Source organism: Taurulus bubalis, assembly GCF_910589615.1.
Source record: "Taurulus bubalis genome assembly, chromosome: 8".
Taxonomy (NCBI): Eukaryota; Metazoa; Chordata; class Actinopteri; order Perciformes; family Cottidae; genus Taurulus; species Taurulus bubalis.
In genome coordinates, this window is record NC_136596.1 from 26,301,410 (window position 1) to 26,445,588 (window position 144,179).

The following is a 144,179-nucleotide window of genomic DNA, read 5'->3' on the forward strand; positions in this document are numbered from 1 at the left end:
AAACCATTCTTATATGGGTTTTTAGAATAATTAAATTAAACAGTCTACTGAATATAACATTAACAACTGATGGCGCTGCCTGCATGACAGGAAAAAACTCGGGGGTCGTGAGGAGAATTGAGTGCTGCTTAATTTTCTGTAAAGCACAATGTTTTTCAGTATTTACCTACTGATGAGGTAATCACAAGAAAAGTTAATTTTGATATGAATCCTTTTGAATTGCACTTTTTGTTTTATTTATTTTGAGGAAAATCTGCTCCTCCAGACAGTGACTCGCTCCAGTGTTTGTCATAGATTCAGTGAGTGTGTATTATCAGTTAAAGTTAGGTAATTTGAGTCTTTTTGAATCTACTTATTAGTTGTTGGACTTTTTTGTTTGTGCATGAAAGCTGTTGAGTCTATTTAAAAATGGCTGAAGATTCTGAATTGTTATTTCATATATATATATAATATATATATATATTGTAATCTTCACCATCTTTTCATTAAATACATTTGAGAAGTTGAGAATGTTCCTCGATTTGGGTGGCGTTGGGGGCGTTGTTCCCTCAAGATGAATACAATGAGATTGGTGTTATCTGCAAACTGGTATACCGGTAAAAGAGAAGAGGGGAAAGGAAGCAGCCTGGAGGGGAACAAAAATAGGAAAAAATATTTACAATTTCAAACATGTAATTGTAAATGTAATGTAATTGCATTAGCAGCCTCAGCCCCTTTGGCTATTCATCCAACGTTTAGCAGTTGAGGTGGCACAGAAAGACCAATCCATGCCTTAAACATGAGTGTTGAAGTCTTAAAAAGGTTTGACACATGCAGTTTAATCTTACTCACTAATACTGAAGCTCCTGCTGGGGCTTTCGTTGCCATACTGCTTGTGTTGTTGGACACTCACAGCAGAACGCAGATATACTAACCGTTGTATAGGATACATTGCTTTATTCCACCTATCCTACATATTTTAATAAATTACAGTGACTTTTGGAGAGAGAAAAAAGATGTTACTTGCAAATAAAAGGTGTTGGCTCTTTTTGGTCCCTTACAATGTTTTGAATGACAGTTGAGTCATTGAAAGTTGTTAGACCTTGGATGAAGATGAAATGCACGTAGGTGCCAGTGAGAAAATAGGGCTTCTTTTTCATTCACATTGTATTTTTGCAGTTTCATTTTTAGCTGACATCAGCTCCATTAATTCTTGATGAGAAGTCTAGGCTTCCAGGCATCTTTTCTCAAAGGGGACAACTAAATGGCAAACAGGTATTTGTGGCCACAGCTGTCATCGCCAGGATATGGCCAATCACATCTACCAGTAAATATTCGTGCTCTGAATATCTTTTGTTGAAAGATGGTGTTTGTAAATAAGAAGTCTCCTCAAATGTCCTTAATTTCCTCCTCAAATGTCCTTAATTTCCATCAAAGCTTAGGTTTAATGACAGCAGGAGTAGTTGTCACACGTTTTTATGTGCACATGGCACCAAAGATGGCTGCCTAGGTGGGTACACCTAGGATCACAGGACTCAATGACTACAGGCCTGTCGCCCTGACCTCTGTGGTCATGAAGTCTTTTGAGCGCCTGGTTCTGTCCCACCTCAAAACCCTGACTGACCCACTCCTGGACCCTCTGCAGTTCGCCTACAGGGCCAACAGGTCTGTAGACGATGCTGTTAACATGGGCCTCCACTACATCCTCCAGCATCTGGAGTCCCCAGGAACCTACACCAGGATCCTGTTTGTGGACTTCAGCTCTGCCTTCAACACCATCATCCCGTCTCTGCTGCAGGACAAGCTCTCCCAGCTACACGTGCCCGACTCCACCTGCAGGTGGATCACAGACTTCCTGACAGACAGGAAGCAGCACGTGAAGCTCGGGAAGCACATCTCAGGCTCTCGGACCATCAGCACCGGTTCCCCCCAAGGCTGCGTTCTTTCCCCTCTGCTCTTCTCAGCTGCACCTCCAGTCACTAGTCCATCAAGCTCCTGAAGTTTGCGGATGACACCACCCTCATTGGACTCATCTCTGGTGGGGACGAGTCCGCCTACAGGTGGGAGACTGACCACCTGGTGACCTGGTGCAGCCAAAACAACCTGGAGTTCAACGCCCTGAAGACAGTGGAGATGGTTGTGGACTTCAGAAAGAATGCAGCCCCCTCTCTTCCTGTGTGACTCCCCCGTCGACGCTGTGGAGTCCTTCCGCTTCCTGGGCTCCATCATTTCCCAGGACCTCAAGTGGGAGCTGAACATCAGCTCCATCACAAAGAAGGCCCAGCAGAGGATATTCTTCCTGAGGCAGCTGAGGAAATTCAACCTGCCAAAGAAAATGATGGTGCAATTCTACACTGCCATCAGTTGAGTCCATCCTCTGCTCCTCCATCTCCATCTGGCATGCTGAGAGGGTGATTGGATGCAATTTGCCGTCCCTCCAGGACTTGTTCGCTTCCAGGACTCTGAAGCGAGCCAGAAAGATCGTAGCTGACACCTCTCACCATGGACACAACCTGTTTGAGTCCCTTCCCTCTGGCAGGAGGTTGATGTTCATCAGGACCAAGAACTCACGCAACACCAACAGTTTTTTCCCGTCGGCAATCGGGCTCATCAACAGAGCCCGGGTCCCCCACTGACTGATTCTGTCACCCCCAGGACAATTTTTCGGACTATTTTTCCACCCCCAGGACTATTTTTCGAACAATTTTTCTTTCTTCTTACCGGTCACTCCACACTTCATATTTAAACACTCATGCCACTTAACATACACCCTGGTGGCAGATCAATAAACTGGATGTATGTACTGGAATGTATGTAAAAGTAACATCTAGTCAAAAATCCTTTGAAAATAGGTAATACATAGTCAATCAAATATAAGTGTAAGTTAATAAACTGAATTGTATAGATTATATATTAAATCAGATGCGCTGGTTACGAGGTACTTGGCTGAACACATATTTTACAGGGGGTACATCACTGAAAAAAGGTTGAGAACCACTGGCGTAGACTATCGAATCTTGCCATATGTGACTTGTGGTTCATGCAGAAGTTGATTTTACTATTGTGTCGTTTTCATTATACATTTAATATTGTTCGCTCTGATGTGAATACAATTTTAATGGCCGCTGCAGGCCAGTTCGTTTTATTTATTTTACCCACTTTGTTGTCATATAAATAAATCTTGACAAGGGAAAGACACAGACTAAATACACAGGGGAAGGAAGGCAACGAGGCAAAGGTGGAAACAATGAGGGTGGGGCTTGCAATCACACAGAGGGAAGGCAAATGAGGAGGGAGGAGTCTGAAACGAGAACAGGTGAAGGGAATAAACAATCAGGAAACACTGGGAAGACACGCACATAATACACAGGGTGTTACAAATATAAGCTTTTTACCTGGAAAAATTATAACGTCATTAAGAGTTAACTGTAGTAGGACAGCACTGAAGGCCCTCGTATAAAATACACGGCTCAACACTGGCATTGACTAATCTAATGGGTTGAATTATTTAGTAAAACAACAGCAGGTAGGATAGGAGGCACCAGATGGTGCTTTTTGGGCATGACATGGAGTCTTTGCTGGGATCATGTATGGATAAAAATGATGTGATGATCAAAACTGAATAATTGTCTTCAATGAGTCCAGACTTGTTCTATTGTTTTGCCATAGATGAATGTTGGGTTTAGTCCAGGGTTAGATGTACAAATGACCAGTGGGGTTTGTTTGTACTCAAGATTTAACATAATGCATTGTTTTAAGGTGTATGGTAATCCCTTTTGGCCTGGACACAGAGAGAATAGCCATCCTTGCGAGAGACTATATCTCTATATATAAACTGTATATCTCACCATAGGTATAGTTTAGATGGGAGTTGAATACTGATTAAAAATACCCCATTGCAACACAATTTTGAAGCAGAAGCAGTGTAAACTCACTGGAAAACAAACTGACAAATGGATTGTAATCTACATACCTTTGTCAGCAGTTATGACCAAAAGTGACAGTCATCTAACCAACCACCGCTTGATGAGTTTTTGAAGAATACCCTTTGAAGACGGGATGCAGCAGAAACAAATCATCTTAAGCTAAAGTTTAATTTTTTTGCTTTGCTCTGGTATATAACCCTTATCTTGAGGGATACAATGATGTTTTCCAATTGTCGAGCTCTTTGAGGGTTTGAAATTGAATCTGATTGGGAGGCAAACCATCCTGCTGCCCTTTAGGCCCATACATTATGAATGGGCAATGTTTGTTGCTGAATAAAAAGAGAGCTTGATGGTGTCTGATGTATAGGGTGCTTTAAATCTGCTTTTGATGCTGACAAACAATTCCACACAGATAGATAGAACAGGACTTAATAGCATGATTCAGACAACAGGATAAGTTGTAGGTAAAACAGTCTTTGAGGTTGAAGTTTGGGATGCGGAAAAGCAGTCTGAACTAGCAAACAAATAAGGCAGAAACTTTGGAAGCACCTTTCCAACAGTAAAATGAAAAAAGATGAAAATGTAGCTGTGATAATAAAGATAAGCCCCATGGTAAATCATTATGAGATACAATGTCATAATTACGAGATAGAAAATTAAAATTATGAGATAGAAAGTCAAATATCTCATAATTTCGATTTATGTGTGTTCTGAGGGAGGTAGGAGGTGAATGGTCCTACTGGCCTTCACTTGTGTGAGAGTTGTTATGGCACGTTGTGCAGCCACAGGAACGCTGTTTGACTGGCAGGTCTGTCTCACACACAAACCTACAAATACGACCCATCTGCAATGCTAAACTGTTCTGACATGTCCAGACCCCCAGGACATTATCTAGGGCACGCAAGGAGTAAAAACAATAGTGTGCTGTTTCCATGATTGAATTGAATGTTACATTTCTTGAAATAGCACAATTAGGTAATCATACTAATGCATGATTTCCCTTTTAATTAAAAAGGTGGATGTCAGACCATCAATTCAGTTTATTTTATATAGCCCAACATCACAAATACAAGTTTGCCTCGGAGGGCTTTACAATCTGTACACATAACATCCCTGTCCCGGGACCTCACATCGGATCAGGAAAAACTCCCCCAAATAAAGATAGTAAAAACCCTTTCACAGGGAAAAAAGGGAAGAAACCTGAGGGAGAGCAACAGAGGAGGATCCCTCTCCCCGGATGGACAGAAGCAATAGATGTCATGTGGCCAGAATGAAAAACGTAGCGGAGTTACAGCACATTCAATGAATATGACAGAAATTGTTCATATAATGAGTAGTAGGCATGGTCCATGATCCAGATAGCCACAATCCATGAAGCAGAACGAGGTAGAGAGGAGGGAGGGGGGTTTGTTCATCTTGAGTATGGTGCATGTGATGCAGATTGTTTGACTGGCAGTTGTCAGTAGGGAGCCATTCTGAATTATTTCAACTACTACTATAATGATTGGATTCATCAGAATGCGTCACAGTTCAGGGCTCCGTTCCTCGTACCTGGCTAACTGAGTTAGCCGGATCATTTTCCGGCTAACTCAGTCAGGCTTTTCAGTTCCACGAGGCAAGTTTAAAAAATCACCATAGCAACACATCCCAAAACTTGAACCTGCTCCAGCGCAGGCTAACTTAAATTCACTGGATAAGCTGGCCACGGACAAAAATGGCAGCGCCCTTCCTCAGAGATCCCATTGATGAAGGAGCGATATTAGTTAGATTAACGTTTTATAGGGAGAGAGTTCCTCGAGATCGCCAAGATCCGTTATCACATCATGTTGACTTCCTGTACGAGCGCTATCAATTCTGCCGACAATCATCATTTGCACAATCACAAGACCTTCTGGAGCCATACATTGCGAACACGAGATGGGCAGTATTTCTATTACATGTATTTGAAATATGTACGTATTTCAATTACTTTTGAGTATTTTGTCATTTATTGGGCCAATAAAAAAATCGAACATAATTTGTAGCAAAATATTTTAGAGTGGAGTAATTTTGTATTTAAAATACTCAAAATACTTTCTCCACGAATCAAAAAACAGTTCACTTATGAAGCTCCTTTTTGTTTGATTTAACACAACCCTCCCGTCTTCAACTCCAGTTGAGAGACTGTTCTCGTTGGCAGGAATAATAGTCCCTCTGCACAGGAGGCGGTTAACACCAGAAATATTTGGAAAGTTAGTTATTTCTAAAGGCAACTAAACTGGCTACTCAGTGGTTGGGTCTCAAGAACCAACATAACAATGAACATATATATTTTAAAAATAAAATAAAAAGGCTGGTACATTATACATATTATGGCATATAAGTGTAATATTATAAATTGAAATGTAGTAGTAGCAAAACAATATTCAGTATAGTACAGCAGTATTGCAAATTGTAAGTAATACATTTATTTATATATATATATATATATATATATATATATATATATATATATATATATATATATATATACACTACCGTTCAAAAGTTTGGGGTCACTTAGAAATGTCCTTACTTTTCAAAGAAAAGCACGTTTTTTTCAAAAAAGATAACATTAAATTAATCAGAAATACACTACACATTGTTAATGTGGTAAATGACTACTCTAGATGGAAACGTCTGATTTTTAATGAAATATCTACATAGGTGTATAGAGGCCCATTTCCAGAAACTATCACTCCAGTGTTCTAATGGTACATTGCGTTTGCTAATCCCATAGAAGACGAATGGATGATTAGAAAACCCTTGTGCAATTATGTTAGCACAGCTTAAAACAGTTATGCTGGTTAGAGAAGCTATACAACTGGCCTTCCTGCGCACCCCCACAGCTGGAGAATTGCAGAGGCTAGTTGAGTCTTGGGGTCAGAAAGTCTCCCAAACTACTGTAATGGTAAAATATATCCTGCCAAAGTCTCAAGATTGGGAGGCCCAAATACTCCCAGTGGAAAGACAAACCAGGTTCCCAGTCAATTATTTTGAAATATTGCTGTTTTCTCCTCAAGGGCGAATAACAGGACGAGGGTGAATAGATAAGTCTGCACCTGCTGATACATTTAATTAATAGTTGGAACAACAACATAAGACTTGGTTGTGTGACTCATATTATGGTTTTCTTTTAAGTGTGCTGCTCATTTTCATTGGTGGTCGTAATTTCATCTGAGGGACAGGGAAGGAACCTTTAAATATCAAGGAAAGGACAGAAGTCCGTGTGAGTCCTTTCAATGGGACCAAAATAGAGCTTTTTGGCAACAAACATCAAAGGTGGGTTTGGCGTAGACAGAAAGATAGCCATACAGAAAAGTACCTCATACCCACTGTGAAGTATAGTGGCGGATCTTTGATGTTGTGGGGCTGTTTTTCTTCCAAAGGCCCTGGACATCTTGTTAGGATACATGGTATCATGGCAGATATTAAATGAAAACCTAACCACCTCTGCCAGGAAGCTTAAAATGGGCCGTGGTTGGACCTTCCAGCAGGACAATGATCCGAAGCACACCTCAAAATCTACACTGAAATGGTTCACTGACCACATTTAGGTTTTGCCATAACCATCACAGTCTCAAGGCCTAAACCCCATAGAAAATCTGTGGGATTCGCTGAAGAGGAGAGTCCACAAGCGTCGACCTCGGTATCTGAAGGATCTTGAGAGTTTCTGCATGGAGGAATGGTCTCGGATCCAGTGCCATGTGTTCTCCAACATCATCACGCTTATAGGAGAAGACTCAGGGCTGTTATCTTGGCAAAGGGAGGCTGCAAAAATTATTAAATGAAGGGGTGCCAAAACTTGTGGCACATATGTTTAGGAGAAAAATATTTATTTATTGTCAAAAAAAGAAACTTTCAGAAATGTTATTTCAATCAAAAGGTACAATTTTTTTTTTTTCAATATTTTAAGTGAAAGACCAAGAAGATAAACAGCAAATACTTTTTTTCACTGCCTGTTTTGCTCATATTCACTAAGGGTGCCAATAATTATGGAGGGCACAGTATATGTATATATGTGTATATGTGTGTTTGTAAACCAAAATGTGCATATAGTACTGCAAACAGCTTATTTGGGCTGCAACTAACAATTATTTCAATAATCGATGAATTGGATAAAAAAAACAAAAAAGCATTGATTTCCAACCCTTTTATTCAAAAACAGAACTGACAGTGCAAAACATCTTCAGAAAGTGCACAAACAGGTTGCTCCTTGAACATCCCTGAGCTGTTAATTAAAAAAAAAATAGACTAACACAAAAAATATACACATGTATGCTTTACATCTGCCAAATGTGAGCCCTTTTTACTGTAATTGATCTCCTTGGAGCAGAGGCTGCATTTCCATACCCTGCTTTATCAATATGTATGAAATACTGGGACAGTGGGAAGCTGTACTGCTCCTCTCACGTCTGTTTTGACCTTCAACTTCAGCTCCACTTCATCTCAGCCCTGCATCTGGTTGTGCTGCATATAGAGCGTCCTCCTCCTTAAACTCTTTCATTCACATCATCTTATCAATATCTGTAAAGTAAAAAAAATATTAAAACCTGCAGCAACCGGTGTGCCGGTTTAACGTTAACGAGTGACTGCGTGAACTGAACCAGACCGGGGGGTGACGGCATGTTTCATCACGTTACGGTTTTTTACAAGCAAGACTAACGGAACATAAAGTAACTTTAACGATGATACACAACCCAAACATGTTAGCTAACGTGATACCAAGCTGACTAGCTTCCATTAAAAACAAGTTTGAGGGAAATGAAGATGCTGTAGACATCTTAACGCTGATTGGCCAAGACTCGACATGTCAAAGATGTTCTATTGCGAAGATCATGACCTCAGCTTTTCTCCGTGTCTCACTCCACCTCAGAAACGCCGGCCAGCCAGTTGCTCTGCTCCGCTCTTTTTTTCTTCTCCGCGACTTATTGAATGGCGTACTAATCGCGCGACACAACAAATCAATAATTCAATTAAAAAAATGAGAGCGAAATCTGTCACAGAGTCTTACTTTTCTGTTTCTATAGTTCCATTGGGATGAACAGGACATGTTAAGCATCCCAACTGAAGGAACAGTTGCAGGCCCACTCTGTGATTCAGGCTGACATCTGCTGTATATCTCTGTTATACATACGCAGCGTTTGAGAAAACAATCTCACCACCAGATCTTGTAGTAGTTGTTAATAATAATAATTTCAGGGACATATCAAAACATTTTTCACAGGCTGCTAAATATGAACTTGTGTAAAAGGGATGGAAAGGCACCTTTTAAATTCATAGCCAAACAAGTGAATACGAATATAAAAATAAAACCAACCACAAGATGTTGCAGTACTTACCGGCTCACAGATAAACAGAAATTATTTAAAGGAGCAAGATTGGAAATTCTGATCTAACAGTGAATACCTGTCAGGGAACAGGAGGGCGGGTGCTGCACTTCATGAGAACAGTGCAGAGCAACCTAGTGGGGCACTCTCACGTGCACTTAACGCAAGCACAGCCAGACTGGCTTTGTCAGCAAAGCAAGGAGAAGCTCATATAACATCACACACAGACGGAGAGCGACTTCATTCTCTGTTCAGAAAGACACTATATCTTTATATATTTTTATATAGCAAACCGTTGTATATTGTCACGTGCAGGTAATAATGCTGCAAGCAGTAGATGAGTAAACATGAGAAACTGACATCATTATGTATTATTTGCAGGTTATTTTTGACATTTATATGTGTTTAAATAATGTGGGTGAGGTGTGGAGGTCCATGTAGCATACTCCTGCTTTCCCTAAACATAATCTGTAATGTTGACTCTGGTAATGAGAGCAGAGCTCGCAGTATTTTATAATATGAGAGAGCATTGATGCATTTGTGCATAACATTAAAAAGGTATGCAGAGATATGCTTTACTTTGCATGTAGCATGCAATAAAGCAACTTCATGTATCAAACATGAGACTTACAGAAGTACTACAATGCTTACTAAAACAAATCTAATGTATACTTTAATGTATCCATTTTATTTTCATTTTCATTTGTGAACAACAATTCATTCAGTTATTAAACACTAAGAGCGACATGCTTTTTTTTCCTTTTAACATGCTCTTCATTTAATTACGACACACTTAATGCATACATAAAAAAGGAAATAAATGCATGCATTGCATTTCAATTGAAAAAGATGCTATCTGTATGGAGTCTGCACATTTTCCCTTGGATTGTAAACTCTGCCACAGGCTCACAGTGCTAAGCTTCTTAATTCTTGCAGTCCTAGAAAAGATAAATTACACATTTTCCATGGATACTAGGAATTCACAGGGGACGTGCACCATATTGGTTGGCGATCCAGGCGTTCTTCTCTCACCTTTTTTCTTCCATTCTTTTTTTTCCTCGCTCATGGCTCAAACCAGCTGGGAGTGTTCACACATGAGGGTTTAAGAGCTGGGGAAAGAAATACAGATCAAATACACACCTTAGCCCCAGTGCTCGATATAACCACCCCCTTGTCTTTCAAAGGCAGGGATAGAACTGCACCAACCCCCACAAATATCCTTGGCTAAGATGTTTTCAGCCTGCGGGCTGCATCTCCACTTTCTTGCTCTTCGGTACGACATTAGAGATGATCTGATTCCATCTCTGGAAAACAGATTTCTCCAGATCAAAAGGATAATTGCACATCAGGTATAATTTGGGCAGTCAAGAAGCAACAGCGTGAAATAGGATTAAAGTGTATCGACACAACAAAGCTTGGTCCTCAACTATCCCAACTTTAAGGGCTTTTTAAGAAAGAAAAAAAAGCTTCCTAATATTAATCAATTAAAATAAATTGGCCCGGGCTAACCCATGCCGGCTTATGATATGTTCACATTTTGATTGATGGCTCTGCTTAAAAAGGTGTCATTGATGAATGCAGTCTGATCACTCGCTGTGTAAAGAGAATGTTAACGACGCTTTAGAGGTCGTACAGTTACCTCAGTAACACTCTGGCTTTCTTCCCCAACACACCAACTTATGAACTAACCAATTTGAGAAACTTTCACATTTCTATTCTATTATTCATATATAAAAAGAGTGAATTAATTAGCCGTGTTTCCTTTCCTGTAGGGCCACTGCTTTCTGCATAACATAATTAGAATAATCTATCTGCATGGGTCAGGTCACACGTAGCCCGAACCTGCTGGAACATTTCACTGGAAAATGTACTGTAATGCCCTTTGTTCATAAACATTTTAACATATATATATATATATATATATATATATATATATATATATATATATATATATATATATATATATTTTTTTTTTTTTTTTTTAAACCCGGGAAAACATTCTGTTGTGTCACATTCTGTCACTAACATGCCAGAGAACAGAGTAAGTGAAAAGTAGAAAGCAGCATAGAGGACAGTGATATGAGTCCATCAAGACTGAGCATGAATGATATAACATAACTAATCAACTAACTAAACTATTGCTGCACATTACAAATTGTAAAATATTTGATTTCATTAAAACAACAAATTAAGAGAACTGTGTTTAGTAGATTTGTAACATGTTAAAACATTATTTACGAGTATAATAACTTACTGGCTGCACAGTGGTGCAGTGGCTAGTACTGTTGCCTCAAAAAGCAGGAGTGGCCCGTGTTCGGTCCCTGGTCTGGGCAGTCCTGTGTGGAGTTTGCATGTTCAATTCAGTTTATTTTATATAGCCCAACATCACAAATACAAGTTTGCCTCGGAGGGCTTTACTGTACACATGACATCCCTATCCCGGAACCTCACATCGGATCAGGAAAAACTACCCCAATAAAGATAGTAAAAACCCTTTCACAGGGAAAAAAGGGGAAGAAACCTGAGGGAGAGCAACAGAGGAGGATCCCTCTCCCCGGATGGACAGAAGCAATAGATGTCATGTGACCAGAATGAATAACGTAACGGAGTTACAGCACATTCAATGAATGTGACAGAAATTATTCATATAATGAGTAGTATGCATGGTCCATGATCCAGATAGCCACGATCCATTAAGCAGAAGAAGGTAGAGAGGAGTGGCATCCCAGGGGCAGTGTGAGGAGAAAGCAGGGCCATGGCAGCTGGCAGGACCGGCTCCAGGCCAGTTGCATCAACAGGGCGAGGGGGAGGACCGGGGTCCTCTCCCTGGTTCCAGGCAGCCACGAATCCATGGAAAAATAAAGTAGAGTTAGTAGTATGCATTGAAGAGACAATCATTTATCCAGAAGGAGAGAAAGAAGAGGTGAAGAGGAGAGGAGGAGAGGAGGAGCAAAAGAGGAAGAGAAGGAAAGGAGGAGCTCAGTGTATCCTAAGATGTCCCCCAGCAGTCAATGCGTATAGCAGCATATCTAGGGGCTGGACCAGGGCAAACCTGAGCCAGCCCTAACTATAAGCCTGAAACAGCCCTAACTATAAGCGCCATCAAAGAGGAAAGTCTTAAGTCTACTTTTAAATGAGGTGACCATGCCTGCCCCCCGAACTGAAAGTGGAAGCTGATTCCACAGAAGAGGAGCCCGATAACTGAAAGCTCTAGCCCCCAACCTACTTTTTAACACTCTGGGAACCACAAGTAACCCTGCATTCAGTGAGCGTAATGCTCTCGTAGGGTAATATGGCACTATAAGGTCCTTAAGATATGATGGTGCATCACCAGTTAAGGCCTTGTAGGTAAGGAGAAGGATTTTAAACATGATTCTCGATCTTACAGGAAGCCAGTGTAGAGCAGCTAGTACAGGAGTAATGTGATCTCTCTTCCTCGTTAGTACACGAGCTGCAGCATTCTGGATCAGTTGGAGAGATCTAAGGGATTTACCGGAGCAGCCTGATAATACAGAGTTACAGTAATCCAGTCTTGAGGTAACAAATGCATGAATCAATGTTTCTGCATCGCGTATGTTCCCCCCGTGTCAGTGTGGGTTCCCTCTGGCTTCCTCCCATAGTCCAAAGACCTGCAGCGCAGGTTAATTGGACTCTACATTGCCCTTAGGTGTGAATGGTTGTCTGTCTCTATTAATGAGCCCTGCGATAGACTGGCCTTCAACAGCTTCAATGTCAGCTAGGATCGGCTCCAGCGCCCACGACCCTGAATAGAATAAGCGGTTCAAATAATGTAATGGATGGATAATAACTTACTTTAATTAAGGCCAGACAGGCAACACTATTACCATTATAAACAACAATAAAATAAAAACATCACAAAACAAAGCAGAGTTTGTGTAGTTGCATGTGTCTTTTATTCTGGTCTCAGACACAATAGAGAACATAACCCAGAGCACAGGGGGACTAGAAGGTGTATGAGAGGTGGACTTCCTGTGAAGAAGCAGAAACGGCTTATCCAAATCAACCTTTGGACAGAAATGGTATCACTCAGGCTGAGCAAAACATTTTTTGTGGAGATTTTTCTTTTTCACTTGCACTGACAAATCATTTGTGCACTTCCTATTTGCAATATATATATAAAAAACACACCGGCTGGCGGCTCTGACATCATCCAGCAACAGTTAATTTTCAGTCCATGATGTTTTGTGATTTATTTATTTCACTACAGTACAAATCTCCAGCTTTGTGTTCAAGTGATTTCAGCTGTCGATAAACTAAGAGGTCTCTGCAAAGGTGCTTTAGCAATATGAGTCAAAGCTACATTTTGATCAAACGCTGTTCTAAAGAGGACACACAATGCAAATGAGCAGAAGAAATCACTTGTTGTAAACAGATAGTATATATCATTTTTCCTCATAATTCTCATTTATACAACAATGGCTTTAAAGTCAACATCTTTAATTTCTTAATATGTAAGACAAAAGAATGCTACATTATTTATATATATATAATTACCCTTATCAATATTCTTTTAGTGAAACCATAACAGCTATGGTTAAGTCCATGTTACCTTCACATTATACCAACACATTCTATAAGACTCTGTAGTTGAATGAACTGAGTACATGTTATTGTACAACTCTCAACCGCAGTAGTACATTTCAATAAAGCAAACAGTTACACCTCCCTGAGATGAAGACCATACTGACCATACTGACTATATGAAAGCATCTTAACCATAGGACATATTTCTAAGCCTATAACCCTGACCACATACATCAGACTGTGTATGCTGCATTACACAGCAAAATAAACACATGGTAAAACTTTCTATGACACCCATGTCTTTAATTATAAACAAACTTATGTGTCATAATCTGCTTCTGGCAAGTTAAAAGCACTCGTAAATATGCATACTTGACATATTATAAATACTTTCATATTTACTATGAGGTCAAGGATTATAATATTTCCTTATTTTATGGTATTTCAACTATGAGAATTATAATACATTATGACCCTTGCAAAGAAAATGTCAGTGGGTGACCACTAATCATTAAGTATTATGACACTTGACCCTATATATATTGTGTGACTCTAAATACAATTGTGAGCAGATTACTAACTAAGTACTATTTATAACTAATTGTATGTATGTTCAAGAATTATTTTAATCAAAATAGCATTTTTAGGATAAAGAGGAAATATCGTGAAATTTCAACTTTATTCTCGAAATACAAAAATAGAAGAAAAAAAAAGATTCCGCCTCAACTTTCCCCTTATGCCTGGCCCTGATATTCTTCCGTACGGCATTAATTTGGTGAGGTCAAAGGCATTGTTACTTACATATTATGAAAAATAAATGTGATGGTGTGATACATTTAAGGGTAAAAATAAAAAGCTTTAAAATTGCAATCTTCTGTGTCAGTGTAAATGCACACATATTATTAATTCTACCAGAGACACAGACAGAAGTCAAGCTTGTAGAAAATAAATACCATTACAACATATAGTAAAAGTTGGACCTGTGTCATTATTGCCATCAATCCCTTTAAGACACAAGGGATTTAGCTCTGCTGCAAGCATGTGTGCAAAAGCTTAATAGTTGAGCATACAAAATCTGAGGGCAAAGAAAATGATAAACACAGTTAAAGCCCACAATGCTAAGTAAGGTATATCTGTTCCTTTGAATTTCAAATAAATATGCTATGTTTTATTTAAGACAAAGTATAAAAAAGTGAAAATGAATTCTAATTCAATCCATAAAATTTTAGAAAGGCTGCTATGTATGACATCCACTTTAATGCGGTCAGATAGTCAGTGGATAAAAACACAGCTGCAGGGGAATGACAAAGGTCAATGATTCAAGAGTGGAGAAACATAGACTGTTTTAAACTGTACACCGACAGATAAATAGAAATAAATCTCTTTATTTTCCTCCTTGTCGGGGTGGCTGAAACTGAGTGAAAGATAGATGAGAGAAAAATATAAATAATGTGGAAGAGAGCGGAAGCAGAGGCAGAAAAAGCAGGGCAAGCTGACCATAGCTTGTCTGACATCAATCCAAGAGTTGGTTTTTTATCTTCGGCCAACGCTCACTGGACACATATCTGATTCTTCACACTGTTGGAGAAAGACACAAAGAGAGAGGAAAGGGTCAGGTGTATCAGCAATGCACTGAAAGTCTCATATTCAGACTAAAATCTGCAATAAGAAATTGGGAAGTGCCGTGACTGATGTAAATTAAGTGACAAATAAATCAACGTTGACTTATGGCTTCAAACGGAACGAACAGCAGTCTCCTGGTTGAAAGATCACCGTTTGTTGGCCCGGTATCGGCTTATGTGGTCTTTATACTTCCATATTCATGATTACATTACATTACATTTAGCTGACGTTTTTATCCAAAGCGACTTACAATAAATGCAATTCCACCATGAGTACAAACTCGGAACAATAAGAATCAAGAAAGTACAATTTCTTCAACAAAGTTAATCAACAAAGTGCTATCAGTAAGTGCCACTACGGCGCTACCTTCCCTATTCGAGGTGTAGTATTCGTAGCACAGTACGCAAGTACCAATGTTTTGAAGCGGATGCGGGCGGCCACCGGTAACCAGTGAAGGTCGCGGAGGAGTGGAGTCGTGTGGGTGAATTTTGGGAGGTTAAAGACCAGTCGAGCTGCTGCATTCTGGATGAGCTGCAGAGGTCGGATGGCACTAACAGGTAGACCTGCCTGGATAACATAACACATTATTCTGTGAGATACCTACAAATTACGGTAAATTCTTTTTTGCAGGTATAGCTACGAATCTTGGGTGAGACCAGGATGAAATAAACGTGTTTCTGGTTGTGGTCACCCCTTATCATTCCTCGTGATAATATGGATTGGACGTGCACGGACCAGTAAAGGAGGGCTGTCTAATTAAACCTGCCCAAAAGACCATTGGTACCCATCACCGAGCATAGGTAAGAGTCCAAAGCATATTAAAAGACAATACACACCACAGCTTCAGCCGGTTCACCCTCTGCTGTCTAGAAAGAGATACAGAAGTATCAGCTGCCATACCACCAGACTTCAGAGCAGCTTCTCCAATGCCTCCCATAATTGATTACATAAAAAAAGATTTATACTTGGCTTCTGTGTATCGGTACAATGTTGCCACGCAAACTATCGCGATACTATGCTGAATCAATTTTTTTCCCCCACCCCTACCATCCAGGGCCCTAGATGATCCAGATTAGACAAGATCCAGGCCAGCAGCTGTTATGGAGGCACTAACAAGGCGTGATTCTGTCACACTAGCTCTGTAACGTTATCACACTAGCTTACATTGCAGCAAGAGTGGAGCTTCTGCAGGGCACCCGGGCAAACAAAGTGTTATCCTCATCCATGGCTTTCCTCAGAGAGATGGCAGTGGCAGCTACCTGGGCTTCTCCGTGCTCTTTCATCCATTTTTAATCGGCAAGATGTATCGGAAAGTGTGCTAGACGGTAGATGAAGCATGGCCCGATCTAAAAACGGTGCGCCTCAATACGATTATCACAGATAAGCAGGGCTGCATGGCCACCATTAGGTACAATATTGACATCCCCACTCTTCTGCAACGTCAGTACTGTGAGAATAGATTGTTACACAATCTTCCCCACACAGTAGGTGCATCTATGGTTTGTGAACTGGTGTACCGCTTGCACAAACATAGTTATAGACTACATCAGCTGCCACCCAATAGCAAGAGCTCTTACATGTTCAACAAATCCCTCTTCTTCAAAATGCTGAAAGGTTACCATCTAATCCCTGTGGTGTGATTGAATAGGCAGCAGCCTGTACCAGCAAATGGCCTCTTCTCATCAGTTTATCTTCTCAAAATCGCTGTCCCCATCTCTACTCGGCTAGCAGAGCTGATATAGACTAGCTCAATCCCTCAACCCACTGAGGACTGTGTCAAGAGAAGCAAATGGCTATCTTTCTCATAGACAGTACAAACAGTATCGCCAGTGCTCCAGTGGATTAATAGCACATGGAAATAAATCAAGAGGAAACGTCCAGTGTGCCCAAGTGGGGATAGAAAGTGGAACCAGCGTAACTGACAGATTGACAGTGAGTATTGTTTTTGTAGCTTTATTTTTACTTCACTTAGTCAATGCAGTTTCTTTTGTCAGTGCAGTGGGAATTGCGTAATCTGCTCTAGAAAAAGGGACAACCTGCTATGTGTGTCCCTTAAGGACAAAACATAACAAGCTGTCACATTTATTTTATTCGAGAGCTTAATGTGGCAAGAGCAGCAGTACAGCAGAATATATAATCAGACATAAACCTATACACACATAAGACTAAAGACGAACAAATCATACATATTTCAGCATCATCGCGCATGGGTGCATATAAAGAGTAATAAATAGCTTTCAATACAATTTTATTGACTTCATTCTGCACAACTTCCTGCTTTAATGCAGATACATAAAGTTAATAAAGCTGGATGGAAATTTAGCAATCCTCTTCACATATTATTCTTCTCTCAAAGAAGATTTATTGGCTTTTCCATCATTGACACAAGTGTAAGTTTCTGACTAATAGAGCTATGGAAGCTGTTCTTCCACAGAGGAAATCATGGGATTTTGGCATCCCACTTCCCTTAACTAAAATATCTCACAGACTATCAAAGGAGACAAAATGCAGGTGCTATGCGTCGTAATGTCAGTTCTCTGATAAGATGCACTGTGATGCACTGAGGAGTGCATCACAGTGCTGGGCTCCCGACATACAGTGGCTTGCAAAAGTGTTCGTACCCCTTGAACGTTTCCACATTTTGTCACATTACACGCCACAAACATAAATATATTTTATTGGAATTGTATGTGAAAGACCAACACAAAGTGTCACACAATTGTGAAGTACAAAGAAAATTATACATGTTTTTAAAAGAATTTCACAAATAAAATGAAACCGAAAAGTGCACGAGACAGCTCATGAGACAGGTAGGCGTCCGTTAGTAAAAACTCCTTTGAGGTGATCTAGTCTAAAACTCTGGCGTAGTGTGGACGCTCGGTGTAAACGTAGTAAGAGATATACGTTTTTAAATGGAAACGCAGTTGTGTGGACAAGGCCTATTTACCACTGGTGGTGGTGAAGAAGAAGAAGAAGAAGACTAGAGTTGCTGTACCCGTCGATGAATAAAGCAGACTGATTGCTGACTGGCGGTGCCCAGGGTGGCGGCGGGTCGTATCGGTTGAGCTTCATGAGGGGCCGTTTAGGCCATAACTATTGAGACACTCTCACACTCACTACTGAAACACTTACACACATACTAATGAAACACTTGTACATTCACTATTGAAACGCTCTTACGCTCACTAATGAAACACTTACACATACATACATACTCTGTAAACCTATGCACGCTCATATATAAAACACTGTACATACTCGTCTGAAACACTTACGCATACATATGAGAAACACACACGCATACATATATACTTCTGTGTCATATACACATACATATCTGTATATCTGACATAGATGTGTGTTTAATTGACCTCAATGCAGCAGACACATGACTGTATTTATTTTTCTCCTCTTGATAGTTATAACAGGTAAAATAGCAATACAATGTCAATAATTGTCTTTATTATTGTTCTATAATTTCATAATTACAAAAAAAACTAGTTTTTGTATATATATATATATATATATATATATATATATATATATATATATATATATATATATATATATATATATATATAAGCTGTGATATCAAATAGCTTTTGCGGGTCCAGACAATTTTTATTTGGTGGAAAATGGGGCAAAATGGCTCTTTGGATAGGAATGATTGCTGACCCCTGCCCTAAACTGACAGAAGGACATGCCTTTAAAGACGCTTGGGGACGATACATGACTTCAAGCCTAGCCTTCTAATCGTACTGCGCCACACACACAGACACACTCACAGATTTAAAGTTAAGAGTAAAAATCTTTTAACGCTACTGTATATCAAGGCTTCCTCTCAAGCTGAAGAAGGGTCTCATAAGTAATTCACCGAGCGGCCAGTGTAGGTTACCCAGCTGCACAACCTCCAACGGCCCAGAGAAACCACACCACCTCCAGCATCAACTCCCCCAACGCGGCTACTCTGCAACTTATGTATTCCTGTGGCGTGTGACAAATTGTGTCGGCACATTACTCGAGTGAAGCATTTTTCATGCATAATTCATCCTCAAGCCAACATTCCACATGGACATTTTCAAATTCCTTTGAAGTTAATTCCCTCTTCGTGATGAACAGCCTCGCTTGCGTTGGCTGTGTTGCAGCTTATGATTGTCTGTGTTGTCTGTCTAGATGAAGTCACCTGTCCAAATCAATTGTATTGTACAATACTGGAGTGCTGGAGAGATTTACATCTAATAATCCTCCATGCAAAATAGCAGGAGATTACCTTGGTCCATTTGTAAATTCAAGACTAGTTTAACATACTTTACATACGAACACACACACAAGATTTTATCCCCGCCATGTCTCTCATGTTTTTTGTTGTGCTATCTAATTGTTGTAAATTAATGATATGTGATATATGGGTAACTATGTGATACATGGTGTGCATGCTTGCACTTATTAATTAGTAATATAGCTGAGGCTGAGTTTTGCAGGTATTTGGTCACACCTGACATTTTGACCTGAAGATGGCGCAAGAAGAAAAATAAGCTTCTACAATTAATCCTGGGGGCAACATATGTGTCATTAAGATGCGTCCTCTTTACATAGACGTGCCTTTGTCTACAGCGAGAGATGATTTCCAATATTATATCAGCCACAGAATCAAGTGAATATATAAATGACAGGGAATGAAACGATCAAAGGTTGGCATATCATTGAGCCTTAGCCAGTATCTGCAGGCCCCAGGGAGAACATCAAGAAGAGAGAGAGAAAGAGAAGAAAGCAGGTAAATTGACAGGCACTTGCCAGCTCTGTAGCCAACTGGGATTCTTAAAAGCATGACAATCTCTCTCTGAGGTGATGCTTCCTCTGTCCTTTGTCCCAACCAGATGAAATTGTCAGCATGGGAACTGCTTACACATAAAGTGGTTTGTACAATTCCCTCCACTGAGCAGCTAATGGGTGCAACGTGTAAAAATGGCCTGGCCATTCACAGAGCTCCTGCTGTATTGTTGGAAATCACAGAGCAGATACATGGGCAAAGAATGCTGGGAAAATATGGTCACTGAAAACTCCCACTGCTTCAGCCCAGGCAGTTTTCAGCTTCCACACACAAAGCCCTGTACTTGCACAATATGTAGCCCTCCAGCAGTCAGAATCACGGGTCGTTCACAACAGCTTCCTACTAATGAGATAATTTCAAGAATTCTATCTGTCCAGACTTCTTATGTTCTCTTTCAATTTCTTCGTTGGATGAAGCCGAAGATCAACATTCAGTAACTCATAGGAACAGTATAGTGCCCTTTTCCCAGTCAACTACTTACAACTAGTTATCTTTATCAAGTGGTTTGTCATGGCGCTGGGAGGAAAGTATTAAAACAAATAATGTATTAGAACTTCCATATCGAAAGTCCTGTTGATACAAACATTTTACAAACCTTGCCATCCTGTGCTACTTTAAATGGAACAATGCAATGGAAGCAGTGTTAGATTGTAGTTTAATATTATGATTGGTCATTCCCTGTGGGTCAATAACTTACAGTAGGGCTGCACAATGTATCTTTTAACGTATGCATATGCAAGGCGTATGTATGCATGTGTATCTGGGATATGTTGAATATATTTTATGTCACACAAAATCGAAACATGTCACACGAAATCGAAACATCTTTTTAAATAGTATTGTTCATATTGTGATCTGAATGAGGGAAAGGTTTGGATGCTCTGGCCGTGGAGTATGGGGTCTGTTATGTTTTTCATGGAATCTCACTTTTTTTGTTGCATGATTCAAAAAAGGAAACCTTACATGGTTGTCATTTTCTAGTGACCAATCCAGTGTTTCCCAGACCTACAGTCTCACCACGGTTTCATAATGATCCAAAAATAATTTGACACTTCTTAACGGGTGGGTCCACGCAGTCTGTATGGGAGGATCCCCCGTGGGATCTCTCCCAACTGGGCCGTTCAGTCCTCAGGTCTGCGTCAATGTCAGTGATCCAGCAAACCTGTCTTGAATCACAGACCCTGTGTGTTTACTATCATTCATATCTATTCAACAGATTGTGTACAAGAGCACAACGATCTTCCCAGACATCTTCAATTGGATGGAGGCAGAGGTGTCAAGTAACGAAGTACAAATACTTCGTTACCTTACTTAAGTAGAAATTTTGGGTATCTATACTTTACTGGAATATTTATTTTTCAGACGACTTTTTACTTCTACTCCTTACATTTTCACGCAAATATCTGTACTTTCTACTCCCTACATTTTAAAAATAGCCTCGTTACTATTTCATTTTGGTTTGTTTTCATTCCGGCTTGTCATCGTTCAAAAACACACACACAAAAAACCTCTCCGCCCCGTTGCCCACAGATACGTGCGCGCACACAGGTGAGCGCTGAGCACACACACCAGCGGACAGAGCGCTGCGAAAAATATGTCGCGTGAAAAGTAGACCGCTATATCTGCGTTTTAAACGCTCCCAGGGTGAAGATGAACAGCAGCTCATGTGAGGAGCAACCGGAGTTCTCCTCGCACCGGAGCAGCTCTCTGAACCCGGAGCAGCTCTCTGAACCCAGAGCAGCTCTCTGAACCCAGAGCGACTCTCTGAACCCGGAGCAGCTCTCTGAACCCGGAGCAGCTCTCTGAACCCGGAGCAGCTCTCCTGTTCCAGGTGAAACGAGCCAAAGTGCTCGTGTCTTCTACCAACAATGAGCTGCTGGCTTCACATATTACAAAAGTACAAAGTACACAGATCTAAAACTAAGTCATTAATAAATACATGGACAGATGCCTGTACTTTCGGGTAAATGGTTGCGGTACGCCGTTAACAGGTTGCGCTTGCGCATGCGCGATTTGACGCGACGCCATGAGCTCCGTGAGCTCGTCTTTTCCTGCTGTTGCGTTTCTCAAAATAAAAAAAACAGATCTAAGCTCAATATTGAGCATGAATTGAGAGAGGCCGTATCAAATCTACAACCCCGTTTATAACATGTGTGTCAAGGAAAGCAGCTCACTGCAGCCACTAATACTGATACAACCTGATGGCTCACATATCTGGACTCATTCTGTTTTGTTTGGCAAAAAAAATTAAAAGCTTATTGTTTTCCACAATGAGCTATTTAGTAGTAACTAAATATGAGTATTGAGTATGGTACTTTAATGTATTTGCATTGTAATAAAATGTGATCATTTTAAATGGGCATATATGCAGCTGAAACGGGTAGCCTAGTGCATCCCACATTTTTCAACATAACATTTTAAAACATTATGGCCTTTATAAAAATGATTGTTTTGGGGGATGTGGGGTAGTGCACTATAGGCCCCTGAGATGCGGCTTAAGAGTTTGTCCTTAATGGAAAAAAATACATTCCCCTTACATTACTTTTATACTTTTAAGTAGTTTTTAAACCAGTACTTTTACACTTTTACTTAAGTAAAAAGCTTGAGTTGATACTTCAACAGAAGTATTTTTAAACCCTAGTATCTATACTTCTACTTGAGTAATGAATGTGAATACTTTTGACACCTCTGGATGGAGGCAAATCACTGTCAAAATCCGAGAGCGCAAATCAAACATCTAACTTGTGTAATTCAGTAACAGCACTTTTGTAGTTATTTTAATCTGAAAGGCAGTGTTTTCCTAAACCTAAAAAGTACTTTTATGAAAACCGTTGTTAAACCTAACTAAGTATGTCACGATCTTTACCTAAACCCAACTAAGAAGGTCTGTTGCCTAAACCTAACTAAGATGCAAATTTATTTTGAGTATGTCCATTCATCCATTTTCATCCGCTTAGTCTGGGGTCGGGTCGCGGTGGCAGCAGGTCCAGCAGGCCGACCCAGGCTTTCCTCTCACCCCCGCAACATTTACCAGCTCATTCTGGGGGATCCCGAGGCGTTCCCCGGCCATCTGGAACGAGATATAATCCCTCCAGCGTGTCCTGGGTGTTCCCCGGGGTCTCCTACCAGTTGGACGTACCTGGAAAACCTCTAATGGGAGGCGTCCAGGAGGCATCCTGATTAGATGCCTCAGTATTTTGAGTATGTAACAAGCGGAAATTGACACGATAGAAAATGTGTAGAAAAACGCACCAAAAATTAAGAATTACTTTTTGTAAGACATCAAAAAAACAGTGTATGGGAATACATTGCATTGTAGCAGTTATGATGTATTTCATTAATGCTAATTTGAACAGAAACTGGACTTTCAAATGGGACTCATTGGGTATGCGAATTGATATTTCCCATAAATAAGCACCAGTCAATTTCCCAGCAGAGACTGTAGTTCCACCAGCCTCGCTGTACAAATAACAAATGCTACCAGCTGAATCTTGATCCTTTGGAACAGACATAATTAATATGTTTTGAATTGCAATGAAGGAAACTGTCGAGGCTTATTAGAGAGCGTTTTGTCACGCTTTGAAGATGTGATCATTTGTATGCGCATGTTTTACTTGTTTGAAATAGGTTGAATGGGAGAGACAAGGCCCATGGTGATGGTGATTTGTGGCAGGCAGTATAGAGCCTCAAGGGACTTATTGGTCCCCCGGCTAGCCTCTCGCATCGTCTACCACGCCCGAGGAAACACTAAAGGAAGACTGGATAGACCTGTCAGTGACACCTTAGAGAATTCTTCACTATCAGGTTTCTGCAGTGTTGCGGCCAGTTATAGTCAATTAGTGGGAAATCAATGAGTGAGACTTGAGTGTGTAAAAACTATGAATTTTCCAGGGAAACTACATTAAGTGCACTGGTTGAAAACTATAATTTAGATTACGATATGAGGGTGTTGTTGTTTAGCTGATGTTGAATACATTGAAATGTCAAACTCTCATTGTCAATGATAGTGTGCCAGACAGAAGACTATACAACTACAAATTAACAAGAAGAACAATGAAGAATTGTATACATATATATATATATATACATATATATACAGCTAACATTAACAGAGATTTCATTGAGTCATATTATGATGTGTTTAAGATCAGATCGATAAAAATGTGGATTGAACTATGGTAAATTATCCGTCTAACTGGCTAATCCGTCTAACACTAGCTTTAAGCAGCTTACAATAAAAATATGAAACTACTAATGAAAAGGGGATGTTTTTTAATCAAAGGAAAAATGCAGGATTGTCCTCATCATATTCATTGTTTTGAAAGGCGAATGAGTTGTTTTTTATGCAAATAAACATTAGATGACAAGTGGTAAAGGGTGCTAATGCTACAGCTGAAGTGGGTCCCAGGACCGATATATGATAGCATGTTTTATTAGCATTTAGAAATCCTGCTAAGAAAAAACATCACATTGATCCCACCCGTCCATAGATGTCCTTATGCCACCATGAGTTTTATCACTGGAAAGACTGACTGACAGAAGATTAAGCCATATTTCGATATGTGTATTTAGCATAGCAGCATTGAGATCAACACATTTCCAGGACAGAAAAACCACATGCTTGACGTTCTAAAGGCCCTGTCACATGTTGCATTTGTTGCGCCATCAAATCCATTGTTATCAATGTAGACGCGTGTAAAAGGTGCGCAAGCAATCCCAAGCACCTCAGGGCGCGACTAAGACGCGACCAGGGCATTACAGGCGTTCAACTTTGATTTGTCATTTAACAAGAACCAACCAGTCAGAGCTTCCAGATATCTTTTCTACCTATGGTAAATAGTAAATACAGTAAATGAATGGAAGAGAATGCTTTATGAATTTAAGTAAATGGGGGCAGGATTTAAGGGTCATTGTGGGGGTGAAGTATTCATTTAATCATGCCATTATTGTAATAACATAACTTGAAAATGACACTCTTTCAAAGAATTATTTTGTTTTAAAACACATTTACTTTTAAGCCTTATTTGAGCTTATTTCAGGTTTATTCAAGCCTTATTCTGTTGGTGTAAACCGGCATGAAACTAACTACTTAAATAGACCTAAGGCACTCTTGTGCTCTTGTGGATACAATCAAGCTGCTTAGAGGCGGCGGGGGCTTTAGGGTCGCGTGTGGTCTGGATTGCCTGAGAGAGCTCTGCCCCACTCAAGGTGGGGGTGTTTGTCCACATGGAAACCCAGTGGATCCAACGAGGCGGCAGAAAAGCGTCTGTGGTTCAAGCACAGGGCTGATGAACGCCGTGTCACGTCTCCCGACATCAGCATCTCTGTAGATGTGTGCAGCCTGAAACTAGCCAGCACGGAGGTTTGAAGCCAGCACTTCAAACCCATACGTTTATATGTGTGAGGAGTAGGGCACAAACGATTGGTTAAGCAACAAAAATAAATAAAGATATAAGGAAAGTATATATTGTAATATATAACAATTAAAATGTCCCTTTCAACCAAACTACACTTTGTTATTTTTGAAAAGTACTATAATATGATGAAACTACGAAACAATATTTCCTCATGAATACACGCGCACACACACACACACACACACACACACACACACACACACACACACACACACACACACACACAGTATACAGGTATAGAGCTGTGTGCGCTCCTGCAGGCACCAAGCAGCAGTTAGCTACATTGCAAAAGACTCAATTAGAGGGGTTTCCTTCAAATATCTTATTTAACTTTAAGTGAGGAACTTGTAATTGGTTATGAAACAGTCTCAACTCAACATTGATATCTCTCTATGACCCACAAAATAAACATGACGATCAGTGAGGTGATTAGCTATCTCTAGTTATTCTTAATGCTTGTAATCGGTGCCACTGGGTCGGATGAAATCATGCAGGTTCATGCAGAGGGAGCTCCGGCAGCGACCAGCCCACCACAGACAGGCCCACATTTGACTTTGCAAAATCTCGTCCTCTGGCCAAGAGCAGAGCCCTGCTTCTCTAATCTTTAAGTGACACTACACTGCTAGAGGCCCAGGCCCTGCTGTCACCTAGAGAGAAGGGATTAATGGGAAAAACAGAACCAGGACTGAGTTGGGAAAACTGTCAGACCCTGCTGCATTAAAATTAAAGCTTTTCTAAATCGACTATGGTGCTCGGAAACACCACCACTTTTTTTCCACAGGGACAACACAAATCGACAAGAGATGAAAGTTCCTCTTCTGTCTTAATGGAAACAAACACCGGATGACCTCAGCAAAATGGGCGCAACTGAAAAGTCTGCCTCTGCATCTTTCTTCAATACGTTAATCATTCATGCATTACATGTGTAATGTATCTGGAGTACAAAGTCCACCTTAAGGAGCAGTGGAATTAAAGGACACAGATTGAAGCAAAAAAACAACAACACATAATTGAGAAATGCAGCATTAATAGTTAATAGGAAATGATCTCTGTTCCCGCAGAGAACAGTAGCGGGATCCACTCACTTGTTTTGGTGCTTTGAGCCCTGCAGATGTGCATGGTACTGTGCCACCGAGTTCAATGTGACGCTGCAGACTTCACAGGTATAGCTCCGTTTCAGACCTGGAATCAAACAGAAACACATTTTTAAACCTGAATTTTCATAGGATTATAGAATAAATTAACCAATTAATAAATACATTTAACTTTGCCTCTTGCACACTGTGAACCAAGACAAACTTCCTTCAAAAACACGTCTTACTGTGAGTGGGAATCTGAAAAATACTTCAGACACATTTGTTGTATTTCCTGATAAGAAATGTTTATACATATAATGTTTTACAGCTCAAATTGTGCCAGATTTCTTGGATTATAATTTGATACTTGATGTGAAACTGTGTGTGTTTTCCAACATTTGTCTAAATTAAGTATGTTTTTTTATGTACGTGTTTAATAAATAAGTTTCTAATCATCGTCCTCTGCATAGGGAGAACGGCAAGGTGGATGATTGGTCAAACAAACACTGGACCTTTTCCCAAGTGACCACTGTAGATCAAGATAGAAAAGGAATATTTTAAAACTAGAAACTTAAATTTCTTTAGAAATGTAATTTTAATTTACGAAACGGTCACGTTAGACCTAGAAATAAGGAGCGGTCGCGTTAGATTAGAAGCGGACACGTTAGACCTAGAAATAAGGAGCGGTCGCGTTAGATTAGAAGCGGACACGTTAGACCTAGAAATAAGGAGCGGTCGCGTTAGATTAGAAGCGGACACGTTAGACCTAGAAATAAGGAGCGGTCGCGTTAGATTAGAGGCGGACACGTTAGATCGGCAGATACAAAACTGTCACATTAGACCAGGAAATAAGAACCGGTCAAGGAAATTATAAGTGACAGCAGCAGAGTGGAGAACCTATTTAAAAGTTTGACAGCAACAATATGATTGGCTTATGGAAATTGTGCAGCATCTGGTTGGTTATTTAAAGTGGACGCCCCCCAATCAGCCGATATAGCAATCACAGGGAGAAACACAGACTGTGAAATGTATGAGAGTTTCTTCCTTTCTGAACTACTGCTTAAGCTCCATGTGTGTTTTTGGATCTTCCCATAGAGCGCCACTTTTGATTATACCGGGGAACGACGCCACAGACACCCAGTTTGTGGGCAAAAGGCTAAATCACCATTCTTAACTCATTTGGCAAATGATTAAACATACTTTTATTTTAATGAAAGTCTAATAGATGATTACTTTAATGTCAAAAAGTTAAGGAAATCAATGCAATTAAGGACATATATATCTGAAACATTGAGGTGTCTGATGATTTATTTGGGATCAACAAAATTCAATGATTAATCTATTTTATTTTAGATCGTTTATCAACAACATTCTCACTGTCTGTGATAATGGAGGTATTGAGTCAGCGCCCTGTTGCTGCAAATTATGAGCACCCTTTGTAATTGCTGTCATGTTGTATTAATCTTATTGTGGTATGAAAAATAGCGATCTTGATTGCTTTGCTCTCACAATTGCGTTAACTCCTTCATAAATATGCCTCAGAGCAGAAGGCCAAGACAATGTAAATGTCACGCTGCTCATTGAATCACATTTCCATATCCTCTTCAATCTAATTTTCCCCATGAATGATTGTTTACTCTACCGACCCACCAAAGAATACGCTGCTGAAATGTAGAAAGCTTAGTTATTTTCTTCTTTCAGGGTAGTGGCAGTTGATCTTTCCATGAATTTTTTATTTTTTGTATTTATGTCAGCTATTTTCTTCTAACATTTTGATGGAGAGAAATATTCTCCACAGAGAGAGAAGTAAATCTCTCCCTTTCATGTTCCCTCGGATAAGCTGCACAATAACCACTCTGTCAGTCTGCCGCCACCAGGGCTGAGATTTCAATTTTGCACAGTCGTCCCCAGATGCAGTCATAAGCTGACATTAAGGTTCTGCAGCAGGCAGCGAGGGTCTGTTCTACAATATGTGCAGATATGGGAGTATCTGCACATATTGTTCATACAGAGTATTTTGAAAGCAACGGTTTTTATTTTGAGAGCAAAGGTTTATTAATTGTAGCCAGAAATTCTAGTTACAAACGAGAAATTTGCTCTCAAAACATATTTTTTTTGTTTGCGTAATACACAAATCTACCTTCATACCTCCACATCAACTCTGGTAAAACCAAATAGCTGGTGGTAAACGCTCTCCTCCAGGGAATGGACATTGAGATTGTAACAAAATATCTGGGTGTTCACTTAAACAATAAACTGGACTGACTACACACAAAGCAGATTATCTGCTGAGGAGACTGAGATCTTTTGAAGTGCAGGGAGCACTCTTGAAGACATCCTCTGATTCTTTAATGGCATCAGCCATCTTTTAGTGGTCTGCTGTGGCAGCAGCATCTCGATGGCCGACAGGAAGAGACTGAACAAACTGTTAAAGAAGGCCAGCAGTGTGCTGGGGTGTCCTCTGGATACGGTGGAGGTGGTGGGAGAAAGGAGGATGATGGCAAAGCTATCATCCCTGATGGACAACACCTCCCCTTCTAGGGCGCCCTGGCAGCTCTGAACAGCTCCTTCAGCCACCGGCTGCTTTACCCCTGGTGTGTGAAGAAGAGGTACCACAGGTCCTTCCTTCCTGCAGCTGCACAACCAGCTCTGCTCCCAGTGGCCCACAGAACTTTAAAAACCTGTGCAATATAAATACACTGTGCAATAAGTTAATCTGTCTGTATAATATTTCAGTTACTGTGGATTCTTTAATTTTTTTTGTATTGCTTATTTATAATACTTGTTTTGATCTTGCTTCTTTTTTACTATGTCTTGTTTGCACTTTACCCTATGCTGCTGTAATCCCATTAATTTCCCCACTGCGGGACTAATGAAGGATTATCTTATTTTATCTTAAGCGCAGGGCGCCTTCTGGCCTCTACAGCACTTCCCCTCTATCACCTCTACCTCCTACTTTCAGAGACAGTCATTGGAGAATCATTTGTTTTGGGTAACTTGTGCCTTAGCAGCTCAGGAGAGGATGCAGAGGAAGACAAATGTGCCCTGAAGTCTCATTAATTTGCAGACGGCGTTATCAGCAGTAATCGCCATATGAGAGTCCATGAGTTAGACAGTGGAGCACGCTCACATCACTAAAAGCAACAAAGCAAGGACAAACTTTGATACCAGCACACATTGGAACGAGAGTTACTTTATTCTCTGCCCAGGACATTGTGCCACTATATCTTAACATAGCAAATAATTGTTTGCTGCGCTGAATGCTCTATATTGCTCCTTTAAGCAAATACCAGTAGAAAATAAAGTAGCCTAGGGGTAATCCACTCAAGCAAAAAATGATTAATGAGAAATTTCAGTAAATGTAATTGAATGAGCTCATCTCAGTGAAACTGTGGATGTATTTACAAAACATCTAAGGCTAAAAGTAGCTTAACTGGCTAACTTGGTCTCTGGGGAATTCACATAGCCTTGTAGCGCTAAAAACAACTCTTCTAAAAGTCACAAGAGACATTTTCAAAATCATTGAGCTGCTGTGAGTCTCCTTCCATCAGCTTTGAAAAAAATACACAGGTATCTGATAAACTTTGAAAAGCCTATTTTCATGGCAGATGTGTTAATAGGATCAACAATTTGAATGCTTAAAGAATTGTGTTTTGTAGCACTGAGGAACCTGAATTATTCTATCTATTAAAATGACTCCTACACAATAATTTCCCATGCAACTAAACTTCATTCTCAATTATGTTTTGAGTGAAACATTTTCTTCTGTATTACAGTCACGGTTTAAAAAAAAACAAAAATGCAAAAAAACTACTTGGTCATCAAAACATCATGGTTTGCTAAAAATAAGTAATTTAAGTGATGTAACTTAAGATACGTAAATACTGTTAGTTGTTTAACGTAACATTAAAGTAAGTCAACGTTGACTTTTGGTTTCACACAGGAGAGACACAATTCTCACGGTGGAACTTGTAGAAGGCAGGTTGTCAGGCCTGGACTGAAAGGAGGACCCAGATGCAGGGGATATCCGTACAGGCGCACTTTATTATTTCCTTAGGTCCTCTTCGACGAGTGAAAAAACCATTAGGCTGTGAAAACAACTTTCTTACAAAAACGCTCCCGAAGGAGGGAAGAAAAACAGGGAAAAAAAACAACTTATGCACAAAAACTTTCAGGAAAACTCTAACTAGGACTGTGGACGCTGGCTTTGGTGCATGGACAAGGAAAAACACTTTGGCACAGGACAGAGGGAAGACGCAGACTATAAGCACATGAGGGCAATGGGGAACAGGTGGAACCACTCAGGGATCAGGGGAGACAATCAGACCGGTGACACATGAGGAAGAGCAAGTGACCTGAAACGAGAGGAGAGTCAGGCTTCAAAATAAAACAGGAAGTTACGAGACAAAAACCCCAGACAAGACAACCCTCACCGCGGTGTGACAACAGGATTTTAGTACGGCTTTAATATGGCTCGGAAATTATTAACAGTTTACTCTGATTTAGTTAAGGTGCTAGCAAGTTAACCTTTCTCAATGGAACTTAAAAGTATTCACCAACACAAGAGTCAAAGATTCAGCTACACAACTGCAGATCCGACCGAAATACCACACGACCTCAGTCGGAATTTCAAAAGGCAACATGAGCACCGACGGGAAAGTCAGTGAAGCAGTCATTAGAAACGGTTTGGAAAAAGGCAGGCACTTTCAAGAAATACTTGGCATTGATTGGATGAAGCATCAGTCTGGCAAACCATCCTTGCTGAAACTAGTCCAGAGGGAAAACATAATTTCATTGAAAAAAGTGTTCAGTGAAACACATTCTAACTCCGAAATTGTCAAATTCTTGTAGCTCTCGAAGGACCTCTAACGTCAGTATTAGATGTCAGGGACAGTTTCCGCTAGTAACATGAATACTCTTTAAAAAAAAAAAAAGTAGTATTCACAGCAGGAGACACCGTTTCTGCTCCAAATAAGCATACAGTCTCTCTTCAAAATAACTTTACTGAGATTTTAGTTTACTTACGGAACTAAAATACTTGGGAAGGCTTTTGAAAAGATTGGGGTTTGGCTTAAAATAAGTATGTTTGCTGTACATTTGTTATTGTTGTCAAATAAGTTACCTACGTTTGCTACATAACTCTTGTTGGGTATTGTTACTGTGAGGAACTTTTAACTGGTGATGAAACGGTCCCAATTTAATTATTATATTCCTGTAAGGCAAACAGTAAAATAATTCTAAACTACGTTTGAGGAAACTGAATAATTGTAGTCTTTCATTATTGAAAACGTAAAAGTATTGTATGGACTCAGTTGCAGCAAGTTACAGATTAATCAATATCTTTTTTTGTATATCATCGTGGTCTGTCTCAGACGAAAATGCATCGTCTGAGAGGGGGAGAGGCACACCCCGAAATGGAATGGGGAATTTTCACTCACACGAATAAGCAAACACGCTCCGACCAGAATCCAATCTCATTGAATGCTCATAGAGCATGGTAATGGCTAGATAGTCTATATCTGGCACACTTACCTCCACATTGACTGAACAATAAGTCACAAATTGGGTACGCCGAGTTGAGTTATGTCTTTTTCTCTGTCTCTCAGCTAATTGAGACCTATTGCCTGAGCCATTGACAGGGAAGATGGTGGCAATACGACTGATCGGCAGCGTAGTTGTCTGTGTGGACTGTTTATGAGCAAGAAAAAGGTGGTGTAGGTTCAGTGTTCACGCTAAATTAACCAGCAGCCATCTGTCCCACTCAGATGGTGCAAGTTTAGCTTAATCCGTCTCTGATTGCAGCAAGGCGTCCATGCTTAAAGACCATATGCTAAATATAAAACTGTATGAAACAAATCGCTTTGTAGGTTGCAACTATGGGACATGAAATGGACTTTCAGAATTAAATCATCACTCAAAAGTGTTTTCAACCCCTTGAAGCGATAAAACTGGCATGCTCACCCAATCACAGATAAGATGGTGTCTGAAATTGGACGCAGTTTGGAAATGGGCAGTGGGTAGAGATGTAATATCTTGATAGGATAGGCATTAGCTGGAACAAAATGCTTGGACTTCTGCTGGTCCAATCTAGTGTTTAAATTGGACATGCTAGTGTACACGAGAACAGACTTTGCCATGTGTTTCCTTTTGAAGAGGACCTTGATCGGCCAGCTATTACATTATTAATAGATATTTCAGGATCAAGGGGAGTGGCAAATATAACACAGCCAAGAGCAACATCTTGAGAACTGCAACTAAATGGCTGTGTAGGCTGAAGAGCTGGAAAGCAGAGAAGAGGGAGACAATGTGTTAGATCATATCATATGTAGAACATGTGTGTTGTGTTCACATGAATGGTGGTTATAGCTAGACTGTAATATTGCCTTCTGCCATGATTCTGCTGACACACACTGCAACTATCATTATTATTAGTCACATCACATATACCATAACTGCTTTTATTATTATTACTTCATTATTATTACTTCATCCACTGCTGCTGTTATTAATAGCAGTCATCATTGTTCTGCTTATAACTGTCATATGAATAATGTCAGTCATATGCATTGATTGTGTTGTAACTCTGTTATGTTGTTCATTCTGTATACATGCCATCCATAACACTTCTGTCCCTTCTGATAGAGGGATCCTCCTCTTTTCTCCCTACGGTTTCATTTTTTTCTTTTTTGGTGCCGTTTTTCCTGTTCCGACGTGAGGACAGAGGACAGAGGATTTCATATGTGCACAGATTGTAAAGCCCTCTGAGGCAAATTTGTGGTTTGTGATTTTGGGCTGTACAAAACTAATTAAATTGCTTTATTGACCAGTATCTCATTATTAAAATGAGTTAAATGATATATTATAGCTTAAATTCAACATGTGTGGCACTTCTCTAGATTAATCATGCTCTCTTGGTTTAGAATTAATCATGGTAAGCTCCATAAACTTCTCTTGTGCATATCATGATCATATTCCACATTAGGATGATGGCTTGAGCCAGCTGACTGCTCAAACCTAAGTGTTATTTAGGGCCAGAGCACTACGTAGTCAGAGCGGAGGACCTTTTGCATTTTGATTTATTAGGGCCTGAGTATTTCGATTTTTTATTATTCCGATTTGTCATCATTGCGCAGGGAAAAGAGGTGCTTTTTAAATGTCCACACCAATCCGACTCGGCGAAAATACCAATCTGATTGGGGTGTCGGACAAAAGTAAAAAAAAAAAATAGCTCGATATTAAGTGCGGGCAACAGCCCTTTTAGTTGTTGCCCACACTTTTTCCCAACTATGGTGGGTCTGGTCTATGAAAATGTAGTTAACTGATATGTTTTTAATGCTTAAAAATGGAAATTCGGCTTGATAACGCCCCCTACAAATATTAATTTAAGCACCCCAGCGCTACGGTTGGCCTACATGTATGATACTTGGTAGGCATATGTAACACATGTAAACTGAAAAGAAACCCCCTACAAAACTAACTTTTTTGAATTTTTGTGAAAGCCCATAGTTTTCACCCCCTACGACCGATTTACCTGAAATTTGGCACACGTCCAGTTAAGCTCTGCCTACTTACATTTTCCGCCATTTCGAATTTTGTGAAAAACACATCGTCAACGCCGGGTCCGATTCTCACAAGATTCTCTGTGTTATCATTATTGGTTTAATGTCAAAGGTTATCAAAAGCTTTTTGTCCATACCATTGTTTTTATTTCTCGGCCAAATTGCCATGGTTTCCCAGTAGGTGGTGCTATGTCTATGCATTCATATTGGCATGCAGAACTCTTCAAGCCATGACTCTCATAAAGCATGTTAACTTTGGGTCAGTTTTGACAAAGTACAGTTCAGTTACAACAGCTCGATGCATGATTGCAAACCATATAAAACAGCCCCTACACCACGTCCACGCTGTTCCATGAATCCTCAAGATTTTAAAAACCTTTGATCACAAAGGTCTTTAGATTGTACTGACCTAAATTTGAAATGGATCTGATAAATTTCCTAGGAGGAGTTGGTCATAAAAACATCTGCAAATGAAAGCTCAGTGTTTAATTTAAGTGTTCGAGTGACAGCAAATGTACCCCACTTTTCTCTTTCAACCTCTGTACTCACAGCACGTCCTTTTCTATTTCACTCACTTGTCTTTGTCAATGTATTGCTATAGTACTGCCAGACCCTCCAGCACAAACACACAGTTGGTTTAGAGACCTGCATTTACTTTGACAGTCTAGTTTAAAAACTAAATGTGTACAGGAGTTCATTTAAAAGAGTAGTCAGAGATGGACTCAAAACATTCAAGGTTTAAGCCCCTGCAAAATGACATGACAACGGCACTGCTCCACGCATGAAATACCGTCTAGTGGTCAAGCAAGTTCTATGTCACGTCAACCAGCGTCCGGCAAGTACCCTCGACGTGTGTGAAGGTGCGAGGGCCCGGTCAGTGCTGCTGACACTCAATGAGATTGTTAGGGAATTATATCGCTCTATTAAAACCTTTTGCAAACTCTACAGTTATTTGCAGTAAAATGTGAGCTATACCAAAATGACTAGAAGCCATTTGAAGCAGCACAGGTGAGCAGTTATAGTGTGCTGCAAAGTGAGGCTATATTTTCTGTCTATACAGTTTTACCCCTGAAGAGTGTATTCTCTCCAATTCAAACACAGGAACAGTGGAGGGCTAATGACCCGCTCATGCCTTTACGCTTTCTTTCCCCCCTCTCATTCCTTTCTTCCCCATAGCTGCACGGTGCTGTATACACAACAACAATATGTAGACCCCTGGAAGACAACACCTCCTCCTTTATGGGAGCTGTTGAATATTTCATCACATCTGAGTCAGACTGCACATTTTCTCAGCAAATTGAGAAGTGTGCTTGGACGTCACTGGAGGTCAGGGAGAGCGAATGGTAAGCAGGCAACGGGATAAGAGAAGAGAATAGGGAGATGCCAAGAAAGATAAAAAAGAGGAATATAGAAAAGAGCTCCAAGGAAAAATGGTAGAGGATGCGATCTCTCCAGCAGCATCCCCTGCTTCCCCGCTGTCCCAACTGCTTGGCCGCCTGCTGTGGTCCCATTCTCCTCTCTACATGGGCTCACAGTGCTGGTTTTGCCTGATAGGAAGATTTGCCACTTCATTACTAATTGATAATCGCTGGAGAGAAACACTAATTAGCCCAAGTGCTGAAGGGCGCAGCTAGCACGCTGACATTTTCAGCCTTCACAGCCATAATGACTGTTGATGTTTGTGAATCCATCTCCTCCGTACACATAGCACAAAACAGGCAAAGTGCAAAAGAGATTGAGCAAAAGATAGGAATGGCTTCAGTTAGAGTGGAGAGGTTCAAGGGAAAGTGCAGGAAAGTGCTCATGACTTACAATACAATCACAGTAATGCTTCGGGATTTTATTTAACATGTTTGCACAACCCACAGTTTTCTTTCCAACAACACCACTAAATGTCCTTTAATCCTATTCTCTACTCATTCTGCCATTGAGATTACAATTTTTAGGAAATTATAACCGGATCTTCTCTGATTCCTTGACATTGTATAGAAAAACCTGTGATGGGAATTTTATATTCTTAGTTGTAGTTTATCTTTTCCAAATCATCTTCTGTCCTGCAGCTGTCAAATGCAAATGGTATACCATTCCTGTAGCTGTTATCACATAATCAATCACTTCTGTGGACAGGTCATGAATTAAGGACATGACGAAGATCCTTTATTAAACCACAGGAGGTCCAGTCCCTTTGTTCTTGTTTCCACCTGAGACAACAGGCTCCTTTGTAATCCCTCACCTTTGATCTCTATGTATAAATGCCTATGTAAGATGTCACTCCTTAGTGCATCCTTTGGCAGACTCCTCTGCTTGGAGGACATCATTCACAGGACTAGTGGGATGGCTTACGATACCGGTGACAGTGTCCCTTTAAGAGCAGATATCGTAACCATAGGAACAGGTTTGCTTTGGGGGGTTGAAGGTGACGGGATGTCAGTGTTATGAGGGGAAATGTTTGTGAGAGGTCGATTAAACGGCCACAGAGGTGTGCAGCCAAAAAGATATGTTTGCCGACTTCGTTCATTCCTGCGCTCCTACACTGGGAAAAAGTATTTAACAGTGAGCTTCCTTGTAATCTTGTGATGTTTGGAACATTTGATTAGAATTCTTCCATTTTCAGTTCCAGAAGTGACCAAATCTAACAGCGTTTAGGTTATTTCACATTCAAGACTTGTATTTATTTTGTTTCCCTGTGCTATGTTCACATGTTTTAAATGAGTGGTGGGCTCTTCTGGAAAAAATAAGGTGATTTCATGAATGTCATATTTTTGTGTACCAATCAGTCAGTTCAAATAAAAATCTGATGACGTTGTTTCTCATGTTGCCAATCGAATGTGATCAAGTCCGATACTGTCGTTACACTAAAATAACACCAAATGCCTTTTAACTATAAAGGCAAGACAAGTAGGACACAGTGCAATGTATTGACTCATACACATACATATATTCCCTCGAAATCTTCACTTCTGACCCACTAGAAGTGTGTGGCCTAGTCTGGGTTAGCAGAGACCTTGCCCTGTGCCCCTAAGTTTTCTTTAGTTTTCATGTTGCTGTGTTCCGGACATTTCTGAATGTCTGGTTGGCCTATATAAAAAACGCATCTAAGGTTTCAGATTGTAAGCATCAAAGTTACAGAATTAGCAGAAAAAGTAAAAGGTGAAACTCCAAGCAGACAAAGACAAAGCTCTTCCAAATTGAGAGTGAAGTCTGTGTTGGCTTTCAGGCGCTGGCGAGACCCGTAGAGACCTTCGTAGAGATGGGGAGAGAGGCCAGCTTTGAATGTTGTGTTAAAGACTGCAACCGACCAATCCTTCATGCCTTTAATTGTTGCTTATTTAGTCACAAATATGAACTGTTATAGAGGCATTTATAATTTAAAACAAAGTTTTCAGGGGCTGGATACTTACATTGATATCGAAATTAGCCAAATGACAAAACAGATATAGATTCTTGATCTGATTGATGTAAGCAAAGGACAGCCCCCCTCTCACGCGTGTTCTCGTCTTGTTCTAACGCAGTGGTTCTCAAACTTTTTCTGTCAGGCCCCAACAAAATTGTAACAAAATGGTCCAACTTTTTTGACTCCTCCATCCGTGCTTTTTCAAATAATAGAATAAAGAAAATGTAAATCCCTTTTAAGTAAACCAGATCGCTCCACCAGACAAAAACTAGTAACATGTGCAATCACCTTGTTAGAACAATGCAAATAAAGTTCTATCTCTGCTAAAAATAATTACTATTTGGCAAAACAATGACCTATTGTGGCTCCAAATAACCTGTTTGGCACTGAATATATTTTCAAGATGATAACAATAACGTTCAACCTGTGCAAAACAAAATGAGTGTAGATGTGTGAGCATCACGTTGTATCAGTATTAGTTGCTTCAGTGAGCTGCTTTCCTCTACAAATATTTTTAAACGGGGTTGTAGATTTGATATGGCCGCTCTCAATTCATGATCAATGTTGAGCTTCGATCTATATTCTGTTTTGAGAGACAACAGCAGAAAATACCTCACGGAGACTTTTAGCAAAACGCCAAGAATCGGCGAGTCGTGCAGCGTAACCTGTTAACGGTGTAACGTACACATTTCCTTGAAAGTACAGGCATTTCTCCATGTATTTATTAATGACATTTTATGTCCGTGTACTTTGTACTTTTGTAATATGTAAAGTTATCATGTTCATGGGGAGAGTGGTCGTCCTGAAACCACAAGGTAGCGGTTCATCCCTGTTATAGTTTCATGTTGAAGTGTCCTTGAGCAAGACACTGAAGCCCCAGAGCTTCACAGCTGCACACTGCCCCTTAATTACTAAGGATGGGTAAATTGCAGAGAATAATTTCCCCACTGGGATTAATGAAGGATTAAAAAAAAAAAGGATTTTTTTTTAAGAATATGCATCACCCCCTCGCGCCCCACCTGTAATACCTCTGCGCCCCACAGTTTGAGAACCACTAATCTAACGTAACAAGTCTCTGCCAGCAACATTTTTACAGACGCTGCACACTTCATGTTTTAGAGGAATCCTACAGGGTTTTGCCTGAATATTTGCCTTAGAATATTATAATTTTTCTACTGCTAGAGGACTTTAATTTAAATAACGCCTCTGATTTTCTAAAAACTTCAAACTTATAAAATAAGTATAAAATATGCACCAAGGAGCAATATCCCAGGTTACATGAAATTACAACGTATTATTAAATAACCTACAACCGATTAAATTGAATTACAGTGCTTAGTAGTGATGCTGCCAAACCATGGACCAAATGTTCTGAACCTGAAATAGACATGTTGTTATAACCTCAATAGCCAACAGGACTGAACTGACTGCAACCATTCAATTTGCCCTCAACCAGCCATGCCATCAGCCATGCCCTCAACCATGCCTTCAGGCATAAAGAACCAATCAGGCCTGTCAAATCAGCTGTCAGGACTTGTTTTGCCCATTCGGTGCGATCACGCGCCAATACACTTCATAACACCTCTGGGCTCCCTCTGCTCTTCTGGCAGCCGGCCCTCCATTGCCTGGAATCATTTTCTGTAATTGCTATTGACATATTGTGACCGGAAGAGGATAAGCAAGAACGTTCTCCCATCCTCCTCTGTACACTTAACAGCTTGTGACATGCTGGTGGACTCCAGAAGGGGTCAAGCTGACAGCTTTAGTCAAGAGGGCAACTGGTAGAGGACTTCCAAATGATCAGAGTTCTTTCCAGATGTAGTCTGATGCTGCTCCTCTCACTGATCAATATTACACATATCACATTATTGACTGTAGTTTGTGGTTTTGGGTTAAAATAAGTACACTTGTTAAGTAACTTACGTACGTGGTGTTAGTTAAACATGTAAGTTACGAAATAAAATTAGTCAACTTTCATATTTAGTAACAGGAGTCTCCTGGGTGAAAGTCCTTTTTTTATCCATACATCCAACTTTCCAGACCCGGCGCTATGGGCGGGCCCTGGGGTGCCGGTGTGTAAAAAAATAACACACACCTTGAAAATCCTCTCACATGCTCCTACTCGACCAATCACGTGTGTATTCCGTTAAGCTTTACAGCAAACGGACCGACTCGCATCTGAAATTAAGGCACAGAAAATAAACCTAAGAGCCCAAATGATCAGAACCCTAACACATGAATTAATATGATCAACAGGAGAAATGAGTAAGTGAGAAAGTGGTTTAATAACCAGGTATAGTCCCTGAACATACAATTCTCTTTTAGATGACAAGAATATAATATATTGGCTCTTTTGATTGACTGCATGACAATTCAGTTAAATATTTTTTCCTAAAATTAAGGACTTAAATTATTCAGTTTATAGAGTCACATTTTTCAAAAGCTTTCCGTTTTAAATCCAGTCTTTATTTTACTTGAATTAAGTACTACAGCCACTAACGGTTAACGTCGTCTTGGTAATTTACCATCTGATTAGATCATAACCGCCTTCTGAACATACTAATAGGTGTAGCAGGCCCCTTCTAAGCCATATCTATAAGGCTCATAACCACATTCAATCAGCTGATATCAACCAAGATGGGTCAGGTTGCACTCAGAAAATTAACAGACGCCATCAGTGTTTGATCCTAAAAGCTGCACTAGTAGATTGCCGCGCCGCCCAGCTGTTATAGCAGGCATAGGTACACATACCACGGCCCGCCACTGGAGACGCCAGATCATCTCAGATCAGCTGTTCGGTATTACTCTGCTCAACGCAACACACGACCATGTGCTGGTAAAGAGTACATGGTACATACATTTTACATGTGAATGTTCTTATTCTGAAAACTGTTCTTGAAAAACTGAGACTGAAACATGCACATTGTGTAAACATAGTAAATAGTTGTTATAGATAGTACATATTTTGACTCGAATATATGGTAATTATTTAGTTTGAAAACAAAAACTGTTGCTCAAGAAGACACTTCAGCTGCTAATTGAAGATCTTTTTTATAATTGGATGGCTTTTCCATTTTTGTGGTTTTGGTTAAAATAAGTATGTTTGTTACGTAACTTCAGATACATTTCATGACATTGAAGTTAGGTATTTAACATAACATAATTATGTAACTTAAAATAAGTCTACTGTGACGTTTGGTTTCACACTGGACATTAACAGCTGTCTCCGAGGTTAAAGTCAGTGTTGTATCCCTCCTCCTCCTCCTCCTCCTCCTCCTCCTCACTTTGTCGCTCTTCACACTACGTCACCTGACTTCCAGGGCATTTGGTCCGAGTATGTGCTTCGTCAGAACATGCAAATTGCCTTTGGCAGTGCAAAGAATCCATCACAAAATAATTAAGGTTGACAAAAACATCATGTAGAGATTGGGAAGATATTGTTTACCTTTCATCTCTCCCATGTCCAGGGTCTTCCCCAACTGCTCCAGCAGGTCTGCTCTAGCAGCATTTTTCTTGTGCTTTTTGCCATCATAATGTTGCTGAGCCATGCCAGGGTTGTTGAACCAGGCGTTGCATAGCTGGCAGTAGCGGTCTGAGTCGCGGCGCTGTCGCGGGGAGGTCATGGGAGACGTTTCTGGGGAGCTCTTAACAGGACTGGGGGACGCCTCTGAAGGAAACACAAAAACAAAACATAGAATTGAGGTTCTGCAGGGATTTTACTGGTTCAAGAGACACATGTGACTTGTTATATGCTTTTATCAACACCTGCTAATTATCTATTGTATCATCTTGCTAATGTATGCCGTCTTTTCACCTTGCATCATAGCAGAGTAAATTCCATGTAATGCCATTTTATTCAATATAAAATAAACATGGCTATGAAATAAATCCTGAAATGAAGCTACAAATATAGGTAAATAATATGAATACATAAATTTGTCGATATGTTATTATATTTGAATGAATAAGGCGTGGTTATCTCACATCATTATTTATTCAATATTGAATAAAATGTAAAAGAAAAATGTAATTCTTGTCTTTGTGAATATGTGAGATCGCCACACATTATTTGAATACAACAGATACAAAGAAAATGAAAGTCTCACAATAAATAAAAGCAGTCCTTTCAAAACACATATATTCCTTTATTGAACTATATCGCCTCATTTATGTTTACATTTATTTATATATGTATTAATGTATTGCCTCACCAATTCCTTCAATATTTATTTAATGATGATAGTTATATATATGTTTAATATTGAATACAATGTAATTCAATATATTTCACTCTGAATTGGCTGTTATAAATATAAGAGAATGGAACTCTTATAACTCTTAAACTCTTGGATTGGATATATCTATATCAGACAAGTGTTATTTGTCGAAACGGCCACAGTTGAAAATGGGGTGTGCATCGAAATGCAGGAAAAACTGCTTAAGAATAAAACAGTTTTCCAGGATACTTTAAAACATATTGCTTAAAAGTCACGTGTTGTTAGTCAGGGATTTAACCAAGAATGCCAACTACTAAATGTCAAAATAAAAGTTGACTTCTTTAAAGTGGACGCCTGTAGCCAGCCGACAGAAAACAATGTAAGGGCTTTAATGAGCACTGAACAGCAGCAACGACTGCAGCTCTGCAGCCCCCTGAAAAACAAGCTATTATCTCCAATAAATGCCTGAAGAGGAAAACCTAAATTCTACTTGGCAAACAGATTAAAGAGCCTACCCTCCTCGTGGCCGCCCACTTGTGCTTTCATGCATGGATGACAGCATTAACCCCGAACGAGTGCCGCGTTGCACTGAGCGCTCCCCAGCGCAAAACGTGCATCAACCTAATCAGTTTTAACCCTCGAGTGCTCGGTCTACCCCAAGTCAACATTTAGTGCTGTCCAATTACATTCCATTACACCAGTCAACATTCCAAAGTGGCAACTCCAGTGAAAACCATCGGGGAGAGAGAATGCATAGAACCTCAACTGTCAGCATATTACTTTGTGAGTTCAGCCTGAAGTGATCCAGAGCTGAACCACAAGGAGAGCACAGTTTAAAGTGGCATTATGTTTTACATTAAGCACTTGGCTGATGCTCTCATCAACTGCAACTAGCTAATATGTAGGATTTGAATCTGACTTTTTGGTTATAGGGTGACGTCTCCAAATAATAGGCCAATGTCAACTGTCAGATTTAATTCAATTATTGTAGGAGGTCAGAGGTTAGCGGCAGAACAGAAGCCCATGAGCTGTTTTGGGATTGAATGCCTTGCTCAAAGAAAAGCGGCTTAGGGGGTGCATTGTCCACATACATCAGCAACTAAAGGACTCAAACTAGCCATCATACAGCCAGCCTACCCACCAAGTTGAGATTGAAGGAGCCCCATCTGCTCTTTTGATATTCAGTGAGAAAACTATAGTTGGTAGCTTGAAATATTGTCTATGTACAACAAAGTAAAATTTTCAATGAGGGCTGTTAAGACACCTCTGGCATAGGAGACATAACCTGAAAGCACAGCTCTTGGATGACAATTTAAAGGCTGCGGAAGACTCAAAGAAGGTTACATATGTACCGTTTGTGGAGATGACAACGAACAAAAGGGAGACAATTATTGATTCCTGACAACATGTTGACTTCATAGTGTACTTTGTTTGCTGCTTTTTACTGTTATCATTATTAGGAGTGCAGTTTCTACTCTTCCCCCTTGTTCCCTTGTCTCCTTGGTGTTCCTTCCTTTGACCTGCTGTCTCGATTCCATACAAATGCATCTCAAAGTGAGAGGAGGCCTGCCAGAGGAGCTATGAGTGGTGAAATGAGAGTTGAATTAAACGTAAATATATAAGTTCATGATCACTTTAACGCTCATCTGACAGTGATCATAAAATACAGCGGTAGGCTATATCAAAAGATACAGTTGTGCCACTTGCATATTCATTTGACGATACTTTAAAATGACTGCACCTAAGCAAGGATGTCTCACTTTATTTGCCCATTGAACTTCAGTATTGATTTCAATTCACTATGTTGTTCGGGGCATCAGCCACCTCAGCTGACTCCTTTCAACACAAAGGATGATTACAAGACCTTGGCAAAGCTCATTTGTCATTATCAGTGCGACCTCAGCATGCACTATCCTCCTCCAGCAAAGTGTAATCACACTGATTTACTATTCTTTACAACAGAGTCCCGGCCATTTGCCTCCCAGCCCACCAGTTTTGTGTGTTTCCGTTCAAGGTGACAGACTCCTCATTTACATCATATCATGTTTTTGCACGATGACTCCAGTCTCATAGATAAGCCAGCAGGCACATCAAGGAACGAAACCCTTTCCTCCCATTTAGTACATCATTAGAGCCATACTGTTTCACACCCCTCTGTGCTTTGATTGAGGGTTCAGCTCGGCTCCGAAGGCGGGGCTCATTGCCATCGCAAAGAGGCAGACGGTTTCACCTCGTTGTGGCACCTGCTGCATAAAAGGACACTTGTAAATGAAAAGGCCCTCGCTTTTCTATATCATAGGTTTGAATGCCGGCAAGACTAAATGTACCTTCTTTTGCTGCACGGAGATGAATTCAGGAGCTGCTAAGTAGGCTCCTGAAAACACTAAGAGGACTGTAGCATTATCCTGAAGCCATACAATTTATTTTGACAGTGAGGAAAACTTTTTTGGGAGAATCATCAGCAGTGTATGAATCATCCTAGCCTGATGGTCTTGATGTATCATCATCAAGTCAGGGAGACAGTACGCATGCCACATTTTAGCTGTTAGTCAGAGGAAATACTGCGGCATTTTAGTGGCCTGGTAGGTTTTCCTCTGAACATCAAATTCATTCTTATTCAGATAGTAACATCCCTGTCCTTCAGCAGAGACATGTTCTGTGGCAGTAATAATCATATTCACATCACTTAGAGTCTGCAGGGAGATGCGTACCACGCTCACTGGATGACAAGCGTACATTTCAAAAGGCTGCTTAACATGAACGGCCCTATTTTCACAAAGCAATTTCAATTTCAATGCATTTCATAAACTACAGAGCAGCTTGTGTGTGTGCTTCATTGGTAGGGAGTTAAGACAAATAGGAGTTGTGAGTTATTGGTGCAAAAGCAGCACTGCAGCAAACACTTTTGCTCTGCCGTTTGAAACCTTTGCTGTGCTGTGAATTTGTTAGCTGTTAATTTAAAGCTCATTCTTATTTATGAACTTGGCTCTTTTATTTGCTCTGTTTTGGGCTTTATGGATATTTTGTGAGAAGAATTAGCTCATCACCGAGTAAATAAAAGTAGCTAATTAACAATCCATTAAAAAACTAATCTACAGCAGAGCAAAGCAAACACACACCTTTCACCTCCTCAAAGCCTCAAAGAAATACACACTGTTGTCATATGCCACATGGATGCATCAAATACCTCTACTATTGTAGAGCACTGAGTTGGGTTTATAAGCCAAATCCCCTCCTTGCATGACATTTGTATGCAGACAGAGAAGCAGTACAAAGTAGACCTATTTAGTGTGAACAAGGTTATACATCGGAGGAGATTCGGCCTCTGTGAGGAGAGGGATCAAAGTACTCTTGTCCATGCAGTTCTCTCTTCCTACAATCCTCACCACCCTCTACTCTGCCCACAGACCCTGTACCACTCAAAATATTGAATCAAAAATGTTTCTCCTTTTATAAATCACAATCTGAACCAAGGTGAAACTTAACCGACTAAGGAGAGTTTGACCTTTAGAAATCCATTTGCTGATGTTCAAAACTGACTAGTTTTCAGCTGATCGGCCATGATGTCCGATCGGTCTAATATTTACTTACATCAGTTTTGTCGATCACATTTACACACGTTGCTGCATGATGCTTTTACATTGGCACACAGCGGCACAGACATTATCGGCCCCGTAACCTTTCGTTGCCGTGGAAGTTCGACGACTTGAGTGAAGAAGACAAAGCTTGCAATTTGTCACAACTTCAAAATAAGAGATGAAGGAACAACCATAAAACATCTTAAACAACTTGATCAGACACTGATTTTATTGCTGGTCAGAGTAATTGTATTGACCGGGTCATCCTGCGTCTTTGCCTCACATAGACTTCCTTATAATGGCGCTAACAGCACAACGTACGAGGGTTGCATTGACTCAAATTATGGATTCAAGGTTTGCTCAGTGAAAACTGTAAAATCATGATTTGTTTAAATGTAATCTTTAAAAAAAAAGGTAGGTTGTGTGCATGAAACATGAAGGACGAAAACTCTTTGAATGGTCTTGTTAATGTATCATTACTATTATCAAGCTGAGGAGCATAGATACACTCCCTTGTAGCTAATGTTGCGTATGATGATCGAAGAATGGAGACTATCGAAAAGTGATAAAATATGATAAATATTTGAAAATGATGATCTAAACACCCGTTTGCTACTTTAGCATGTCCTTCCCTGATTCGTCACGCTGCTGGAAAAACAAACAAACGTCAGCCTTCATTACCGATCGTCTACGAGTGGTTAATTGACCATGGATAATGGATTACAGGCGTTGCTGACCTTGTCGTCTTTACTAGCAGCTGCTGTGCAGTTAAATTGTGCATTTTATAATCCTACTACAGCCGATATGCGGAGGAAGCAGCTGTTATTGCAACAATTAGTGAGTGGCAGGTCCAGCAGCGTTATCAGCTCTTCAGGTTGGACGTTTGTGGCTCTAATGCAGCGTTTACACTTTACTCGCGTGAGTTTACTCGCTCAACTTTATGTGGTTAATTCGCGTCATTTACGCCGGAAAGGGGGCCCGGCTTTTCCGTGGCTTATCTCCGTAAAAATAGTTATCTTTTCCGCCATGCACCATTGAAATAACCACTAGTTCTGCTTTATACTTGTTGTGGAAATCCCACAAACGTTGGAACAACGTCTGAATGACTGCCGCTACTTCGGGCGGACCAGCTGCCAGTTTGATTCAGCGACGGCTGTGATGGCGGGAGGAGCATCTCAACGCTGGTTGGCTTTCGCAACTCGGCATCATGCGAATTTGGAGTTGGAAAAATGAGGCGAATTTTTCGCAACGCGCCATTTACGCCGCCTGCCGAAAATGTACGTTGTTTGCAACCATTCGCGTCTGTGCATTGACTTTGCGTGCAATCTACTCGCGCAAAAAATGTGCACTGTTTTTGGTGTGAACGCAGCATAAGGGGAGCGATGGACTCAAAACGGAGGACTTTCCTTTTCTTAATAATGCTTTTTTTGTGAAGTCCACATAGAAACTGTCAAGGAACAAAAGCAGAAATGCTCTCCAGTATGACAAGGACTTCAGCCACCAGCAGAGCTATGCATGTGAGAACTCCCCTATCTGACCCACCTGCTGGACCACCTCGACCCCGCTCACCACCACCATGTTAGCTTTTTCCACGGCGTCTAAAAAAACCCCTGCGGCAGGGTGGTTCAATAAAAATGTCCTAGTAGAAACTCATTTGATTTGTGTGTGTGTGTATGAAATAAGTAGTCACTGTATGACTCATTTGATTTGTGTGTGTGTGTGTGTGTGAAATAAGTAGTCACTGTATGACCAAATCTCTGTAGCAACCCTGAGATTATGACACTTAATTGATTGAACATACATTTTTTTTATTTTTCCTTTTTTTCAAAAGTTGGGTGGTGTCCTAGTGCTAAATTATGTTTGCAACAAGCTTCTGTTACTTCCCGGAGTTTCCCCCCCAGCACCAATGACACGAGCACACTCAAGGTATCGTTTGTAACTACTTTTATTGTGACATGCACGTGCTGGCAGACTATGCCTCTGCTCTCTCCTCTCTCTGCTCCATTCCTACTGAGCTTCATATAGGGACAAGACACAAAACCCCTAAACAGTTTCAGCTGAGGCCAATTAAATCTCATCCCAGCACCTATTCCCTGAGCCGCTCCTCCACTCCCCCTTCGCAGCTGAGCATAACCACAGTTGATCCTGAAAGGATCATGACTTTCTGTGACAATCTTTGTCTCGACCAGGGGACTAACTGACTAAGATTGCCATGCATAATATAAAACAGCTATTGAAGCTGAGAAGGCTCTTTCATGATCATTTTTAATAATAAAAAAAAGCTCATTAGTCAATTGAAGCAATTATTTTTCGCATTTTCATTGATTTTTGGTTGCTTTAACTTTGAATTGAACATTTCTGCACCAGCATGCCTGCAAAACAAAAACAGGCCTGAATGTTGGGGCAGCCCATTAGAAAGAACCAGAAGGAGGCAAAACATACTGGGGTACTATACATTTTATTATATGATTCATTCACTGTCGAAAGATTGAAACCTTGGAGTCATTCGATTATAATCTCAGTTATATGTGAATGAAGAGAGCCATGGTCATGATCATTTTAGCTCCAGATTTCTCCAAATCACTTCCCAGTAAATCAGTGCAGGGGAATTACATCACCACATTGAGCTGCAGATGTTAAAGGAAGTGGCATTCGTGGCAGCTATTGCGCTCACGGCCCAGAAAATTGGAAATAAGCCACAATGTGGAGACAGTTCTTAGAGAAACCATGTGGAGGAATATAAAAATACGAATGACAAATTAACATTTATTCAGCCACACTGAGCTCTAAAATAGAAACTGAATAGGAATGAAAACATATTGCAACACTAGCAACTGATATTCAAAAATAAATGCATGCAGATGAGCATGTGCTATATAGGTCAGTGAAAATATTCATTAATCTAACTGTGTCTGAGTTAAAGGGCAAACAGGGGTATGTGGTGGTCTATAGAGGCTAAGTGTAATACAGTAGCTGAGGATTCCGCCTGCGGGAAAAACATGAATTATTAATTTGTCAGATGAAATTCTTGCGTGTTCAGAAAGAGAATACTAAATTCAGAACAACTGCTTACGCAGGGTTTTTCAACATTATGATTGCAGATTGACGACTTAGCATTATTTTTAATGTTTTTCATGGGTTTTGAAACAGGGTTATGGACCCAAAGGGATGATTTGTCCAAAGGGGAAAAAAGGCTTGAGTCGACATTATGAGGCTCTCCCATGACAACAGAGATGCTGTATATTCTCATCAGTGTTTATTGAAGGTATTTTAAAATGGCAGCAAATTAATGGATCTTTGGTGTTTGGGGTGAATAAGGGGGAAATGCTCGGCAAGCTGGAAGAACAGAAGGTCCCAAGAGGCCGTCGGATCAACAGAGGAATGTGGCCAGTCTGCTGATGTACTTATGTAGAAATCAATAGACTGGGCCTCCCGGTGCCCTGGATTTATCTTTCTGATATTTTCTATTTGTGACAGATCTGGATGCCTGTACAATAGAGGTACTTCAAAGGATTGTTCAGAGGGTCAAACCAGACCAAAGCAGGCTTGTTCTACTCTCTTTTACCGACTTCAATATGGAATATGGGTTGTTTATGTATTGTGTCTATATACTCGGTACTCAAGGACACAACCATCAGGATGCAACTCGACAACTTTAATAGTACTTCTTCTCACACGTATATCACAACATCATATATCAGTGCGCCCTCACCTGGCCATAGCCGGCCACTACATCTCCCCCTTTTAGATGACTGTTGAACTGCTTTGTCAGAACCTCAAGATGACAAAGTGCATTGAACATTATAGCTACTTTCCAGTTTCCAAACTTATCTTATAATTTCAGGAGTTCACTCAAATCCTTATTAAAACTTAAAAGTCGAAACTGAGAAACCAACAGAAGAAATGATACTTTACTGTAGCTATTGTATGAGATTACTCATTAGATGCATCCACTCAGAACGTAGCTTTTCAACTAGACATTTCACTCTTCAAACCGACTTATGACTCCTCTTGTTTTAACATCTTTTCATGTTTTTCTTTTCTGTCCTCCGTAGTGTGTAGGTGTGTGTTTAGTGTTTAAAGGTCCAGTCTTTCAGGAGCCCTAGAAAGTCTCCCTGACCTAGTCATTGACACGTCCCCTGTTGTTGAGGGCACTGGTACTTCCCTGAGGTGTGAACGGTTGCGTCGCAGCCGTCCTCCATCCGGAGTCTCCACCTCGTATGAGCGTGTTGTAGGTGCGGGGCCCACAACAGTCCCTCTGGTGTGTGTGTGTCCGATCCATACCTGCTGTCCAGACTGAAGAGGTGGCAAGGTTTGAGTGCGGTGTCTCCGGTTGAACGTTTGTTGCTGTTGCAGTTTCAACGCAGTGTCCTTTTCCCTGAATTCCTTGATATCCGGCCACTGTGGTTGTAGCTGCAGCGGTGTGCCAATGGAGTAGACCTGTAGGCCAGCAGAGCTTTGTGGAAATCACCCTCTTTCTCTAAGAGAGACTTAACAGTTCTGACGGCCCGTTCAGCCTCACCATTGCTGCGGGGATAACGGGGGCTGCTTGTCACATGTGTAAAGTCATAATCTCTTGCAAACTGAGAGAATTCATGACAGTGAAACTGAGGACCGTTGTCCGTGACTAGTATTTCTGGGCATCCATACCTATCAAACACAGCTTTAAATCTCTCGACCATTTGCTTTACGGCAGACGTGATGCCTGCCAACCAGACAGATTCTCTAGCCCTAGCAAGGCATTTGTTGATACCCTAAAGTCCCTAGTGAAGTCTCTGCAGGATGTCAGGTCTCATGTGTTCAGGGATTATGAGTCTCTCACCTTTCATGAGCAGTCCTCCTCCTTCATGCAGGACTGACCTCTCAGGCCAGTAGGGCAACAGCAGCTCATGCATATCTCGTCTGTGTTCAGGCCAGCCATTTGCAATGTATCGACTGAGACGTTTGCAGGTGTTGTCAGAGGTTTGTGCGCTCTTAATTTGCTCCAGCTTTGTCGGTGTGGGTGGCAGGCTTTCTACTACACTGTCCAAGTAAGCTTTGCATTCCTTTTCCAGGTCTTGCTCCGCCTCCGTGGCTGTGGCTGGAAGAGGCGCTCTGGACAGAGCATCAGCCAATATCAAGTTTTTACCTGGGACATGGATGATGTTGAAATTGAATCTGAGCAGCCTCAATCTGAATCTGATAATCCTCGGCGGAAGGTCATCCAGTGCTCTGGACTTCAGGAGTGTTATGAGTGGCTTGTGATCTGTTCTTATAGTAAAATCTAGGCCGCTCAAGTATCCGCGCAGGCGCTCACATGCCCAGGTCGTAGCCAAAGCCTCTTTTTCTATTTGGGCAGATCTTGACTCGGCTTTGGTCAAACCTCTTGAAATGAAAACCACAGATCTCCACTCACCGCCTAGCTGTTTTTGTGTCAAGACGCCTCCTAGTCCATACGAAGAGGCATCCGCTGACACCATGGTTTCGTGGTTTGGGCTGTATTGGGCAAACACAGTCTCTGACCCCAATTCTTTCTTAGTGTCCACGAACGCTTTCTGTTGGGGTGCTCCCCATGTCCAGCTGTTCTCTGTCTTCAACAGATCGCGAATGGGCTTTGTCAAGTCGGGCAGTTTCTGTAGCATCCTGTGCAGCCTATCGTCGTGCTCTGCCCGGTCCTTTCCTGTGATGAGGATGTCATCAGCATGACATAGCACTCCGTCAATGCCATCAATCAGTTGGGAAATCCTCCTTTGAAAGTGCTCAGGGGCCGATGATATACCAAAGGTTAACCTCTTGAAGTAGTATCGGCCCTCTGGTGTGATGAGCGTGGTCAACAACATTGAGTCTTGATGGAGTGGTACTTGCCAAAAGCCTGATGTCGCGTCAAGCTTTGTGAAAACTCTGGCCCCTTCCAGCTTGGCCAGCGTCTCGTCCACTGCCGGTAAGATGTGTCTCTCTCTGATGATGCTCTCGTTCAAATGGGTTAAATCTACACAAATGCGTAGTTTCCCTGACGTTTTCACAATAGGGACCATGCCTGCTCACCATTCAGTTGGTTCTTCAACACGGGCTATGACCCCCATTTTCTCCATCCGGTCTAGTTCCTCTTTAACTTTGGCTCGGAGTGGGATGGCTACCCGTCGTGGGGCAGAGCGGGCATAGGGTGGTGCATTGTCTTTCAGCTTAATCTTATATTCACCTTTAAGCCTACCTAGCCCTGTAAAGACATCTGCGTAGGTTGAGCGGAAGTGTGTCTCTGCATTGTCTATGCTATGGAGCTGAGGAATTATCTGCAGTCTGTGAATAGCTGGCAGGCCCAATAAGGGTCTTTCACAATGAACACCTCCTCCTCAATCTTTCTGTCGCATCTCTGAATGACAGCATGCACTTGTCCTTTGACCTCCAGAGGTTGACAGGCGGGGCCCAGCAGAGGTCTGCGTGTCACCGTGTAACTGCCGTATTTCTCTTGCGTGTATTCTGTTTCTGGGATGGCAGTCACAGATGCCCCCGTGTCCACTTTAAAGCACATCAGGCCACCATTAATGGTAAGCATTTGAGTCCAGGTAGACACCTGTGGATGGTCAATTGCTCCCAAATAAACCGCCACATAATCCTCCTCAATGGATTCTAGCTTTTGGGATGATCTGCACACAGATGCAAAGTGTCCCCTCTTTTGACATTTTCTACATTCAACATCTTTTGCTGGTCATTCAGTCCATGCATGTGTAGGGGTTCTGCTACACTTCCCACACTGTTTTGGGTTGGTTGAGGCAGGCTGAGGCAGGCTGAGGCTGAAAATGGCTTACGCGTTGAGCAGAGTTTTTCCTAAAAACCTGTCTCTTACTGTTGTAAGCCACTGCATCCATTTGCTCCGGTGAATTGGCTGCCCGGAGAACAACTTGCTGCTTTTTCACCTCTTTGTGCTGCCTCACTTGAACTATGGCTGTCGCTAAATCCAATTTTGGGTTGAGCTGCATTTTTTCTGACAATTTGGCATTACGTATCCCGACAACAATCTTGTCTCGGATCATCTCTTTACGCAAGGCGCCATATTTGCAATGTTCAGCTAGCTTGTGCACTGCTGTGATGAAGTTCTCTGCAGATTCGCCAACTTCCTGACTTTGTTTATTAAACTTGCACTCCTACAAAATGTCCATCAAAAGCATTTTTTACCTCGTCATAGTCATCTTGTTTATCCTCAGCAAACTGCAGTGCGCTCAGGATATCGTCAGCCTCATCACCCATTGTGTAAATGAGAGAATTCACCTGGTAAGCTTGGTCTTTTTCTTTCAATCCAGAAGCAAGCCTGAAGCGTTCAAATCTTTTTATCCATGCGGGCCACGAACTTGGCTCGAAGTCGAAAGGTCCCGGTGGTGGGATGGTAAAGATGTGATCCATGCTGTGCGCTAGTAGCTTCCGCTAGCTTGTTGTTAGCTTTCACCGTCAAACTTTCTCTCTAGCTCCACACGTCACCATCTTTTCTCTCCACACCCTCAAACTACTCCGACTTGTTGTTTGTACCATTAGACTCTGTCTGTCGCGGGTTATAAGCTTCTGACACCATGTATTGTGCCTATATACTCGGTACTCAAGGACACAACCATCAGGATGCAACTCAACAACTTTAATAGTACTTCTTCTCACACGTATAACACAACATCATATATCAGTGCGCCCTCACCTGGCCATAGCCGGCCACTACAGTTTATGTGACAAAAAAGAGCAACGGACTCATTTATATTGACTTTTGGAATTGTCTGTATATGTGTGTATACATGTGTGTAAATATATATATATATATATATATATATATATATATATATATATATATATATATGTGTGTGTGTATTCATTTCAATTAAATTCAGTATATTTTGTATAGCCCAAAATCCCAAATTCAAATTTGCCTCAGAGGGCTTTACAATCTGTACACATGACATCCTGTCCCAGGACCTCACATCGGATCAGGAAAAACTCCCCAAAAAATAGAGAAAACCCTTTCATGGGGAAAAAAGGAAGAAACCTTCGGGAGAGCAACAGAGGAAGATCCCTCTCCCCGGATGGACAGAAGCATTAGATGTCATGTGACCAGAATGAACAACGTAACAGAGTTACAGCACATTACATGAATATGACAGAAATTAGTCATATAATGAGTAGTAGGCATGGTCCATGATCCAGATAACCACGATCCATTAAGCAGAAGGAGGTAGAGAGGAGGGGCATCAGCAGGACCATCGCAGGACGTGTGTATATATATATATATATATATATATATATATATATATATATATATATATATATATATATTTATATATATATATATATAGAGAGAGAGAGAGAGAGAGAGAGAGAGATGTGTATCTCGAAAAAATGCATATATATATATATATATATATATATGCATCAAAATGAAAACGGGTACGCGAACCACTGATCTAGACGGGGAGAAACCTCTCTGTCCGAGGTAAATGCCAAACACTTCATTACCAAAGGTGAAAGTGTTTTCCTTTAGTGTAAAAGATTCTTCCACGAGTTGGTGATGCTTTGATGAAGTTTAAGAGTAATATTTAAAGACCATTTGAGGGTGTGGATTTAAAAGTACACTAATGTCAAAACGTACTTAGGGCTGATACCAAAGATACGACCCAACACACAGAAGAAGCTCAGTTACAGAAACAACAACTAGAGTAAATGTGTTCCTTCAGCAGTATATTCTGACCCGTGCATCATCTCTGTTTGTTGTAATGTTTCAGAGCAGTGAATCAATATATTATTACTATCATATACCCTAATATGTACACTGGATAATAATATATCAGATATTGACAAGGCTATTTGTTAGGACAGTAGATGTGGGGAGAGCACAGTCTGTACTGAGATACATACACATCATTATTTAAAATCAGCTATGAGGGTCTACTTCACTTCACACTACATAACACCGCTATACATTGTCAACACATACGACATCCTGTATCTCATTCCTTAGTTATGTTTCCTCTCAATAATGAATCCCCTTCAGACAGATGTATAGCTCCTCTTTCATTTATACACACAATGAGTTTATACCTTTGGTTGTGATGACAGGCTGCTCCCCCAGTAGCAGCTTTAGTCTCTTGGCGTGGATTTTACCCTGGTAGTGGGACTGTGCCACCACTGCTGATGTGAAGGACATGTTGCACAGCGTGCAACACTTATTCTTGTCCACGTCGCCCTTGTCGCTGCCCTAAAAAAACACAGAAACATTTGATCAATCATATATCACAGAATCCTCTCTAATATGTATTTATCTTTGGGTGCTTTTAAAACAGGATTAATTCAAACAAAGCGTATCGACAGCTGCACATTAAACACGTTGCTAAGCTCTATCACTTCTGATACAGATGAGAGAACTCGTCCTTGCCTAAAGTCATGAGATCCTAGTGGGACGCAAATGGAGTCGACTGTTTTAAAAAGTAATAGCGGGTTTAATACAGCAGATGGAAGACCGCTCCCTGATTTTCCATCTGTGCAAGCTGCACCAAATCCCATTATCTGAAGAGAATATGAAGGAGGCAGAGGAAGTCGTCGCACACTGAGAAATGGATGCTACAGTTTTTACTGAGAAGTGAGAGGACGGTGAGGAGAATAGTGCCCCCACCAGACACCTCCCTGGGTCAAGGATGTGCTGATATAGGGAGTAGAGGATGAGAAGAGGAAACTGAACTCCATGACCTCATTCAGATGTCTGTTCCGCTGCCTGGTGTACTGGAGTAAATGAACTACATCATGCATTTTTTTCTTGCATGAGCAAGAAAATATGTGTCTCTTTGTCAATGATGGTCTTTCACCTGACGGGTTTTTAGTGTTTCAAATATGAAGGAATGACTGCGGTCATCTTATAATTATATCAGGAATCTGATATCAGAACCATCGTTGTAGTTTAAGAGCAACTTAATTAACCGTAATTTGCCATTGTATTCTCAACATACAAAGGAATTGTTTGATATTTTACAAAAGACACTAATTTGATGTCTTGCAACAAGTTAGATGTTAAGATCAATGCAAATCACACAATACATATTCAGTTAGAGCCGAGCCACTTAGCCTAGCTTAGCATAAATACTGGAAACGGGGAATGTCCAAACATCTAAAGCTCATAAATGAACATGCTACATCTTGTTTTGTTTTTGTGTGTAAAAAAAAGCCAATTTTAAAGACGACAACGTGTTGGCCAATTTCTTTGGCGGATATCCTCGAGCTGCTTGACTGGCAACCTCACGCTGATGGCAAGACTCAGGACATAAAGTTGGGTGCTGGATCTTTTTTTTCTTTTTTTTTAACCGAGCCAGCATGCATAAAAACGTAAACTTTATTACGTTCGTCATATTAGATATTTTTACACACATACATGGCATTTGGTACATGCATTTAACCCATCCTTAGCCATTTAGGAGCAGTGGGCTGCTGAGAGGCGCCCGGGGAGCAACTGGGGCTTTAGGGTCTTGCTCAAGGACACTTCAACATGCAAACTATGGGGAGACCAGGGATCGAACTGTAAACCTTGCGGTCGCAGGATGGCCACTCTACCCATGAGCCACAGTCGAAAACCAGCCTTAGCTTATGCTAAGCTATGTGGCTTCATATTTAGTGTACAATGTACAGACATGCGAGTGGTATCAATGATTTAATATAAAAACCAAGAAAATGAATCTCACATATATCAGACAAACTATCCATCTACACACATAAATAGTCAACCTAATAGACCAATCTAACCCTGGGCTTAAAGAAGTGCATGAAATAACTGAATTGTAACGTTTATAATGTTCTGCTGAAACTATGAACATGTAAAAGCCCAACAGTGTAGTTTTGCTTTGATGCACAGGATCAAGGCAACATTGATGGACTGAGCTACAAACCGGGATCATATGCGTCATGACTCTTAATTATATTCCATGCAAATATTTTGTTTAGATTGGAAGCATTTGCCCAGGGTTGCATATGCAAATGCAAAATCAATTAACATTTTCAATTAAAGCAGCAAATGAATAAAACTGAAACTTTATTACGTTCGTCATATTACATATTGTTACATACATACATGACATTTGGTCTCTTTAACCCAACCTTAGTGATTTAGGAGCAGTGTGCTGCTGTGCAGCGCCCGGGGAGCAGCTGGGGTTTCATGTGTTGCTCAAGGACAAGTCGACATAACATACCATGCCCACATCAGGCAACCTGCCACGCACGGTACAGGTCCTTTAGACTGTTACTGTGAATGGCTTACAAGCCACCAGCTCTGTCAGCAGTAGTTTGTGCTACAACTGCCCTGATGCTCATGTTTATGTTCATGCTGTAATCTGCTGTTATGCTGTACTGTCATTTAAGCAGTTCTGTAATTGCTTGTTTTTGCTTTATTGAAACATTCAATATTTTACTTATTTTACTGCTGCTTATGGTTGTCTGTGCTTTACTTTTACTGTAATTGATATGCCTTCTTTCATAATTATTGTTATGAACTTATTTACAGGCTGATTTCACACCTGACCGACCCACTGGCAACACAACACTGTTTCCTACGGCATTAGGCACCCTGCAATTCCAGTGGAGGGTCAATCTTACCTAGACCTCACATGAACATTCAGCTTGATAAACCAACAGAGCTATTGTGGCATGACTGCGATATATTTCATGTAACACTTCCACTAATGAGGCTAGTGAACAGTAAAAAGAGTCGTTGGGAATGGTTCACAAATAAAGTGAGTGTGTTACTCTGAGAGTAGCCGTCCATTTCCAAACAGGGATAAACCATCAAGAAAACATGGCGGGAATATGCTATTTATATGGTCAGCTCTGGGAGGGAAGAGTTGAAAGAAAATCTGGAGATCCATATTTCGAAGATACTCGTTTCATCTGTAATACTCATTTTGGCCACAAGAGGCTGAAGTACACTACTATCCCATGTTGTGAATAGGATTTAACGCACTAGAATGTTCTTGTTTGACATGTTGAAGTCCCAATGAAAAGCCTGGCTCAGAACATGGAGCTACAGAGGACTGTGGCTCCACTCCCACCTCCCTTTGATTGATGGATGTCATGAAATTATTGAAATTAACTTATGTTAACACGCATCATATTTTGTTTTACAGGAAGTAAAGAGGTATTTTTGTTGTGTGTATAAATTCTAAACAGATTACAATCTTCTCATTGCTCCACACAGATCTGATGTTTTATCTGACTTATCAGGTTTAAGTCTGTTTTCATTGCACTTTAGTTTTTATTGATAGAACAATTTTACTTTAAGATCCTATATTCTATTTGACCTTTTGTTATTAAGACATCCTTTATTATGCAGATCACATCCAACCAGGGTAATACCATCGTGTTGAATAAAGTTGAATAAAGTCCTCGATAGGACAAAAAAGGTGAAACTGTTTTCCTACCCTGAGACGAGTGAATATGGGACGTTGTAACACAAAACCTTCAAAAATAAACTTCAATCCTCAGTTTCTTCTTAGTGTCCACAGGTTTGAAATGTCTGTCAATGCATATCAAGCTATGCATCTTTCAATTGAAACACAAGGGTGTGTGTGTGTGTGTGTGTGTGTGTGTGTGTGTGTGCGTGTGTGTGTGTGTGCGCGTGCGGATGAGAAGACAAAGTTCTTTCTCCCACTGTATCATAACAGCAGAACACTGCTGTTATGATACACACACACACACACACACACACACACACACGTTCCGTCCTTGGCCTTGTCCTTCCCTGAGACACATGTATAGACACACACACACACACACACACACACACACACACACACACACACACACACACTTCCTTCAGCTGGTAGCAGCAGAAGCGGAAGGATCCAGAATGCCATGTTTAATTAAAACGGAATAAACGAGGAACTAATTGTAGGGAAATGTAATTAATGAAGCGATGGGTAGGTGTATGTTGCTAGATTGTCAATCACAGTTTGATACTTCGACACGGTAGCCAGAAAAAAGCCTCATCGGTGTACTGTCTACTGTGCACTGTGTACTGTGGGTGGATACAGCATGGGCGGCAGAGTAATAATTCTAATGTGAGAGGATTAGGAATATGAAGGCATTTCTGTTAAACTCAGCAACATATTTTGAAATATCTCTTTTTTTCCTTTCCTTTTTGATTACAGAAAACCCACGAGTCATCAGAAACACAACGTATCCAACCTCCGCTATATTTCAGCAGTCATGTATGGTGCGCTTAATTTGTTCGTGCAGTCTTAACACAGCAGTGAGAAATAATTGGAGTTGTGCAGAATATAGTGCTGCGCTGCACTTCTCTGCATACGTAACTGATGGAGAGAGAGAGGGAGAGGGAGGGAGAGAGAGAGAGAGGTCTGTTCCCATTCATGTGGGGCATAATTAAATAATCTTTTTAAATTTGCAAGCAGTAAATTCTCTTTGCTGTCAGCGCTGTGCTGCACATTTCTTCTTGCTCTAAGTGAAGCAGCGTGTCCTCGCCTGCTTGTATTTGTGTCTTACTGCACTTAACTGTTGTTGCTTTCATTTGTCGCTGCATCACAAATGCCACCGCATCAACTTGCTCAGGCTTGCAGAGACTCTAAAATGCAACATTTTCTTTCTAGTGCTGGAGTCAACAAGCTGCACTGCTTGAAGTAATAGCTTTGGTTAGCCTTTAACTGGATTGGCCTGATCCTGGCCTGGCTTAGCATCGTATAATGGAAGGGCTAAATCTGGAGTTCAGGGAACTCTCACTACTCATGTGCTTCTCCCTTAAGGCGCGTAGAAGAAATAGGACAGCCAAGTGCAAAGGTATCCCAGCAGAAAAAGGGATAAAAAGGACTTGCTCCCAACATAGCTGTGGACAATGTAGTCTATTGCTGTCAAGCAGAGCATACAGGGGAGCGCTAAGCAGGGTTGGCACAATGCTCTGTGCTGCCGCTGCAGCCACACAACACAGTGAAGTGACCTTCAAATTAATCGACAAGGGTACCCAACAGGGACAGTAAATAAACCCTGCATGGACTCGCCTAGAGAGTGATGGATAGAAACATGGCTTTGCACATTGAGCCTCATGTAAGAATCCCTCGCACAAACATAGGACTTCTTGAGTGACATATGAGTGACTGAATTGTAATTGTGTGAATTGTGGGTAGTTATGACAAAATGAGCCTTGTTTTCAAAACCGCGCTCAAGCAATCGTAAACAACTGTAATCCCGTTTTGCACGGGCCGACCATCAGTGTGCAGGTACAGTTTGGTACTTTAATCAATGTGGTCGTGTTCCAAGATCTCAGTTGTTTTGTTGAATCCGTGTCACTACCACTGGACTGTGACGTGGATGCTGTGTGGGCCCAAAACCACGGACGCATGAGAAGTGGCTGCACTCTCAAGGAGGCTTGCTGTTAGTCAGGGGCTCAAATTCTGGTGGCAAAGTCTGTTCAAAGCTGAGCTTGACACAAAATAAATAAATAATTCCAAAACCGTTGATTTCACACTAAAGGTTCAAGTTAAAGGTTGGATCTAAAACCTCACAGAGAAAAAGAGAGGTTAGGGACGTTCGTCTTAATTAAAGTATTCCCTGCTCATTCTTGTCTAAGCTCTTCACCGTGTAACATAATTGTGAACAGCAGGTTCACACTGTGGATGATCCAGTTGAGGGACTCGGAGGATTTTCTGATCAATTACGCCAACTCAGCAAAACGTCCAGCTGCTGTGGCTGCACGTTCAGCGCTTTTAATGAACCGTGTGAAGATGACACACTCACACAAATTAGTTTCCACTCAACTTGATGATGAGGTCCAGACAGTTTCTTAAATAAATTCACGGAGTGTTAATGACTTGCATGACATGGGACAATCATTTAAAGCTACACGCCACCTGATGTTTTATCTCACATTTCAGCCTTTTCATCAGACTAAAGCCCACATCTGGAGCTGCAAGAGAAGAGCACATTATTCTCTAAATCCCATAAATTAGCTAGAAATGGCTTTCTCTCTTTGGCCATTGTTTAACTCCTTTATGGAAGCTGGAGTCCATTCCCCTTTGATATGTAGTGTATCTATGGGCTCCTACCTTCACTCTGCTTTATGCAGGTTTCACAAATGGCCCTCCTGACTCTCAGAGCAGCAATTCACATTCATCCCCTTTGTAAAGAAGAAAATGGTATATGTCAAATGTGATGCCGTTTTTGAAGAGAAATGAAGGCATGGAGTCCAGGTTCCACACTGAAAGGAGCTGCAAAAGAACGTTAGAGGGCATCATCTTCTCCACAGTTCATTTTTCAAACTGAAGAAGATTGACACCTCAGTTCTCTGGAAACATTTAATGTAATATCTATTATATTTATTCAACGTTGTGTACTATATAGTTTGTGTGCATTTATTAGTTTGTGCTGAGCCTTCAAGTGATATGTCACTGCTCTTTTTTGATATGTCACACAATACAGATGAGTACTGTTTCCAGGCAAACAATTATAGAAAATGCTGCATCAAAGCAAACAAATGTAGGAGCTGAGAGAAAACTTTGAACTTTCTGGGCACAAAAAGGTGGACATGATGCAGAACAGACCCAGTTGGCAGAAAAAAATGTATGTTTCGGCAAAACACCGGTTATGTTGCATGTCGTCGTTTCTGAACTACGCTATTTCCTAAATATCTCTTATCCCAGCCCACATCCCGCGAGCAGAAACACATGATGATGTTGTGAAACAATTGGTTAGGCTCAGGCAACAAACTCCTTGGTTAGGGTTGGACAAATGATATATTCAAATAACTCACTTTTGTACCATATTTTGATCAAAACTTTGAACATCCAGCATGATATGAGCATAATTTTATCCAGATTCCCCAAAATTGCCTTGTCGAGCCGTCCCCGAGTTGTTCCAACGCCATGGTTCAAGGCCTAAACAACAACCTGCAGAGTTGTAAGACCCGTCTTTGTAAAGATACTGACCTAAAGAATCGGAATCTGCAATAAAACAAAGCATTGGGGAGTTACCATAGAGTTTTAGGAAAAAAACGGTGTTGTTCGGTTCAAAAATGTAAAAGCTATAAGTTTTATGCCTTCTCACCATATGTTTGGGGGTTGCTGGGTAATATAATTTCCAGGAAGTTCTGATGAAGACGTGTGGCGCAGTCTAAGAAACCTCCCACCTTCACAGAAGCCTCCAGAGTCGAAAACGCAACAAGGAAGTAGGAAAAAAAAACAGTCCGGGTGCACAGGGACCAATATAGAGAGATGAATAGATTTGCATTTTTAGACTCCTACAAGCTCGTAGGGTTACAAAGAGGTGTCGTTTATTGAAATCAGACTACTGGTAATCTAATGCTTGCATACATGCCAATGATCAGATTTTTTAAAATATATCTAAAATGACTGTGACAAATGGGTCAAAAGGCAAATTACTTGAATCCTTCAACACCACACACTGTATAGTTTCTACTGTCAACACCACCTGAACCAGACTGCAACACACTTTGTTCCAATCAGTATTCACACCCAAATCCAATTTATAATCTGCTCAACAATCATAATTCTTCTTCTTTTATCAAATATTTTTGAGAAGCAATATGTACAGCAGCTCTCTCTGTGTTCATAATAAGTGTGCATATCTTTGTTTGTTTCTTTCATTATGTGGAGGATGAGCCAGACCGAGCCGTATGTTTTGCACACGTGTAACCTCCATCTGCTGTTTAACTGAGGTGAACAAGTGCTAATGTAAATATGCAAATATCTATGCTGCACATGCATTATGGGCATGTCTGAGTACTGGATAGCATATTAATACTCTTGTACAGCAAGCTATAAACCAGACTAATTTATCAGGTTTATTTGTCATGTTATACATTTTGGATCCAAGATTGTGTTTTGGTGTGGGCCTTTTCTGGATGCAACATGCATGTACCAATTAAGGCCCTTGACTCTACAAGTACTCCTGTTCCTAAAATGTGGGTATGACTGCATTTAAAAGGGTATTCTGTATGAATTCATGCCCCATTAATGCACATTACTTTCCTCCTACTCCGGAGTCTTTGTGCTTTCTCGCCTCACAGGTTTACTTGGATCGTGGTTTTATCTGGACCTTATCCCGACACCTCCTGCTATCTTCATTATTATTATTATTATTATTATTATTATTATTAGTTGCATTGCTTTTAGTATTGCCAATACCATTACTGCTTCTATTATCATTATTACTCTACCACATCCATTGTCATCATGCCTACTACTCTCATATGAACCATGTCTGTCATATGCATTGCATGTGTTGTGACTCTATTGTGTTGTTCATTCTGTACGCATGCCATCTACTGTACTTCTGTCCATCTGGGGAGAGGGATCCTCCTGTTCTCTCCTGAAGGTGTCTTCCTTTTTCCCCCCTGTTCCATTTTTTTGGGGGGAGTTTTTCCTGTGCCGATGTGAGGTCCCGGGACAGAGGATGTCTTATGTGTACAGATTGTAAAGCCATCTGATTTTGGGTTATACTAAATAAATTGAATTGAAAACAATTACACATCTTTGCAGTGATACAGCATATATTTTCTCACAATGATACATTGCATCTTTTGCCGATCCTGGTGTACTCTGACCATACCACAGATTTAGTGTGCATACATGCTATAACAAATGTGTGTACTTGCTTTAGGTGTGTGCACGCCAAGTGTGCAATCTGTTGGATATTGCTCCAGGAGAAGTTGAGGCAACGAAGCATGAAACTGCAGTTACTTCGCGTTCAGTCAAGGCAGTGCAGTCTCTGAACAAGGATCTGCTGGCCGCATTAGAGGTCTGACTTAACGTAAACTGTCAATTGAGGATTGCAATTGTCCTGCCACATGGGAAGGTTTAGGCATACGTGTACAAACACTACAGCTCACAGCAGTGTCCAAGTGCAGCTGAACAAAGCAGCTATGGCTCTAGAATCATAGCCTTGTAAAGGGAATCAAAAAGGACACAACACTACCCAAGCACAACAATAGTCTTCTATTATTGGCAACAGAGCAGCTCCATGGGTGCAGTTCTGTGTTTAAATGCTTTGTTCAAGACCACATTGATAGCAATTCTAGGTAGGGGACATTACATTTTCACTTTTGTTTCTGTTGTGCTGCTGTGCAGATTTGAATCAGCAGAACATGTATTCCAAAAGTAAGCTTCTAAGCGTATTATGACCCAAGTGAACCAATGTAGTCCTTCAGCAAACAATACATGCATTATGCATGAATAGGATCGTATAAGAGTCTTGTATATAGCCTGCCGTGAGACATGCTAAACCAAACAATACCATATGTTGGAGCCATCATTAGCCCCTACTTATGCAGCTGTGTGGGAGAAAGAAGTCCCCCCTGTGCTGTTGTCATGTGATGACGACCATTTCCATATTGAGGGTGGGCAGAACCCCAGGGACAAAGCCCTCTTTGTGATTTGTGATTTTGGGCTGTACAAAATTAGTTGAATTGAACTGAACGTTAACTTCTCAATTTCAGTTTGAATGGAAGTATAAGCAGCAATTTGGTGGATAGTCAGGATCTCGGAATATATGCTTTTTGTACCAGTACCATGAACTGGAATTTGAGTATGTTGTACCAGATAGCAAATATAATGTGATGATTTTTCTTATTATTGGGAAAACATAGAAAAAGGTAATGTCTGTGAGTTAGTTATGTTGCATCAAATCCATTCATATCTATGTAGACACTAGAAAAGCAATTCCCATTCTGCTTTGATTTAACTAACTAGCCTTTTCATTTACTACGTAATACTGAAAAGGGATCGCTGTATTCTGTATCGTCTCCTACTGGGTGAGCTTGACCATTCCCAGCTTGATACATGTTGAACTACTTCCACAAAATGGTGCTTAGAACCTGTATTTATAGCTGTATGTGCTATTTTCCTCATTTTAAACAACCCAGTAGAACGTTGTTTCCTTGCAACACATAATTGAAAAGTGGCTGCGATATTCTGTCGTAGAGAGAGGATGTGGAAATATACCAACATTAAATCAATTTGATCCATTGAAGGCACAAAATGCAATCATTGTCAACATAACTTCCGACATGAACCAAGCACACTTCCAGTCTTTGATTCTAATACAGAGACAGAGACAGATAATGGAAGACATGAAATTGTTAGCACCTACTGTGAGTTGGCGTTATTGGAAGCATGTTTGTCCAATGAAGGTAAAAAAAGAAATGGACATGGTGTCAAAGCAGAGCTTTAACTGTGACATAAACCTTTGTTTATTTCTATATCCGTCTTTCTTGGCGATGTCCAACAGTTGCCGCTAGGTTTGACCGCAATGGTTTCTTAAAGTGATACAAAGCTCATCCTTTTCATCACTTTGTGAACCAGACATGAGTAGTGTGTTTCCATAATGGTTTGACTCGTTTGAGCCAATAATGAACAAGAACAGAATACAAAGGTATTCATATAGAGGCTATAGCTGTCTTTTAACATCAAGGAAGGGGTGTGTGGAGCCACAGTCCTCTGTATCTTAAATCCCTCTTGTAACAATGGGGAATACTCACAGTACAGAAGTCAACAAAGTGTAATGATAATTATGATAGTCATAATTGATAATTGCAAGATTCCTCAACAACCACTCCCAAAACCAAATGCCATGTCATTGTTTGTCTGACCAGTAGTGACAGTCAATTTACTATGACATTACATGTTGAAAATATGTAATTTGTTCCAAATGTCTGGAATGATTTATAAAGTCACAAATGCATTTCCAACACAGTTAGACCAACACATCTTCTTGCCTTAAACAAATGTTCCATTATGTTTGCATATTGCTGACAAAGTGCTTTTCTCATACACCTATCTAAATCTGATATTTCATAACGTGCATGAAAATGCAAAGCAGGAAATTCAGCTGATGTCTTAACATTTAAAGAGAAGAGTGAATCGCAATAACACATTTGAAATCACTCAGTAGACTGAAAACCACAGATGCTGAATCGGTAAACCGAAGCCTTCCCTGCATTGCAATCTGCATATATATATATATATATATATATATATATATATATATATATATATATATATATATATGGCCTAAATGTAATTCTGATCAGCAGCTTTTGCATTGATTATTAAACCAGGGAGATCAGTAAAAGACCTCACCAGATCGGTCGAAAAAACCAGAGTCCTTAATCCAAAACACTCTATTTTACCATCAAAACAAAAAAACATCAAAACCATGAGATTATACTACATAACTGACACTCCATCCTCGAAGTCGCATGAGAGCAGGTTATCACAGCGACTACCATGACCAGCAGCGTGTACAGTTGTCAAATGCCATCAGCTCAACCAGGTCCAGACGCCGGCCATGCCAGGCCGCGCACACTCCCCCGTCTCTGGAGGCAGTGCTGCTGAGTGTATTTTTAGACAGTGCCACCTCATAAGCACAGCCTGGTCGCATCACATCTGTGTATTTTAAGGGGAGTTCTCTACCATCAACGCAATGTGCCCTTTTACTAAGAGCCTAAGGTCAGACTGCAGACCCAACATAGATTTATTGTGACACCTGAAAAGAAAAAGAAAAATATGAAAAATATGTGAGGCTGGTTCTGGTTTGATCACAAATGCTGTCATCTTTCTTCAAAAGCCAAACAACAGTAAATACAGTAAAAACAGTAAGGTGGTTTAGAAGTGTAAAGTCCAAATGCAAATAGTTAGTCATCCCTTCTGTAGTAAAACAACACCAGTGTGTTTTTTAAATGTATGTTAATAGTTTTGTATTATTAAAAGGAAGAACACAGAAAGGAACGACGTTGTTGGTATTGAAGAGTGAGGAGCACATCAGCAACAAGACCCAAGTGGAATATGTATGTATGTTTAATGAGCAACTATTTAGCTATCTAGCTTTAAAACTGATGTTAGCGTAATCCGTTTTATAGTTTTAAGGCATGTCCATAAAAGTTAGTAGAAAATGGATAGATAATGTTTGCAGATGTGGTCCTGCTGGCCTCCTTGGACTGAAGCAATAAGATTTAGCAACTACAAATCTGAGGTCCATCTTGCAGGCGCTGGCCCAGCATGTCAAACTAAGGATCTGATTGGTTGAAGACTATGACAATCAACGATAAGGCTCCCATGTACTTTAATCTGCAAAGCCGCTCTGCTTCAATAGTGACATAGGAGGTGAAATCTAATTGGATAAGAGCTCTCCTTAAAAAAAACTGCACTGGAAACAGCGCTGCAGGCTGGAAGCAGAGCAACAGAGGAGTTGTTCAATGAGAAAATAAGCTAATGGGAAAAAAATATTATAATACATGTAGTGTATTTGTGAAAAACAATTCAATCATAAAATAGCTATAACTTTGTGATTTTACTTAGGCCAGCAGAGAAGGCTTAGCTGGCCCTGACGGCCCACCACTGCCAAAATGGTGGACTAATCAAGGTTAAACATGTCAAAAATACTATCTGAGGTTTTGCAGAAATGTCTAATATGGTATGAAACATAGTGCTCCAGCTGGAATTAAAAACTAGGGATTTGGGGATATATGGTATTAACTTTGGCCAGATTTTCTAACATTTTTAACAAGCTAAATATTGTGCTGTGAATTTCCAAGTGTAGCCTTGAAAAACAAATAACTACCATTCATATACTTTTATGCACATTTTGAAGTATCACATTAGAAAAGCTGTTTATAAATAGAACAACGCAATAAAACATCCTCAACTGGAGAAAGAAATGCTCCCTTGAGGTGATTTTTCCCTTTGTCGAAGAGTTGATGCACGACTACATGGATTGTGAAACTAATTCTCATTTGCATTTTTTTTAGAGACACTTAAAGTGTCCTTGACTATTAAGTAGAAACACAGCTAGGGTCTTTTCAATGCAGAACATGTACAGGACCGTTTACTTCTGAAACCAACTCTATACATATCAAAGCTAATGTAATTACAGCTAATGAAATGACTAGCAGACATCCTTGAGGCCCTGCCACCAGTGAAGCAAAGATGTCCCTCTATGACTGGCCCAGTTTCTGTAAGAAGTGTTGAATACAGTATTAAAAATCCACTATGGATAATGCAGTACAAACTAAATGTACCCTCCTTTTTGACTGCTGCCTTGGTCTTTCCAAATGTTAATGGGTCTAAAACTGAACTCATCTCCACAATCAGAGTATATATTAATAACAAAAACAGATCGAGAGGCTGCAGTAGGTGAACTCTCATAGGGAAGCTGAGCAGCTGCAGCAGAGAAGAGCAAATGATAGTAGACCAAAACAACTCACAACCTCATTCCTCTCTCTGAAACAGTCTGTCTCTCCTGCAACAGATATTTACCCCGAGGTTGATTTCATTTGAATAGCAGTGAGGCTCAGAGGAGCTACACACCCCTCCCTTGGCTCGGACTCTGGATTGTGCATCCAGATATTTTCACCATATAGAGGTGCATGTGCTTGTTAACGAGCTGATGTCGGCATCTGATTTGTGAAACGCAGATGGGAGCATGTCTCTATGGGCAGATTTGATGGTCTCTGCCCTGCTGGATGGCATCTCGTTACAGGCAATTCATTCACTGTCAACAATGGGGTTGCATGGGAAGTACTGTTGCTGATGTTGGGTTTGATGGATGCTTAATTTAGACATTTTGACTGTTTACCACTGCAATCCCAGAAATAAATGTTGTAGTCAATTTTGATGGAGGACAGAACTGAGCAAAACATGTGAAACAGCCCAGAGAAAACCACAGGAGTTGCATCATTTGCATTGCATTATTAGACTTTGCAATTAGAACTTTGCTTAGTGTAGTTTTAATATGAGTAGCGACCTGGATACACAAACCAGTCCCCCAGTCTGTAGTAGTATTACAACAATAGGCCTGGCTTTGGTCTGGCAAACTTTAAGTCAGAAATCATCTGAGACACTATATCCTGAGGCAAATTCAATACAGGCTCATTTATTTAATAGGCTCACAGACTTTATGGCCATCGACTTAATCCTATTAGTTGTGTTTTCCTTTACAGTTTTATTTATCCCTCAAGACAAATGTGTAAAGCATGTCATTCAAAGCTATTACAAGTCTACATCCTCCTCAACAGTAAGTCTGGAAGCTGAGGTGTAAAGCACAACTAGGTAGAGGTCGCGAAACATCGTGACCTCTACCTAGTTGTGCTTTACACCTCAAACTGTTGAGGAGAACATGGACTTGTAGCTTAGAATGGACATGTTTTACATGCCTCACTACTCTGTCAGGTAATATTCATGGGAATCAACTATAACAAGGTGCATTGTAACTAATCATACCGTATATAATAAAGTACAACAATGCTTTTAGTGAAGTGTTTTTTGAAGCAGAAAGAAATGAATGAACCTGATATGAAGGATATAAATTCTACTGTGGTCAGCAGAACTGAAGGGTGGGTGCTGCACTTTGATGCTACACAACTATGAATATTTAATTCAGCACATTTAAGAGAAATATAGTGATAAATATGCATTATTTGTTTGAATAAGTTTGAAATGATCATTTCTGCATTGATTGTTCCGCCATATGAGATATGCATTGATTGTTGATACTCAAAGTAGACCACAGAGACAGGTCTTTATATGCCAGTGTTAAAATGTGTTACTAAAACTCTTCATTGCAACAAGCAACTGAAGAGATTGAAAACGAGAAGCCTACCGCACAAACCCCTAAAATGTGTATCTTTGTGTTGTTGTCATACATCATATATTTGCACTGAAACACTGAGATCACTCCTCCCCCACATCAAGGCCTTTAGATGACACAAGCCATCAAGGTCACCTCACATGAACTAGCATGAAAGACTCAACCACAGACCTTTTCCTGTTAACTCCCTGCTCAGTGATGTTGCAGTATGGACAGTGATTCTGGGAAAAACAGCTGAAAACAATTTCCCGGCAGTTGACACACAGCCAGACACACATTCTACCTGACAGCCATACAACAAATACAAATACCTTTGATACTGAGAGCAGGTGTGGTTATCGTACAGTAAAGGCCAGAGGGATACATATAACATGTACAACTGTGTCTCCATTATGCAGAAACAACATAAAGTATTTTCAACCATATATGTACACCTGTATGAAAATAAATATTATCATCTGGAACTGGTAAATATCCATCAATTCAATTTCAATTCAGTTTATTTTGTATAGCCCAAAATCACAAGTACAAGTTTGCCTCAGAGGGCTTTACAATCTGTCCACATAACATCCCTGTCCCGGGACCTCACATCAGATAAGGAAAAACTCCCCCAATAAAGATAGTAAAAACCCTTTCACAGGGAAAACAGGGAAGAACCCTTCATAGAGCAACAGAGGAGGATTCCTCTCCCCGGATGGACAGAAGCAATAGATGTCATGTGACCAGAATGAACAACGTAACAGAGTTACAGCACATTACATGAATATGACAGAAATGATTCATATAATGAGTAGTAGGCATGGGCCACGATCCAGATAACGACGATCCATGCAGCAGAAGGAGGGAGAGAGGAGGGGCATAGCCTAAAAGCTCAGTTTTACAACGTTAGGCTACAGCGACAGCCTATGAAGTCAGTCCCATTAGCAGGTCAATATTACACACACCTGCTGTGAAAATAGTATGGCAGCATATTTATGTTTACTGTTGATGCATGCTGCAGTAGGCTAGAAGCTGACATGCTAACAGCTTAGTCCACCATCAGAAGCATAACATAAAGCTAGTGGTACTTTATTTTTGCATATTGAAATATAGTGGTACAAGTACTGACAAACTATGTTGCAAAGACGATCATTTGTTTGGTCAGCTCGTTCACCTCGAACCAAAGAGAGTATGGAAATGCGGAACGATATCCTGGAAGCTTCTTGGTGGCAGCACACAGTCTTTTTAGTTGCATATTTATTACATTTGATATAAAACATTAAATGCATCGAGAGGAGGTCTTCTTGTAGATTCTCGCTGGTTGAAAGAGGATTGGTTTCAAACAAAAACTAGAATAACTGCCTCTCGGATGGATGCCTCTGGCAACCTCTCATGGATCTGGTTACTCAAAAAAACATTCAGAAAATGGTTCCAAAACAAAATTTCAAGAACTTGAGGTTGTGTTAGTGTTGCACGTTCCGAGAATGTTCCGAGAATGTAAGGAAATGCAAGTACGTTAGCAAAACAACAAGTCCTCCAAGACCGTGCACTGAGAACATAAGGAATGCAATGTTCCTACAACGTTCCCTTTAAAAAAACATCCAGAAAATGGAGAGTAAAGGAAATTGTGTCTGATAATGGAAAATAACGTATACGTGGAAATCTGAGTAAAGTAAAGGATAGAAAAGTAATAGGAAGAAAAGTATAGGTAAGAATAGAAAAGTGGAACAGAGATGATAGAAGAGGATAGACAAGTTTAAAAATGGAAAAGTAGATGAAAGGATGCAAAGTAATGGAAAAGGAAATTGTAGAGGAAAGGAAAGAATAAAACGGAAATAGTGAGGAAAGAGGAAAGGTATGTATATAGTGCATACAGTAAAACAGAAATAGCATAACAAGACTGGTTGATAAGCTAAAGCAGCAAGAGAAAGCAATGTGTGTTCTTATCTTTTCCAGAGGCTTATTTCCAGATTGATAGCTGGCAAACTCCCAGTAAGCAAAGCAGAGAACAGAGTCCCCCAAATATCTCGACTCCAATCTCTCACCTCCATCACACCACACCGGCAGTAAACTCCACTTTCACTGTGACAGTAACACAAAATCCTAACATGCACCATGAAATCTCCACACGCTCATTGAGGGGCAGAGCTGCCAAGTGGATGTAAAAACAATGTTTGTGTCTTTTCTAAACAAAGACATAACAGAGGTTGTTTCAAGTGGTCAAGGTTACACAAGCCAAACGCCACCAAAACACTTATCGGGTAGGAAGTGACAGGTCTGACGATTGCATCTGTCAAACACATCATGTCCTTAATTATGACAGTTTATGACAGGGAAGGCCGGGAGGGCATGACACCTCACAATGTGTCCTTGTATTGAATGAAAGGTTGGCATCCCCTTGCATCCAATCGTTGCATTGTTCATTGGTCTAACAATGTGGCAGTGCTGTTTAATTGTTAGCTGTTCTGACAAAGAGTGAGGGGGGCAAGCTGTGGATTGATGTGTGCATGTGTCTCAGTATTTACTGAGACAACAGGAAACACTACGGACAGGAAGATGTTTAATGTACAAAGGACTCACATTGTCTGTTCTGAGCTTCTTGGCGGGGCAGCCTCCATCCACAGGATGTAGCATGTAATACAGCCGCACTTTGTTGGCATGTTTCCGACTCTGATGGAGAGAAAAGGGGAAAACAACATGTTAATTAAGGCAATAAAGTGGATTAAATATATAGAGCATAGTTCAGTGTATTTCAAAAATAATTTGCACTCCCCCACTTACCTTCAGCCAGAGGCATGCACACTTATCAGTATCACTTTGGTGCCCAAGAGGATATGAACGTATTGTACTAACAACTAACTAACAAAGTCCCCCACTCGTACCTTTGAATAACTCATGGGATTTGGACCAATAACGCAGGTGACCTACATGGATTCAACCGGTTGATTTTGCATCGCTTATGGAAAGTGAGAGGGCATGTCCAAGGGGAGTAGATTTAATATTATCTCAACATTAACTTTCTCAGTTGAAAATGTCTGGAAAACCTATTAACATATGTTTTTAGCCTGGATCAATCGTAAGTCACAATGCATTGTGGTGCAGTAAGCTCACGTCTTATAGTCAAATATCATATGCTAATGTTGTATACATCCGGGCCTTTCTCACATACACAAAATCCACCTACTGTGCAATGGGAACGCACTACATGGTGTTAGTATGCACATTTCAACACAGTCGAGTCAAAATGATTCACTCGCTCCTGATGCCCTTGGAGGGTTGATCTCATATCTCATATTAACGCCAATAAAACATAAAGACGAGGATTCCCCTAAAGGGATATGAAAGAGGTCTTGGTAAACCACTTGTGAAACGCCCCTTCATAATATGGGCAGTGAGAATGGCAGGAACTGGGGCGCCCCTGTGGCTTGGGGGTTAAGATGGCAGCCTGGAGCGAAGACTTTCCTGGTGGGGACCTCTGTTCCCCCTCTCTTGCGATCTCTCTACCATTGTATACACAATTAAGAAAAAAACCATGTCAGCCTGAATAACATACATCCAACAAGTCTTGACAACATATTCCACAACACAATATGGTGTGTGTCCAATGTGAAACAAGGAAGCATTTTCTGAGGTGGGACCACAATCTGCAGAAAGACATAATGTGTCGGTATTTTCCAAAATTGTTGTAAATTATTGACAAATCAAAAAAAAATGGCGTCATGGTTAAATGAAATCCATCCATACTGGAGATCAACCCCAATATGACATTTAATCACAGCTATTTTTGCCGGGTATGATGTACCAATAGTACCCTCACTGGGAGATATCCAAAAGCCATTCAATTCATCTAAAATACTTGAATAATTTTGACTCTACTTCTATTTTAGTGTCAAAACAGCAAACATCAGAGTCGTCGAGTAACAGAGGAACGATTTCATCATCTGCTACCTACTGAGTTATCTGTTGATCTGGTAACAACAACACTTGGTGTGTGTAATGATAGTGTTGGAGTCAGCATCCAACCTGACGCACCACATGGTTGGTTACACAGAACCATCTAAGAAGCTGTGGAAACCGTTTGAAAAAGGTCTGGTACCTTCAAAATATACTTGGCTGGTGATTGGATGAATCCTCCGAAACATAAACATGTTGTCAAAGCCAATCAAGAGCAGGGTCTTGGAGAAAGACTCTCCATTTCTGATGAAGCTGATGCTATTGCAGCATCTATGCTAACCTCTTTAGGAACCGCAATTGTTACGGCGCCTTCACAGGACGATGCTTTGGCCGAGCCTACCATATCACCCTAAACCTGACAAGACGGATTTTTGCGCCATCTTCTGATCCCGCCATTCTCGCGTGGAATCGGGAGAATCTAGCTGTGAAAGTTAAGCAGCTGAGTGCTCAGTATAATCAGTCATGTACCAATTATATTGTGATGAAAACCTTGTTTAGTGCCTTGCTTTCACAATTAAGTTAACTCCCTGTTCAAATGGGCCTTCTGAGCACAAAGCTGTGTCATAACAATCTGTGATTGAGCTTGTTGTAAAAAGTCACACACTATTAACTCTACCTGAACATGGCACCGTGCCTTTCCTGTCCTTTCCAACACACACTCCTGTTTCAAAGATCTTCCGTTTGTGCCAGGTATGGCCCATTAGAAATAGTGAGGGACTTTCAAATGAAGTGCACAGTGCCGCTCCCTGACACTGGGAATTGATAATTAGTGTTTGGGCGACGCAAGAGTATTCTTACCAGCAGCCCATCGATCCAGCAGGATCTGATAGCACAGCCACGATAGGGGACATGGAAGGACAGAAAGAGGAGGGAAAACCACACGCGATATAGTCATGGCATCGTCATGGGAAGCCATATATGAGGGACGGTTTATAGTTACATGATAGCATCTCATGAGGCCTGTAGCAGTGTGGTTAGGTTCCCGGTGCTTTATTCTGTCAGGCAGAACAGCAGCCACTGGCTTCACTCCACAAGGACATGACAGACAAACTCATCCCGCCTGGTCCAGGGAACAAGCAAGGCTGCAGGAATCTATTTGTCTTGCCTGTCTGGCTTCTTGGCAGATACACAGCAACCTGAGCTGTGTGTGTGTGTGTGTGTGTGTGTGTGTGTGTGTGTGTGTGTGTGTGTGTGTGTGTGTGTGTGTGTGTGTGTGTGTGTGTGTGTGTGTGTGTGGATCCAGCTTGAAGAGCATGACGGATACATAGCAGTTAACTCGGTTCACCTTTCATTCAAACTGCCTCTGGTTTGGATTACTCTCTTTTAGACAAATACTCCTGCAAGTATTTGGACATTTGCAAATGTATTTAAAAAATGATTATGCCACATTGCTTAAATGAACAAGAACATATTAGGCACATTCAATCCTGTTCACTATTCATATTGTATTAACCACTCAATACAAAATGCTCATTAACAGAAATGTTTAAAACTTTGACAATATGAGTATTTGGAATTCTCCTTTTCTCCCCAATTTACCACTGAATAGCCAGACTATTATAACTAACTTGACTTCATTTTTAAATAATGTCAGTCATTTTTTAGACTATTCTAATAAATATACTGTTCTAATACTGTTCTAATAAATCTAAAAATACGATTTTTAGATTTATTTTGTGATGGGATAAGGATATGGATAAAATGCTTTTCCACATCTGCCATTCGTGGAGCACAGGAACTACCAGACTATCAACCAGAGAAACATCAATTTCCTGTGAGGTCACTGCCACTGGGGCACCACTGGCAGCAGGCTGGGCTTTGATTCATCCCCTGAAAATATATGTTTCTTTTACCTGCAATCAATTGCACTTCTGGTGCCCAGATGCATTATTTGTTATGTCACCCTAAAGTGCCTTTTATGCACTGAGGTAACATCTATTCTTTGCAGCAGAGAGCTACTTGGGTTTCTGCAGAGCAAACACTTCCACATCCAAACTGGACAGAAATGTTCCACTTGGCCAGCTTACAGACATTGCAGCAATAGGTATATTCTACATATTGGCCTTCATATTTGCACATTTGTAATTGCACACATTTGCCAATTATTTTAATTGCAATTATATATTATTTCTTAATGTATTTGCATAACTTCCTAATTACCACCTGGGGCCAGCTGCATATGGAATTACAATTGGTTTTGCATTCTGCCCAGAGCAAGGCAATGTGAACATATCCTGAAAAGAGTATGATGCTGGTAGTCTATCAAGGACTAACTGAAGCACATTAAAAGAGTAGCTTTACATTTTGGATGGTAAGAATATTCACTTTCTTCCCAAACATTCGAAACCGTCTAATGAAAGGTAACACAATGTACTAACCAGCTGCTCTTAAACTGACAAATTAACATATTACATCTTGTTTGTTGCATTAAGAAATGAAACAACTGTGGTTTTACTTTGACATGTGATAGGAGCTGAAGATCAAACCGCTACCCTTGTGATTAAAAGATGGACCTAATGGCAAATGGACCTGTACTTGTAAAGCGCTTTTCTAGTCTTCCGTCCGACCACTCAAAGCACTTTAGGTACTTGTCATTATTCACCCATTCAATTGTCATAATTCACACACTGATGGAGGAGCAAATGTGGAGAACCAAGGTTCCACCTGCCCATCAGGACTAGCTTACTTTCACACACCGTAGGCACAGCTACGGGAGCAATCTGGGGTTATGTGTCTCGCACACATCGACATGGGCTAGCAGAGCCGGAGATCGAACCGCCGATCCTCTGATTAAAGGACGACCCTGCTCACCACTGATCCACAGTCGCCTTAAGAACAGATGAGCAACCTGGTTTGTACTGGTCACACAAGGTGCCATGTCACTGCTATTTCGAAACAAAAAAAGTCCGAAAAATGTTTAATTGGACGGAAAGCTCATTTGTCCGGCAGCATGTATCCTGAAAAAGAAATGCCCGTTTTTGTGAAGGTCCATTGCCTACCCTACTCTGACTCTGGTTTGCTTACCCATATATTCTTACCCTAACAAAGCTCACTGCTCATGCCTTACCCTAACCCTGACCCATATATTCTTACCCTAACAAAGCTCACTGCTCATGCCTTACCCTAACCCTGACCCATATATTCTTACCCTAACCCCCCCACATCTCACTCCTCATGCCTAACCCTAACCAACGCAACCACTAAAGGCAATAACTATAGTCAATCAAAGGCAGAGTAGGGCAGGTCATGCCTTCACCACAGTAGGGGGGAAAAATCAGGAAGATTCATAAACATAATTTTGCATATAATTAGCAACATGCTTCTATTTATTCCACGGATTTATTGCAAATGGGCTTCAAATGCAATGGGATATCTTTCGGACTATTTGGGGTTTTAGGATTTGGGCTTTCGAGACAATGGGCCTCTATAACCGAGTGACAATACACAACTGTATAGTATTATTGATACAGCAAACAGTGTGGTATCTATCTTGTAGAAAAATAAGTTGAGTATAAGTATAGTTATGACTAGTTTGTTCCATAACTGGTTATTTGAAAATGTTAAAGCTGATGTGATTCATGAGTTTCTGCCAGCAGGTCCCCTGTTGTCTCCTCCCACTGTACCACATGTTAACTTGTACCACTGCATGCATCATTCAAAACTGCAAAACAAACAGAGACCTATTGAGATGAACATGTGAGCTCTCTGTGTAAATGCTGAAAGTAGCTTCCATGTGCTTCCGGAAGCTTGAATTAGATGGGATGGAAAGCAAGGCCTGGTAGATTGCATCAAATATGATGAACTTTTGGAACAACACTTAATCGGACACTTATTATATTATAATGAATTCCCATGCCTGCTGCTCATATCTATATTATAATGTTTACAATAAGATTTTTAACGTTGAACATCGTTTTGTTCGCCATGTAAAAAACACAACTTCTTTTACAAACCCTTTCATACAAAATACCATTTGTGAAGAGGACTTTCTACGACCTAAAAGCATGACAAATACATGACAAGTACAGAGCAAACCTCTCAGCCATCCTGTAGTGGCTGAGAGCGGAACAAGGCTGTCGTGGATTGAGCTTTTGTGGCAGGTGACCAACTTTTGACCGGCAGTGTATATATAATATATAAAACAGTAATTCCAATAAGTTTTCATCAAAGAAAATATTTTAATTCAAATACAACTAAATATTTATAAAAGATTTGAATAATTTGTGTTTTGAAGTTTTGATGGTTTACATTTATTTTGGGACGGTTGAAATAATTTGAGGATAAATCAGATGGAAGTGGAAGAAGTTTGACTGGAGCCTTGCTTTCAATTGTAGTTTTTAGAAAGGAAACATTGGCACATGTGTAGTACGGACAGTGTGCAAGCTTTAGCTTTAGCATTTAGCTCAAAGCAACTGTCTGAGAACATAACAACAATAAACTGAAACAGACACATTGTGGAAGGCGTTTGTGTGAGAGAGAGAAGCTATGCGCACGCTTGACATAATCAGGGCTGAAGAAAAATCCATACTGCATTACTACCCATCAGTGAGCTAATCAGCACTTGTGTGGACTCAGACGTTCCCTCCCCGGGGCCAGGGGGATATTATAGGGAACATGAAACAAATACAAGCAGACGTCCTAAACCAGACGAAAACACATGCAACTAGAAATTAGTCTAGTTTATAGTTGGAAATTACAAAAAACGGACACTACATATACAGATACAATGTATACAATATATATATATATATATATATATATATATATATATATAGTTGTTTTCAATAAATGTGGAAACCTATTTCATACAAATAATCATTGTTTTGTAGAGTTTTCCAGTTGCTGCATGAAATAATCATTGTTTAATATTTACTGTTATTGTGTTACACATAAATGTTCAAATTAAAGATCAGAAACATTCAATAAATCAGCAAGAATAACCTAGATTTTGAAAGTATCCAACCAAAAATCCAAGCCCTAACCCTCTTGATAGTAACCCTGGATTTGCAAATGCGTGTTAATATCAGCAGTGTTGCCTGAGGACTTATCCAAAACCTGTCCAAAGCCAAATGAACAGGTTTGAAGGGCTTATTACAGTCCTGCTGCCACCACACAACCGGATACTTCTTTTCTTTATAGAAGCATTCGATGTATGTATTGATTGTTGCCAGGAAATTTCAACAAATATAACAAAAAAGTTTCTAAAATGCATTACCTACACAAGCTTTAAGTTTAAAGCTGATGATCAGGATTTAAAAAGTGACCAATCACCAGACTGTTTATACTAATAATATAAATATGTACTTGGAGACGTGGGAGGAGCATGGATGAGTCCAGACGGGGTTTAGCATCAAACACACAGTAAACCAGGCTGTTGTCAGCCCAGCTTATCAGACCTCAGAGACCAGAACACCTGATGGGTTTTCTCATCAGAGGGCCCATTAGTGCCCATTAGGGATGTCTTTTTTATTAAAATTATTCACTATAAAATACTATAAAATTGTAATATATTTTAAGCTCTACCTGCAGAGTTAGTTCTCCACTGAAGACATTATGTTGGCCGCACTCTCACTGTGTGTTAATAACATCCATTATATTTAGATTCATGTGAAGCGAAACCACTGCAGTTTGGCTGCACTGGCCGTTAGTCATTTATGAATCTGTGCAATTGTCAATACTGGAGACATAATGGTTCAGCACAGTGTCTCCTACAGTCCAGTCGGGTGTCAATCAGAGTCTTTGAGTGACATGTCAATCTGGAACTAAAATGCTGACAGGCTGCATGCAAATGATCTAATTGGCAGTCTTATGGAAATAATTAAAATGTGTAAAGACCATGAAATAGTTGGTGCAATGATGGTGTATCAGGGCCATCGTGGAAAATAAAACTCTTTCTAAACACTTTCTAAGATTTAAGATTTAAATTTAAGATAAATATTTTTTCAAATCCAGAATATGCTTTGACATTTTTAAGAACACATCTCTTCCTTTTGCCGGTTTGTATCAACCTCATCTCACTTAACAGTAAACAACAAGTGCAAAATACATTTATTATATTAGTATTTATTTATGTTAATCAAAGAACACAAAAAGAACATGATATAAAACGCATATTTTAAAACTGGCATTACCACAACATACTGCTTTAATGTTTAACAGTGGCAACTTTGGTGTGAAAAAACACTTTTTCCTTGCAAAGTCTCTGACCTTATAATATCAGAGAATACTCATATCCATAATAGTATAATAATATTTTACCAATAGAGTCGGTGCTAAATAATTTCACTTCAAAAAAGTTAAGATTGAAGAGTTATCCGGGTGAGCATTATATGTGTATGAACAGTATGTGTGCAGAGGGAGAGTAATGTGTCATAGGTATCCTGACCCGAGTGTGATGGTTGAAGGTTTAGATTCATTGGAGTAAAATAAAACATCATTCCTGTTTCACCCGCCATGTTTACAGGTAATCACAATAGAGTGACCCTGTAGGTAAACGTCACACCATGTCGCATGAAGCCCCGTTCAGAATGGATCTATTCCTTTAGGGATGTGGGGTGATTTTAATATGACCTTTCCCCCTCAACCCGGTAATAACCACAGCCCCAATTCCCTGTGTTGGCAGCGTTGTCATCCCATTTTCAAATGGATCTCTTGAGTTTTCGCCACCGGAAAAAGCTGCTTTTTCTGCTGCTGCATTTTGTGAGCTCAGTGTGACATTTCAATCTTTTATTCCCCACCTCTATACTGTTGATCCCATCTAAATAGGGAATAGATTATTTAAATTTTCGGGAAAGACGGCGAAAAAATGACACTTGCTGGTGTTTTTGCAGAGGCGTAATGAGGCATTCCAGATGCGACATTGGTTGGTTTACACACTACATAAAATAAACGATTATCCTTCCAGAGACTAACATCTGCAGGGTCGGGTCCTTATTGGGATGATTATGTAGTGTGATCTGGACATTAGGCAGATCTCTGAATCCGGAATACCAGGACAGTGGACCTTAAAACATTTAACAAGATGGTTTGTCTTTGAAACAAGTCAAACACTCATGTTTTAAACTTAAAGGACTATACCAGTGGTGAGTCCAGTAAATCCTGTGTGCTTACAGGTTACGTGGCTGTAAAAAAAATGTCCAATATAGGCAAGTAGCACTGTAATTCTCAAATGATTGTACCTAAACACAGCCCAGAGTTGGTGCCTCGGAATAGACCAGTGACTGTGGTGGCAGCCTCCGTGAGCCCTCTAATTATAGCAAGTCTGTCAAAAGACATTGTAACTGAGGGCAGGTAACCTCCAAGACACCCAGGGCTGAGCTGTCCTACTTAGCTGCCCCTGGGTGATTTAGGAACAGGGATCCAGAGCTCTACGTTGTCCCGACTGTTGTTGCACCCCTCCAGTCTAAAAGGACTCAACTACATGGAACCAAGGGAACAGCACCGCAGTCCACACTCAAACAGGCATTATCACATGAATCACCACCTAAAACAGCAGGCTTGTGCAGGGTTGTGTTGTGGGGATTCAGTGTGTTTGCTAAATAAAGACCTCCAAGGATTTGACACTTCCTGCAGAGAAAGATGAAAAGGTCGCTTTTTAAAAACAAAGCAGCCGAGCAGAGAGGACGGTTCAGCTGTTGTGTAACATCCATATACCCAGAAGCACATTGATTGCTTTCCACAAATTGGCTGCTTCAGAACACCTTCAGAAAGCAGCCTTGACAGACGAGGTGAGCTCGGTGAGGGCGAGAGGATGGCAGTCAGTCTGTCACTCTGGTCCAGGCTGAAACATCTCAACAACCACTTGATGGATTGTTGTACATCCAGAGTCCCTAGAGCATGAACTCTATTGACTTTAGTAAAGCCGAGACTTTGCTTGTACCAGCATGCAATATCTTGACAACCACGACATCGATTGACATGACATTTGAAATGAGGCCTAATACAGAATACCACAAAGAATACGCTCTTTCCATGAACCGTATCCAATTGGAAATACTGTCATATTCTTAAAAACAGTGGAATATCAATCTGTATACTGTACCTGTGATATTATGGAGCCTTTTTTTGGGAGCATAAAACTGTTTCATGATGTTAAACTGACTGGCTCGACAGCAGGACTTATGTTTTCATCCTATTTTTGCATTACTGTTACTTTTATCTAACATACAGCAGCCTCGCTGTTCCTGATTCTCCTTTCATGTATTATGGAAGCTGGAAGTGTGCTGGCAAACTGAAGATGACCACTTGTTGTTGCTTTTATGATTTTTGTTATTGTCATTTAAGGCTATTTTTAAGCCTTTGAAGCAGGGTTAGTAACTGGAGCTGCCTCCCTACTGGTTTGTTTAATCAGTGCACTTCCTTAATGTCGTCCCAATGTGATTAGCACTAACATGGACTCAGCGAGGTGCTTTATAAGAAATTAATCTCACATCATTCATCTCCAGTGAAACCTTTTATGGATAAAGCCATGCCAGCCCTGAGTAGTGGTACAACGTGTTTTATTTTTATATATATATATATATATAAATATATATATATATATATATATATAACACTATACGCAGATGTGATGTATAGATTTAGTAATCACAACTGCTATTAACTGTCAAACAAAAACAAACTAATAATATTGTTGTGGCTGTAGCTCAGGAGTAAGTTAGCTAACAGTTTTAGCAGGGGGTGGGGGATGATTTGATTTCTTTTAAAAATATATGTAAATATATACCATGTATTTTTTAACACTTTAAAAAAAAAAAGTTAATTAAATGTGTTAATGTTTATATATTTTTAGTCTGAGGACCCCTTAATAACCAGAAGATGCATCTCATGGGGTTTATCCTGACATTTAAATTGATATACTGTGTAAGGCTGGGCGATATGAAATATTATAATTTTTCAACCAACCACCATTAGTCCGACAAGCAGCTATTGCCTATGTATTCACACTATATATATATATTCACACTTGTGTGTGCAGGACATTTTGGAGGCCGACCATTAAATTGGCAAAATTACATAAAATCCCCCAAAAGACAAAATAATTGGTGGTGAAGGCTACTCGTCCAATCAGCAATGCATTTGTCCAATCACTCAACCCTAATCCCGGCCCAGCACCTCTTATTTCAAATCATCTTCCCTGTCGCCTTGCATTTGTCACGCTAATACCTGCCAACCGATCCGGTGTTGGAAATAATCCCCACTTCAGCTGGCTCACAGTAGCAAAAGCAATTTCGATCGCAGCATAAATCAAAGTTCAATTTGTTTTCTCGGATAGGAACCAACTTCATTCTTCACTGTTGGCAGCCTGATGTAAATAAATAGCAGCCTCGCCACCTCATTGCATATGATAGAAAGATGAAAACCAACTCTTGGATTCATGATCTTCTTTGTCTTCCTACTGTTTAACGATTTCTAAACCGAGACGGCACACTGGAAGCTGAATGGGCTTTCCCTCCATGAGGCCTCCAGCAGGATTGTTGAGCAGAGATTGGTAGACAATGCGAGGAGCAAACCCTCTCACGACTAACAGAGCGCTGTCACCAAATGTAGGCCATGCAGTCAATTCACAAACTACGGTATCGACTGCACACAAAACCCTCTCAGATCAAAGAGAACAAGCCCGACGGCCAAATCCAACGCCCCGTATTAGAAAGCACAAGTGCAGATGTATCCACTGGCTTCCAGAGGAATGACATCATGCGGATGTTTGTGTCGCGTCAGTCAAACACTTACATCACCGTCAACGTCTCTTGCTGAGCTACAGAAACAGAAGGACCCTGTTGGTGTGTGGAGGATACACACTTGTCTACCCATGACTGTGCCATGATGCTGCAGTTCAGATACTTCTAGGGACGTATCACTCCACTGCTTTTCTTTTTTACAGCTGCTAATACTTTGCTCATTCCTATTCTCCAGAGTTTAGAAGCCTTTTGTTCTTCTTTCCGTCAGTGGATTTCAGATGATTTCCCATGAAAGTTGGACTGATGGAAACAGTGTGTGAGACTGTTTCCTTATAATGCACGATATAATAAAAAACCTCCTAAAAAAACCTGATCAAAGACCATAAAATATATTAATTATTACATCTTTATAATTTGAGAGGCGGGTAGTTACTTGTGCTTCTGTAATAGTTCTTGAAAATTGTACTTTGTGGATCAGTTTTAATAGAGAATCATTTCCACTGTTACTTATTTTTATATTTTTCTAGCTTGATCTGTAAAACAAAAACTTCAAAGTGCAGTTTTGAGTCCGCGCTCACTGTACTAAGAGGGGACAGCGACATATTTATAAGGGATTTTCTCAAGAATAATTTAACCGATCAAATTCAGTCTTGGTAAAAAAAAATAAAAAAAGACAATGACAAGCAGTCAGTCTAGACTCTAGAGTTTGGAGATAGCTGGTTTGTCCCGTCCTCAAAGTGAAGCCGTCAACATAAACAGGTGAGTTCTGCATGTAGACTGACATTGGCAAGCCAGCTAAAAAAACACAGCATGAAAATAAAACTTTGAAGTTACCAAGAAGCCACTTCCCCACAACTCTGGCCCCGATGCTGAGGTCAGGACATCACAACATCGCATCGGGTAGATATAGTAAATATAAAGCGGCAGCCAGTTAGCTTAGCTTAGCATAAAGGCTGGAAAAGGGGAGAAAAGGTTCACCTGGCTCTGTCCAAAGATAAGCAGCCCTAAAGCTCACTAATTAACATGTTTTATTTAGGTTGCTAAAACCATTTAAAAATATAGTAACATTTTAATTAAACATTTTCATGAGGCATGTTTGAAAAATATATTACACATGTATACATTAATATAAGTTACACCTCTGTATCAATCTGGTTCAGTGAGCTGGATGAAGGCAGATGAGCGGGGGAAGCAGGAACGTGGAGTCTTATGATCAGTCAAAAGTGACAAATGGGTAAAGGGACATCAACTTATGAGGATGAGGAGCGTGAAGAAAGTATTTCATTTCTTGATTGCGATAGTATTTTCTACACCCTCACTCCATCCTCATATCCACATGCAGTGTTGGGGTAGTTACTCAGAAAAAGTAACTAGTTAAACGTTACTAGTTACTTCTGAAAATTGTAACTAGATTACTTTACTAGTTACTGCATTTGAAAAGTAACTTCACTACTAGTTACTTTACTTTCCATTTTATCAAGCAAATGTCCAAATTAACTGCAAAGATACATTTTCAATAATAATTTATTATTATTAATTAATATAATTTCCAATAATAATAATCGCGCGAGTCACACGACACTTCCTGCATGAACAATCTACCGTAAACGTCGGGTTACGAGCCGCTACTACCTTCGGTCAGAGTCCCCGTTAGCTCCCCGCTGTAGCCGGCTGGGGCTCATGCTAGTGCTCCGTCACTTCCCCGCTAACTTCCGCTAGCTCCCCGTTAACTTCCGCTAGCTCCCCGAAAACCACCGAAGGTAGCGGGACCAGGCTCGACACCCGACTTGGGCAGAGGGGTCGCAGGCAGTAGCAGCAGCAGCGCTAGCTAGCAGCTTGTTGCTATTGTTCATGCAGGAAGTGTTGTGTGACTCGCACGCCACTAAAAGAGAACTTTTCGGACTGGTAAAAATGGCTTGGGTAACGCAGGAAAGCGCGTTCCTGAGGTCTAGTAAAGTAGTGTAGTTACCAATATTGTGAGTGTAATGCGTTACTTTACTTTGTTACCTATAATAGTAATATTGTTACTGTAATCCGTTACTTTGTAACTCGTTTCTGCCAACACTGTCCACATGTATGTGCATATACAACTGTGATCAAGTTTTAATAAAATCAATTTCAAATGTAGTCTTTTGTCCCGCAAACCTCCAAAATAGCTTCAGCATAGCTTGCATAGCCCATTATGTTCATGGTGCATACATCCTCTGCCTTTATGCGCAGCAGCCGGTACGGATGAAATGATCATGGCATGCAACAAAGCAATTTCACTTTGGCACCAAAGGCAAAGTCCACAATGTTGAAAAATGTTGTTGTTGTTTTGAATTTGAGTGTAGAGCTGGAAGCACATGTGGGGAGCGGATATTAAAACCCTGCCTGGGATTATGAGCTGAGTCATGCAGAAACTGTGATAGGATTCAATGCAAGTGCGAGTGGAAACTGACACTCTTTAAATTTGACACATTTCCCCGTCTAATCACCTCCCTGTCAGGAAGAGTCTGGACCGTTTCAGCTAATCGTCTTTCAAGAGCTGAAAGGACTGAGAGGACTGTTCCACCGATCTCTCTCCCTCTCTCCGCTCACCAACGCCACTTTTTAAAGGGCAGACTAACAACTAATCTCTCAGGACTATTACCATTAATAACCCCTCCTTCGCTCCACTGTAATTAAACTGTGTAAACGTAGCTGCATTACAGTGAACTAAATAAAAAGAGCTAAGCGTCTCAGCGGTGCAGTTTTAGCTTACAGGAGAAGCTTTGGGCCACAAACAAATGTGCTAACGAAGCGTTTTAATGACCTTCTTCTAGCACATGGTGCGATGACAGGTTTCTGAGGAGACATTTTAATTAATTTAGAACGGCTTTTATATGGAGGCAAAGTAGCTTTGCTGTTGATTATGTGGCACATTCTGCACTGATAACACTGAAGGCTCATTGGCGCAGCACTTCTCAGTGGCACCATGATGATTCCGTCTCATTCCATTACTGTAGATTATTTTCTGTCAGCGCTTGAAACGGCTAATATTTCCGTCCCATTAACTCCAAAGCGTATGAAAATGACAGGAGATGATGGATGGGTGCAGTGTGGACATCACTCTCGCAGACGCAGACACGAGCATCTATAACCTCTCTGACAAACCTGCTGGAACTATTAGGAGACCTCCCTGTGCGAATGGTGCATGAGGAGCAATTAAGCAGGGATCATGGAAATGAGTTTCTTTCTTTATCTGTGACACACTAATGCCAGCCTGCAGCAGTATATATATATATATATATATATATATATATATATATATATATATATATATATATATATATATATATATATATATAATCAAAAAAAGGAAAATAAATAAATAAGATGCATGTCATAAATGCAATACAACGGCACTGCTTTTACTTTGAAGGTGATTTACGTATGCGCTCGCGCTACCACAGACTGACGGGAAAGCACGTCTTGTTTTGCAGTTTCTGTCCTCAGCGAGCAGCGGGTGCTGCCGCCAGCCGCTCCGCCTCACAGAGCATTAATCGCGCAAAGCCGCCTCTGAGATACCCGTCAGCTGTCACATCTGCACCTCATTCAACCAGACTTCAGTGCTCTTGTGCAAGCCAACACAGACTGACTTTTGTCACTGAGTAAGAAAAACTGAACAAGATCAAAAGCACTGATTGCTTTTGTATAAAGTTAATCAATTGCTGGTCTTTAACATACATCTTTAAGGTAAGCAACAAACTGAACATGACAAAAGAAGGAGTGGCTTGTCCCTCACAGGGACCCTTACTACTGAACATGACAAAAGAAGGAGTGGCTTGTCCCTCACAGGGACCCTTACTACTGAACAGACTGTTTACGTTGTTCCCTGATAAAAGACAAATGTTTCTTCTTCAGCATGATATTAAGCTGTTTTACATTAGAATATATATATATATATATATATATATATATATATATATATATATATATATATATATATATATATATATATATATATATATGTATATTTATAATCAAATATATATTTATAATCAAATCAGTGTTGAGTTGGAAGAAATTTTAGATTCAAAAATAGATTTATTTTCTTCACTCCTGAATAATAACTCTTGGTGCCTGTTTGGAGCGATACAATCTGAACCAGAGGGCAACTAGTACTCATACTGAGCTACTACGCTTCGCTAATCCTCTCCTACAAAAATCAATATTTGCAAAGGTCAAACAGAGCAGGCAGAAAATGCAGATTAGCTCATCAATAACTGACACACTCTCCTACCCCCACACGCTACTAGCTGGCAATGAGCAGAGGACACACGTGAGTGGAGGGAGGTGTGAAAGCTAAGGCTTTATAAAATGTTAACCAAAACCCCTTTACCTTAGAATTAATAACACCTGATGAAATGTGTTCTTCTTTTTGTGTACGAGTATTCAATATTTCTATACAATGCATATATTTCTAATAGTGTGTATTTATATTACATGTAAGGGTATTTCTATACCTATATAATGTATTTGTATTATAGGATATCTATAACTATATATGTATATGTATAAGGTGAGGATACTTCATATAACTGTATATGTATATATACTGTGTTGATATCAGCTATATATTTATTTATGATGGATAAATAATTCTCATAAGATGTGAAGACACTTCTATAACTTTATATTTCTATATAATATGAGTATATTTTTACAACTATATATTTTAGAGATGGCCGACATCTAAACCAAAAAAATATTTGACATCAAGGAAACATTGTCCATCAACTTTGGCTGTTTAAGCACCACTGTAATGTAATGTACATTAGTTAACCCAGGCTAAACGTCGGGACAAAGAAACAAAAACATGCAGGCCACCACTCCAATATTTACAAAAGATATCAAAGGTTCAAGTTCTTTTCATATTGCTAAATTTGTAGCGCTTTTAAATAATGCAGTCATCTAAATCTGGTTCTAGATGCTTGCGAAAGACATTGTCTTTATCATCCAACGTCCAACATCATCCAACATTTTGGTTTCTCCTCTCCGGCTAAACCCTGACAGTTAGCAGTATGTTAGCAGTGTTGGTGAACCACGGAGAGAACAGGCAGCTGTGGTCGTGCCAGCTGAGCCAGAACAAAAGAAAGTGAGCGGTTCTCTCGGAACACTTTGGGAATGACAACTGTATTTACTGAGTCTGTTGTGTGACTGCAAAACAGCTGGACAAAGGTGACAACTGTAGCCTTGGAATGCCAAAAACACATAAATGTATAAATAAATAATAAAGTATCAGTGCTCCCATGTTGCATGCTTGTATATATTTGTCCAACTTCTCTGTTGTGAAACTAAGTGAAACGGTAATCCCCAGCATGGATTTATGACTCCTAGTTTTTCACTTAAGGTGAAAGGATGAAATACGGCCCTCATCTCATTATCCAACAGAAACCGCTTCATTTTCAAACAGTTGTAGACTTGATGAATAGTAGGCCCACATCTCAGTGCACATTCACCCTGAACGACACAGAGAGGCCCGGGCGGATGCTAACCACAAACAACTTCAAAGTGTTGGAAATTGGCAAAAAATGAGGATGAGACAGCCATGCGGGCGTCCTTGAGGGAAGATGATGTTGTGGGAGCCAATTGCAGTTATTAGGCCCTGCGGTCTCCTCCACACATCTAAAGCTTTGTACACACTCAGGCGCCTGATTGGACGGCTGAATGTGGGAATACTGCAAAGAAAACACCCACACAAGGGTGGCCGATGGCTCCTTGTACGTGCCTCTATAATACATTGTGTAGTGTAATGTTTTATCACGCTAATCGTTAACAAATAATGTAGCCTATACGAGAGTATATTTATGACCTCCACCAACAACACCAAGGTAAACAATGTTACCTTTAAATATATATATATATATATATATATATATATATATATATATATATATATATATATATATATATATATATATATATACACACATACATACACACACACACACACACACACACACACAGGTAAGATGAATAATTGTGTATTCTAATGGATGATGTGCCCCACCGTGAAGTCCAGACACTTATGGCAGTGGCTGATGAGGGTGATGAAGTGATGAAGCTGGTGAGGGTGATGAAGTGATGAAATAATGAGGCTGATGAATCTGCAAAGACTGGGTGGTGATGGGGAGGTGGAGGGGTGTGTGTACAGGCAACATGAACGTATTGAAGGCAGAGAGACAATCATATCTAAAAAGAGACAGCAGCAAGATGCTTATGGTAAATGGACCGAACTTGTTTAGCGCTTTTCTTGTCTTCCGACCACTCAAAGGGCTTTAAGACTATATGACATCATTCACCCATTCACAGTAATTCACAGGTGTCAAACTCAAGGCCAAATCCGGCCCGCCACGTCATTCTATGACCCGTTTTCAGTGAGTTGAACCATTTTCGGTGCGTCACGGATCTTTGCATGGGCAAATAAATAATCTTGTGCTTTTATTTTGAAGGGAATTTTTAATGCAGCAAGGTGCCATCTATTCACACTCCTCAATGCTGCGTCACAACATGCTTTGCTTGCATGAGTTTACACACCGGACTATTTGTGATAGTTGAAGTTATGCAATTATTGTGTGTGTCGTATTACTTTGTGTCTTTTTGGTATTTAATTGAATGTAAATATTTCTAACTAGCTTTTTTTGTGTTGGCATACTGTGATATCCTGTACTATCTCAGGTTCAAACTGCACCATATTTTTATTAAATTAAATTGATAAATGTTCCTTGCATTGGATCTTGGCAGGTCATTCAGGATTGATGGGTCAGCAGCCAGACCAGTTGAACCTCTGCCCCAGACCAGTTGAACCACTGCCCCAGACCAGTTGAACCACTGCCCCAGACCAGTTGAACCTCTGCCCCAGACCAGTTGAACCACTGCCCCAGACCAGTTGAACCACTGCCCCAGACCAGTTGAACCTCTGCCCCAGACCAGTTGAACCACTGCCCCAGACCAGTTGAACCTCTGCCCCAGACCAGTTGAACCTCTGCCAAAGACCAGTTGAACCACTGCCCCAGACCAGTTGAACCTCTGCCCCAGACCACATGCATGTTCTTATTTGCTCACAATTATTTGTTGGACCAGTTATGTCCTTCTCGATTGTGACTAAAAAGCTTTGAACAAAGTTAATATAATAAGGTGTGTTTGGTCTTTGTTATTTTCTTCTGTTTTAAGTTTGATCTTTTATAATTGTATATTTATTATAATTTAGTAATGTGGATTTCTTAACCCTAAATTAAATGGATGTATGTCATAGTAACAGAGACATTTGCTTACATATATTTTTACATTTATATAAATGCATGTACAATATTTGACATTTAGGGTTAAGTGTCTTGGACATATGTACATGGGCTAGCGGAGCCGGAGATCGAACCGCCGATCCTCTGACTGAACAACGACCCTGCTAACCACTGAGCCACAGACGCCTCTGAAATGAACTTTTCTAGTCTTCAGCCCGCTCAAAGTGCTTTAACACCACATGCCATCATTCACCACTGATGACAGGGGCTACCATGCAACCATCAATGTAACTAATCAACTCATCAATATAACTAATCATCACTATGCGATAAACAATATTCTGATTGAGGGATGACTCGCTCCACCTCCTGAGCCACAGTCGGCCCTAATGTAGGTGTGTCACGTGGACAGAGGAGACCAGCTGACAAAACAGCTGTATCATGATTGACCGGCCCAAACAATGATAGTAATAGAAGGATGAGTGACCATGAGTAAGAGGAGCAAACGTATAGTCCTCCTAGCTGAACACACGCTTGAGTTTCATGACTATAACTTCTGAAGGTAACATCATGTTGAGCAGCAACCTATTTATGTACCCTAAATGTTCTCCAGTCTCTATTACTGCAATCCAATAATGAACCCAACTAAACATTCTGACACCAAACCTGAAGACCACAGCGTAGTAATCATATGAGCAAAGCATTAAGAAGTCATTATAGTTGTTTCACTGTATCTAAAGCGGTCAGCAGGACAAACAAAACAGCATAAGTGGACAAAGAGCACATCAGAACAGCACAAGTCAGCCAGATGCTAACGTTGAGCTCACTCCACTCCACGCAGCTGACTGCTGCTGTCATTGTCACTGTGGCTGCTGCAGCTCAGGAGTCCCCAAAGAACGATTATGCTGTTTTGTGAGGAGAATCAGGCGTTTATATATTAGTATGGTGGCAACGCTCTAGTGCTAAAAAATACCCGCTGACAGGCATTGAACCTGAATTTGAGGAATGAGATTATTCAGGCTGGAGCAGAGGAAATGCATCGTACTGTCGATGGGTGGAACTGTGGTAAAGATAGTGTGCCTGTTTCATTTACTTGGTTGAGTTTTTATTTTTACACTTAAAAAAAACCCATATAAACACATAACACATCCAACAACCGCTCTTGTTGGCTGTATCATTTCTGGCGAAAAAACCTCTCTTGCTTCACTATTCATATTTTTTAACAAATGTTTTGCAGTTTGAATAATGAAAACTGCTGGGCATTAGTGAGCTTTTAAAAGACATTTTAAGACAGACAACATTAACCTGCGCTGCATGTCTTTGGACTGTGGAAGGGAGCCGGAGAACCACTAGCCACTACACCACATGGCTCTTAAGTTCTGTTTCCTTATTGTGTTGTCCATTCAGTGTTTCCTGTTTTATTTTGTGCTACTTCTCCTCAACACCTTAACTTCCTTTGTGTGTCTGCCACTGGGGTTGGATCCACCAATGTCTAATCACATACACCTCCCCAGTGTATGTAAACCCTTCCCCTGTCTCTGTGACAGATTTTTTTGGTCCTCTGTGTCAAGCGGTCCAGTGAGTTCCCCGTCTCCATTGTCCATTTTTTTCTGATCTCTGCCTGTTTTTCCTGAGTTAATGAGATATTTTGTGGTTATTGTAGTTTGTGTAAATGTTTTTGTCTGAGTCTATCCCTCTGGGTTTCTGAATGACCTGATCAGGCACTTTGCTTCCCAGCCAGAGAGGTTGGTTTATGCTACTCTTCTCTCTCTCTTCTGTTTGTACTAGAAATATTGCCAGAAGTATTTTGTCAAAAGTTGAAAAACAAACCCACCTGTGCCTCTCTGGTCTACCCACTCAGTCCATGACAGCTGAATAAATCAACGTTACGACCGAACCCCTCTTCACTTCCCTGGAGTCATTAGCTGCAAGTAGAACTTCAGGGGGCCTAACAATACGCCCAGCTCCAAACAGGCACTGCTGCTTCTGAGATTTACCTTTACACAATTTCTAGGTTCCCTCTTTTCTAAATAACTCAACTTCACAGACCTGGACACTAATACTCTATCTCCCTTTTGGGCTTCTCGTAGCTCAAGAAAACAGATTTCAGTTGGCATTTGTCTTTTCTGCGGCTGGAAAGCTGCAATACTTTATTCAAGGATGTCTTGAGATCGCTATAAAGATGAACATACCCTTAAGGTGCATTAGTTTAAATAAAATATAGATTAAATCAGTCATGTGACTTGTGTCACAGAATTATCATAATTTCCTTCAGTTCTACTGAGCTTTTTAATGTCTTTTGGTTCACTCTCACCAGCAGTAGGGAACAGCAACAGGATATATATATATATATATATATATATATATATATATATATATATATATATATATATATATATATATATATATATATATATAGCCCAAGCTCTAGTACACCCACCATAAATTATAGACAGACAAAGCTAACTAGTGCACATGGTTATGCACCAATTAAGATTTCTCAAGTAAAAGAAGCACAAGCAGGTAATGTCACATGTATTCAACTTCAACTGCAACTTTCAACCATAGTACATACAATAGGTATTTGGACTGTGACACTTTTCAATGACGCAGTCAATATGTGGTTGAAGTGTAGACTGTCAGCTTTAATTCAATGGATATAACAACAATATGGCATTAATTGTTAAGGAATGATAGCCATTTTTACACACTCCCCCATATTTTCAGACGTTCAGAAGTAATTGGACAAACAAACATAATCGTGAATATAATAATTCATTTTTAATACTGTCTTAATGCAGTCAATGATTCTTCTCCTGAAGTCTGACAGCCATCGTCATCACCAAACCGAGTTTCCTCCCTTGAGATGCTTTGCCAGGCCTTTACTGCAGCCTCATTCTGTTATGATTATTAGTACAAACTGGAACCCCAAAAGCACGACAACGAGACAGAGGTACGAGGATAGTTCAGTTCCCTTGGTAGGGTCAAAACCAGTAGATCATTAGATTAACGAGAATGTTTGTTTTCAGGCTTTAAAATCAGGCACCTAAATGTCCCAATACCAAGCTACACCCAACGTCAATGCTACATACTGTACCATAGTAATGAATAATTCACTAGCGGGCTTTTGACTTGAATACAAGAAACACACATTGTAGATTGAGTCGCTTTAAGGAACTGACAAAGAATGGTCAACCAGCACAGAAACATATTTATATTATAGTTGCTCTGTGAAGTGCCATGCAATGGTTTTAAAGAGGCTCTCCTGCAGCGCTGTAGCAGGGCAGCCTGTCAAGAGACACTGCAGTGCCTCCCAATCCGGTGCACACGCAAAAAGAGAAAGGATGCATAAATTAACATGAGCCACGCAAGCCTTTGAACTGTGAACCAGAGACGCCTGTGATCCACTCTGCAAAGGAGCGCTGGCTTTGATGGGTTGAGAAGAAGGTTTAAAGATCAATTACATCTCCTTGTCTCTTCTGTCACTCAAGGACTGCTTTACATTTGAAGTTTAACATTCGATTAAAAGCAAAACACTGAAATGCAAAGATACATCTAGATCAGAGATCACCATGTTAGAGTGAGTTAGACGAACATTCTGTCCAACTGATGCCTTTTTAGAAACGTTCAAATTAATACACTTTTAATCCTTTTGTTGTCTTCTTTTTTCGAAGATTTCACATTAATTATTTTTCCAGTAACTCCTCGTCCAGATAAAGTGATTCATACGGTTGGGTAGCTCAGAACTGCAGCCGTTTCCTACTGTCAGCCAGTGATATTCTGTACTTATATATCGATATCATGCCGCTGTTGTCTCCACTTTTAGTGTTTACAGCTGATCTTCTTGAATGTTTCTGATCACATGTAAATCACCCAGCGTCAATGCCATCCTAAAGACCTCAGTATGCTTCAAACTAACTAGTTTGTACAACTCAACATACAGCAAAGGAGTTCATAACTGATCCCAATGGTCGCCTCAAAGACTTTTATCGTCTGCATCCCATTTCCTCTCTGTTTTTTCTTCAAGAAGTGTCACTTTTTGTGTGATCTTAATGTTATGAATTGGATTAATGAAGCAAAGCCTTCCTCATTGCAAGATGTATCCATTGCAACCTTTTGACCAATGCTAGAAATGTATGTAAATACCTTTCCATTAAAATGTCTCGATACCTTATTGCATTGGTACATTTAAAATGACAGTGTTTTAATAAGAGACATCATATATGCATGCGGTTTTAACTTCACTGATGGTGGGAGCCATCGGTCAAAAGAAATAATCTGTGGGTTCCGGGATTTAGCAGCACTAACCCATAGGATGGAGTCAACAGATGAGGTAGAAAAGAACAGGTAAAAAGAAGCAGGTAATGAACAATGAGTCTCTAATGAACAATCAAATGTACAATTAGATGAATCAATCGTCTGCCCAAGCAGTTCATAAACCCGGTAAACAAATAATGCACCAAAGCATATGTTAAAGTGATTTTTGAACATGGTTCTCAGTAACTTGACATGGATGAAAATAAATAGTAGTTTGTCGCAAACAACACATTCAAGTGCTTTCTGTAGTTACTGTGGTTTCTCAAGGAACCTCATAAGAATGTGCTCTGTTATTTAGTTAATACATTTAATTAAAACTTTTGTATAATTTAAAAACATTTTAAAAATGTATTTTAACTTTCCTGTTCTGTGATCTGTGATTCAATTACTTTTCCTGTCATTTGAGGTTTTTGCATTGTTTCAGTATCTAATCGAGATATTAAAGCAGGTTATCACATCAACCTCCTAATTTGATTATATGCTGCTACTGCTGCTCAGACAGAAGCCTTGAGGCCAGCTTCCCCAGGGGAGGGAATTATTATCCTCACTCCCAACTCCCTGCATTGCTGAGCCTGGTGCTTCCTAAAGGAGACGGACAGAAGGTTCACTCTGCAAATATCCACACTGCGCATATTCTACGTTCACATTTGGCTGATACACACCTCACCACACCTGGCCAGGCGCTATGTGCAGTGGGTTTCACACAAATGAAAGCAATATGCAGCCCCCTCAAATAAGCAATTTGAAAGCAGGTTTCAGACACTGTTCAGCAACCCAGCAAGCGCTTCATCAGAAGCAGCCTGAGGCCTTTGTTGTGCATACAGTCTTCTTTTTAATCGTTTCTTTCTGTTCGGCCACGGTGGCTTTCACTACTCATTATTCCAAAACAAATGTGTTATTTTTTTCACAACATATAAAGATATCACAGTCTCAATAATCAACAGTGTAGTCTGGTTTTGTTGTTACCACTTTAAAGACTGAAACTTCAAGAGCAGCACAAAAGGGATAATTACAGACAAATGTATGCATACAGAAATTGAACATCATCCCCAAATAAGTGCAAATCAACCTCTTCTATCTGGAGGAAAGTAACGTTTGCCCATCCTTTATTCCCATCGGTTTTTTTTTGTTCTTGCCGCCGTCACCGTGACCCAAACATGTCACGATGCATTAGCCCCTAACTGTGCTAAAAGAGAATCCAAATATGCTCCTTCTCCACGACAGGCCAAGTGCTGTATTCAGCACTCCCCACACAATAACAAAATGAATATTTGATTTGGATTGGTGCAGTCACTTCCTGTCTCCTGCAACGCCCCAAAGAACAAAGCCGTTCTCCAGCTTACTTTAAATAGCCCTCCCCAGCACCACAGTGAGCACAACACCCTGCAGGAAATGCAGTGTGTCTTGTTAAAAGAGTTCCAGAAGAAAAGTTGACTCAAAGACAAAAGGAAGGCAAACTTCAAAACGTAATGCAACCAAAAGAAATGTCTCTTTGATGAGATTACACCTCAGCAGCGACCGGCTCTCTGTTAGGAATAGTGAAATCAATGAAAATGCTAAACTGACTCAAGGTCTCATGTCATTTTATTCTGGTCTCAAAAGAAAAAACACCCTCTAAACTAATGGACCACAGTGTTTCGCCTGCTGTTACTGCAGCTGTCACACAGCAGGAACGCAGTCAGACTCAAAGTGACATTGAGTGAGAGGCAGCATGTGATGACAGAAAGGTCCGCTACCTGACTGCATCCAGGCAGGAGGAAGGAATCCAACTGGCTGCTTTGCTCACACTGTCTTTGAGGCAGGTTCGGTGGTTCAAGCCCCGGTTCCGCTAGTCCATGTTGACGTGTCCTTGAGCAAGACACTTAACCCTGAATTGCTCCCCGTTTCTGTGTCTACGGTGTATAGAGCAAACATGTATTGGATAAAAGCGTCAGCTAAATGTAATGTAATAATGTAATGATCAGACTATCTAGACTCATGCACACCTTCTAGAAGGAGAATGTACCGTGTACGCCAGTGTTCAGACATCCACCTAATTACATTAAATACCTTTCTAACCAGCCAAAGCGCTTTACACAACAAGTCAGCATTCAACCATTCACACAGATGGGAAGCGTTCACAAGCAGTGGCTCAGTATCTTACCAAAGGCCACAAGGGCCAGGGTTTGAAAGCACCCATTTGGCAATATTTAAATCCAATGCTAATAGGGGATCTGATAACGCTAATGAGGCAATCTGGAAACTGTATCTGATGAAGGTGACAGCACCTCTAATCTTCCAGAGCCAAAGGCGCACCACGAGAGTGATTCCACCGGGCGCAGCGAAGGAGGCTGCCGGATCTATTTCACCGGATGCAACACTAAGAATTAAGAATGTGCATCCGCAGGAAAAGCTCGACCGGAAAAAATAGCGTTAAACATCCAAGTGAGAGCTGTGAGTTGAGATATTGGACGTCATCGACAAATATTTTCTTCTACAATGTCTGACACCGGTGTTGTTGCAGCTGTATTAAGCGTGGAGAAATGTCCTCGCCATGGCATCACTAGCATTGAAGTCAGGCAGGAGTTGTTACACATACATGAATGGATTTGTTTAAAAAAAAAGCCCAGTTCTTTTCAGGAGCTCTCAAAGACCCCAAGCAGCAATTAAGATTATGTTGAGAGAGCTAATTCCCCACAAACTTAGCACACAAGACGTTGAAATACTTAGTTAGGTCCAATAAAGGCGGTAGAATACTTAGCGCAGGATGGAGCTGTGGCAGCAGACGGCGTATGGGCATTAGTATTCCAGGAGAGTGGTAGGGAGTAGTCGTGATGTGAGGGCGATTCTACCCCTAAATAGGACTGGACAGTGGTAGAGAACAGCTCATTAGTGAGCCAGGGCTTGTGAAGCATGAATGAAGCCGCTGAAGCAAATGAGATAACCAAAGCACAACCTCTGAGTATTGTAAAAAGAAAGGTAATGGCTGTCGAGTCAAGGCCACGTAAAGCTCCAAACATGAAGGGAAAAACCAAAGGATGTTAATGTACTCGATCGAACACAAAACCAATATCCCAACAAAAATAACACAAAGATGACTTTAGAGCATCATTAAACCTCCACATTCAGAGAGGTATTCAACATGCAGCCAGCCTGTTTGTGGATTGGAGAGAGATCTCTCCGCTTGCATGGCTGCAAACAGCACAGTGAAGTTGTGAAACACGCTACTTGCAATAAAATGAAGATATGACAGCATGGTGCCACAAAATCGAAATGATTGATTATCGTTAAAAAAAAGGCTGATTTGGCACCTTTAACATCTGTGTGCTAGAAACACAATATTGGAATAGTTTCCTGTTTCATTTTGTATTTCCCTGTCTCTTGTGTCTCGTGTTCACTTCCCTTCCTGCCTTTGTATGTTTTCTCACCTTAGTGATTGTCTGTCTTTTTTTCCAGGTATATTTGTAATTTTGCCTGTTTACGGTTTGGGTATTTTTCCAGTTACTCATTTTTGGACTGATAGTTTTGTTTGTGTTGGACATTTCTTTGTTATTCAAATTCACAGTGTCATCCCTCTGTTCCCCTGTGTCTATCTGCATTTGAGGCCATACCCTGTTGTCCTTTTGCCCCAGTCGTGACAAGAAGCGATGCATGCATATCACTTAGATTATATAGTATGTTCAATTCAGTTCTGATGCTATTATTTCTTAATTTTCATTGCAGCTATGTACTGAGGTCTGATGAAAAACAGAAGGGGGTAAAGTCAGGTGCATTGTGTGTTTACAAACAGAATGTCAGCTGCAGGCTCAGGTGGGCTGGGGGTGGAGCCAAAACATTGTTGACAAGAGTGCAGTGTATCAGAGTCATGTGAGGTCATCTTCACCTCGTAATGGGCGACCCTCTGGGATTCGGAGATGAGCTGAGCGCTGCACACTTTGCAGTAGCTGTCTGTGAAAAGCCCTTGGTCCACCTCTGTTGACTTCATCTGGAGAGAGAAACAAACACGGACATGGTTACCGACCGGGACGCACTTCGTGGCAACGACGTGAACACGCAATGTTGAGCATCTCCAACATGTTTCAGTTGAATACCCGGCCTGCGAAATTAGATCAAATCTGAAAGTGTGCACAAACGTCGTTCAAGCCTTGTTACCTCGTTCAAAATCCAAATGAGTGCTGGAAATGAAATTGGTATCAAAGTTGTGTCCACAAGATTTACCATCTGCAAAAAACAAAAAGCCGACTATCACGCAGCCTTGCTTTGTTGGTCTGCAGGGAGCTAAGTCAAACCAACCAAGATGTAATAGAGCAAGTAAACAATAATCTCATGTACTGTCATCGTTGTTAATAAATATTTTATTATCTCGTGCATTTCAGTTAGTGGCAGATGCTGAGCAGCTTCTGAAAGCAATGAGTCAGAAAAAACATTTCATATCAAACATTGCACTAAAACTTGCAGCCTAAATTATACTTTAGGAGGATAAATAAATAACAATGACAGATTGACTTAAAAGTTTTTCCTGGAAGTTCATTAACGTGTAATGCACTTGTTGGAGAATGTTCAGAGAGCGACAGCTGCTGAAAGCTTTCGTTACCTTTTCCACAGGCACAGCTGAGCCAGCTCTGCTTTCTATTACTAATTCAGCCCCGCTCCCATTAGGGGCTCACATTTCATATTTAGAAGCAGTCAGGCTCAACGCATCCTCACTTACACGGGCTCATTAGAAGCAGCACACATGAGAACTCAGTCATGTAGGTTGAGAAACTTGTAGGAATATTCTTCACTGAGATCGGAGACACAACGACCAGCTGATGCCGAATGCTGTCGTGTTCTGTTCTATCTGAACGTCTTCACAAAACACACAGATGGTCGTTGAGGCCGTGCACACGTGACAAACTGTAACACCTTTTCATAAATAAATAAATGGTGCGTTATGTGGGTTGGAGCCACTTCCAACATGTTGTGTTCTGCTAGGAGCTACAGGTGCAATGAAAAGGACACAGAAGAAGAAAATAGTACAGCATCGTCTTCAAGTCGAGAGCAAATGTGTAAAAAAAAAATGTGACGTCACCATTATCATGGCCAAAATAATTGTTATTCACAATCTTATCCCAATAATCATCAAACTTAATAAAACATGTCTCTAAAACATAAATGTTTTGTACAGAAAATAATTCTGAGTAAACATCTTTTTTAGTGAAAGAACCATTTGAAAAACAATCAAACATAAATAGGGTAATTATAAATCATAATTTCCCCCTGGTAAAATATTATATAAATACATAAAAACATCACGATGTAGGAGTCTGTCCTTTCATGATAATTGTTGTATTATTTTAATTAGGCTCTATTTTCCACTTGTTATATTTTCCACTTGTAATTTACCCTTCACTGAAGAAAATACAGGACTGATCTTTTAACAAGAATACACACTTTAAACCAAAAATAAAGTCCATCTGGCATTGTGGCATACAATGTATGCCAATTGTACTACTGTTTGCTACTTTTCTGTACCAAACAGTACTGCTTGCCGTGTGGCCTAGGGAGTGAGAATTTACTAAACCTTGGTCCTTTTTAAGACAGAATGAAGTGCAAAATGTCAGCATGTTCACTCTCTCTGGCTCTGCCCGTTGAGGTGTGATAATGTGCCCACTGGCACAAAAGACTCTCAGAAGGAACACTATGCAGGTAAGCTTGACATTTCACCACGGCAACGTGTCCCATCAGCTTCAATGAATGGGGCAGACGTATGTATCTTCACCTCTGCTCCCACACACAAACACACAAAATCACAAACACACAAACAACATTATCTCTTTTTTTTGTTCATGATGTATTCATATATTTTAGCAAAAACTACAATTGCCGAAATAACTCCCCCCTTGCCCATGGGGATGGATAATCTACATCTCATCATCATTTCATCTCTTTCTTCTGCCTGCAGTGCATTATGTGAAGAGAATGATCATCAACTCTTCACTTCCCTCAGCTCTATGCAGTGTTAAAGCGTCCTTCAGCTAATTGTAGGGATGCCATGGCGAGGACACAATGCTATCACAATGCTATCACAATGCTATCACAATGAGTCTCTGCAACGTAAAAAGTCCCATCCGCAAGAATATGCTATGCTCAGAGCAAGTGACGTAGAATAACTCGTCACACTCAAAGAAAGGAAGAGCAAGTGACGTAATATATAAAAAAAGATGACTTATTTTGGGCTGGTCAAACAAACCCCTGACTTTCACCCAGAGCACCTGTGTTCGTGTCCCCTGACGTTTGTGAAAGCTTTGTTTCTGGTGGAACCCAAAGATCCTGCACCTTCAAAGTAGTTTGTACACTCATACAGCAATATGATACATCATTTTGAAAAAGCAACATAGACTACTGGGACTAGCACCGGAAGAGTGCAATGCCCGTGCCAATCTCTAAATGAGAGAAAATACTGATTATGCAGATTCAGATGATGTGAGAGACGACCCATCTTCACAATGTAACACCGAGTGCCGTGAAACGCCTTGTGAATTGTTTTGGTTTTATGGCCAGCAACTTTACATTCTGGTCCACTTTTAATCAGCTCTGCTGTCAGCAGCAGGCAGTAGTTCTTTTGTTTGGTTTTTCAGCCCAAAACTGTACTGCGTTTACACTGCCAAGCACCAAGCAGCAGGCGGACAGAGTTAGGGACAACCTGGTGAACATAGTGGTGCACTTAGCTGATGAACCACAAGCATGTCTTTGGCCTTTCTGTAATGATGTTACTTGCGATCACAGCAGGATGACCTTCAAGTTGCATTTAGCCTCACCTTTCCAGGACATGGCATGACCTTGGCAGAGGCCACCGCCAGACTGACTGGACAAGGATAAAACATGTCAGAGGGCAGTGTCTCTGCAGACAAAAGGCAAGAGAAGAAGAGGAATATAAGTATATTAGGAACGCCGCTCTCCTCCTCAGTTTGGAAATCATTCGAAAGCAGCTTCAGATTCTACAGGACAAACGGCATGAATGAGAGGCTTTGAGAGCTCTATTAGCTTATGCCAATGTTGGGCCCACTGCCTGCTCTAGTAAGAGTGCACATATGCTGTCAATGATTGATCACCCTAAATTCTGTTAGGCAACAGAATCATCGTCGACAACATCAGCAGCAGCACAAAGACGGGGTGCAGCAGCAGCAGCAGCAGCCTGGGAAAGAAAACAACTCTTATCATGAGATTTATTTTCCCCCGGGAAGTGTTCATTCCTGATTGTTTCATTGTTCAACTCTGCATTTTGAGACAGAATTGTCCAGCTCCTGCAATGTGAAATGAAGAGATAAAGAAAACAAACTAAAAGTCGTTGTGTTTATTTCCCATGTATGTCTCAATAATGCATCATTATGCCAGAAAAGAAGCATTTTGTTGAAACCATTGTCGAGATATGACCTCTGACCCTTACTTTTGTCCTGATGTAAAATCAGTAATCATGGGAGTTTATGCTATTGTTACTGCAGAGCGTGCACAGCTCCGGAAGGATTACAACGGTTTGATAATCAATCGTATGGTTCTGGCCACCATTTCTATCGGTCCTGATGACACTGCATTTACCAAACTAATGCTAAAGGAAGTATGCAGTATTGCCCAAGAACAAATCAATTAGCATGGATTAGCATGTGTTTCGAACCGCCGATCGAATGACGAACCCCTCTACCACTGAGCCACAGTCGCCCCATACTCTTTTTAAGCATCACATAGCCAAAGTCTCACCTCATTTCTTTCTCCCCTGGTTGTCATTGTTAACTTAATGTTCAGTTAGTCCGAGGCCTCCTGACTGGTTCCATTGTGAGCTGCTCCTATAGTGTTGACATGATGGGCACAGGACACACTGGTGCAAGCAGCTCAGGTGACCTCTTTTTTTTTTCTTCAATAAAAATATGGAGAGACTTTGAAAAGGCTTTTATCTTCTTTAACTACATTTGGTTCTCATCTATTTTGTCAACAATCAAATGTTGATTTAGTGAGTGTTTAATGAAGTTGGTCTCGTCATCACCTCATCTAAGTTGTTGATGAACATAATCACTCTTAACTTAGTCGTAAGTGAAATTAACACCTAGAGCCGTTTGAGGTGCACGGCCACAAAGACAATGAGCTGGGCGAGTCATGAGGGGCGAGTCATGAGGGGAGGTCCCACGAGGGGATTCATTGTATCATTGTATTTGACAGCAAAATACAATTTGAATAACAAAATCAATATCGCTGCATTCACAGAATTTAACTGTAACAGAAAAAGGAATGATGGCCCAAACTACAAAAAGAAGACCCAGTGTGTGTATCACTTAGCAGCACTGGAGGGAAAGCAAAGTCCTGCTGAGTGTTAAGTACAGCTCTCCAAAGAGCAACCGCTGCTCACCGAATCCATCAATTCACCTTTTATTAAGATAATGGATTTTACTGCCAATGTCGGTGCTCTCTTCTAAATGAGATGCTGAGAAAATTATATATTTTCACCCGGTGTGATTAGATTGTAAACCCAATAGGATGTTCTCTGCACAATTCAATCATCAATATCAGATCAATACAGCTGCTGTTGACATTGTTACAGCCAGGCTCCTTCTGCAAAGCACTGTGAGCTCATTACTGAAGTCGCATTGCCACTTTGGTGAAGGAGAAACACGGGACAGAGAACTTAAGAGGGAACAATGCACAGTGCGCTGATGATCAAATTAACGGGAAGCCAGCTTGCTTCTCACACAGAGGCAACACTGTTTACCATCTGTCCTGTACTCTGATGGACCAACAACACATCAGCTGAGGCAGGCTGCGTAGAGCTGGGAGCCCGAGGCTCAGTTTCTTTATTCCTTTGTTATAATCAATTTCATTATGTAGTGCAGTCTGTACACATGACTGACCTATTGCACTCACAGCCTGATGCTTTTTCTTTTTTCTCTGGGGGGAGTTTTTTTTTGTAACATCTGATGCGAGGGCGCAAGGCCAGAGGATGTTAAAGCCCCTGAGGCAAATCTGTGATTTGTCATATTGTGCAGTATAAATAAAATGGAATTGAAAAAGAAGAAAAAAAGAGATATACGGGTCACAAGGGTGAGAGGGAGGTCACAGCCGCGAGTGCCCAGCAGCTGTAAAAGGTCAGCTGTATTTCAAGGCTCTACTGGCCTTTCAGTCGGTCACCCTTCGACTGAGGACGGCTCAGATACAGAATTCTGAGAAAACAAGTACACAGCAGTTGCACGACACAGGGGACAACATTCGCAACACAGAGCTGGTCAAAGACATACAAAAAAACATAAATCAAACTGGCTACTGGTCCCTAGTAGCGCTGGAAGCGATCATCCCAACGCAGTTCCTGGAGAAGTCGGTGATATTCAGCGAGCTGTGTGTGCCTAGGGATAATATTATAAACCCAGACACGAGGGCGTTTGATCTTCCAACGTTTTTGGGATTTCCACAAAAAGTATAAAGCAGAAATAGTGCTTATCTCCATGGTGGATGGCGGAAATAATAACTTTTTGCGCGGAGATAAGCCACGCCCCCTCTCCAACGCGAATGACGCGACTATGTAGACTGTAATACAAACAGTTCAGTTTGTCTGCTTAACAATCCCATTTTGCTGCAATAAAAATGATTGAAGTGAGATGAACAGACTGAGAACGTTATCTTATTAGATCAAATATGTTTGGGGACAATTTGCGGTTGAAAAAAGGTAATAAATCGCAATATATCGCAATACGTAATATATCGCAATACTTAATATATCGCAATACTCAATGTATCGCAGTATCGTGATAATATCGCATCGGGACTTGAGAATCGTGATAATATCGTATCGTGCGACCTCTGATGATTCCCACCCCTAGCATTTAGCCATCCAAAAGTTGTTGAAACCTTTTCCCCTGAATACAACATGTCAACATGCTGGTAACACTAAGTCAGCAGATCACCAATTCATAAAGACTTATCATCTGGAAACCATGAATGTCTGTGCAAATTCATGTTAGAAGAAGTGAAAACTGTGAAGAGATCCCCAAAGTCAATAGTATTTATCCATTGGGGAATATTAATAATGGCAATCTCTCAGCACTAATCACTGTCGAGTCTCAAAACCAAATAAGTAATGCTGCTGGTGGCACTAGTGCAAATCCAGAGGATCAAACAAGACATTGGCATTCGTCATCTGGGACCCATGACTGTGCAAAATGTCATCGCAATCCAACCAATAGTTGTAAAGTCTGGACCAAAGCAGTGGCATTGCCATATACCGCCGGTAGCTTGGCCGAAAACACAAAGTCTTTGCAGTTTCGAGTGGCTCTGCCTAATTCCACTTAACTTTTTCTCCACTCAGCAATTATCTCATGGACACCAAATGTGTCTCTCCTTAGTTAATTTAATCTAAAGTGCTAATGGTTTCACTTGGGTCGATTCAGCAACTCCCACGCACAGACCTCAGATTCCTCTAGTGACGGGCTGTTGCTGCAGATCAGCCCCAGACTGTTCTCCCATCATTAAACAGAGAGCAGTAGCACAGAGAAACAGTGCTCATAAAAGAGGAGACAGAGGCCTTGCAAAGGTCCTGAACAGTTCATTCCACTAGCCGTGTAAGAAAATATCGATACACCGGAGTTATTGAGATATTATATGTTGTGGTACAGTATTGATTCTGTGTTGTTTTTTGTATTAATAGTTGACATGCACAGATTCGTGGCAGACAGTTGCTCAGATTGCACAAAAATTAGTGCTATGATGTTGGATGTTACAGGGATTGTGATAAACACCAATGCACATGCTACTGTTATGATTGCATAAAAAGTCTACTTTTTTTAAATCTGGTTATATGCATATGGCAGTGTATTCTGTGTATTAAGGAATCTAAACTTAGATATTATAAAAGGCGATATAATGCCTTGCTTACAGTATCGCAATATAACGCAATATACTTCTACCATAACCACTGTGCTACGAAAAGTATCACACGTGCACTGATTCACAAAAACAGAGCTCAGAGTCTGTAATCCAACAAGCATACATTCAATGTTCGGTTTATTCAACATTTTCACTGTTTATTTCATACCAACTTTTACCGAAAACATCATCACTGGGAAACTCAATGTCATCCTTAAATACATGAACATAATTGAGCTTCAAATATCAGGAGGAAAAGTGACCAGAATAACTGATATGCCACAGCAGAGAAACAACTCCTTCAGAAAAATGTATCGGATGACACTTTAAAATCAAGATAGCATTCCACTGAGTCATCCTAAAACGCTATATTATATATATATACAACACCACATTCCCATGGTCATTACTGAATTTAGGAGATAGAGGTCCTCTATAAAATCCTCTATATAATTCATGACAAAGAGACTTTCATGTAAGCAGTATTAAAGAGGCCTATACATTATGCAGCAGTTTAAATAGAGACTTGCGAGTGCTGGGAGGCAGTGGCTGTCCCTCAGGTATTTGAAAACGCAACCAGGTTTACATACTATAAAACAATAATTGTAATTCATAATGACATGTGTTATTCGAAAGCTAAAGACATGGCCAAATGGTTACATTATTTCCTGAAATGATTTGAAATATACTGGCACAATATCACAGCGAAAAGTCACAGAAAACGGCAATTATACATGCTGGGATAGGAAAGCTACATTATGAACAAATGCATTTAGTTCATGCTCCAAACAGTAAAAAACAGCATTAGGTGAAGGTAAATTACAACGTTATCGTGATGTGTACAAATGTAATCTTGTAAAATTAAGTTTAAGTTTAAAGGACAAGTTTTCACATAAATATTAAATAGATAGAGAGAGAGTTGTGACCTGGTTAACTTCCCAACAATAGATTTAAGCAGCTTATAATACAAAATCAAAACTATGGTGTTCATTTATTTTAATGACAACCACAAGTCTGCAGGTTTTGTCCACGCAGTGTAATTTTCGGGCTTTTGGAAGAACATTTCTCCTCTCAATATGCAAAGTCAGAAACGCCTGGCCCATTTATCTAACTGCAAGGACTGCAAGAGGGTCTCCTTGCAGCCTGTTGCGGGTGTTTGTCTTGACCTGCAAATACATGAACTGTTAGGCTTCAAACGTGATAGCTGATATCTTAAGACAGTGATAGCTTAAAGCAGCAAATCCCATTGTGAAAAATACTCCACATATTTGACACATGACTCAACACACTGTTGAGCCATGTGTATAATATGATTAACTACTACTTAACTGCATGAACTGTCATTTAGTACTTTGGCTACGAAATCATACCTCAGACAAATGAATGCTTATTACAACTATTTTTTAAATGTCTTTAAAATTTTGAAACAAATTTTTCAAAATGAGTTGCTGTGCAATTATAGCAACTATTGCTATAATAGCAATTTTATTTAATAATGAAAAAGACTGCTTCTCAATTCCCAGAATAAAGTAACCTTCAACAATAAAGTATACCCCTGTTTAATGGAGAATGATGATAACACACGCACGATAGTGGTTACTCATGAATCAGAGTTGGTCATTCATTCCATATGCAGCATTATAAGTAGTGAAACTGGCTATTAATCATAGCTACTCTACTGATCATTAGTATCCGCTTCAGAGATGTGCTGTGAGCTACTGTCACAAAGAACTTCTGAAGCGCTCAACGCCGTACAAGTCATAATGAGGTCTTGCTAAAGAAAAGGCTCTACTGTGCATATTTCTCACGAGGCCAGTGTGACTTATTGCTGGCTGTTGGGACTGTGCCTCAAATTATGCAATTCTAATCTACTTAAAGTTAGCACTGTTGGCTCAGCAAATGCCACTAACCGCCATTCTGACTCTGCCATCTCCTCGATGACATGCGAGAACCATGTGCATACTATGTCGACCCACTAACCAACGTCCATAACACTGCGGACACTAGGCCCCACAAGAACTGGCACGCTATGCTCTGCCCTATTTATGCTCGGTTATTGTTTGCCATAGCTGCTTCTCAGCCCTGTCTGCCCCGTGTGTTCTGAACAGGGTTCCATGTGCCCAAGAAATTGGTTGGTGTCAGGGCCATTCTGGACCTTCATGTTGTGGTGGGAGGACAACGTTTTCAGTACTGCCGCCTTTCATTTGGTTACTCACTAGCCTGAGGTGACATTCCACTTGGGCATATCATGTACGGTGCTTTCAGGTATGTCTAATTGGAGGACATCTGCCTGGCCTCTTGGTCTGGTGCGGTTTAGGGAGAACTGATCTGCAGCAGATGGAGGTGCTCTTTGGTACACCTTTGGTTGGTATGGTTGCAGACCGGGGCGAGACCCTTAGGAAGGCGGTGCTTGGCCGCCAGACTATCTATTTCTTGTTTTTGATTGGATTTTCACCCGTGTTGTTCAGGCCCAGCTGGGAGTACATATCTCATCCCTACGACTCTTCATGTTAGGTAACCCAATGGGCTCTTTAGAGGGCTATACATATACTCATATACCTGTATTACTGTACTAGTAGTTTTTGTTCCACGAAAGAGTAAATCTATTTTGACAGTAACAGCAATGCAGCGGACCTCTGGAAGTACTGAGAACTGAATTTGGATTTAACAACAGCGTTATTACCAGCACAGTCACACATATTTGGAGTAGGAATGCAAATCAATATTTTATTGATACAGATACGATTGTTGATACGAATGGTCCGATTCTTTTTTTGATTACTGACTAACTGTGGGTGGAAAAGAGTACATACAGAAAAAAATGCGAACAGTCCAGTCAGTGTAAACCATCAAATATTCTAAATCTTATACCTTTACTTTGTTTTTGTCATCAATAGTGGTTATTGGCACAAAAAAAGTTTTTTGTACAGTATTACGAGCTGAGTATAACTAGTTTTAGGAAGTTTCACATTCTATAATGCTGTGAATATTCAAGTTTCTTTGCAAAAAACATTACTTTTTAACTCATTGTGATAACATTTCAATTGAACTTATTTAGAGCAGGAATACGTCCTAGCTCCTTAGCGAAGGACAATGCTGCCCATCGGCTGCTAACAGCTGACATTACTACTGTCGATTTTAAGCACTGATTGTCCCCAGGTTTATTAGCACCACACTTTTGAATGTTCTTTTTCCTCTTTGCCATGGCTCCAGCCCCAAAAAACATTGTTTAATAGACAGAATACAAGTCTTACCACTCATATTGTCTTCAACGGTTTCTACTTCTAAACCTTCTACCTGTCTCCTGGACCCCATTCCTACGAGGCTGCTTAAATAACTTTTACCTTTAATTAGCGCTTCTCTACTAGATATTATCAATGGGTCTTTACTAACAGGTCATGTCTCGATCCAGAGTTGTTGGCTAACTCAGACCTGTCTCTAATCTTCCCTTCCTCTCTAAGATCCTTGAGAAAGTAGTCGCAAATCAGTTGTGTGACTTTCTACATAACAATAGTTTATTTTTGGACTTTCAGTCAGGATTTAGAAAGAATCATAGCGCAGAGACAGCACTAGTGACAATTACTAATGACCTTCTAGTTGCATCAGATAGGGGACTTGTCTCTGTTCTTGTCTTGTTAGACCTTAGTGCTAGTAAAGGACTTGTCTTTGTACTTGTCTCTTAGTGCTGCATTCGACACCATTGACCATGACATCTTATTACAGAGACTAGATCAGTCGATTGGTATTAAAGGTACAGCACTAAGCTGGTTTAAGTCCTCAGAAACCAATTATCTGATGATATAGTGTCTCTTGATGGAATTGCTCTGGCATCCAGCACCACTGTAAGGAATCTCTGAGTTATCTTTGATCAGGACTTGTTCTTTAACTGAGATCTCAAGTATTGCCTTTTTTCACCTGCGGAACATTTAAAAAATCAAGAACATCCTGTATCAAAGCGATGCAGAAAGGTTGATTCACACATTTGTTACATCAAGACTGGATTACTGTAACTCCTTATTATCAGGCTGCTCTGGTAGGTTTCTTGGATCTCTTCAGTTGATCCAGAATGTACTAACGAGGACTAGGAAGAGAGATCACATTACTCCTGTATTAGCTGATCTGCACTGGCTTCCTGTAAGATCAAGAATCACATTTAAAATCCTTCTCCTCATCTACAAAGCCTTAACTAGTGATGCACCATCATATCTTAAGGAGCTTATAGTGCCATATTACCCCACTAGAGAGCTGTGATCACTGAATGCAGGGCTACTTGTGGTTCATGACTGTCTGGAGCCAGTCCTTCCTTCTACCATGGCGGCCCTGCTGATGCCCCTCCTCTCTACCTCCTTCTACTGACATCGATCGTGGTATCTAACCTTATATCTAAGAACAAAATGAAAATTCATGTTTGTACTGTATGATTCAATGCGAGTCTATAACAGATGTTGGGAATCACTCAATTTAAAAGGCCTGAAATGTGGTAATATATCATTTTGATCTGGCCTTTATATTAAATATCCAGTATGGGCCAGTATGGTCGTACAGTAGTTCCTCTCTGACCACAACTCCATTAAAGTGGTCTCTAAATCACACTAATGAGCTGTTCAGAGCTGCTAAATCATTTATTTGTTCTGGATTGTTCTGAAGTTTTACAGTTCCATGATCATAAAGATTTTGTTAAAGATGATATAAGTCAAAAGAAACCCATTTGGAGCAGCTCCTTAAATGCAGATGTATCTTTCTAAAACTGATTATTCATCCACTTTTGCCAGAGTGCTTTAGTATGAAAGCAACCAAACTAAATGTGCACTCTTTACAGAGAGTGATGATTAAGTTGTGAGAGGTCACGGACTTCAACAATTTATTCATATTTTCAAAAAGTCCTCTCTGCACACCTACATTTTTATCATTTTGCCTGACTTGGCAAGTGAAACATGACTTGTAAACGCCCAGCATTGCAGATAGAAAGCCCCGATATGGTACAATGGCAAGAATTTTACTTTTTAAATGAATGGTTGTTATCTTTGCTGACGTGTTACTGACAGTGAATGATGATAAGGAATAAAGTGAGCATCATGAATTTTGGAGGACCTCCAATGCCTCTGGGGCCAGATAGTTATGATATACCCAGTGTAGGCAAGAACCCTCGTGCTGAAATGGATGCCATCTAAAAGTCTCAAACTGCTTGTAGTGCTGAGACAAACACTCTTCAATCCTGAGTGGAATACAGTGAGATTTACAAGTGAGATTGTGCATAAAACTGCAAAAACAGAGCAAGCAGCATGCAGTCTTTGTAACTATTTATAAATTGAACAATTACATTTCTTTAGCCATAAAGTAATGGACTTAGTCACTGTGACATCACTCGTTGGTTTGCAACCCGAAGTGACACAAGAGGGTGAAGCCAAGGAACAACTGAACAATGAATGAGACACTCATGTGATAAGTAGAATTAAACTAAATAAATTCAGACTTTTTTTTGCAATCGCCCACTGCTACCCACAGACGAAGGTCAGCAATAGGGATGTTACGGTTCCAGGGTTCATGATAAACTACGGAAATCTTCCATAAAAAAATCTGAATCTCAGATTTTAATTATCATTAAAACCATCTTGTGTATTGCAGACCTGCGGAGTGTGTGGTCCAGAGAGAGAGGAGCGACTGTGTGTGTGACGGAGAGTATGAATTCAGCAAGTTCCTGTGTCTTGCTTGCCACCTTCTGACTTAAGTAGAGATGTACTGATGTTTTATTTTATTGGCCCAATCCAATTTTTAAAAGTCTGACCTGCAAATTCCAATTCGTCCTGATTCCGATCAAATAACTATGATTGACAGCAAGGCTCCAGACTGTTTTTGTTTTTTTCACCAATGTCCAGAAAACATTTCAACTGCCCAAAAGTCAGTGTAAACGGTTAAAAATAGAGATTGCTACCCTTTAACTTTTACAATTATAATGGTTATTGCATAACAATCATACAATTTCAATTATTTGGAAATAAAAGATTGTATTTTTATTGTCATGAGCAGTTGCAATTATTTATCATAAGCTTTTTAGAGCCATTGTTGTAATAGTAGCATTTAGCAGCTGTCAGGCCGAAGTGCAAAGTGCATTTTCAGCTTGGAGAGAAGAGTTTTGACAGATCATTCAACAACATGACAGACACAGTTACTGAAAGAAAGCCAGACCAGCTAGATGACACTTATGTCCAGAATAATTTGATTGGTGGCAGTCCCACATCATGTGAATGAAAGTGCCAGCGGGCCTCATTGGTGCATAAACTAGACAAGAGGTCATTATCATTTGTTTACGTTTACGTGGGGTTAATATGTTCTATGAACACGAGGGAGGGAATCTATTGGTGATCAGAATTCTAAGAGCCCTCCGTTGTGCTTAACCAGACACCTTCCACATTTAAATCAGGATCTAGATCTGGGCCGTAAACTGATTGACAATGAATAAATAATAATAATAAATAATAAATGTGTAATCTGTTATCAAAAAACACCTTCCACAAGTAAAAAAAAAAAAGATTCTTAAACTCACAGAAATATTTTGCAAATATAAAACAGATCTGCAAATGCACAAAGAAACTAAATTAAATTATAAAAAAATTAAAAATACCTGTAAATACATGAAATCAATTAAATCAATTAACACATTCATTTGAAATTATTTTGTGGATCTCAATGTTGCACTTGCAATTTTGCATTTTATGAGCACAGTCACACATTCTACCGGTCCAAATGAAAATCCACATTTGGAATCGGCCAATTCTTTGGCTCCCAACATGTTGTGCTTGCAGCATAGTTGGTGGGGGTTAGACCCATTTGGAGCGCGTGGCCCTTACAGAGCGGGCCAACTGCTGGGACCCTGAAAGCGCTGCTTGCATCGTTCATTGACTCCAGGGTATGTAAGAAGCGTTCGGTTGTAACGTTTGTATATACAGCGTCTAGCAGGGAAGGTGATGCAGTCAATGAGTTGTGGCCTGTAAAGGTCCAAATTGCACCAGTTTGACGCTGCACTTTCTTGGGTCTCAAGTAATACACCCCTCAAGTGTGAAGTAAATTGGCTGGACGGTTCACACACACACACACACACACACACACACACACACACACACACACACACACACACACACACACACACACACACACACACACACACACAATCAGTCCTGCAAGGTCCATGGAAACTGTTACCTCTATCATCAGTACCAATTTGTCCAGCTGGTACTCCAGGTCCAGTGAGAGACTCATCATTGCTCCTGGGGTGGGATGGGGGGATACTTCCTATCCCAGAGGCCTATGCACTGATCTGACTACCATTCTGTGCCTATCATGCTTTGTCTTTGGGGAGGCAAACGCAAGCCACATTTTAATGCCATGCCTCGAGGTCAAACAATGAGCAGTTCCTTTGTGTTGGCTGCTAAGTGGCCTATTCCCATGCAGTGTGACCCAAGTGCCGCCCACAGATTTGCTGAGTGAAAACATTAACACGCGCACTGGGCAGACTGCCTGCTCTTCAGTGATATAATCAGCTTGGAGTTCAGCCAGAGCAGAAATTTAGGGAAAATGTTGAGTTAGTCGGACAATAAAATTGTGACACTGGTCAGCCTAATGAGATTATTTATTTCCACTGCCGGCACAACATCAAGCTGAATGATTCAAACTTAAACGATCCATTGCCGAGGATATATTACAACCTGAATATTACAGCACACACCGGTTGCAAGAGACTGTACATGCAGTTGTTCTTAGCGTATACCCATTACAGTTGGCTGTTATACTCTTAGACTAGTCTCAGTCCCAAAGCACTTAACTTAAAGGTGAAGTGTGTAGACTCATATATCGAGTCCGTCCAGAATTTAAAAGACTCTCTTGGTGCAGCAAAAGCCAATTGGGGAATACAAAATACTATATTTTCTCATGTAGCGTAAAATACAACCACTAAGCTGTCCACTTAATTTGACTTACCTCAAAGGGAAGATATAATTACTTAAAGTTCATTAGGTTATCTATGACTTGCATTGCCTGCTATTGGTGACCAGTAAAGCCTCCCTTCTCACAATAGTAGGATGAAAGGCAGTTTGCGTGTCATGGTTAGTAGTACGTAGCCTAAACAGTTGAATAAATAAAAGTCGGTGGTATGGGCTACATACATTTGCTAGGAGGGTTTAATGGAAAGGATCATTTTTTTCAGGCTCACAGTATCTACTAGAGACCACCTTGCAATGGATTGACACCAGCAGCATAAAGTGCCTTTGCAAAGAAATATATATTTAACATGGTTCACTCCCATCTGGGTGACACCAAATCCACTTGATCTGCACCGATACCAGCCCCGTTTATCAAAATAGTACATCCTTCCTAGGAGCTAAAAGGAGCCCCTCCCCCACACACATGCAGACTCACAGACTTAACAGGCACATTCCCAGGAAGTCCTTGAGTGTCTGTCCAAGTCCACATCTCATTAAGTCTGTTCTGTGGTTAGCTGGCAGACCATAGATGCTCAATATAAGTGTGGCAATGGAAATGAAACAACAACAATAATTGCAGAACACATGATCTGCAGGCTATATTTCATATTTGCTATATTTATTTCTGCAGACATTGTTTAATCATAATCTGCAAAGTGTAACCAGCAGCGGTTGGGTTCTAACTAATCTCTACGATAAGAGTCTGCATTCACAATGTCGAATCTTTCGGCAACGAGATAAGATTTTGGCACGGGAGGCGTTCTGGTTTCCGTTTGTAGTCTGAGTAGTAGTGACGAATCCCCTTATAGCAGGCTTTGGTTGAATGCAGATAAACAGTCCGTGTGGAGAGCAAAGAAGGGCGGAAAGCATTGGCTGAAATGCAATCTGGGAACCCTCCAGCTATTGTCTGTAGATGACTTAGCTTTCTGGTGGTTTAAAAATAGCTTGTTACCTGGCTATTTGTCTCTCAACTCCATCGGACTGTCATCAATGAGCAGCGCATGGAAAGAAGAACACCTGAACCCCAGAAATGTAGCCTCTTTCCCCCAAAGCATTATGTGTTGTCAGACCAATAGCTGTTGGGTTCCAAGAATGGTGTCTATAAAGCTAAGAAAATGCAATTTGAACTTTCTTTTATTTCCATTTCATTTTCATTCCATTTGCATGTTAGAGTACATTTTATTCAAGTTTGCAAGGCCTCGGTCTGCAAGTCCATGTGGTGGATTGTGGATGCATCTAACACCTCCTACATCTGCTGCAACCAATTTCACGATCCAAACCATTATTATATTTATTGTATCTATCTTGCTCAAGTCCTCCAACTTTGTGGAAGTGCAATACTACATTTCTGGACTAATTTCTCCTTCCTGGTCAATTGCCTGTTTTCTGGCCGCTTCATTGGATGTCTCTTTGAGATACTACTAGGGAAGGCAAAGATGCACGTTGTTCCAAGGTCCGCAGAACAAGGCCCTTTTAAGTGTATTTGCTACTCTGCTGTGAAGAAAAACAGTAAGAAATGTTTCATCACCTTTTAATAAAGCACACATTTCCCTCTGTGATGCGGCTGACTGCTTAGTTGTTTGCCTCAAAACCATGTCTCCACTCTGCGAAAATAAATGTGTTCAGCTGAGATTATTGGAGCTCTTTGTTTCTTTGGGCGCTATTTATAAAAATCCTCAAACATCTTGGTTGACCTTCTGTGAAAGAAATAATGGAGATAGAACTGTGAACAACTGCTGCGAGAAGGCAATGGAAAACAACAAAGGAGGAGGGCAATTTTAACTTCACAAAAGCAAACAATTATTGATGACATTGAAGCACTGAGCTTCAAAGTCTTTTATTCATAGGCATCACAAATTACAGACAGCAGACGGGGGAATAATGGAAGTGTAGTTTTTTTGCCCACTCTTGAAGTTTTTCCAAAATAGAAAGGAAGACTGGAGGTCCTGAACAGACGCAGGAAAATCACTGGGATATTAAAGAACGGGTCGATGAAGGACCTTTAATATCTGAGGCTGTTTGTAATGTGTTTCTGTTTATCACAACTTTCATGTGGCGTCTCAGAAAGGAGCCGAAGCGAAGGTTTGTGTCACGGCAGAACCTTTTAACGAAAGCTCCCGTGGTGCCGAGATGAAGCCGTCTCGTGGTTTACAGGAGCAGACGGCGAAGAGATCGCGTGGCTTCTCAGGGGAAAAAGTCAACTTTAAATGAGGCGGATTGAGATGGAGCTTAGAGCGCCTACTTGGTGAAACGCTGCAGTATTATTTTGCTCATCGTGCTGGAGGCTGCAGACTAAAACAGATCATCCACATCTTGATCTTAAGTATTAGTTGAACGGGTGCTGCAGGAGAAAAGGAGGGCTCCTGTTTCAAAATGAAGTGTATATACTATTTTAAAAAAGTGACACCTACTGTACCCTTGTGGCGCTTAACAAAAGATACTTTTCTATGTGTCTGCTGTCTACACATATTTTGGAGTTACTGTATTGTTCCATTCCTGGTCTCCTCGTACAACACTTTCTCACCCCAATGCATCAAAGACCCCTAAGCTTCCAGCGATGACACTCGGCATTCCCCTTTAACAGTGTTGGGCGTGTGAGGGATGGCATGTCAATCTACGTAGCATAGTTTGTATGATATCCTCCAAAAAGTTACTCCTAATCTTTTGTGCATTTTCCTACGAAAGCTTATGGTCTTTTCTAAATAAACATCTGTCTTTACAGGAAACTTTCACTTTTGGCATCAAAACTACTTTGTTAGGTTTATGCAAAAACAACCAGGTAGTTAGGTTTAGGCATCAGAACCACTTACTTAGGTTTTAGAAAAGATCAGTCAGGTTAAAATACCCATGGAAGTGCCGTCACTGAAGTAGTTGAGTCATCAAAAACATCAACGTGGACGTTTCGCTTCACATGGAGAACACACTCCGGTCTCCTGGCTGAACGATCGCCATTTGTTGGACCCCTCCACCTCGTTTGAGATGACGGGGATGACGGACGAAAACATTTCATGGGATATCTACAAATTACGGCACATTGTTTTTGTAGGAATTGCTACGAATGTTGGATGTGACCCGCCTGGCTTGTAACATGCATAGTGTCTTTTCAAAATAAACATTTGTCCTCACAGGAAGTTAGGTTTAGGCAACAAAACCACTTAGTAAGGGTTAGTCAGGCCTCTCTCTCTCTCCGAGCCAACGACAATGTGTCTCTGATCTGAGGCTTTTGATAGCTGGATAGTTTTTTTGGGGTTTATTTGGCCTAGGTGCTGTGGGAAAATTGCTTGTAATAGTAATGAAAACCCTGACTGAGCAATTAGCGGATTAATCAAGAAAATAATCAACATGGGAGGTGCAACCAAATTTCTAAAAACCAAACCCACCGGGTGGAGAAACTAAAACATATAGAGGCTGTGCTTGGGGGGAAAGGCAACAATAGTAATGCTGCCTCGAATTAAAACATCAAAGCAACATTTGTAACAGTTGTGTTTTCCTGTTTCCATTTTGTTTGCTTTATTGTGCAAAAGGGAAATAGTCACTGAAGTCCTGAATGGCAGTTTGATGGGGGAAAGACAAAACACTATTTAAAATGTGGGGTTGTTTATGTTTGAGAGCTAAAAAATGATTGGTTTATTAATCTTGTACACGATCAATAAATAATTGATCAGCAACAATTTTGATAAGCAGTTCATTGTTTCAGTAAACATTTTTTAAAGGAACCAAAAAAAGCTATGTGCTTGTTTCAGCTCCAAAAAAGTCAAGCTTTGATTATTTATTTATTTCCATACATTCATGACTAAACATCTGTGTTTCTGACTATTGGTCAGTCAATTATTCGGCTCAGGGAGATTACACTGGACAGCTTTTACTGTTCTTGAACATTTTATCGATGGAGTAATTAATTAATTAGCAAGGCAATGAAGGACAAATTATTCACTAATTAAAAATAATCTCCTTTCTCTTATGGTGTGCTAGAGGGTGCTTAAAAGGTGCTTAACGATGACCTCCAGTCTACTACATCAGCCACAGATAAAGGAGAAAAAAAATCTATTCATTTAGGAAAGTTGACAGGATGACCAACGATGCCAGTCCCTGTGACGAGGATCCACAGGAGCTCTAGTCAGACACAGGGGTGAGGAGGATGTGTGCAGCTCCCTCCGCTAACGCTGTGCTTCTAACCCACTTTAAATGTCACCTTGAGAGAGAATCCACAAGCCGCTGCTCTGCAACCTCGGATGACGTGTGCGCGTGCGTGCGTTCGTGCGTGCGTGTGTGTGTGTGTGTGTGTGCGTGTGTGAATAAAAAGCCAGACTGCAGAATTGACCTAATTTTGAAACTCTGACACAGATGATGAAGGCAACTGATGCTTTGCTTCAGGTGTGCAGAGGCTACAACAACACTGGGGTGGACATTCTTTGAAAGTAAAACCTCTGACAGGAATAGTAAAGACACACACACACACACACACACACACACACACACACACACACACACACACACACACACACACACACACACACACACACACACACCCTCCGCTCCACCATGCACGATCAGTTTAGTACAACGTGAGGTCAGCCTCCCTCACTTTCATGTGCATCCCATCGCGTGGCGCGCAACAAGCATCTCGGCGAGGGGAGAAAGAGAAGAAGAAGAAAAAAGGAATCTGCATGCAACACGACGAGCATGCCTTTCCCCCGCAGTAAAGCATCTCCATAAAGTCACACGGCTCGCGGATACAGAGGAAGAGAGGAGCAACATATTTCAAAAAAAGAAAAACAGGCAGACGTGACTGAGAAGTGGAACGCGGATGAACTGTACCTGTAACTCCACGCGGTAGCCCTGGTAGACGTGTGTCGGGAACACCGCCAGCTGATGTTGCACTTGGAGGGAAAGTGTGTAATCCATGAACCAGAGGATGCTGAAGAGGAGCGGGCAGAGCGGGAGACGCGTCTGTTGGCAGCGGCACTCACTGGAGTACAAACAACCCGCCCCGCTGCTCCCATTGGCCGCGCGGCGCGCTGAGGCAGCGCAGGAAGTGGGAGCGCACCTCAGATCATGTCTTCTGGTCTGCCCCCATCACAGAGGGGAGCAGTGAGGAGAAGATCTGTGTTTCAATGGAGATGCTTTTATTATTCTATAATTATATTATATACCGGTTATTAGCATACCGGTATTATTCTCTGTATAGTATTAGTATGATTAGTGGTAGTAGTAATTATATTCAATTCAATGTATTTCTATAGCCCCATATGTCATAGACATGGTAGAAGTAAACTACTACAAAATAAACTGAATAGAAGTGGTATTAGACCAGTAGAAGTGGTAGAAGTGGTTGTAGTGGTAGAAGTGGTATTAGACCAGTAGAAGTGGTAGAAGTGGTTGTAGTGGTAGAAGTGGTAGTAGACCAGTAGTAGAAGTGGTATTAGACCAGTAGTAGTTGTAAAAGTGGTAGTAGACCAGTAGTAGTGGTAGAAGTGGTATTAGACCAGTAGTAGTGGTAAAAGTGGTAGTAGACCAGTAGTAGTGGTAGAAGTGGTAGTAGACCAGTAGTAGTGGTGGAAGTGGTATTAGACCAGTAGTAGTGGTAGAAGTGGTAGTAGACCAGTAGTAGTGGTGGAAGTGGTATTAGACCAGTAGTAGTGGTAGAAGTGGTAGTAGACCAGTAGTAGTGGTAGAAGTGGTAGTAGACCAGTAGTAGTGGTAGAAGTGGTATTAGACCAGTAGTAGTGGTAGAAGTGGTATTAGACCTGTAGTAGTGGTAGAAGTGGTAGTAGCAATACGATAAAATAAGACACGCAGACCAAAATGTTACAGTACATTTTTATTAACTGAATGCACACAGGGTCAAATAAAATAAAATAAAAAATAGAACTCAACTGAACACAAAAAGACCACCGTCACTCCGGCATCATGGCTTCACGTCCAAAAATAAAAAATCCGGAGGTTGCAGCCTGGTAGAAACAGAGACAGAAAAGAGTTGTGAGATCTCACAAACATATTCTGCTTCAATCCATGGCATATACATATTTCACTGCGATAAAACGTCTGCTAGATCGTAACTACATTCTGATTTCAGGAGATAAAACATTGCAATACAATTTCGCCACGTGTGCATTATATTAACGTTAAAGCTACTCCAACCCTGCTTGCCTTTGTAAACCAGCTGGCTCGGTTAAAACAGTTATAGATGCAGTGCGAGGCACTTTTACACATGTCTGTGCTCAAACATCATGGCTTATAAATACAAAAGTGTTCTTTCATTAGAGACTAGTCAGCTAACAGCATTATTCGGGTCCTCAGGACATGTTTTCTAGCTAACGTGCTGAACTCCCCTGAGAGGAGAGAGGATGCGAGGAAGTATGTTTTAACAGACATGAGCGTCCTTTCCTCTTGAGCGTCACGTGAAGCAACGTCGGTTTATGATGACTGACATCTGATCACATCTGATCACATCTGATCACATCTGATCACATCTGATCAGCCGTCAGTCGCTTTAACAGCTGAGGAGTTTTGTCTGGAGAGTTTTTAGCGAACATTCCAATAAAAATGCACTTAAAATATTGATAAAAATGATCGTATGTTTTCAGTTGATGTAATGGTGTTATACTACTTATATTAATAAAGACAAAGATATCATCAGTGTCAGAGTGGAGATGTTTTCTCTGTCGTCTGTTACCGTTTAATAAACTGCATTGAGTCTTTTTATACTGTGATGTGTCCTGCTTATACGCGCAGGATCCATGTCTACCGGGGGAATGAGTCTTATTTATTTATTATTTACGTCGGTATGTTTTGAAATTCTGATTGTGACATCATTATAAGACTTGAGATGTACCTAAGGTTAGCTAGCTTAAGCGCGGTTAGCATTGCATATTCACGGGCCATGTGGCGGAATTGAGCTTCTCTCAAAAACGAGTAATGGATATAAATGTGTTAAATAGACATTTCCCACCATATCTGAACAATTTAATAATGCGGGTGCTTACCATGAGAGCGGATGCTGGTGGAGAAAGAAAAGAAAGAGCGACTGCATGAGGTCTGGTACTTTTTATGCAAAAGGACCCACGAGGGAGGCCCTAATGATTGCCTGTTGCCTTTACAACTATTATTTATAAAACCTGTTTCAGTGCTGGTTGCCGATAAACCCGGTTGCCATGTCTCAGCCAGAATCGGCCCATGTCCGTAACAGCTACATCCGGGCCAGATATGGCAACAACGAATTGGGCCAAAGCTGGCTCACATTCGGCCGCATCGAGCCGGAACACAGCCGAGTCAGCCGACACTCAGCCGCAATACGGCCGAGTCCGATGGCTACCTGGGGGGTCAACTGTGTTGTGAAAAGTAAAAATGGAGCAGAGAATTATCTGCATTATTTTACAAAATGTTTGCACTTTCCCTTACCTCCCTAGAGCGTTCCAGATTGTTTTCCAGGCACAGCAGGCAGCTGTTTTCAACGGAAAACGCTTTGAAATCTTCCTGTACACTATAGCTGCTCATCACCAAACAACAGACGGACACATTTAGCAACCAGCTGGTGAACATAGTGTAACATTTAGGAGCTACAGATACCAATATTTCCCGTGGGAGTTTGCGGTGACCAACAGAGAACCATGGTAGTCAGAAACACGACTGCTAAGGAACGCTCAGTATCAAAGTTCACAGCAGAATAGGTTTCAGAACCGTAGAATATGAACTCATCTCTCAATATCCTTAGCCATGACTAGATTTAAATGAGCATAATCAATTCTTAATAATTGCAGTGCATTGTCCTACCATGTAAATACCCAGATGTGCTATAATCGACAGTATTTTATTTGACAAGCTCGTAGGATGGACCCATAGCACCTCCCCTTCCAGCTCTGCGTCAGAATGTGGGTTGAGGTTTAAAGGCTCGTGCAACATTTATGTGCAAATAGAGTCGGCAATGCAAATATCTCCACTTCAGATTATTTCAACTAGGTCAGAATATCAGGTCAGTTCAGAATTGCATTTGGTGGAAGGGGGCATAAATGTCCTTCATCTGCCCTTGAGCACGGGGCCCACGGTGCAGATGGCTGGACTGTCACAACAAGCTATGTTTGCAACAGGAAACATGTCACATCCCCGGGGCTTCTGTGCACCACATTCACATTTTCGGCATTTATCCAGAGTGTCTGCAGTAGGCGAGCAGGTATAGGCGCTGAGCGGGGTAACTGACCGACAAGTGGCACGCCGACTGCTGAGGGAATCAAACCTGTGACCGTACCGTTGGGAAGGGTGTCGGCGTCTCCGCGGTGCCACCCTGCTCCCTGTGGGGAGAAAAATGCTCTTTGATCACAGCTGCATGTTGGCCACCAATTGGAGCTGTGAGGAAAGAAAACGTGTCATGGCCAGATGATGTACTTTTGTTCATTTGTACATTTCTTGGCATCTCATTACTCAGTGGAATATATTCATGATATGCGTTGTGGAGGTTGTGTTTGGAGCTGAGCGCTGAGTATTAATTCTTCCCTCGCTTACATCATTCCCAAAATCGGATTCCCACGTCCTTCATAGGCTGAGCCTGTTAGCTCCATATCTGCATCAAGTTGAATGTATTTACAGAACACTTTTAATCAGGATTGTCACAAAGTGCTGCACTTAGCAACAAAGCACATATGCAAAGACTGCCAGTGAGTATAAAAAACACTAACTCAGTTATCTCTATGAAGCATGAGCGGCAAAATATAGGCCATTTCTAAAGGTTGAGGATTTATGGGTGAAATCCCTGCCTCTGGTAACTGAATAGAATTTCTCCAGCCTCCCAGAGGAAAGAAGCGGGAGTCCTTTTTCCAGTGACAGTGGATCCTCACCCAGAGTTCAAACGAGTGCGCTTCAATGAGGTTATATTATTCTAAACACAGCAGGCAGCTGCAATTAGGCTTTTCAAGCTCGGCCCAGTTTGTTGTGGAGAGGCTGTGTGTCAGCCTGCAGCACACATGCCTGTCTGTGGTTGGCTTGCTGTTTTGGCTCTCCACTCTTCTTCTTTTCTGTTTGAGCTGCCACAAAAGGAGAGCGAATGCCACCATCAGTCAGTCTCTGCCTCATAGACAGAAGCAACCCACCATCACCACGGGCATCAAGCGGACTGTGACCCTGAGAGCAGGAACAAAAGCCAGCCAGTCCGACTCATCTTTAAAAAAATATATATATGAGTATGAATATATAACTACATTAGAAATTGAATACAATACATATACGTACGTTTCTTAATTGTATAATAAGCGTTGTGTTTTTGTCACCTCAGAATGAGTCATTTACATACTATAGTAAGTCCAGAACGGACAAACCAAACATGGCTCTAGATCAGTGGTTCTCAAACTTTATTTGTCACGCCCCACTTTGGAGGAAGAACAATGTTCATGCCCCACTACAAAAAAATGCCTATTGTGGTTGCAATTAACCTGTTTTGCACTGAATATCTTTTTAAGATAATAAGAATAACGTGCAACCTGTGCAAAATAAAACAGAATGAGTGCAGATGTGTGAGCATCACGTTGTATTAATTAGTATTAGTGGCTGCAGTGAGCTGCTTTCCTCTACAAATCTTTTTCAAACGTCCGCTCTCAATTCATGCTCAATGTTGAGCTTAGATCTGTTTTCTGTTTTGCGAGACGCAACAGCAGAAAAGCCGACCTCACGGAGATCGGCTCTTGGCAAACCGCCAAGAATCTGAGTCACGTAACCGTAACCTGTTAACGGCGTAACAACATTTTATGTCCGTGTACTTTGTATTTTGTACTACGTAAAGTTCTCCTGTACACTGCAAAAATTCAGCTTCCAAAAACAAGAAAAAAAGTGATAAAATGAGGGAAATATTACTTGAAATAAGACAAATTATCTGCCAACAAAACAGGACAATTTGACTTGCCAAGATTTCTTGAAACAAGTAAAAATATCTAGACTTGAAGAACCCCAAATTATCTTAAAACTAGTGTGGCCAGATGAAAAATAAGTACATTTGTCTTGATACAATGAAAATATTAAAGAATTCTTTTCTCAATATGTAGGAAAATGTGCTTAAATTCGACCAGCGCAAGTAACATCATCCTGCAATAAGGCTATATAGGAGATTGTTGTCGACTTCCGGAGAGCCTCCACCCAGTATCCTGCCGTAAGACCCTGCAGCGTATAGTGCGAGCAGCGGAGAGGATCATCGGTGCCCCCCTCACCTCCCTCCAGGACATTTATAACACACGCCTGGCCCGCAAAGCACTCAGCATTGCGGGCGACTCCATCCATCCCAACCACCGCTTCTTCGGCCTCCTGCCTTCTGGGAGGAGAATAAGGGAGCCTCCGGGCGAGAACCAGCTTCATCCACCAAGCCATCAGGAAGCTGAACTACCTCCCAGCACTCCCCCCCCCTTCTTTCTTTCTCTGCCCCCACAAACTCTGGAAAATTACCCCCCCCCCCCCACATGCACAAAACCAAATGGCACCAGTCACTTTTACAAACTCTTACATTTTTTTAAATATATTTATTTATTTTGATCTTGTATTTTGTGTTTCATGTTTAAATGCTGTTGCACCAGGGATAAGAGGGAAACGTAATTTCAAATTTCTGTACGTTTTGCACATGCGGTATTTTTGATAAATAAAGTTGACTTGACTTGATATGTTAGGCAATATATCTTAAAAGCTACACTAAAAACAAGTACATTTGTCTTGATACAATGAAAATATTTAAGAATTATTTTCTAAATATGTAGGAAAGTCAGCTTAAATTTAGCATCCAATGCTCTTGCAATATTCTTGAAATAAGGTGAAATACCATGAAATTTAAATAGAAAAATACCATAATATGCTTAAAATCAGTAATTAAATAAAAATGCGATACTGCTACTATAAATGTGATAGGCTTGCTTAAAGAAAAACACAATTTCAATGCATTTCTTTTCACTTCTTTATTGTTTTTAAACCAACTAAGCCCTTTTTCAAGGGTAAAAAACACAGCAATGTGTCATACAAGTAAAGTAATAAAACATACAATATTAATCTCTTAAACTTAGAGGAAGGGAAGTAAAAGTCTTCACCTAACGGTTCTCGATCAGCCGATCCGCCATTGACTGTTCAGTTATCAGGATCGGAAATGAAAACAATGGTATGCAACCCTATTCAGTAATTAACTTTTTCCACTAGGCCATAGCCTTTTTATACGAATATGTCATGTCTCGGTTGTGGATGGCGTCCAAGACAACTTCTGTCTGCAGCACAGAGAGGAGTGTCGCTATGCACTTAGGATAGGTTAAGTGAAAGGTGTAATAATACGCCATAACATACATCAGGCTGGCATAGATGTCCTCTTTTGAAAAGGTCAGCACAGGCATGGTTCCAATGGCCAGTATGCAGCTGGTTTCGCAGACAATGACGACAGGGCTGAAGAGTGGTCTTGCTTGAAGAAAGGTGTTGGGGTCTTCTGTAGACTAGCACAAAAAGAAAAACAAATATCACCATTAAAAACAATTCACTCGTATCTTATGGTGAAAATGATCATACATGCACAAATGTCTTACCTCAAGTATGTGAAGCACTGCCTCACTTGCATGTCCTAACTTCTTGGGTGGAGTCACAGGTGACGGGAACATGTCTGGCAAAGCCTTCAACATTGCAATTGAGTGCTTTACTGTTAAAAACAAAAACAGTTTCATTTGATTTACTGCAGCCAGTTATTTAAACATGCATCAAAATTTCTAAGGGATTCTCCATGGTCAAACGTATAACTACCTTTGTCTTGCAGTGGAGGCCTTAAGACCTTTTTGAAAACCCCATAAAACTGTGCCTTCTCGAAAAAGCTTTCCCAGCGTGTCTTCAGTTCATGCATGAAGTTGGAGTTTCCTCGATCAAGGACCCGCTGAAGTTCATCTATTAGCTGACAGACAAAGAGATGGAAAATAAATATCAGAATCTACATTTGTTGTTGTTTATAATAATACCAGTGTTCCTAACAGTAAGGTATTTAACACTGCTTTGTTCCCATATGACAAAAAAAACAAAAGATATTTGGCACATTTGTGAACCTTATTTTTTAATATATATTTACTGACTCGTTATTATTGAGTCTTTCTGTGCACATTCATTATTATTGAGACACATCTAATTCCATGTTCCCACACCATTTCTCATTTCAGATTCGGTCAGGTTTTAACCACATTAAGGAAGCATAGGCTTAAAAAAATAAGTTTTCTTACATGATCCAGTTCTCTGAAGCAAGGGTATGCTTCAAAAATCCTAGTATGCCTGTCCTGCTCCTTGATAATATCACTTACAATGAACATCCGTCTTGCTTGGAATTCAAGGTCCAGGAGGTGGGAAACATCTTTCTCATTGGGTTTGGCCTTGGTTTTGTACATGTCCTGTAGAGTTTTATAATGTCTCGCCTGGTTCTGTAGGCTGTCAGTAGTTTCTGATGCTAGAAAACATAAACCCAACAAATTAACATCAAAAACATAGGCTGAAATGAATACAACAGTTTATATTTCTGCCATTACAGTTTGGCTGGGACATTACCCCCTAAACAACCTTTTACTAAATTATATCAATGTATGTACTTACCATCCACCTGTTCAACCTCTGGGGTGCTGCATCTCAATTGTGGGGATCTCTCCAAGATCAAAGTCGAGGAGGTGGACTCATCAGTGTCATCAGTGGACGTCTCCTTGCTGCTCTGAAAGCTAAGTCTCCGTGGCCGCTTTCTTGAAGGAGTCGCTCCCTGCTTCTTTTTGGGAGTTGTCACATTCTGGACCCTTTTCAAAAGCTGCTTCTTCACAGATTCCTGACAAGAAACAGACACACAACAGATTGTGAATGAATTGCATTAAACAAAATTAAATCTGAAATTTGCTCTGATTTATCAGGATGAAGCACATCCCTCCAATTTTGACTGTCAACTGTTTGCATTTTGTCTGCTAGCTATTTAACAGTGTTACTTTTTGAAACCCATATTGAATACCTGAGTAGCAACGTACACACTCAGCTCCACTGGTTGCAGATCTGTCCCGCAGCATTGGGTAGTACTCTACTAGACGGTTTGCCATTACAGTGAGTTCACGGCTGCCTGGATAGTTGAAGTCATCCGCTGCTGCTCTCTTAATTGAAATCATGCTTGTTACTGTATTCCTGATTAGTCGACAGCAAACATCTTTGGAAAGAATATGGCCTCCTTCTTCTGTTCAGCACGCTGTTTTTCAAAAAAGGTGCTTCTTAATTGCTCCAACTCTGTGTCTGTGTATACAACATACTGTGGGCTGACAAGCTGTACAATTCGGCTGGCACCATGTTGGTCTATTGGGTTTGGAGCAGGGACAGAGGTGGTGGAGAAGGGACTTGGAGGGGTGGGAATGGGGCTGAAATCACAGATGCCAGAGGAGGTGCCTGATCTACACCGGTCTGCTTCCTGAACATGTATAAGACATACATTATTTAATTGTATTTTTAACATCCAAAAGCAGTTTAAAAGTCACATTTTAATCTATTTTAATTGGTCAGAACCTGCTGCAAGATGATGGTGGTGGCAGAGAAGCACCTTACAAGCCTAAGTGTACCATCTAAGTTACTGTACAGGTTATGAGACGTTAGCGTACTGTTTGTCTGCCCTTTTCAGGTAATACAGGAATGTTTTTTAATGTACCAAGCCTGTTAACCTGAACACAAAAAATAGACTTAAGTAGGTCTAGTTATATCATCAATGTTGACATGACATTAAACAGTGAAACCCAAATGTATTTTAAGTATTAACGCTAACGTTGCATCAACAGAAGGGGCGGGAAGGATATGAAGCTTAAGTTAAATAACAGACTGTCAGTAATTAATTGCTCATTTGCACTTTAACACTATTTCTTGCAATACAACACTATTAACCAAAGTGTAATGTTTTAAACGAATGGCCGTTCCTGCATTTAACTGCTTACAGTCAACATTAACTTAACTAATAGCTAACGTTAGTTAGCTCAAATCAGCATGCTAATTCGTTAGCCAACTTCCCAATAAAATAAATGTTAGCTTACTAAGAAGAGGTAGACATGCATTAACAAATTAACATTACCTTTAAATACTGCGGTTACTACATTATCCATGCCCGAATATGTAGCGTCCATTTCATCTTCCTCCATGGCGTTGTTGATCTTGATGACTTAAAGTTACAAAGGGAGAAAAGCTAGCCACCACAGTACAAGCTACACTTGTGCAAGCTGCACGCGCTCTCAACGGACCCTCTTCGCGCTTTCCCGTGGGAAGGTACCATTTCGTAAAGAGGGGTGATATAAATATTATATATATTTTAAATATTGAGAATGGTATTAACTGAGTCATGTTTATAAATTAATACGTACATTTAATCATATACCTCCATATACAGGCTATTTACATTCGACTAGACCTTATTATGGTATATAAGGTTATATAAAAAAATAAGATTCACAGCCCCCCCCCCGCCTCATTTAGATAATGCTACGTCAATAAATACTCAGTTTCACGGTCTTTTTTCCCCGACCTTTTCCTGAACTTGAGGGTGAACGTTATATTTGCATTTGGTTTCAGTATAGTTCAAAATGCTTTGGCGGTGCTTTATCTGCTGCGTTTTTATTTCGTTTTCCTTGAAACTGTTACTGAGCCATATCAATTGACTGCACAGTCGCAGCCCTGATTTCAGGTTGATCTGTGGTATTGACGGATGCACTGAGGAATATCGAGTGTACAACTCCTTCTACCACCATGTGAAGAGAAGACACTCGCAACACCTTCTTGAAGGCACCAGACCAGGTGACTGCATCCAGGCAGGTGATCATCCACTGGAGGAAAGCCAAGTACTGCCACAACAAGTAAGTAATGTAGCTAGCTAGGATTGTTGCATGGTTGGTGTCACCATAGTTTTATGAAATCCATTGTGCTTGTTAGCTAAGTTACTTAAACAAAATAAAGAAAAAATACTGTTTTCATGTTCATCTTGAAATAAGCAATCTAACAACTTTTTTTTCAATTAAAACTGAGCTGTCATTATCATTATGATGCTTGGCATGCTGTTGCAAATACCTCCATATATATATATATATATATATATATATATATATATATATATATATATATATATATATATATTTCTATTTTATTTGATCATATACTGTGTGTATATATATATATATTTTTTTTTTTCAATCCATAAAAAAATACTATATATAAATAGTAGTTTTTTATGGATTGAAAAAAAATAACAATGAACAGACAATACCCAAACCAAAGTCATACTGCTAGACAATAATTGTAGCTAAAATAACTTTTATGTCTGAAGCTTGTATAACATGAAAATAGTAATAAATGGGAATAAAACACTTAAATAACTGTTTTGGTGAAACTACATACGATTAAAAATGATCTGTTTCTTTGGTGCTGTCACAGTGCAACATGTAAGTTACTCAGTTCAACCAAATACTTTTCAGTGCTTAGCTATAGTTAAAGCATTTATAGTTGGTCTTTACAACCATGTATTCTGTCACAAACATTGAGTTTGTAATGAACTAGTAATGTATAACCTGCACATTTCATGATGCTACATTCAATTTCCACTTTTTTTAGGATTCGACAACACATGCCACTGCCTTCGTGATAAATGCCCGAGCCAAGCATCGTCTCTCACAGGTAAGATATGTTTTTCAGAGCACAACATTTGGTTGGTTAGTTACACAATTATGCACAGCATTTTCAAGAGTTTAATCTTAGTGCTATGTTATCAACATTACCATTGCAGATCCCTTAAATAAAACTGCAAGTACCATGTTATGTGTTCCATTCTCCAGGATAGATGACGTTTTCTCTCTCTCTCTCTCTCTCTCTCTCTCTCTCTCTCTCTCTCGCATATTTTCAGAAAGGCATGAATGACATTGTTGCTGGGGTACAGCAGTATCAGTCATCACTATTGGACAACCTCAGGAAGCAGATGGAGGGAGTGATAAAGAAGCATTCAGGGGGCACATCAGGTCAATTTGAAAAAGATGCAATGGATGTATTTGTCAATTTAATTGACCCTTTTGCTAGCGTTGCAACAACATTTCGACAGAACAGTGTTATCAAGAAGCACTTTAGCTGTTTGGACGCAGAGGAAATTCCAATTGCTCAAACCATATGCAGAAAGAAACATGGAGGATCAAAAGACTTCCTCATTAAAGACAAACTGTTTCATTATGTACCATTAGTTAAAAGTCTGGAACAGTTATTATCACGCCAAAGGATTTTATCTATGATTGAAACGGGAGCCCGGAGGTGCAGGGAAGGTTTTTTTCATGACATTGTTGATGGTGCTCTTATAAAATCACATCCCTTATTTTCAGAGAAACCAAATGCATTGCAGATTGTTCTGTACACGGATGAAATAGAGATCTGTAATCCACTAGGATCCTTTGCATCAAAAAACAAGTTGTTAATGGTATATTACACACTAGGAAATATTAATCCAAAATACAGGTCTAAACTGGCTGCTATTAGGCTACTTGCCATGGCTAGATCAGCAGACCTCCGCCAATCTGGTGTAGATGTAATATTGGATAGAATTAAAGACGACTTGGATGCCTTGTACAGAGGGGTTAAAATGCAAACTATTAACGGAGAGAAAACGATATATGGTGCTATGGTCTCTCTCTGTGGCGATACCCTGGCACAGCAGGAACTAACGGGGGTTCAAAGAGGGTGTGGGCTTTGCCTACAGTAAGTGCAGACATTGTGAGTGTTCTTTTGAGGACATGCAGTCACACTTCAATGAGGATGAATATACTAAAAGGACATTGGAGAAACATATCAGACAGTGTGATGAAATAGAAAAGGCAAACACAGACTTGGTTCGCAACAGCCTGAGAACAACATACGGGATCAATCGAAGGAGCAAGTTAGTTGAATTCCCAGCCTTTGATATTATACAACAAACTCCGCAAGACATTATGCATGTAATTCTGGAAGGCATAGCCCCATTGGAAATTAAATGTGTTTTGAATCATCTTGTTCAATCGGGACAGATAGATCTTGACTCAGTGAATTCTGCTATTCTTGGTTTCCCTTATTCTCCTCTAGATGTTAGAGATCGGCCATCCCCAATTTCCGATACTACATTAATGTTAAGTGACGGTAAACTGGGCAGTCATCTGGGCAAATGCTTGTCCTGTTAAGGATATTGCCATTTGTTTTGGAAAATCAATGGGTCCAATGGTCAGACATATGTGTATGCGATTCGAGTCTAAACATTGTTTATTTAAACAATGGGCTACTAAGCTCAATTGTAAAAATATTTGCAAGTCTCTGATTAATCAGAACCAAATATATGAAAGCTGCCAAAACGTTGACGTTGGAAATGGGACGTGTATCTGAGGTTAAAGATCGCCAGTATTTATGTGGAAAATTGAGAGACTTCCTAGGTTTCAATGAAGTAAACCATGCTGTATCAGTCAAGTGGCTTGTAATAAATGGTAATAAATACATAACTCTGAAGTCCATGATCTTTGCCAAAGTATTGAATGGTAATATGCCAGAATTTGGACTGGTGAAAAACATGTTTCTGGTTGATTCTAGGCTTTATTGTTTAGAATATCAACCATTTCAAACTGTATGCTTTGATAGAAACGTCATGGCTTATCAAGTTGAGGTGCCACACCTTGCACAGGCCACTGAGTTAGTGGATGCTGAAAAGCTGCTTGATTATACCTCTTATTACACAATCAGCAGGAAGAGCCAAACGTACGTACAACTAAAATATCATCTTGGGGATATAATAGAATTGCACAACAGTTCAAATGACTCATAGTGTGTTCCCCAGATATGTCTATTATATACAATTTGTGTTTTGTATTTTGTCCAGGAATTCATAATTGCTGTGCTGTGTTTTGAGATTGACAATAAAACAATAAATTCCATTTAGTCGTTATCTGTTTTTAATTTGTAAAGAGATGGAAAGGATGGGAAGCTTGAAATAAGAAATTCTGACTTTGACAAAGCAGTTTTGTACTTGATCAAACAGCCTTATGATTACGGCAATTCTTGTTTCAAGCATTAACTTGCTCAGAACCAGTAATAAAATCTCATAAACAAGTTTTAATACCGTATTAAGATAATTAAGGATTCAAATGCTTGAAACAAGTGAAATGCTCTAACATAAAAACTCCCTGATAAGAAGAAATATCTTGTCAGTCAAAAAACAAGCGTATATTGCCTTGATTTGTGATATTTCATCTTACTTAGATTTAAATTTTTGCAGTGTAGCTCATGGAGAGTGGTCGTCCTGAAACCACAAGTCTTCAATCATCAAGCATGTGGAAGTGTCCTTTAGCAAGACACTGAAGCCCCAGAGCTTCACAGCAGCTCACTGCTCCTTCATTACAAAGGATGGGTCAAATGCATGGAATAATTGATCCACTGTGGGATTAATAAAGGATTATTAAAAAATATATATTAAAAAAACAGCATCTCCCCCCACCTGTAATACCGCTGCACCCCACTAGAGGGACGTGCCCCACAGTTTGAGAACCACTACTCTAGATAGAGTCATTCATGTTGTCGGTGTGCAGGATTTGGCAATAATAATAATAAATAATAAGATGATGATGGCACCTAGTTGTAGTGTTCGTACTAGGTCTCTCACTCTCTAACAGTTACATGTCACTGCACTTGGCAGTTCAAATGTGCAAAGTTGTGTAATGCGTTTTTTTATGTATTCCATAGATTACATCAGCAGCATCTCTACATGAACACTTGAAACTATGTAAAGCTATGGAACCTGTTCCTGTTGTTCAACACACGAGCAAGCAACAGGGTCTGTTGATGAAGACTCTTTTCTTTGCCTTAGGAAACACCCTCTGCTGCACAGGAGGGAGGTTTGATTTTATTATTATTATAATTATTATTATTTTTAGTAGTAGTAGTAGTAGTAGTAGTAGTATTATACCTGCAGCACTGTGAGTTCATAAATGGAACAAATGTTGTGCAAAAAAGTTGTTGCCACTTTCACGATCAACTGTTTATACCGTCATATCAGTACGAGTGAGAAAAGATACTCGGGTTATGTGACTCACTTTCAGAATGTGTCCCTTTTGAATGTCCCCAATATAGCAACCTGCAATATTCATGTAGCTGGAAAGCATGACACCATGTGGTGCAGCACATTCTGACTACAGATATTGTTGCCAAAAGCCCCGCTGGCATCAACAGCCCCAAATTACCTGCTTAGAATTAAACATCTCCATAATTGCATACAGAGGTCTCACACACAGTGGGGGTAAAGCACAGTGGGTGTCGGCCCACTGCTGAACAGGGACTTCTACAGAACACTGACAGACCTCTGACAAACCGCAATGATGATGTTTTATTAGAAAGTAATTAGTACACAGCTTGTTTACACGTGAAATCCTTATGTTGTGTTCAATTATGTACAGATCCATGAAGGTATATAAAAGACTAACTTTAGTGAAAGCCAAAATAAGCTTGGGACAATGGGCTCTGGGAACTGACGGCGGAGGAGATGACATATCTTGAAATATGAGTCGCACTGATGCAGATGGATAAGCTAGCAAGGTTCCCAAACACACACATTGTTATCTCATTGCACAGCTTTACCTTTCAAATACATTACTGCAGAGACTTACAGATGGAGGGGACATTTTTTAGGGCTACAAAGAAGAGATGCTTCCTCATTCTTTCTTCTCCCACCTTCTGTCTAAACAACTAAAACCAGCAAAACCCCATACAAAAATCTTCTTTTTTTATATTTGTTTACATTTTTGGCAAAATGGCACCATTTGCTATGCTAGCTATTAGCAGTTCCTGTTTCAAGTGCTGATGGACTTTTAGACAACCGTCATTGAAGAAGAAGAAAGTATCCTTTATTAATCCCTTGGGGAAACTATTCTCTGCATTTAACTACGGCTGCAACAACGAATCGATAAAATCGATAAAAATCGATTATCAAAAGTGTTGGCAACGAATTTCATTATCGATTTGTTGTGTCGCGCGATTATTACGCCGGGCAATAAGTCGCGGAGAAGAAAAAAAAGAGCAGAGCAGAGCAACTGGCCGGCCAGCGTTTCTGAGATTGGAGTGAGACACGAGAAAAGCTGAGGTTGTGATGTTCTCAAAAATAGAAGATCTTTGACAAGTCGAGTCTTGGCCAATCAGCGTCTTCATGTTCCTCAAACTTGTTTTTAATGGAAGCTAGTCAGCTTGCTATCGCGTTAGCTAACGTGTTTGGGTTGTGTATTGTCGTTAAAGTTACGTTATGTTCCGTTACAGTTCAGTCTTGCTTGTAAAAAAACGTAACGTGATGAAACATGCCGTCACCCCCCGGTCTGGTTCAGTTCACGCTGTCACTCGTTAACGTTAAACCGGCACACCGGCGGATCTGGCTGCAGGTTTTTTTTTTTTTTTTACTCAAAGTAGAATGAAGCAAATCACGTCGTTGGGCTTAGCCAACAACGTGACGTCGTGGTCATAAGAGACCCAGAATGAAAGAGTTTAAGGAAGAGGACGCTCTATATGGAGCAGTACAGCTTTCCTCTGTCCCAGTGTTTCATACATATTGATAAAGCAGGGTATGTAAATGCAGCCTCTAGAGGGATCAATTACAGTAAAAAGGGCTCACATTTGGTAGATGTAAAGCATAGATGTGTATGTTTTTAGTGTTAGTCCATTTTGTTGTTTTAATTAACAGCTCAGGGATGTTCAAGGAGCAACCTGTTTGTGCACTTTCTGAAGATGTTTTGCACTGTCACTTCTGTTTTTGAATAAAGGGTTGGAAATGAACGCTTTTTTGATAAAAACATTTTTTTATCCGATTAATCGAAAAAATAATCAACCGATTAATCGATTATTAAAATAATCGTTAGTTGCAGCCCTACATTTAACCCATCCTATGTAGTCGTGAGGCACACTACAGCCGCTGGTCACTTTGATCACTGTAGAGAATTCTCTCTGGCAAGCTTTGAAACCTCTTTTTATCAATGATCTTTTAATTGCGATGTACATCTTAAATAATGATATCCTCGGGAAGTGGATACTGAACGATAACAAATGTTTCACGTCTGTGTATTCATATGTTACTCTAACTCTCCTTCCCCCCCAGCTGGCTCAGTATCAAAGCTTCAGACTCGAGCTTCAGCTGGTCAGGAACGGCTTGTCGGTTTCTGCTCGTTACTTGCAGTGACTTTTCAAATTTAAACTTCAAGATACAGCATATGCACATGTGCCTGTGGCCAGTTCCACAAACTAGAGGGAAGGACAAAAACATGGGCTGTGGGCCTCACTGACACCCTACCAGTTCCCCCACCTTATCTGCTCTGAATTAGCTAGTGGTCAGTTGTGGTAGTTAGTTTTGTTAAGTTAATTAAGCTCATCATACGCCCTGATAATCTGTTATTTTGGGTTGCACACAGTATTAGCCAACACATGGAAGTGTCCACGTTTACTTGAGTGAGTGCTTTTTTAGACTAAGACCATGTAGCGGCTCGAAAGTGAAGTCAAAATGAATAATGAATGTTGAGTAGCAGGTTGGAAGGGATTGAGCAATTTTGCACATATTATGCCCTCAAGATCATGCACTGTTTTGATCTAGCAGACTATTTCTCCTTGTTTCTGTAAATTAAAGTGACAGAATGTAATAGGTCTACTCTGAAGAACTATAAATCAGAGCAGAGAGAATAAATGCACATCTGCTCACTTGAAAAACACATCCCACATGATGAGTTAATGGAGCTTCATTTAAAAAATGTATGACTTCCTGAATATAACCTAGAAGCGTTTACAATGTCGCCTAGAACTTCTTTCTTTTTTCAATGAAATACTAGTAATTGCATTATTGTGCTGATTGTGCTGTTATAACTGCTACTGGACTATCAGCAGCATTACATGTTCAGTCTTTAAGGAGCTTGTACAAGACACAGGTTGTAGGGCGGTAGTCGGAGTCGATGATGTACAAAGTGCAGACCAATCAGAAGCATCAGGTGCATCAGTGAGACAGGTCAGGCTACAGAGACTTAGCTGAGCCGAGCTTGGAGAAGGAAGTGATGTCTCAAATTGTGACGATTGGGACTTCTCATTTTATGTAGGTTGTCTTTTTCAAAAACCTGAAATTCACATGTCAACTTCCGCTCGGTACATATGGTCTTTTCAAAATAAACGTACGTATTCACAGGAATGCTTACTTGGTTAGGTTTCCAAATAGATTGAGAAATGCTTACTTAGCTTGAGGAAAGTAAAACTACTTAGTTAGGTTTAGGGAACAACACTTGAGGGCTTCTTCGTGTCATTGGGTGCAACACGGGGAACACGCTACTGGAGACCCAGGCCATATAACTAGACCCCCTGGAAGGAAGAACCAACCAATAATACCTTGTCTCTACATTTGCAGAAACATTCAGTATTCATATTTGTTTATACTGTATATTCATTGAAAACATTTTCTATATTGATAACAAATAAAAAGGTAATGGCATTGCCAACAACATGGGTTATTTGTTCCTAACTCCCTACCTGCTAAATCATAAATAATTCAGCACCGCAAATGTCAAAAATAGTTTCATAGAAGCACGTTAGCAGTTCCTCCTACCTTAGGATCCCTCAATAAAGCCCAGAACCCAGCCTGGCTGATCACACAGGATCACACTTGACTAGTGAGTTTCATTGCATCCTCTCTCTCTCTCTCTCTCTCTCTCTCTCTCTCTCTCTCTCTCTCTCTCTCTCTCTCTCTCTCTCTCTCTCTCTCTCTCTAAATATTGCAGGGCCTCTGATTTATATTCTGCGCAGACCCTGGTGGTAAATGGGCAGATATGGTAAGCGGACATAGACGGGTCGACACACTCTAGTGCTCTTTTGTGGAGTGCTGGGTTGAAATGGTGACTCACAGGAGCAACAATTACTCACACGCATTGCAATTATGAGACGGTACGCTTTTGCAGACAATAGCAGCGGGTGGAGAGGAAGATGAGCACAAAACACACTTAGCTGAGAGGATGGATGAAGAGGTTTCAGGGGATCATGGTGGAGTCTGCAGCTCTTGACAGAGCTGTGTTTTGTTGTCACTGACAATGAACCACTCATCTTTAGGACAACATGGCTAATAACAGCTTTGAACTCTGGATTCTTTTAATATTCAAATTCCAAACAATATCTAATAAACAGACCTAAACCAATATCCCATTCTGTAATTTTTTGGATTAGTGATTATAATGAGAAGACAGAAGCCTATGGGTGCAACTATACTTTATAAGCAAAGAGATCAGTGACACACAAGTGGCAGCCTGCAGCGCTGAGAAATAAAGGAAGTGCCAAACAGCCTTGTACTGAAAAAACGGTTCGGGTCCCTATAGCCGATATACAAATAAAAACACGTGCTTATATGCGCCAGGAAGACTACGTCCATATTCTTTACAGTCTACGGGGACGCAACATTAATTAAGACTGTTGTTGCTTTTACTATTCGTTGCATTCATCTACACAAAAGACATTGGGGGATAAATAATCAAATCTCTGCACGCCTCAGAATGTCAAGACATGTTGGCAGAGAAGGCTGGATCTTGTAATCCTGTCATACACATGCCACGGTCTGAGTCAAGCTCTCTGCTATCTGGAAGACGGGCATCTGAGCCCAAAATAAGACTGCCAGCTCAAACACGCAGCTCTGAGTCAAGGATCCCTCGGTAGTGTACAGGCAGTGTCTTCCCATCTTCACTACCTCAAGGGTGAGAGTCTGCGGGTCATCATGAACATCACTCTACGCACCACATGAAGCCGACGCTCTATGACTACATCCTGCTGTGAGGTGTATGACATGAACGCCCCCTGGATGTTAAAACAAGAAAGGAACGAGTATCTGAGCTGCACACAGGGACATTTATTGGCATTAGGATAATAATAATAATGTAGTTTGTAAACGTTTTTTACACGATGAAGATTCATTTCTATGAAAGCAATTTTGCGGTCAATTTCGGTGTCTCTTCCTATGGAGAACTGTATTTTCTTTATCGTGGTGCCTTATTTAATGTGCCAGTCGAGAGACAGTTGACAAGCTGGTGAATGTGTGCCTGAACAGAAACACACTTGGCGTGTTTCCAGCCATTACACTGCTTTAGTGTGCTTAACATGGTGCAGCTGTTTGCATGCCAACACGCACATGCAAACACATTCCACTTAGGTGCACAATGAAATGAACTGGCACATTCACAGACACACAACACACACACACATGCACGCACAGACACACACACACGCTCACATGCAATCTTTAAACCCAGAAAGATGAGACTGCTTGCTTTTAATTTTGCTTCATAAATCAATACTAAAGACAATTCATTGCTGCTGTTATAAATGTGTCTGCCATCACACTGGAACATCTCTGGGAATTAAATTCTCTCAAGGGCAGAAAAAAAAGAGGACTGCAACCATCAGTGCTTCGCTACAGTACTTGGCTCTTTTACAGAGGAAATTTCCCGGCAACCGCATCTCACTCAATCAGTCGCTCATCAAATGCTGGGGCTCGATCAGTGCCCTCCGGCATCTGATAGCGATGCACCACGCGTGGTACGTACCTACAAACGTATGGTACCTAGATCGGTACCTACATACATACCTACAAACGTATGGTACCTAGATAGATACCTACATACGTACCTACAAACGTATGGTACCTAGATAGATACCTATAAACGTACCTACAAACGTATGGTACCTAGATCGGTACCTACATACGTACCTACAAACGTATGGTACCTAGATCGGTACCTACATACGTACCTACAAACGTATGGTACCTAGATTGGTACCTACATACGTACCTACAAATGTATGGTACCTAGATAGGTACCTACATACGTACCTACAAACGTATGGTACCTAGATCGGTACCTACATACGTACCTACAAATGTATGGTACCTACATAGGTACCTACAAACGTAGGGTACCTAGATAGGTACCTACAAACGTAGGGTACCGAGATAGGTACCTACAAACGTAGGGTACCGAGATAGGTACCTACAAACGTAGGGTACCGAGATAGGTACCTACATACGTAGGGTACCGAGATAGGTACCTACATACGTACCTACAAACGTAGGGTGCCTAGATAGGTACCTACAAACGTAGGGTGCCTAGATCGGTACCTAGATAGGTACCTACAAAGATAGGGTACCTAGATAGGTACCTACATACATACCTACAAACGTAGGGTATCTAGATAGGTACCTACATACGTACCTACAAACGTATGGTGCCTAGATAGGTACCTACAAACATAGGGTACCTAGATAGGTACCTACATACGTACCTACAAACGTAGGGTATCTAGATAGGTACCTACATACGTACCTACAAACGTAGGGTGCCTAGATAGGTACCTGCAAACATAGGGTACCTAGATAGGTACCTACATACGTACCTACAAACGTAGGGTGCCTAGATAGGTACCTACAAACGTAGGGTACCTACATAGGTACCTACAAATGTAGGGTACCTAGATAGGTACCTACAAATGTAGGGTACCTAGATAGATAGATTTATACCACCACTGCTACTACTACTTTATTCCTGTTTTATTAGTTATTCTGCTGCTGCCACTGTTGCCCTTACTGCTACTATTGCAGCCCGCTCTACAGTTGGGAGAACTCATCAAACTAGGAGGCTCTGGGTGGCTGTAGTTATGGTGATATTAAAGGAGGAAGTCAGGTTAGGTAAAAAGAAGTATGATTGTGTCTGTACCGGGAGGAAGTTGGAGTGGATGGATGGGACCTTCCCCCAGATGCCAGCTGTCCGTGTTCTGTATGTTGATGATGACTTTCGTCAACATACAGTAAATGTCTCACAAAATGCCGGAAACATGCATGCACAAATCCCTCCCCCCTAACATACACACACAATATGTGTGTGCTTGGGTGCTAACGGAGCCAATTGCATGCTAGGTACTTAGTGCAGTGGAGACATAGCTTTATGCTTCACGCTACAGAGCTTAGGTCAGGCATCCACAGATATGTTTCATGTCAGCCCCAATATTGGAAACATGCAATGTGTGACAAGTTAACATGAGTTAGCCTGATTACCATTGGCTGTTAATGGCTCTGTAGGCCATATCATGCAAAGGCTGTAAAGGTCATCTCAGTCCACTGCACTGATTTATATCCCTGTGAGTGAGCTGCACTTTTTAGTTCATTTCTTCCTTATTCAAACACTTTAACTACTAAGAATATAGCAGTGAGAGCCGTTAGCTTGGATGGAACTTTTTGCTGCAGAAGTGCTGTGATCAATGGAAGCCCGTCTGAGTGCTATTTTTTAGGGGTTGTCCCTGTGAAATTGTGAGCTGGACGTTGAGCACTTATCATCCAGTCTGTCAGCTCTGGGAAGATGTACTCTGGACCTTATAGCACTCTTTATTCTGCATTGCTAACGGGACTGGCCAGTCAGATCGGCCAATGGACCACTGCTTTTAGCCTACATCCTAGATCACGACTTTAGTGAGCACACGGGAGAAAGTGATAAGGAACTGTACAGAAATGATTGTGGTGGGGAAGGAAGCTGAATCTTCTATTTAAATTAATAGAAAAAGCATATAATAATAGCATTTTTCACCATTAATATCCAGTTTTACTCACTCAGTCTGCAGAGCCCTGAAGCCCCGCCCCCGTTGCTACATAGAGCGCTGTTCGCTTGTTTATTCAAAGTTTATTAAAATTGACCTCGTCTCATAACAACCTGCACCCGACACTGCACTCTCCTGGATCCCCTGAAGTACACCCACCACGTGTGAAGTGGACCGGATTAGCTATTGCCGATATTGTTTACATTGTGGTTTGTCTTGTAGGTGGAACTTCCTGCCAAGAATAGAAGCTCCTCAGTTGAGTTCAGTGTGGAAGATAAGCGCAGATACTGTAACTTCAGCTGCAGATGCGCCAGCTGCCCAATAGCCATGTCTAGCTGTCTTATGTTTTTCGTTGGTTGATTACTTATGTTCTTTTGACAACTCTTTTTATATCACTAACCCACCTGAACTCTATTGTTTTGTCTGGTAAAATCAAACTATAATTACAGTTGTACACCTCCTCCAACCAGTGAAGTTACAGTTCACGTCCCTGTCTGTCCAAAATGTCTTCAGTTTTATCATATTAGACACTGGTGTGAAATTGTCATGATTAGTAATTAAAGAATTATTTAATTATTATTAAGTATTGCCAAAAATGAGTTTTGTAAGGTCAGTGTAGTGACTTGCATCACCAAAGTTTACTAAAACAATGTTATAGATGTGAGGTCACAGTGACCTTTGACCTACAAAGTATAATCAGTTCTTACTTAAGACGGTGGCTGTTTCTTCCAAATTTGAAGAAATTCCCTGAATTCATGAAAATGGACTTAATGGACGCCAACCCCCAAAAAAGAATGCATCCAGCCACAGCTGTTGTTGCTGCGGAGTCATAAAAAGGAAATAAACCATACACTACAGATTATTCACGCCTCCATGTGTCTTTCCTCAACACTCAGCAAGTTCCAACTATCAGGACTCATCAAACTCCATCAAGGAAGTCACAGCAGAGAAGAAGTGCTTGAAAGCGCCCACACATAGGTAGAAACTTTCATAGCTTGTTTATTTAACTATTATTCTATTTATTTTGCGTCTATTTATATGCATTAAACCCATAAAGGTCGGAATAAATAAGGTCTCAATAAAATACACAAACAAATAAATAAGTAGGACACAAATGTTGCTGACAGCAATATATATATATATATATATATATATATATATATATATATATATATATATATATATATATATATATATATATATATATATTTACACGACCCATGCTCTGATGCAGGAGAGCTGCATACCCGTGGCTGGTGATGCTGATGAGGACGGCTGTCGTGTTGTCTGATTTATTGTAAAGATTGAATTTGTCCATGTATACAGTTTTCCCTCCGTCCATCACATGCAACATCGGATTTCGATGAAACTCAATGAAACGACGTGTTTCATGATTTCCTGTCAGCATATTCAGGCGTGTTACAATGAGCGGCAGTTTCATTTCAATAATGAGGCTTACGTCTACCTGCTCGTCCCAAAGTCTCTTGTTTTGAGCGTGTACCTAGTCACTGAGGCTGCGAGAGGAGACGGTGGATCACATTGACTTGAAATCATCCCCTGGTTGTTACGCTGCACGTATCCTCACCTTGCCAGACATCCACAACACGAGAAAGAGGATTAAAGCTCAGTGTCTTCGCCAGGGTGACGGTAGAGGGAAGAAAACAATGCCAGGCAGAAACCACTCAGCAAATCCTTCGCTAACCTCATTATAACCTCAGTTCAAGATAACTGAGGCAGAAAAGCACAATCCCCCAGCTCTCAGCCGTGACAGAGGGCTGATCGTTCCTTATCGGCAACACGGACCTTCAATTCTCTTGATTAAGGTTTGAGCAGAGGACAGGCGGCCATGAGTCAAAGCAGACTGAGCGTTCCTCTGCTTCTAGTCCGGATAAAATGAATCACCTGCGTTCATTACAAGCCTAAGGATCCGATATTGGCCTGTCAGCTCTGAGATGATTGATATGATGCAGGCGGTTATGTTGTAGAACTCAAAGTTCACTGCTTCTCTGGTAATCTGTCTCGGGTTGCATTCAGTGCAACATTCAGTTGACGAGTTTCACACGTGATGAGTTTGTGAAATTCCAACGAATTCAAATTAAATCATTAAATATTCATTATGAACACACAAACATCATACTCAATGTCCTCATATCTGCCTTTTTGAAAGGGACAACCTTCATCATAGTAGAGCACTAAACTAAAGCACTACATATGAATTTTTGCAGCTTTAATGAAGATTTGAACCGGTTATTAGTGAAACACTGTATCTCTCTTATCTTTATTGTTCTGTAAGAAATGTTAACAAACCCACAAGCTCTCTCTTATCTTTATTGTTCTGTAAGAAATGTCAACAAACTCACAACACTCTTTAAAGCACAGCCTCTGTAACATAGTTCAATCTATGTCCATCATCATGTTTCCATCGTGGGCTGAAGGAAGCGTCCCATGGGCCACCAGCTCGTGGTGAGCGTGGACACGCAGCTGCTGATGAACAGTTCACCCAGCAGGACGGCTTGTAGTTAGAAGATCAATGGTCCTCTGGGGAGGATACAGTGGAGAGAGGAGAGGAAACGACCACATCTCCATGTACAACAGATCAATAGTCCACAGTCAAACATATCATCAATCACTGGGACACTTGGGACCCAGGGCCTGATACCCTCATCCATGATGATGAATAAACTATGAATCCTGGGACTATCCATCCCAACCTCAAAAGAGCATGTCTGCAATGGTGGGGCTCTTTAGTATTCCTTTTCTTTCTTTTTTTTCTTCTTTTGAATGAAAAATGAGAGACAATAATTAATAATATGAGGAGTGTGCAATATAGTGCTGGGTGATGGGTACAGATCTGACGGGGGTCCTGAATAATATTGGGAAACAGCACCATCTCAAGGTAGTCTGGCCTCAAGACATGGGGATGAATGTCTTGCACAGTATCACATGCATCTTTTATCTAGGGCAAGGGTGGCCAACCAGTCAGAGACTAAGAGACACATTTTTTACTGCATTTTTTACTTTAGGGTTAAGAAACCAACATTACTCTATCAAAGATCAAACTTAAAACAGATGAAAAGAACAAAGACAAAGATTAAACACACGTTATTATATTAACTTTGTTCAAAGCTTTTTTGTCACAGTTGAGAAGGACATAAGTCTAATAAGAACATGCATGTGGTCTGGGGCAGTGGTTCAACTGGTCTGGCTGCAGGACCCACCATCACCCTGAATGACAAGCCGCGACCGAAGCGAGGAACATTTTCAACTTCTCAATTTGATTTAATGAAAATATGGCGCCGTTTGAACCTGAGATAGTATCACAGTATGCCAAACAGAAATATTCCCTTTCACACTCAATTAAAAACCCCAAAGTGCTTCTTAAGGATACAAGGTAATACAACACACATAATAATGTTATAACTTCAGCCTTTTTGAACATAACAAAAAAAAAGGTTGGGAATGAAGCAAACTATCACAAATAGTAATGTGTAAACTCACGCAAGTAAAGTGTGTTGTGAACGCAGCATTGAGGAGTGTGTGAATATTCAATTCAATTCAGTTTATTTTATATAGCCCAAAATCACAAATTAAAATGTGCAATCTGTAACATAACATCCTGTCCCGGGACCTCACATCAGATCAGGAAAAACTCCCCAAATAAAGATAGTAAAAGCCCTTTCACAGGGAAAACAGGAAGAAGCCTTCATAGAGCAACAGAGGAGGATCCCTCTATCAGGATGGACAGAAGAATAGATGTCATGTGACCAGAATGAACAACGTAACAGAGTTACAACACTTTACATCAATATGACTGAAATTGAATAAATTGCACTCTGCCGCATTAAAAAATCCCTTCAAAATAAAAGCACAGGATTTTTTTATTTTTTTTGCCCATGTAAAATGACCGTCCTGACGGACAGAAAACGGGTCCGCGATTTCATGGCTTTCAAGCCGTCGCGCCTTGAGTTCGACACCAGTGGTCTAAAGTATTTGCAAAATCAATAAAAATAATAAAAAGATCATGCGGCTCCGGAGCCACGGGTTGGCCAGGCCTGATCTAGGGGAATTACATCTCTGCATTATTTTAAAGGTCCCAATGTTTTACACATTTCTTGCTTCATTCTATTAAACAACAGTTTATAGTGTAACAGTAAACACCTTATAAGCATTCCTTTAAAGTAAAAGGCCTGTTGAGGTGCTACATTTAACCATTGGGTTTTATTAAAGATGTTTTTTGCGATTTAGAACACCGGGTAGTGGTGCACTTCAGCCTCTTGTTGCCCAAATTAGTATTACAACAACAAATTATCCTGACACAAATACAACCCTCCCCAACCTTTGTTCCCCCTGCTGTTGATGCTTTAACTATTTGATCAGACATGTTTCACCAGCAGGTTTCCTCACCTGCCTGTCTGTGTTGTACTCTTGGTTTCACTCCTTTTCACAGCAGCGT

The 144,179-nt window shown here is 40.5% G+C and overlaps 1 protein-coding gene across 1 annotated transcript; it reads right to left on the minus strand.

Moving 5' to 3' along the window:
* Window positions 1–26,750: 26,750 nt before the first annotated feature.
* Window positions 26,751–118,068, minus strand: LOC306739858 (zinc finger matrin-type protein 4-like; the record flags this gene model as incomplete). Its single annotated transcript, XM_079221923.1, has 6 exons — window positions 117,941–118,068; window positions 98,146–98,247; window positions 71,648–71,737; window positions 54,545–54,701; window positions 41,144–41,365; window positions 26,751–26,851 (listed from the first exon to the last, which is right to left on the minus strand). Exons 1-6 carry the CDS (start codon window positions 118,025–118,027, stop codon window positions 26,751–26,753), a joined length of 759 nt encoding a protein of 252 aa, XP_079078049.1. The 5' UTR covers window positions 118,028–118,068.
* Between the last annotated feature and the right edge of the window lie 26,111 nt (window positions 118,069–144,179).